The 144,179-nt window shown below is 32.1% G+C and overlaps 14 protein-coding genes, 2 long non-coding RNA genes and 1 other non-coding gene across 24 annotated transcripts in view; 7 read left to right on the top strand and 10 right to left on the bottom strand.

The window, feature by feature from the left end:
• Window positions 1-39,435: 39,435 nt before the first annotated feature.
• Window positions 39,436-41,501, bottom strand: LOC129908962 (DNA polymerase epsilon subunit 2). The gene has a single exon (XM_055985814.1). It carries the CDS (start codon window positions 41,400-41,402, stop codon window positions 39,495-39,497), a length of 1,908 nt encoding a protein of 635 aa, XP_055841789.1. The 5' UTR covers window positions 41,403-41,501; the 3' UTR covers window positions 39,436-39,494.
• Window positions 41,502-42,706: 1,205 nt separating this feature from the next.
• Window positions 42,707-43,584, top strand: LOC129908961 (protein JTB). Its single transcript, XM_055985813.1, has 2 exons — window positions 42,707-43,412; window positions 43,476-43,584. The coding sequence occupies exon 1, from the start codon at window positions 42,863-42,865 to the stop codon at window positions 43,340-43,342; it is 480 nt and encodes a 159-aa protein (XP_055841788.1). The 5' UTR covers window positions 42,707-42,862; the 3' UTR covers window positions 43,343-43,412; window positions 43,476-43,584.
• A 1,701-nt stretch (window positions 43,585-45,285) lies between these two features.
• On the bottom strand, window positions 45,286-54,128 carry LOC129908960 (patj homolog). The gene is made up of 3 exons (XM_055985812.1): window positions 53,450-54,128; window positions 49,241-50,547; window positions 45,286-46,610 (listed from the first exon to the last, which is right to left on the bottom strand). The coding sequence occupies exons 1-3, from the start codon at window positions 53,832-53,834 to the stop codon at window positions 45,609-45,611; spliced, it is 2,694 nt and encodes an 897-aa protein (XP_055841787.1). The 5' UTR covers window positions 53,835-54,128; the 3' UTR covers window positions 45,286-45,608.
• Window positions 54,129-56,248: 2,120 nt separating this feature from the next.
• LOC129908959 (deoxynucleotidyltransferase terminal-interacting protein 1) lies at window positions 56,249-58,480 on the top strand. The gene is made up of 4 exons (XM_055985811.1): window positions 56,249-56,600; window positions 56,797-56,982; window positions 57,053-57,121; window positions 57,183-58,480. Exons 1-4 carry the CDS (start codon window positions 56,433-56,435, stop codon window positions 58,260-58,262), a joined length of 1,503 nt encoding a protein of 500 aa, XP_055841786.1. The 5' UTR covers window positions 56,249-56,432; the 3' UTR covers window positions 58,263-58,480.
• Window positions 58,481-60,248: 1,768 nt separating this feature from the next.
• On the bottom strand, window positions 60,249-91,454 carry LOC129908958 (uncharacterized). Its single transcript, XM_055985810.1, has 5 exons — window positions 91,230-91,454; window positions 79,940-81,559; window positions 68,929-69,056; window positions 60,778-61,119; window positions 60,249-60,720 (listed from the first exon to the last, which is right to left on the bottom strand). Exons 2-5 carry the CDS (start codon window positions 81,054-81,056, stop codon window positions 60,457-60,459), a joined length of 1,851 nt encoding a protein of 616 aa, XP_055841785.1. The 5' UTR covers window positions 81,057-81,559; window positions 91,230-91,454; the 3' UTR covers window positions 60,249-60,456.
• Window positions 91,455-100,211: 8,757 nt separating this feature from the next.
• On the bottom strand, window positions 100,212-100,284 carry Trnav-uac (transfer RNA valine (anticodon UAC)). Its single transcript has one exon. It is a non-coding gene; the product is annotated as a tRNA-Val (tRNA).
• Window positions 100,285-100,411: 127 nt separating this feature from the next.
• LOC129908957 (E3 ubiquitin-protein ligase parkin) lies at window positions 100,412-102,623 on the top strand. The gene is made up of 8 exons (XM_055985809.1): window positions 100,412-100,835; window positions 100,897-101,089; window positions 101,148-101,344; window positions 101,406-101,554; window positions 101,607-101,943; window positions 102,003-102,110; window positions 102,178-102,274; window positions 102,328-102,623. The coding sequence occupies exons 1-8, from the start codon at window positions 100,578-100,580 to the stop codon at window positions 102,435-102,437; spliced, it is 1,449 nt and encodes a 482-aa protein (XP_055841784.1). The 5' UTR covers window positions 100,412-100,577; the 3' UTR covers window positions 102,438-102,623.
• A 1,314-nt stretch (window positions 102,624-103,937) lies between these two features.
• Window positions 103,938-105,125, bottom strand: LOC129908956 (snurportin-1). Its single transcript, XM_055985808.1, has one exon. The coding sequence runs from the start codon at window positions 105,052-105,054 to the stop codon at window positions 103,996-103,998; it is 1,059 nt and encodes a 352-aa protein (XP_055841783.1). The 5' UTR covers window positions 105,055-105,125; the 3' UTR covers window positions 103,938-103,995.
• Window positions 105,126-108,943: 3,818 nt separating this feature from the next.
• On the top strand, window positions 108,944-111,186 carry LOC129908955 (uncharacterized). Of its 4 annotated transcripts, none has more exons than XR_008771379.1 (8): window positions 108,944-108,958; window positions 109,052-109,190; window positions 109,296-109,570; window positions 109,629-110,116; window positions 110,189-110,305; window positions 110,363-110,774; window positions 110,832-111,009; window positions 111,065-111,186. It is a non-coding gene; the product is annotated as an uncharacterized LOC129908955 (long non-coding RNA). The 4 variants fall into 4 exon arrangements; XR_008771378.1 differs by having other exon boundaries at window positions 109,052-109,206; XR_008771377.1 differs by having other exon boundaries at window positions 109,052-109,570.
• Window positions 111,187-111,510: 324 nt separating this feature from the next.
• LOC129908954 (TBC1 domain family member 31-like) lies at window positions 111,511-112,702 on the bottom strand. Its single transcript, XM_055985807.1, has 2 exons — window positions 111,691-112,702; window positions 111,511-111,625 (listed from the first exon to the last, which is right to left on the bottom strand). The coding sequence occupies exon 1, from the start codon at window positions 112,614-112,616 to the stop codon at window positions 111,738-111,740; it is 879 nt and encodes a 292-aa protein (XP_055841782.1). The 5' UTR covers window positions 112,617-112,702; the 3' UTR covers window positions 111,511-111,625; window positions 111,691-111,737.
• Window positions 112,703-113,093: 391 nt separating this feature from the next.
• Window positions 113,094-114,434, bottom strand: LOC129912768 (uncharacterized). The gene has a single exon (XM_055991172.1). It carries the CDS (start codon window positions 114,432-114,434, stop codon window positions 113,094-113,096), a length of 1,341 nt encoding a protein of 446 aa, XP_055847147.1.
• Window positions 114,435-114,898: 464 nt separating this feature from the next.
• LOC129912767 (uncharacterized) lies at window positions 114,899-115,936 on the top strand. The gene has a single exon (XM_055991171.1). It carries the CDS (start codon window positions 114,899-114,901, stop codon window positions 115,934-115,936), a length of 1,038 nt encoding a protein of 345 aa, XP_055847146.1.
• A 4,409-nt stretch (window positions 115,937-120,345) lies between these two features.
• Window positions 120,346-121,152, bottom strand: LOC129912766 (uncharacterized). Its single transcript, XM_055991169.1, has 4 exons — window positions 121,096-121,152; window positions 120,800-121,034; window positions 120,635-120,731; window positions 120,346-120,487 (listed from the first exon to the last, which is right to left on the bottom strand). The coding sequence occupies exons 2-4, from the start codon at window positions 120,954-120,956 to the stop codon at window positions 120,346-120,348; spliced, it is 396 nt and encodes a 131-aa protein (XP_055847144.1). The 5' UTR covers window positions 120,957-121,034; window positions 121,096-121,152.
• Window positions 121,153-121,449: 297 nt separating this feature from the next.
• On the bottom strand, window positions 121,450-121,946 carry LOC129908953 (uncharacterized). The gene is made up of 3 exons (XR_008771376.1): window positions 121,884-121,946; window positions 121,719-121,824; window positions 121,450-121,661 (listed from the first exon to the last, which is right to left on the bottom strand). It is a non-coding gene; the product is annotated as an uncharacterized LOC129908953 (long non-coding RNA).
• Window positions 121,947-123,717: 1,771 nt separating this feature from the next.
• On the top strand, window positions 123,718-129,177 carry LOC129908951 (speckle targeted PIP5K1A-regulated poly(A) polymerase). 2 transcript variants are annotated; one of them, XM_055985804.1, is made up of 3 exons: window positions 123,718-123,847; window positions 124,886-125,382; window positions 127,385-129,177. In XM_055985804.1, exons 2-3 carry the CDS (start codon window positions 124,905-124,907, stop codon window positions 128,866-128,868), a joined length of 1,962 nt encoding a protein of 653 aa, XP_055841779.1. In that variant the 5' UTR covers window positions 123,718-123,847; window positions 124,886-124,904; the 3' UTR covers window positions 128,869-129,177. The 2 variants fall into 2 exon arrangements, with proteins under 2 accessions (XP_055841779.1, XP_055841780.1); XM_055985805.1 differs by lacking the exon at window positions 123,718-123,847 and adding an exon at window positions 124,696-124,817.
• On the top strand, window positions 123,758-124,635 carry LOC129908952 (tRNA 2'-phosphotransferase 1). Its single transcript, XM_055985806.1, has one exon. It carries the CDS (start codon window positions 123,991-123,993, stop codon window positions 124,621-124,623), a length of 633 nt encoding a protein of 210 aa, XP_055841781.1. The 5' UTR covers window positions 123,758-123,990; the 3' UTR covers window positions 124,624-124,635.
• Window positions 129,178-132,255: 3,078 nt separating the features above from the next.
• LOC129908949 (uncharacterized) overlaps window positions 132,256-144,179 on the bottom strand; it is a 25,885-nt gene continuing 13,961 nt past the window's right edge. The window contains exons 1-5 of one of the 4 annotated variants that reach the window (XM_055985799.1): window positions 143,130-143,909; window positions 138,287-138,715; window positions 135,559-136,135; window positions 135,195-135,501; window positions 132,256-134,342 (exon numbers count right to left, since the gene is read on the bottom strand). In XM_055985799.1, the coding sequence (XP_055841774.1) occupies window positions 133,080-134,342; window positions 135,195-135,501; window positions 135,559-136,135; window positions 138,287-138,692 (2,553 nt within the window). In that variant the 5' untranslated portion in view covers window positions 138,693-138,715; window positions 143,130-143,909 and the 3' untranslated portion in view covers window positions 132,256-133,079. Of the gene's footprint in view, window positions 134,343-135,194; window positions 135,502-135,558; window positions 136,136-138,286; window positions 138,716-139,076; window positions 139,221-143,129; window positions 143,910-144,179 lie in introns of those variants that run through there. The other 3 variants (XM_055985802.1, XM_055985801.1, XM_055985800.1) reach the window with 3 other exon arrangements.

Below are 144,179 nucleotides of genomic sequence, written 5' to 3'. Positions count from 1 at the left end.
TAAATATAAAAATACTGCCGGATGAGTAAAAGCGTGTGTTGATGCAAAAGGGTTGCCAGCATACATAAAAAAGTTGTAAAATAAAAAAAAAATCATGTGTTCAATTCACACGTGGTAGAAGTGAAACCTTGAAAAATCATTTTTCTTGCAAAAAAAAAATAGAAAAAATCTAACTATTTTTATTCTATCACCTTCAAATCCATGTTTTTTATATGACAACCTAGATAAATTTTATATCATCTGAAAGCTTATTGTCTTAGCTCAAAATATATATCGTCGCTGTAGTTCTAATACCTCGTAACCCAGAAAAGTCTATTTTTCAGCAGAGCCAAAAAACTAAGTATGAAATGTATGAGAATCAATACAAATGATCTGGTTTTGATTAAGCGTAGCTCTGACAATATCGATATTAGGCAAACAGGGTCTTTTCTATTACATCCGGTTTTTTTTTTCAAAAATATAATTGCATCATTAGTCCAAAATCGACTTCTTGTGGGTTACGAGGTATTAGATCAATTCTATGAGACATCTACAAAAAGAGCTAGAATTTTTTAAACTCGATGAAATTTCATCCAAAAAGCAAAAAAAACATTTATTTTTATGTTCTCATGCTATTAAATCAATTTTTTTGTTTGACAACCTATAAAAGCTTATTGTTTCACCTTGTAAAATAATATATAAATCTTATTTCAAAGATGTCTACAAGAGAAGTTAGAATTTTTTAAAGTCAACCATGTCGAATTTCCGGACTAAAATTACGGTATTTCCTACACTGGTAGCTGGTCATCGCCAACAGATCTCCACAGGTGTTTTGAGGTATTTTTAAATTTTTTTCAATTTAAGATTGTGTAACTTGTAGAGCACGTAACGTTATGTGTGATACATCAAATAAAAGGTTATGTTATTAGCATGTATTAAAGTTAAACCAAATTTGTATGTGCACTAGATCAAAAGATATAACGTGTGTTGGAAAAGAACATCTTTTTACCGTTATCTCCGAATTTTGAATATGAAATTAATTGAAGTTTTGTAGAATTATAATTTATTTAATTACCTATCTACAGTACAAATTTCATTCATCTATCTATTAAAACAAAAAAGTTATAACAAGTTGAAGTCGTGTCGCTTTTTCGTTTCATCTTCTTTCAAATCACTACGATACTAAAGAAGTTTTCACTTCAAAAATAAAAAAAGAATCTAAATTAGCAGAACTTGGGTCAAGTAATAAGACCAGAAAACTATAATTTGAAGAATGATAAAAGTTCCAATGTCTCTATAGACTTTTCTTTTGAATTAAGTTTTAGTAGTCACACTTTATTTAGCAGATGACTCCAGCAAATTTATAAAATATTAGACATTTTTGTTTTGCAGTACCTATTGTATTTCAATAAACGAAATTCCACAAAAACACCAAATTTTTTGTATTCTTTCAACTTTTATTTAAATATAGACATCCACAAAAAAAAAACTGATAAAATTAAATCAAAAACCGTTAAAAAACCAGAAAAGTGCATCCGCAAAACAAAAACCAACTTTTCGTTATTGACAAACTTTTCCATGACCATACCGACCGCCATCATTAAAATACCTGGCTTAACTATATGCGGTAACGCTAATTGAGTGAACAAAAAACTTCCTCCTTTGCTGACAAAATTATTATGTCCTTCGCGAATTATATAAGTCTTTCCTTGAAATTATAGTTGAAACTAACAATTTCGTTACACGAAATTGTCAACTTTTCTGCTTGAATTATTATGAAAACACAAATTCCCGTTAATAAAGCTCGCTTATAAAGGTAGTTATAGCTGTTTGATAAATCTATTTCAACACTTTGCGAGAAGTAAAATAAAAACTATGCTCAACATCCTCGAAATTCGGGGATAATATACCTCCATTAGCTTTATAGAAAATTTCCACTGTCAGTCGTGTCGTTTGTTATACCGGCACTTTTAATGTTAATTCAAAAGGGCTTCCTTCGCTTCCTGTCTCCAGCCCACCTTTTACACTTACCTTGCCGCAGATCAACTTTTTGGGGCTCTTTTGGCAGCGGGATGTTTGCAAAATTTTATTACAGTTAAGTTAGTCCTTGGAATTGCATATTTTTTCCTCGAATCAAAACAAAAGCGCTCCAGGACAGGCCCCCCATCGTAAAATCAGAGGAAAAAGTAGGAGTGCGCTGTACTCCCCAGATGAAAAATTAAAATGACAAAGTTCAGACGCTAAGAGTGGAGATAGTCATTCGTTGGTTGCCTGGCTGGTTTGTGGCAGGTTCACCTCTAACCAATTCTACTTCACCAGAACAGACTTGCATGACACTTCCTGTCATTTGACTTTCCGACCAGGAAGTGTTCGTATATCATTTTTTGTGTCACTGCCACCGAGATGGCATAAAACCTCGAAGAGGAAACTTTTCGCTCTCTCTTTCTCTTCTAGATACCACCAGCAGATTCAGATAGATAGAATGATATACCTTTCGGATTGGATGTTGAGAGGACGAAAGGAAAAATTTCATTCTGTGCGAATGGCTGTGCGGACTCTTTCAAATATGGCCGGAAGATGCACAGTGGTTCTTTGTTCTGTGGTTGCACACGTATAACTATATTTCTACCGCATTTATGTGGCAAATGCTGAATCAATGACATGACCAGTTTTTGAAAATTTGCTCCATTCCCGACTAGGTGGGTAGGTATACTGTACAGAGTGAGTATGTATGTGTAAGTGGAATTTTTGCACAATGCGATAAATTAAATTTTATTGTTGCTCTAATTTTCCGGAATATGTGAATTTATGTTTTGCTTCCTTTTGAAATATGCAAAATGCATATTGCTTGGAAAGAGCCAACATATAGCCGCCACTACGATTCCAGCTGCCAGTACATATTTTTTGCTTGTTTTGGTTATTTTTTTTTAATTTTAAATTCGTTGCTTCATAGCACCTAATTTGGTCAGTATAGATGGAGCGAGAAACCGGGTGGCAGACAATTTGTAATTGTGGTTTTCAATATTTTTACTGATATTGATTTTTTTTTTTTTTTAATTGGAATTTTTTATACAGAGAATTATTCTGTATCGAGCTTTGTTGGGGATATTTTGTAAAATGAGAAATTGAATTTATTGCATTTGTAATGAAATCTTTCATAAGATGAGCTTTAACTTGGCGGAAGAGCTAACAACTTAAGCCACTGTTATGTAAAATAATAAATCTTTATTTCTAAATATTATAGAGCTAGGTTTAAGTTAATTTCAAGAACTTATATCGTGACTTTAAAAAAACATCTTTTAAAGATATACACTAGACTGATTCAAAAAAAAAATTTTTTTTTTGTTCAAAGCATTGTTGAAAATATTGTTGGAAATGACGAAAAAAAATACTGTAAAAGTTTCAGCCCTTAATGTTAACATTTAGTACCGCCGCATCGCAAATTTCTATTTCCCATACGATTTGTATGGGAAAGATTGTGTATTTGTGTTTAGAATTTTTTATCTTTTTAATGGGTCAAAAGGCTAGATTGCTCTATAGGGCAAGTATTCTGCCCATAATCTCGTAAAGGCCCTAACTACGTTTTTCATACTTCTGAGTTATAGAGGGAAACACTAAATCCATTACCACAATTTGCATATAAAAATGAAAAAAATTAAAAAAATATTTTTAATTTTGAAGTAGAGTAACTAAAAGCTCAAAAAATGGCAATATTAGGGATCCCGGCCGAACAGCTCTGATTTAGATGATTTTTTTTTTAAACGTCGGTAATTAAAAATACCTTAAAGTCTATAGATTAAAAATTGCCGCTGTTGCGGTTTTGATTTTTTAAAATCAATTGAAGATTTTTGTGAACAAAATTTTTTTTCACAAATTTTGCTTAAATTTCATAAATTTCCTAATGCCAAGAGATTGTCTAAGCAATTAAAGGAAAACAACTATATGGGAGTGAAGGGCAATTTTCGATAAATGCAATTTTCTCACAAATTGATTTGACTTCAAACACAAAAAAACCTATTTGAACACAACGGCAACACCTACATATTACATACATTTTTAAAAACCTAGAAGCTTATTCATATTTGTAAAATTAAAATTGAGTAAATTGAGGAAAGGATTTTTGAAAAAATGGTAATGAAACTCAGATTTTGAAAAAAAAAATTATTGAAAAAATTTTAACATGTCCTTGTTAAAACTTTTTCGTAATATAAAATGCATTTATTTTTTAAATTTTTTTGGCCACATTTATTATCATTTGAAATTATAAAAAAAAATTTCAATATGTATTACAGTTTGTGAAAAAAAAATAAAAAGTATTTCATTTTCGAAGAACTTTTTTTAATAGAAGTTTTAAGAAAAAAATTTTTTGAACTGTAATATTATTACCTTTTCCTCTTCGGAATTCAACTGATAATATTTATAACAAACACTTTTTTTTTAAATAAGTTAGAAAATGCAAATTTTCCCATAATTGGCACTATTATCTAAAGATTTGACGTTTACAAGACAAAATCTTGAACAAAATTTTGGTTTAATTGCGTATTGGTAAGCAGTCACAAAACATGTTTTGTTATAAAACTTGTTTTGAAATTTGTCAATAATATGGGTGTAATTAAATAAAGATGGTGTTTTAACACTTGTAGTGCTGCTCATATCTACAGAGACAATTTAAAATAAGGCAAGATGAGGAAATAAAAGACTATACATTTTTCTCTTTAATATTGTATTGCTGCACCGGAAATTCTTCTCTTGACTCAAACTTCATAGTCAATTTGCACCTCTTCTTGCTGGTACTATTTTAAGTTTAACCCTCGAATTTCAAACAGAAAATATAACCAACGATAAGGTTATTTTTTTGTCAAAATTAATTAATTCAATATGAATCTCACGATTTCCTTACACTCAGTATACAAAACACGAATTTATCTACAAATTATTTTTTTTTTAGTTGAGTAAAATTTTAGTTACTTTTTCCAGGTGAATTTGCCAGCAAACTCATATTTCAAATTGTCGCGTGAAACATAAAGCGGTTACGTGTTCGCGATTAGTGTATATTACTCCAAATGCTTATTCTGCGTCTGCTTTACAGTTATTCATTATCATTAGCCTGGTGTTTTTTGCCTTATCCGCTTGTGTTCTTATTTCTATTGAGGTTACTTTAAACAAACTGCTTAAACAAGGTAAGTCTAATTCTTCCATAATTACTATATCAAGTAGACTCGAAAGATATTTATAACTCTCATATTCTAAGAGTTCGTCTTGAATTTATTTGACAGAGTTAACCCTGTTTAAGGGTGCTGTTTTAGGGTTGGGGATGGTTGAAAAGAATCTTTTGCAAAGTGAAATCCTTATTCTCTCGCGTGCGTACAATTGCTTACCGGTTTGTAATTGCGATAAGCATGAAGCACAGTTACATTTGTACCCCCACAATGTATATAGTGTACGAGACTTGATGAAGAAGAAGTATGAGACACTATGATGGTAGCGTAGCACGCGGGGTGAATTTTTAAGCGGATTCATAAAAATTTATGATGATAATTTAGTTATCAGCAAGAATGAATGAAAAGAATAAAACTTAATAACTGTGGCAAAGGGATGTTGAATTTGTGGGAATTGTATGGAATTTAATAGTCAGTCCATTGAATTGATGAGATCTGTTATTTTAAGACCGAAATGCAGTTTTTTGCTTTGTTTAATTTGCATTATCCTTGTGAGAAAGGAAATTGATTAGGACTTTTTCAACGACAGTGTCCAAAATGTTATAAACAAAATTCTAGATTTAAAGAACAAAAACAAATAACGTTATTCCAGCCCTTGACTGAAATAACATCTCCCGGCATTGAATCCAATCTATATGAAGTACGTTCATAATATTTTATTTTCCTGTTTTTGTTCTTTTTTTATTCTATCCTCGCGGATTGTTCTCTGTCAGTTTGCATAAATAACAACAATTATTTATCAATTTCATCCTCATTCCATTATTCAAAAATAATTTTTGAATTGATTTTGAATATTTGGGTGGAATTAATAAGTTTTCCCCAAGCACAGCAATTTGAACCCCAAAAACTTCTTCTACCCAAAAAACCACCATTCCATATTCTCTTAACTTACTTCTGTTTTCTAAAGTTGTTTTTATGGCTAGCCGTATATCAAATTTTATAACGGTATTCAGTTGAAAATTTTTAAGAAAATTTCAGACTTTTATCATTTGATTATGCAAATATAATGGAGACGACCCTTGGCATACGGGCACTTGTAATAGACGTCAAAATGAAAAAAAAAAAAAAAAGAAAAACATTATTAAACGTTAGACGAGTAGGTTTTTGCATACCAGCAATAGATACTCTCCCACAAAGGAATGTCAAATAGGATTTTCCAAGAGGGTTCTGATGTGAACTAGACTTTTGGAATATGTGAAGAAGATGTTGTGGTTTCCTTTGCGTAAAACTGTCATAAAAAAAATTATTATTTACGATTGTTCGGTTTGATTTTGTTGATGTTGGTTAAGTTTACAATGTGGTTCTTTTCGAACTTCCGGTTTAAAGTTTTTCTTTACAACGGAAGCGTGCGGTTCTTTTTTATTTAATGAGCTGTTTATGTAAAATATGTATTTTTTATAACTACATGGTTTGTGAAAACAAATAACATGATTCTAATGTTTAACTACTCTTTACTTGTTACGAACAAAATCTACAAATAAATATTTAAACTTAACCATGTAAAGTTTTTACTTTGATATCATAAAATAAAGAGCGATTTGTCGTGTCCTTGGAAAAAACGAAAATATAAATTTAAAAAAACTGAAATTGTATGAATTGATATTTTCCTTTATAGAATTGAAAGTTCTATATCACAAAAATATGTCTGAATCTGAAGTTTAATATGAGTACTGTTGTACAGCTTTTTGATTAAAAAAATATTTTTTCGACCTTGACTTATTTGCCTCAATTTGCCCTTGACTTATTTGCACGATGCACTACCAATACTAATATTGCAAAATCTTACATTCTAGAGTAATTTAACATTTGCACAACCATCTTAAAACAAGCTTTCAACATTATGATTTGTACTACCATTTCAAAGAGAAATCGTCTATTTCTCTCTAATACTTTATTTGCATGTATGCTTAAATTCTTTTAATCAAGGGGCACGGTAGTGCCCAGCCAAGTTCTCTAGCAACTTTGGCACTACACCCTTATTTACAGGAAACAACTCAGGCCATTTTCGACCCCCCTCTAACTTCCACACCAAAGATGCTAGAAGAGCTTGTCAAAACCAAACTCCTCACAAAATTTAAGCCTTTTACGATGAGTAGTTTCTGAGATATAGGGCTTCAAAAATCGCAAAAACCGTAACTGACTGACTGATTCACTCACTCACTCACTCACTCACTCACTGACAGATCATCAAAATTATGGAGAACTTCCCGTTAACATAGAAACTTGAAATTTTACACGGTGATAGGGCTTGTGGTGCATACAAAGGGAAAAATCGAAAATTTGAGATTTTCAATTCAGGGGGCGTGGCATCCGCCCATTTCCGCTGAATTATCATCAAATATTATAGAGCACTTCTGATTATCGTAGAATCTTGAAATTTGGTAGAATGGTAGAGCTGGTAGTTTGTACAAAGGAAAAAATTTAAAATTTGAGAATTTCAGCCAGGGGGCGCGGCATCCGCCCATTTCCGCTGAATTTTCATTAAATATTATAGAGCATTTCTGATTATCGTAGAATCTTGAAATTTGGTAGAATAGTAGAGATGGTAGTTTATACAAAGGAAAAAATTTAAAGTTTGAGAATTTCAGCCAGGGGGCGTGGCAACCGCCCATTTTCACTGAATTTTCATCAAATATAGAGATTTTCAATTCTACAGCCATACCTTGCAAAAAGTAGTGAAATCACAACAAAAACATTACTGTTAAAAAGGAAGCCAAGTTCTCCTATGTTGAAATTATGCTGGCACAAAAAGTACTGAGATGTAAAAGTGTACCAAGTTCTAAGGTTTGGGTTCAAATTCGTATCAATAAAATTTTGATTGTTTACTTGGCAATTTTTGAAATAACTTTAAAAATCGGTAATTAAAAGAAAAATTGTCAAGAGAACAATCAAAATTTTATTGATACGAATTTGAACCCAAACTTTAGAACTTGGTACACTTTTACATCTCAGTACTTTTTGTGCCAGCATAATTTCAACATAGGAGAACTTGGCTTCCTTTTTAACAGTAATGTTTTTGTTGTGATAAATTCTATTTTGATATATGTTGGGCGTTGTTCCTTCTTTCGTTTGATACCTTGTCATACAAATCGTATTAGAATTTTCATCGATAGCGCTTATGTAAAAAAGGTACACTGTTGCGTATACGTAATTTTTTGCTCTGTAGAAAAACTGAAACATTAAAATAAAATTTCTATGTATGTATTTCTATTTCTTACCAATTAATAACACACATTTATTTTATTTTCTGATCTTCTACAACATTTCAAAAAAAAAGAAAAAATTCTTTTGGGAACTGCTTCAACGATAAAATTTTTGCTAAAAAGGCTTCCTACTTCCTATCATTAAATTCATGTTTTATTTAAATAAGCTTTTTATCACAGAAAATACCAAAAGAGCTTACTAAGCACATTCTTTTGTGTGTGAAATGCCTTTGAAACACCAATTCTAAAGACTCTTAAAAACCTACTTCATAAATCTTGAATATTTATATTTCCTTCAATTAAAACATATTAGATTAATTTATTATGTTTTTCTATAAATATTTATTTAATTTTTGTTTTCCTTCCTCAATTTCGTTAAAATTTCAAAGTCCACATCATAAACCATCGACATCAGCCTATAATTTTAATAGTCCTCACAAATCAAAGAAATTACTGACCCTTTGCTTTCTCAGCACTTAAATTAACCAAGTTGTTGTATTTCTTTATCTTTTAGTGACTTTTATGTTTTTCTAAATATTCAAAACAATAAAAGAATATTGAATAAGCACAAAGTTATACGACAAAAATATTTACCTATTCAGCGGCCATTTAATCAACGCGATCTCCATTATACGAATATGATTTCCCTTCGAAACATTAAAATGAAGAATGACCACTTAGCCAAATTACAATCTGGACCGAATGCGCGACGAAGGACATTCGCCACACACTCATATCCCCATAATGTATGCAATTTCCTGCTGTTTTGTTGAGATGAGAGATATATGGCATGCGTTTGTATAGGGACAGAGAATTGCCACGCATTGAATATGAGAGCAAAGTTTTCTTCTTGTCTGGTATGAAGGTTTGAATCATAGATCATCTCTAACTCCGCGGCAAAAATATTTTTAAATATTTTTGGGGAGGCCCAAAAAAACAGGAATACCCTTATACAATGATGTATGGCAGTGCTGAGCTGTTACATATGCCTAACTTGGAAGCGCCATTGCAAATTTTCGCAAAGGTAGGTAAAGTACTACCTAGACATAGAAGATATGGCGGAAAATGTTGGCAACATTTTTTTTTTTGGCTGAATTTGAAAAAAAAACGCTGTGTTTCGTCGGAAAGACGAATAAATTCATTACACATGAAAGGCTAAAGGTTTTTTTTTCAACGGCATATTATCTGGAATATTTATGAATAATAAATCTATGCCAATTCATATTTACCGAGGTCGTAATTCTTCCGGAATCGTCTGGCTAAGAGTTAACTTGGGATGTTATGCAAATATGTTTGTGACAAAATTTGTGGTTGGCAAGGAATGGAAATATCTTTTTTTGCAAACAAAAAAAAAAGGGTATAGCGCGTCGATATTGAAGGTGAAGACGTCTCCCTTGATGTATATGTAAGATATTGAAAAAAAAAAAAAAATGATTCTTGTAAAAAAGCCTAGTTTACCAAACGAAAACTGACAAGTAGCAGACAACTTTGAAAAAGATTAGAAATAAGAATACGTCACTTAAAGATTTTATAAACAAAATAAAAATCCACAGACACAGTAACACTGCTTAAATATGAAGGTATAAATATTCGGACTGCTGTTAAAACTTAGGTTAGTTCAAATGTCAGCCATTTTCGATAAAATTCGCTGGTATAAAAACCCATCAAAATTGGCATTTTACATAATACATACATAGTTAAGTTTGTTATTACTTTTTTGCATATTTTTTTAAGTAATTTTTTGTGCTTGTTTAAAAATTTAAAAAGTTGAATCTTTAACCAACTTAAAGTATTAAATGTGAAAATGTGTCGAAGTTGCACTTATGTATAGTAGCGATTTTTTTTTAAATTCCATTTCCTTTAACTTTAACCAACTTCTCTTGTTTAAGTAGTCAGTTAACTTTTTACTTTTGAATCAGTTGAAATTTTCTTGTTTTGTTTGCCTTAATCGATTAAGTACACCTTTGTGCGAAGGGAATTTTTTTTTATGCGAGGGATATAAGTTCCGAATTCATTTAAGAACATAAGTTCTAAATTCCATTTTCCAAAAATGTCGGGTTGAATTTTTTTTAAGAAATCATCGGCGGAAAGCAAAATTGTTCTAAATCCACTTTTTACCGAAAATGAGATAATGATGCAGTTTTACTACTGAAAAGCGTTTTTGACTAAAAAAATTCTTTTCAGCAGATAATATAATTTAATGGGACATAGAACAATAAACACAATTAAGTAGCCTTCTGAAAATGAGACCCGACCCTACTAACAATTTTGCTTCTATAACGCTTTACAGAAGCAACAATTGCCTCTGTAAAGCTTTATAGAGCCAAATTTGTTTGTCGGGGAGTATTCTTGATTGTTTTAAGTCCCATCATATTTTGTTTTAAGTTCACTTTTAATTTATGAAAGTGCGTATTGTATAGGAATTGTTCTATATCCAATTTTGGGGTTTTAGTTTTTAAAAATATTAAAAGATAGTATGTGTTTACAAATGGAGGAAGTTTGTATGGTTTATTAAAAAGAAAAGAAAAAACTTTATTAAAAACATAACTAGAATTACCGACGAGCAAAACAATATCGCTTTCAATCAATTTGAAACTTGAAAATTCCCTCCTGTAAAATTTTCTTTTTGTGATTTAGAACAATTTAGATTTCCGTCTCCGAAATGATAACAATAAGGAATTGCAATACCAAACTTACTGCAGGCGATTTTCCATTGAAAAGAAAAAGATATTTTTTGCAGATTTAGTTTTTTGGCAATTTGAGTTCAAAAACAGAATTCTAGTTTTAATAAAATAAAATCCAAAAATCGCGCGACTTTTGACTTATGTATATCTTTAGCTCGTCGTGCAACTCCCGACAACCTCACTGCAACTCACTGTTGGTTGAATTATTTGTTAACATTTAAATGTGAATTTCAAAAGACACCTGAAGTATGCCTAAAAAATAAAGCTGCAAAATTGAAATTATGTCAAATCGACGTCGTCGCTTCGGTTTTTATTCAGCGTTATTTTTCTAAACGTTATTTTACGACACCACTTTTTCTTTTCAGTTAAACTCAAATTTTCTTTTCAGTTAAATGTATTCAATCAAAATTAACGTTAAAAAAATGTCAGTTATATTTAAATACCAAACTTACATAAATATCAAATTTCTGAACTATAGCTGCGTGATTTTGAAATATATATGCAAAGCTTTCAATACATATATTTAATTTGTCAGTTCTAGTCATTGGTTTACTTTTTTCTATGGTATCATTAACAGGAATAACAATTGTATCACATTTTTCAAAACTTTAACGGTCACTATGGCGTATGCGCAACGTTTTTATTTAATTTAATATTTTCTTGTCCTTATTAAATAATGAAACTAGGTGACCTTTGTATACAGTTTTCTAATTTCGACTGATATGTTAAACGTTAAACAACAAAAAAAATATGGTTATTCATTAAACTCCGACCACACTCCTTTCACTAAAAAGAACGTTGTTTGTTCCACGTCGTTGGTTTGACATTCCGTTTCGAATTTAACACAATGTATCTTGATTTTTATAAGCTTGGCGTTAAATTTCTTCCGAAGTTCTCGTAAATAGTTGTGGTTTTTGTAACGAAAATAAAAGCAATAGTGTGTGCTTTATTTTTCTGTTTTGGCAACGGATATACTTTAAAGACGAATTGAGTTCCGAACGGATGTCATTTCAGTTTCGGAACTTATTTCGAATACGTACTTCGATAAATCTGATTATTAAAATTTAAGATTTTTTGGAAATATCCTCATTATATGGCAATGCAATTTTAATTGATAATTGATAATTATGATTAGAATTAATTGAATAAAGGCTAGAATTAAAGTCATCTTGAAAAAAAAAAATTCTTCTTCAAATGTTTTATTGAATGCTATTGAAAAGTCTTGTTCCTCTTTTCTTTTTTATTTTCTATCTCAAGGTTATCATTAAGATGTTAAAAAAAACTCTGTTTCTGTCCCACAAATTCAAAACCTTTTGAAATCAATTCTATTAAGCTCACCTAGAAATCTAAGACCATAATTCATCATTCATTTTTTTAAACCTGCACTCAATATTCATCATGTAAGCAATCATCCGATTGACTTTAATCTCTCGTTAGTACAAATCCAAACAATGATGAATAAACAACACCACAAACAAAAGCAGTTAAAAGAACGAGCACAAAATTCATTAATATCTAGATTGATTTCACAATACCTACAAACCTTGTACAGATTTCTTCTTCTTCATTCCATTTGAACAAACGACAGTGGACTTAAATATTCACCCCTTACTTCATTCATCAAAAAAGGACCACCACACAAAAATCATCTATATCCTTGATTTCTTCATATTTATAGAAATATACCTCGCAGCTAAAAACACATTCGGTCCATCAATCATACAAACGTAAAAGAAAGGACAATGACAACATAAATCATAAGTCCGATCATCATCAGTCGACAAAACATCACAATTTACACTCAACCAAACCCAAAAAACCACACCGACCGACCATAAACATCATCATAGAGAGGGTATCATCCCCCTCAAGGCAAAAGGAAGTCCTGTTTGTCGACTCACAAAAAACAACAAGACAAAAAACCCCCCTTCAAAAAAAACTATACACACGCCAACAAAACCTCTATCCCCATTTCCATCGAACGAAAGTGTTAACCAAGAAATGTGCAAAACCAACTCCATAAAGATGGAGGAGATAATTGTTTTTTTTTTTTTGTTCGTTGAAAAAAAAGTCCAACAAAAAAATCTCAAGGACTCTATATCCCAACTCCATATTCAAGGCATCTCTCGATTACATGTCCTCCTGGCTGCGGCAATGGGGAACAAAGAATCAAGATATTCCCGAAAAGCAACATGTTCACCGCCGCCTTAGTCCTCCTTTTTCGCCATGCCAAAGCCACAAAGCAGCGAACGGGTAGACCAAGACCTGGACCCCCCTTATTGCAACACGACAGTGGCACGGGGACTGTGCGGGAGTTGTTTATATGCCATCATATGTGTCTTCTCTCGAAGTCCATACGGATTCTCACACATCACACATGTTTCTCTACACAAGATATAAAGGCTCTATGTACAACCCCCATTGGAGGGTGGTTGGTGGTTAAATGGGATTTATGTACTATCCGAGGGCATATGTGCATCTTTATAGAAGTATTGAACGGAGGGGGCTCCATTTTTCGTTCTCAGCTTAAAAGGACTCCATTTCGATTTTTCGATAGGGCAGCAAACTTGGGATACGCCTCCAAACATAGATGAGTAAATATACAAAAGATTTTGGCTTTTTGGGGGGTTGTTTTCGATAATCGAAATTTTCGAAATTCGAATCGGAGAGAAATTCTTAGTCACTGAGCAGAAGCAGAACAGAAACTGGATCTCTTTTCTATTATTTTGTGTGAAAATACTTGCACCTACTTCGAGCTAAAGTAAGTCCCGGTCCCGGTAATAATTTCCATACTTCTCAAAGTGTGAATTTTATAGAAGGTTTTATGTTTTGCCGTATAAGAAGCGAGGCCCGACGAAATGGCCATCACATCCTGTGGAAGGACAATGAAAAAGTTTATAGGAAACATTTTTAATTTGCCAAATATAAGTTCATCAAAAAGTATCGCTATCGACACATTTTAACGAACTTCTGCGGTTTGGCATTTGGAGTCATAAAAAAATATGGTGGCTGTGAAAATTTAGTGCAATCATCTTTTTTATTCGACATTAAAAGTTTACTGACAAGTGCTAACATTTATTGAACTGTAATTATGGTTGTTAGAAATTTGATGAAACTGTGTGAACAAAATATCAAAGATTATTGCAAATTGACTTTGAACGATAAGCCTTAGTAGGTAGGTTGTCTTTTAATAGTGAAATAATTTTTTGGTTGGAAACTTTGATTCATTTCAGTTTATAAATATTCTTTAATAACAATTTTTCGGTAAAATAGTCCTAGCAAACATTTTGCTGCCAGCTCTCAATGGAGTACGATTAGTTTTGAGATTAATCTCAAGTTATTTTAAAATTATTTCGGAATTTGTTACAAGTTATTGAAGAATTTAATGATTTTTCAACGTTGGTTGTAATTAAAATAAATTGCAATGAACTGGGAATGATAATTTTTGTTTTAGCCATTTTATACCCTACATACTCGTAGTTCGACTTTTATAAAAAAAAAAAGTTTCCATGGCTTCAATTTCGATTTAAAACCTTTGGTTATCGGAAATAAAATTACTCCAGACTTTTTTAACTAAAATCACAAGGAAATATTTGATAAATTTAAAAAATAAGAAGTAATTCGTAAAGGATGAATAAACCGTCTCACTCACATTTTGTAGTGCATATTAAATGATTTTTGTTGACTTTTATCCGTTCTCAACAGGAATCCGAAAAATTCAAACCATGTATTGTTTAAGCTTTAAATAAGAACATTTTTCAATCCAGTCTATTTTCGGATAGTTCTTAACATAGTCTACTAAAACCTATTAGAAAAAAAAATGAACAACTTCCTTCCTTAAATTTTATTTGTAGGGGCCATTGGCTGAATAATTTTGGCATTTTTTTATTTTGAAATTTGATTGTTTTCCTTAAAGTTTCAAAATTTCTTGCTTAGAAAGTTTTTATTTCAATATGTCAGTGCTAGACTGTGGCAAACTATCCCTTAACATTTTCATTTTGCTAGATTCTAAAAAAGAAATTTAACTTTTCGAAGTATTTGTTAAATATGTTTTTCTTCCAATTAACAGTCAGCAAAATAAATGTAGTTTTTTGTTTTGGAAAATCTGAGATTACGAAATTATCGCATTGGATTTAGATATGATTTATTTTCTCAGTACCTAATCAATTTTCAGCAGATTTGCTGAGCTGTTGTTTTTTAATTAAACAATATTAAATAATAAATTTTTTGTGATACGAAAACCATGAAAGACCAACCCCTTGTGACTTACAACTTTCCACCATTCTTGATTACATGTACTTAATTTGCAAAAATGGAATGGAGTCCCAACGGCATAGCAGAGATGCACTTTTTTCTAATCTTTGAAAAATGGAATTCCTTTGAAAGAAATGTCTAGGTTGTGGAGGTTGGATTTGAACTCAGACCTCTGCTCTGGAGTGATAGTTTATCTTTTTAAAAATCTTACACCAAGATTTTTTAAAATATCCATTGCAATCAAGCATCATATTTCAATTACAGAAAAAGCCAAACAAAGTGAATTCCAATAATTAAGACAAATGAAACACCTTATTGTTTTTACACTGTATAAAACAATAAAGTGTTTAATTTATCTTAATTATTTGTCGATTTTCACGTATTCAATTTATTAATAAATTAAAGTGAATTCCGTCCACAAGCATTGATTGATTTGAGATTATTTTTTAAACTCTCAACTTTTGCGAAGAGAGAGGAACATTTTTCAGTGTTTAATCAATCGACAAAATCTCACACGAGGACCAAATCAATTACAAAAAAACAATTGTTTACATAACCTCAAATAATATTGAAGGTAGAATTTGGATAAGATTTTGTGAAAATTTAATTTTTTATGTTTTAAGAAAGCTTGAATTTTGTATAAAGCAAAATTTATTCGAAAAATGAACTTTTAATAAAAAAAAAAGTTGGTGAAAAAAGGTTTGACTTCTAAAAAATTTAATTCAGATTTGTTTGGTTAAAACTTTTACTTTAAGATGGTGTATAAACAAAACTTAAACTTAACTTACTTACAACCAAAAAATCACATTTTTAGGATCGGCTATTCAGTAAATGCTAGCAATGAGATGTTTTATAATATGTATTTGTATTTCATTTTTTTTCACACCACACAAAGTCCTAAGAATACTAATAGTGAATAAATTTGGGAAAATCTTAACTATTAACGAAGATACGATTGAGGTTCTATGTCCCCTTCAGGATCACACATGGACTTAAATATGTCTGAGTATTTAATTAAATTTAGTAAGTATATGATGTCCAAGAAACTTAGAGATGTACTGTACAGAACTCAAAACAACACCTGGTGAGAAACATGGATGATTATACCCTCTGCTCAGATTCATTTGAGGACGACAGTAATGATCGAAGGAGAACTTTGCTTGCTGATCTGCCACACAGAGAAAATAAAAAGCAGGGATTACTATACTCCTTTATCAAGGGGCACGGTAGTGCCCAGCCAAGTTCTCTAGCAACTTTGGCACTACACCCTTATTTACAGGAAACAACTCAGGCCATTTTCGACCCCCCCCTCTAACTTCTAGTTGAGCTGGTCAAAACCAAACACCTCACAAAATTTCAGCCTCCTACGATGAGTAGTTTCTGAGATATAGTAAAGGAAAAAATTTCAAATTTGAGAATTTCAGCCAGGGGGCGTGGCATCCGCCCATTTCCGCTGAATTTTCATAAAATATTATAAAGCACTTCTGATTATCGTAGAATCTTGAAATTTGGTAAAATGGTAGAGATGGTAGTTTATACAAAGGAAAAAATTTAAAATTTGAGAATTTCAGCCAGGGGGCGTGGCAACCGCCCATTTTCACTGAATTTTCATCAAATATAGAGATTTTCAATTCTAAAGCCATACCTTGCAAAAAGTAGTGAAATCACAACAAAAACATACTGTTAAAAAAAGAGAAAAGTTCTCCTATGTTGAAATTATGCTGGCACAAAAAGTACTGAGATGTAAAAGTGTACCAAGTTCTAAAGTTTGGGTTCAAATTCGTATCAGTAAAATTTTTATTGTTTACTTGGCAATTTTTGAAATAACTTTAAAAATCGATAATTAAAAGAAAAATTGTCAAGAGAACAATCAAAATTTTACTGACACGAATTTGAACCCAAACTTTAGAACTTGGTACACTTTTACATCTCAGTACTTTTTGTGCCAGCATAATTTCAACATAGGAGAACTTGGCTCTTTTTTTAACAGTATGTTTTTGTTGTGATTTCTTTATTCTGATTAAATATATACAAGAAGTAAATTTGTATTTTCTCTGTGCAGAAAGCCACAAATTTGTTTCAGTAAACGCAAAGCCAATTAACGTTGTGTGATGAAAAATGATAGACCTCCATAATTTCTTTACAGAACATCTTTCTTTGTTTTAAAAATGAATAGGTTTTAACCTGGCATAAATACATAACTTCACGTGAATAAGCTTCTGCTGAAATTTCTTTATCATTTTGTAAAAGACTTACTCTTTAGATATATCCATTAAAATCCTTATCAATAAATAAACAGCATGTCCCAACATATTTTCTATTTTACTTTCATTGAAATTTTCTGTTATTCTTGTCTCTATCTTTTTATTTTTATTCTCCTTCTGTTCTTACTTCAAACAAAAAAATAACCTTTACAATGTAGAATCATGATTAAACATTCCATTCACTCAAACAACAAAATCAACTAATTTACACTTGAAAAATCAAGTGAATAAAAAAACCTCACGAAAAAACTGCCAAAGGCTTTATGAAAATTACTCCCAATCCTATCATCTTTCACACAGAAATAAAAAAAGTTGTTAAGAAAAACAAATCAAAAAGTGAAACCGAATCCTTTTCATTTGAATAAACACTTTGACCATATGCGCAACAAATTGCATCCCGGGCTTCTTTTGGTATTCTTTTCAAAGAGAAGCTCGCTTATTGCGATATCACAGCTACCCGTCACATGGCATATGGTCTTCGCCTAGAAAAGATTTCAAAAGCCAGTCTATTTTCAAATAACCCCAGGATATTCATGTTGGTGGTGAATAAAACACAAAAGGGTTGTTGTGCAATCAAAACCCTCCGTCCCGTTACACAGTCAGTCTTTGAAGTTTTCTCTGATTACTTTGTTAGTAGCTAAGGCGAAAGAAGCTCCAAACCGAGTCGAGACATCCATCAGATGATAAACGACATGTCTCGAGTGAGAGGACACTTTATCCCATTCAATTAATTTCCTGACAGGATATCAAAATCGGAACTCAATTACTTATGGTTTGAAAGTTTGTATACTTGATTCGACAAGGTGCGATGTGGCGGATTCCGAGAGACACCAAATGTGTTCACATTGATTAATCGATGCTCCATTGAGAATCCAATAACTTATTGAGCGGCTTTGTTCGACGAATGTGTGAAAAAGAATCAACCTTTCCTCCACCTTGCCACCCAAAATGAACAAAATAAATGACTTTCTGATTGCTGTCTGATTTGTTTTGAGGAAGTTGTTCCCATATGATGATTGCAATGATGCCAAATCAAGTGTGTGCCACTCCCAATGGGATAATCATTCAATTAATAGGATTTTATTTGTTGGCGGATGTTTGAAATTAGAATTTGCGGCCGAGGCATGGGACCACCCGAACTGTGACACGTGTCGCCATCTTGTAGTGTTTACGAAACTGATAACAGACGTTTGGCGTGTGTGTTGTGTTGGGTGAGAATATTAATGGTCGACACGTGGCACTTTGTGCATTGATTGAGTTGTTTGCACTTTTTATGGCTTAAAGGACATCTTGTTAAGCCAAAATAAGATATTATAAAATTTTGTCCTCAATAAAAGATTCTTTTTGTATATCAATTATGATGATCTTATGTGTGAGCTTATGGCAAGTGTGTCTGTTGGAATTCATTTTTTTTAGAGCTTATGGTATTATTGGTTTGGTTGCCCAATGTGTGAATAAGATATGAAATTGAAACGGACAATCGGATTAACGTATTGCAGTTTAAATAAATAAAATATAAGCAATGTCAGACAGATAAACATTAAAACATATTATCTGCGTTTAGGGTTGAATTGAAAATGAGTCATTGTAAGGAAGGCGATACGATAAGAGTTTTTATCAGTTACAAAATAATATGGATTTGTAAAATTGACGAATTAGACTATTTTCGAAAAAAAAAATTGATTTCAAATCAAATTTTCTCAAATAGGTCAAAACGATTTTTGGAATTTTTTCTTATTTATAATAAGAAGCTTGTTTTTAACGAGTCCAAGAAAAATTTTACGCATATTTTTAGTCTAGACTAGAAGTGAAATCATAGGGTTTTTTTTTTTTGGCAAAGCTATCCGCAGTAGGATTTCCCAAATATAAGCACTGAAGAAAAATGAATATGCACGCACCAAGAGAACGGAAAAGGTAAACTTATACACTTAGTCAAAATTCTATCCGCAGTTTGGTTCAGCTTCCATTCTTATCGGCCGGCAGCTGCGTGTTGTTTTTATAATGCTGCTCTACGGCTATGGTTAAAGTTCTAGATGATATTCGAATTGAATATGATAAGGGTTTCTTAACCCTTCTCTGTTTGCTCGATTTCACAAAAGCCTTTGATCGTGTAAATCATGGTATTCTATGTAAAAAACTTAACTTATATTTTGGTTTTAGTAGAAGATCGGTACGTCTAATTCAAGACTACTTGGAAAACCGGAGTCAAAGAGTGAAAGTTGGTGACACATTTTCTAACTCGATTAATCTGCTTGCTGGAGTTCCTCAGGGTTCGATTTTGGGTCCAATCTTATTCTGTATTTTTATTAACGATCTACCATTAGTGTGCAAAAATGTCATGTTTCATCTCTATGCAGACGATGTCCAAATTTACCTTTCTCGACCGTTTAACCTATTGGAGGACTTATCGTATAGAATGAACGAAGATTTGCAGCGGATCTATGAATGGGCTATTTGCAATGGCCTTACACTAAACCCGGCCAAATCTCAAATAATTGCCATTTCTAGACAGAAATTTGATACAATCGACCTTCCACCTATAATACTGTCGCAACACAAACTTGAGTTCGCGTCAACGGTTACAAGCCTTGGTTTCAAAATAAATTGCTCTCTTTCGGCCAACGACCATATTAACCTCGCTGTTGGCCGTATTTATGGTGCTCTTCGAAAGTTAAATATGTTTGCCGGATTAATGCCAGTCGATGCGAAATTGAGAATCAGCAAATCCTTGCTCGTTCCTATAATTGAGTATGCTTCAGTAGTTTACGCCAAGCTTGATTCCCTCGCTTTGCATAAACTGCTTGTTGCTTTTAATAGCATAATTCGCTTCATTTTTGGTTTGCAAAGGTTTGACCATGTTTCGCAATACCATCAATTGGTCCTAGGAAGCAGCTTTCAGCATTTTCTTGATGCTAGATGCTGCATTTTCTTGCATAAAATAATAAACAAAAAAACACCTTCATATTTATATGATAAGTTAAACTTTGCCCAGTCTGCTCGAACCTTGAATATTATTACCCCTTTATGTACATATCTAAATTCATCGAGATTATTTTATGTTTATGCCACCAGGTTATGGAACTCCTTACCATTGCCTTTAAAACAAGTAATAGGAATTTTAGAATTTAAAAAAGCATTGATCAACCATCTTAATTCATCTTAGCACACAAACAGTAGAAAGAATATATTAAATCTTTTTTCTTTTAATTTAAAATTGTATCTTATGTTATTATGTATGTATAAGTAAAAATTAAGCTAAATTTATTAAATTTTCAAGTCCAACTTAAGGTACTATAAAAGACTCAGTCTTATTTGTACACCATTTTGAAAAATAAAATTGAAATTGAAATTGAAACTGCGGATACGGAAAGCAATGCTAAAAAAACACAGCTGTTATTGAATTATTTAATTCTTTAACTGAACTGACTTTGAAATTGATAAACATTATGTTTTTGGAAAACTTCGGAAAACTTGAGTTAGAAAATTTCTCGGAGAGTGACAGCTATTTACTGTGTTTTCATTGAATTACCTAATTTAATGATTTTTTGATAAAGCTTTTGGGTATTTCCATTGTAACGGGTGTGACAGAGTTACATCATTTTTTGTTCCTGGGTTGTGTACTATTCACTAAATAAAGTACTTAGGTAATAGCTTCAACACCTTACATATTAAGTTGTTAATATATGCCTAAAATAACATTTTTTAATCTGTTTTTCAACGTCTTAAGCTCTTAGATTAGATGTAACGGGTGTGACGTTCGAAAATTGATTCAGCCTGCTTTGGTGACTTTAAGAAGCTATATTTAAGATTTTTGAATTAAAATTCGTGGATATCGTATTCCATATGAAAGGAGATTTAATTGCAATGGTTGCTTTGAAAACTTTTAGAATTAAGAATTTTTCCTATCTTTTACAAAAAAATTTTCTCATTTTTTTTTTAATTTTTAGATTAAGATATACAAAGAAAATTAAATAAATATGAAATTATTAAAGTAAAATGTAAAAGTATTTTAATAGCATCATTAAATTTCTTATATTTTAACTTTCATTTTTTGTTAATTGGTGGTCAACTTCCGTGAAGTTAAGGTTTTGTGTTTTAATAAGACAAATTTCATTTTCACTTATGAAACACACTCAATTAATTTAGGTATAAACAACAAATACAATGAATTAAAAAAGAGATAAAGTTTGTTGCTCAGCTCTTTTGTTCAAACGTTAATTAATTAAGTTATCCTGCTGAAAAGCGCTTATTTATCTACTTTCAAGCTTAAATCAATAATACTATACAATAAAAATACAGTTAAATTTAAATACTAATGCTTTCATTAATTTTAGCACGAGATAATTTAAATAGTAACCGTTTTTCTCATACATTCGTCACATGCACATTTTCGCGGCCGAAATGTAATCTAACCGATGCGCGATGCGATGATTCGATTTTAACGATTTTACAAAAAAATTCGTTTTCGAGTTTTGAGTTTGCAGAAAACCACTAAAAATATACAGAAATTACACATGTAATTTAAAAACGGAACATTTTAGTATGCCTTTTATTTCACAGTATGCAGTTCAACAAGCCAAATTTGGGATTGCCCCAGATTATTTTGAAATTTTTCCAAACAATTAACCTACCTCAAAAAGTTTTTATAAATATGTACATTGTACAACTATTAATTTGTTAGTTTTAGATGGAAATTTTGCCACGAGTTTTTAAAATTGGTGACATTATAGATTTCTATATGCTCTTTTCGCTGCCACTATCCTTTTTTTAACCAAATGACTGAAAAAGCATATTAATTAAAAACGCTTTTAATCAAAACGAACAAACCTCTTGAATTGTCAATAAACTGAGCTTTTCTTTTTTTAAAGTTTTAGAATTGTGTTGTTTATGTACGACTATTCTTCAAATGTATGTACTTGCCTTACAGGAATAGCATCATCAAACCAAATTTATAAAAGACTGTCTGTTTTATCATAGCAGGTTCTCCTTAAATTTATGACTCTACTTTATTTCACTTTGCAACAATCTTGCTTCTGGTTCATTTCATTTGAAAAATTAAATTTGTGACGACTGTGTCGTCATTTTAGATTCATCATTGTTTAAAAAAAGAAATACATCTACATTTATACCATTCGTATTCGTACTTATTCTTCAACCTTAAAGATCATGTTGAATGATTAAAACAAAAATAAAATATTTTAACTGCCAACCAAACCCACCACGACCCATTTGTCTTTGCAACCGAGTGATTCCTTCCTGGTGAATTGTACAGCATAGTCAAATCACTCGCTGTTTCATAATAAAAAAATCAAGGAATACACCAAGGGAATATCTCGACAACTCTAGAATGACTATACGACTTCGACACACCCCTTCATTTATTTTTTTGTGTTCCATTGCGATTGCGATATGCCTCGAGCCTCAGGGGTTGAAATCGACACCCTTTGTTGTTGTTATATTATTTCCTTCTTCTCTTTTTTTAAACAAAAGTCATACACCCCCATTATTTAAACCGTATAACAATACAACAACAAACAAACAAAAAAGTGAACTTTCTAGCGGTTTTGATTGTCAAATTTACTTGGTAAAATGCTAAATACGATTAGGGGTTGTAATTGATTTCGCTAAACGGTGGAGCAGCAGAAGCAGCGTTTTGCATGAGATAAATAATTGAATATTCGAAGGAGTACTTTTATGGTACAAGGTAATGCGGTTAAGGGGGGAAGTTGATACTTATTTTATTGTTCCTTCCTTAAGAAACTGATAAGGAAGACGTCGTTTGATTCATTTTTTTTTATTTAAGAGTTTTTATTCTCATGGTTTTTGTTTGAAGGGTAGAAGAAGTGTCTTTTTCTTTAAGATTTCTTTAGTAAACCATCATCATCATCATCTAAAGCTACGGGTGTCATTAATTCTCTAATTGATCTTGATAGAGGTGATGAAAAAAATTCTTTTATTATTTTTCGACGTGGCTTATATAGGAGTTACTAATTACTTCTTACACGTTAATTTGTATATTCTCATTTTGTGGAAGGAATTTCAAAATGATTTTAAATATTTCCTTAAAATGGTTTTTACTTATCTTAAATTGATTTTTTTTATTTTGTTTTTTTATTATTTTTAATGTTTTGAGATTAATGATATATACTTTATAGAAAGGTTAAAAATTTTAATAATATCCGTTGTTCATTTATTATTGGATCTTTTGTTTTGTATTATAACGGTAACGATGATAAAAAATGTTAATGCTTTAAATATTAATATTTTGTAAATAACAAAATTTTGTGACTAATGGTGGAATAATCGTCATTAAGTCAATATTTTTCTCATCTGACACAAAATTGTGTTAAATCGAACACGTCCCGAACACAACGCTACACAACGCGACACAATACGACACAATGCGACACAATGCGACACAACGCGACACAACGCGACACAACGCGACACAATGCGACACTGTCCATCTCTTGGCATATTTCCCATCATGGAATAACACATTTTCTCGTCTGACAAAAAATGGTAGAAAAAAAATTATGATGATTTTTCCCAGAGAAGACGACACCCGGAAAGTAAGTCGCATAAGGAAGTCATTATTTTTGATGATTTTTCAAAGTTTCATATTCTTGGTGTGAAACCCAAAATCCTATTTGATGTTAAATGACAACGCGACACAACCCGACACAACGCGACACAATGCGACACAATGCGACACAATGCGACACAACGCGAAACAACGCGACACAAAGCGACACAACGCGATACAACGCGACACAATGCGACACAATGCGACACAATGCGACACAACGCGACACAATGCGACACAATGCGACACAATGCGACACAATGCGACACAACGCGACACAATGCGACACAACGCGACACAACGCGACACAATGCGACACAATGCGACACAATGCGACACAACGCGACACAACGCGACACAACGCGAGACAACGCGACACAATGCGACACAATGCGACACAATGCGACACAACGCGACACAACGCGACACAACGCGACACAACGCCACACAACGCCACACAACGCCACACAACGCCACACAACGCCACACAACGCGACACAATGCGACACAATGCGACACTCTCCATCTCTTGGCATATTTCCCATCATGGAATAACACATTTAGAAAAAAAATTATGATGGTTTTTCCCAGAGAAGGCGACACCCAAAAAGTAAGTCCTTATGCGTGAAGTCATTATTTTTGATGTTTTTTCAAAGTTTCATATTTTTGGTGTGAAACCCAAAATCCTATTTGATGTTAAATGACAACGCAACACAACGCGACACAACGCGACACAATGCGACACAATGCGACACAACGCGACACAATGCGACACAATGCGACACAATGCGACACAATGCGACACTCTCCATCTCTTGGCATATTTCCCATCATGGAATAACACATTTAGAAAAAAAATTATGATGGTTTTTCCCAGAGAAGACGACACCCAAAAAGTAAGTCCTTATGCGTGAAGTCATTATGTTTGATGTTTTTTTAAAGTTTCATATTTTTGGTCTGAAACCCAAAATCCTATTTGATGTTAAATGACAACGCGACACAATGCGACATAATGCGACATAATGCGACACAACGCGACACAACGCAACACAAAGCGACACAACGCGACACAATGCGACACAATGCGACACAATGCGACACAACGCGACACAATGCGACACAATGCGACACAATGCGACACAATGCGGCACAATGCGACACAATGCGACACAATGCGACACAATGCGGCACAATGCGACACAATGCGACACAACGCGACACAATGCGACACAATGCGACACAATGCGACACAATGCGGCACAATGCGACACAATGCGACACAATGCGACACAATGCGGCTCAATGCGACACAATGCGACACAATGCGACACAATGCGACACAACGCGACACAACGCGACACAATACGACACAATTCGACACAATGCGACACAACGCGACACAACGCGACACAACGCGACACAACGCGACACAATGCGACACAACACGACACAAAGCGACACAACGCGACACAATGCGACACAATGCGACACAATGCGACACAATGCGACACAATGCGACACAATGCGACACAATGCGACACAATGCGGCACAATGCGACACAATGCGACACAATGCGACACAATGCGACACAATGCGACACAATGCGGCACAACGCGACACAATGCGAAACAACACGACACAACGCGACACAATGCGACACAATGCGACACAATGCGACACAATGCGGCACAATGCAACACAATGCGACACAATGCGACACAATGCGACACAACGCGACACAACGCGACACAATACGACACAATTCGACACAATGCGACACAACGCGACACAACGCGACACAACGCGACACAACGCGACACAACGCGACACAATGCGACACAACACGACACAAAGCGACACAACGCGACACAATGCGACACAATGCGACACAATGCGACACAATGCGACACAATGCGACACAATGCGACACAATGCGGCACAATGCGACACAATGCGACACAATGCGACACAATGCGACACAATGCGACACAATGCGGCACAACGCGACACAATGCGAAACAACACGACACAACGCGACACAATGCGACACAATGCGACACAATGCGACACAATGCGGCACAATGCAACACAATGCGACACAATGCGACACAATGCGGCACAATGCGACACAATGCGACACAATGCGACACAACACGACACAAAGCGACACAATGCGACACAACACGACACAACGCGACACAATGCGACACAATGCGACACAATGCGACACAATGCGGCACAATGCGACACAATGCGACACAATGCGACACAATGCGACACAATGCGACACAATGCGACACAACGCGACACAATGCGACACAATGCGACACAACGCGACACAACGCGACACAACGCGACACAATACGACACAATGCGACACAATGCGACACAACGCGACACAACGCGACACAGTGCGACACAACGCGACACAACACGACACAAAGCGACACAAAGCGACACAACGCGACACAACGCGACACAATGCGACACAATGCGACACTCTCCATCTCTTGGCATATTTCCCATCATGGAATAACACATTTAGAAAAAAAATTATGATGGTTTTTCCCAGAGAAGACGACACCCAAAAAGTAAGTCCTTATGCGTGAAGTCATTATGTTTGATGTTTTTTTAAAGTTTCATATTTTTGGTCTGAAACCCAAAATCCTATTTGATGTTAAATGACAACGCGACACAATGCGACATAATGCGACATAATGCGACACAACGCGACACAACGCAACACAAAGCGACACAACGCGACACAATGCGACACAATGCGACACAATGCGACACAATGCGACACAATGCGACACAACGCGACACAATGCGACACAATGCGACACAATGCGACACAATGCGACACAACGCGGCACAATGCGACACAATGCGACACAATGCGACACAATGCGACACAACGCGACATTTTTTTTGCGATAACCGCATTTTAGCCTAGTGGAGTTTTAATAGTGTTTTTGTATGAGATCCATATTACATTTTTATAAATTTGATCCTATTTTTGTGTACCTACCAAACTACAAATTTTATAATTTTTTAATGACAGAGTTTAAAAGTTAAATTTTGTCCCTAAAATACCTTCTGTCCAGTCTTGTAGCACTAAAAATTCAATCCCTTATAACTATGTTTGTCCACATGTTTTTACACCTGTCCTATGAAAAATCCAGATGGTACAATGTAGTAAAACGGACACTTCATTATGATTATCCCATTTTTATCCTCCAAACTTGTCAGAGCAATTAAAAAGCTTAACCATCACACATCTTCAAATTATTAAAACCACAGTCATCATCATTTCATCACTATACCTATCCATGCAAAATGTCATAAAACTATAATACTCCTCCACTCAAGCCTTTATCCAATTCTCACTTGTTTGTGAAAATCCTTTTTCGAAGGATAACATATTTTCATCTGAGTGAGAGCTTTTACGCGTCACAGCCAAAGCAGATTGTTGTTTTGCTATACGACACGAGAACTACAACTGAAGACTCCAGTTGTTGTATCGTGGTGAACAAAAATTGTATAACCAAAGGAATTATTAACCCGTTGACACTCAGCAGCCGAAATGAAATTCAAGCTGTTATCCTTTTTTACAGCTTTTTTGCCACATTCCGCTTGACAGGCTTTCCAAAAATATAAAATAATAATAAAAAAAAAACAGAAATTGTACCACCAACAACACATGTGTGAATGTGTTCGAAACAATATTTTCCGAAATCGGCTTTGTGTTAACAAAAAAAAAACAGAAAGTATTTTATATACAGTTTGCTCCATCTTGCCAAAGCACCAGGAAGGATCCTTGCAAAGAATATAACCCTCCATCTTGGTGTGAAATTTCATGGAGAACCTATTCTCGCCCACAATCCACATACTGTTTGGCAAACACATATTGGAGGACTTTCGCTCTTATCAGTTCGCCACACTCGTCCTTAAAATTGGGGGTGGTGACGGGTGAGTGTTTGCTTATGTGAGACTCTGCCATCTTTTTATAAGGATTTTATTTTTTCCAAATACGAATTCAGGGGTGGTGGGGATTTAGAGATACATATTATATTTCTGTAAATACACTCTCCATCTCTTGGCATATTTCCCATCATGGAATAACACATTTTCTCGTCTGACAAAAAATGGCCAAAAAAAAAATTATGATGGTTTTTCACAGAGAAGACGACACCCAAAAAGTAAGTCCTTATGCGTGAAGTCATTATTTTTGATGTTTTTTCAAAGTTTCATATTTTTGGTGTGAAATCCAAAATCCTATTTGATGTTAAATGACTTTTTTCAGATTTCTTTTTTTTTTATCATTTTATTTTCTTCTTCTCTTCCCGCTGACAGAAGATGAAATTAAGCGGGGGTTTTTCTCTATACATAAATACAATATGTACATATAGACACTTAGTGACTAGAGTTTTTGGCGACAGCGACGCGACGGGAAAAAGAGGACGAATGATTTTATGGTGTCAATTCTTTTTTATTGACAGCCATTGAATGAGATTAAAAATATGGCCATTCATAATTCTATAGTCGAAATAAAATGGTAAATATTCGTCATTTCTTGTTTTTCTTTCCGTTGCTGTGTTGGTAAGGTGGTCAATCGAATGGAAAGATTTGTAATGTTCTATATTTTCATAGGATTTTTTTTGAAGCTTTAAAAATTACAAAATTTAAGTAAAACATTTCCAAGTCAGGACCGCAATCGAAAGCGGTAAATAACGTAACTTGGTTTCAGAAAGATTTTTACACTCAGTTCAAAAGACTACTTTTCTTAAGTTCTTTGACTTTATTCGACGAGTGTTATGGTCTCTCAATGTAACCAAGACTTTTTCACTTCACTCTTTGAGCCTTAGTTGTAGGCTCAGCCAGGTTGAAGTCATCAAGTTTGAGCGCACAGGTCTTTGGTATTCTAAAATAGTACTTTTTTAAGGCAGAGAGTTGTGCATTTACAAGTTGCTTCGCTATATTGATCACTTATTTATGATATTTATATCCAAATAAATGAACGAATGGGTCTATATGAATTACACATTGCCTTGAACGTGAACATGTTTGATGATTCAATCGCAAATTTCAGGAACTTTTCGTTATCTTTAAGTTTGTCATATCAGGGCCCTGTTTCGGAGCTTACTACATCAACTACATCAGCGACCTCAAAAATCAATCGTCCGTCGGGAAAAACTTGTTATGGTCTTAATAGTGCAAATGTTCAAAAAAAGTGCTTCGAGAAGTTCAATAGGCCGAACCAAACAATGTTTAAAGCTATTTTTGTAGTTGATGTAACAGATGTAGTAAGCTGTAAAATAGGCTCCAGACTCTCAAATTTTCTATCGAACGCTTAGGAGTTTCGATATTTTTACCGACTTCCAAAAATGAGGACTTATTCAATTCGTCTATATTTTTTTTTATGTTTGTTAACTTTGGGCTGAGTGAACTAATTTTGATAATTCTTTTTGTATTGGAAAGCTGGTGCCTGCAGTATGGTCCCATTTCAATTTCGTTCAGTTCTTCCTTTAGAAACTATGAGAAAAACCATAAAACCCAGTTTTGATCCATGGAAGTCGGTATTTTATTTTTGATATAAAAATGATTATTCTGATTCTACCACTCTGTATTTCAGTGGCGTAGCCAGTCCTTTGGGGGCCTAAGTTGAGTATATCAAGTATTTTTTGGGAGACTCCCTTTCCTTGACTACCTGATATGACAGAAATGTTTGTGGTCGATTAAACTTCATGACACTTTTGAGATAGATATTGACGTCATTTTTAAGTCAGGGACACAATGCATTTTGCCTGCTTTAGTTAACAGTATACCTACGGTGTCCATCCGTTCCGGTTTACCTGGGACTATCCCGTATTTCTATAGCTTGTCCCGGTTTTTTATTTAAGAAACCCGGGAAATTTAAATGTCCCGTGTTTTGTAATTTGTCCCGTGACTTTCCCGTATTTCCACATTCACTAGTTTTGTATTAAAAATTTTAAATACTTTGTACGGGAAAACAGTGGTTTGAAAATAAAGTTTTTCTAATTTTTCGAATTAAAGCATTAGTTTAAAAAAAAAATCTTCAATTATTAAGTTCCAGCTTGTGTTTGTCAGGTTGAAATGCAACACCAGAAAAAGTTTTTTTTTCGAGGAAAGAACCCAGATAAATTTCAGAACTTTTAAGGACATAATTAAAAATTGAATTTTACAAAATTTCAAAATCATTTTAAATAGAATTAAAATGTTACAAAAACAGTTCTCACAATTTTGATTAAAAAAATATTTTTTTAAAAGTTATTAACAGTACCTATTATAAAACAGTTTTCTTGATTTCTGACTCATGAAAAATCATGTCATTATAACTTAAAAAAAAAAACAATGTGTTCAAAACGATCCAACAAATTTTTTATTTGTCCCGGGTTTCGCTCCTAGAAATATGGTCACCGTAAGTATACCCAATCTTAGCATAGGACTATTAGCAGAGTAGTTATGTCGAATTCCTTTCAATTTTTTGAATCGCCTCAAAAAAATCGAATTTTTGGTGTTAAAAAGGAACATGAAAACAGACCGCATTCTTTTTGCGATTGTATGTGTGTCATTTGACAACAATTTTTACACAAACGTCAAGCTGAAACCAAAACAATTTCTGCAAAATAAAACCAAAGATTCTTTTGATCAATAATTTTGTTTATTTTCTTCGGTAATACAGATTTATTTTAATCAGAATCAAAGTTAAATTGCAGTTATTATTAAGATCTGAGTGAAGATGAAGTAGAAGGTTATTATTTTGGTTGTATGCTGTGGTTTTACAGAGAAAAATTTTTCTGACGATAATTACGAGAAGAAAAGTCACAGTAATTTGACTTTCACAAGAACTATGGCAGGAAAAAATATATTTTGATCGCACATTGTTTTTTTTTTTTTTATTTATTTCATATTTTTCCGCAATAAAAATACGATATTCAATTAAAATTTTCTCTTTATTTGAAGTTGGTGTTCTCAAATAAACAAACAACACGAAGAAAACTTTCAGCTTGACGTTTGAGAAATGTCAAATGTTCCAAGTGTGTGTGCAAATCCGTGTAAATCTCTCAAAAAAGAAGGAATTAAAAAAAATTCCAATTCTGCTTCGTTTGAAGCGATTTTTTTTTCTATGGAACATGATTTTCAGAAAAAATTCGCTTCGAGATCGCCGAAAATATAAAAAAAATATATTTTGAGTTTGGAAAATTTCACGGTGTTACAAAAATGAGGTTTTACAATATACGCGGGCGGAGACCTATCAGGTTTTGTAGATCTAGTCGCACTGAATACGAAACGGTATTTGAAAATCCGCTAACATCCCCAAAATCTGGAGTTACGGGCAAAAAACGGTGTTTTGGACCTTCACCCATTTTTTGCCCGTAACTCCAGATTTTGGGGGTGTTAGGGGATTTTCAAATACCGTTTCGTATTCAGTGCGACTAGCTCTACAAAACCTGATAGGTCTCCGCCCGCGTATATTTTGAGTGTTACACCGTGTTTTCTTTACAGCTGTTGCGATTGTTACCAAGTACGTCTGAATTCAGCTTGATGATATTTTCAAGTCTAAGGACTTAGGGCTAATTTTGAGTCTTACTGCTACTTTACTGCAGTAAAGTTAAAGTAGCACTCCTAAGTTACAGAATGATTTAAAAAAATAAATACATAGTTAAAAACTTCAAACAATCAAATGTTACATACCGAACAGAAGGCAATTCATTACATTATGAACCATTCTAGAATTCTTATTTCAGTTTTTGTTTTATTTATTGTAGGAATACCATACGACTCAGGAAAGTTCCTGTTAGTCTTGTACGTTTACTTATGTAGTTCAAAGGCATTATACCATTTAACCTTATTACTGTGTCATTTTTATCCTGAACTATAAATACAATATGATTTACAGATATTAAATAATGTCCACCCCATCATTTTTGTGTTAAAAAAAAAGTCCCCAAAACCTTGGAATCCACTTTGCCATATAACATAATAAACTATCATATAGAAGGCACAATCATACTAATATACCATCAAATAGCCAATTCACCCTATGCTTTTTTATACAGAAGCCCAAAGAGAAAAGAGAGATCAATTCAATTTAGTTGACTTTTATGAAATTGACACTTTTCTTTCCAATTTCGATTAATAAATCTTTTTCGATGGAATCGAGAGATCAACGACGACCGACCGAGCGAGGACGAGGCAAAAGAAAGTGTACAAAATTCGGAAAAAAAAATGAAGCTCCAATTTATAGCTTTAGGGCAATACTATCAACTTTTGTATTTATTGGTTGAACACTTAACAGGGATGAAAGACAATAACAACAACAACTTCAACAGCAAAAAAAAAACTCATATAAAAAACAATTCTTCGATAAGTCGATGGACCTTCAGGTCATTCTCTGAAACAGCACAAAGAGGATAATATGAAATAAGTGAAATATATAATAATAATAAGATATGAGAGTGAAACTCTTTGGGTGAGGATGTTTTTTTCGATAAGGGATAAAATAATAAATTGACGAAAAGTGCACTTTCTCGAAATCACAGTTATTCAATTGGGACAGAATGGGATTGAAAAATTATTTCGTAAGTGCATTTGAGCTCTCAAAAGAAATCGTTGAAAATTTACTTCACACGAATTTCTGATCCAGGATAGCTTTTATACTAAAAATATTTTTATGACTAAATCGGGTGTAGATAGTTAAACGGATACCTTTTTTTAATACTCAACCCAACACGGAGAAAAAAAGGACACCTTAAAATAAGATTCTGCTCACCTAAAATCCCAACACCTTAAAATTATACGATGTCCGCTTAAAATAAGTGGAATCCGCTAAAATTCTGTTAAATTTAAGGTGAACTTCATTTCATTTGAGTGTAAATTTTCATCTTAAAAACCCGAAAAAAAATTAAAAATTATATTCAAACCTTAGCTTTAGTTGCAGTTTATCAAACTTATTTCCAACAGCGAGATAGCACGATGTTAAGGGCACTCGCTTAGTGACCCTACAGTTGTAGGTTCCATCCCAAGTGGTTGCCTTGCCAGTTTTTTTTTTACCTAAAATGTTTCCGCTAAAAAATAAGATGATTTCCCGCTAAAATTAAGTGGATTCTACGCAATTGACGCATTCAAAAAAATGAGAAAATTTGTCCGCTTAATTTAAGACGGAAGTCATCTTGACAAAAAACCATGCAGAAATCCGCTTAATTTAATGTGGAATCCGCTTGTTTTTAAGTTTTCTCCGTGTATTCTGAATAAAAAACTCTCGGAGATAGATTGTTTAAAGAAAGTAATGCGTTTTATTTATTTTAAAAGAAGAAATATAAGAAGGTAAAATAAAGGATATTAAAGAGTATTTTATGTTTAATTTTTTTTTTATTTTAGCTTCAATTCTAAGACAAATTTGATGCATTTTATTTTGAATTGATTAATATAAATATAAAACAAAATATTTTGTCTACCTGTTTGAAAAATCGTATGAAAGTTAAGATCTTTTGGGAGACACAATTTTGTCAAAATCTGACTTTAAACAAAGAAAAAAATATTTATAGGTACACAATGAGCCGTATGCATAAAAGGTAGCATATGCTTTTACTAGTAAATTTTAATAGTATTTACTACTTTCCATATGCATAAAAAACATAGTAAATGCTGGAAAGGTAGTATTTACTAGAAGAATAGTATTTACTAGTTTTGGATGAATTTTTATAGTAAATACTGGTTTTGATATGCATAAAAAACTAGTACGAACTTTTACTTTCTAGTATTTACTGGTAATTTTTCAAGTTTCTAAATACCAACTTGAACATTTACTAGTAAAAACTTTTTCATGTTAAATGTTATTTATCCTCTTCTTTAGTTGGTCTCCTGTTATTAAAATACCAGTGTTGGCTTGAAACTCAGGAATAAACAATTTTAAGGCTTCCGCCTTTGCTTATTTTTATATGAGGCTGTTGAGATTTGTTAATAAGTACGGCATACTTTTCTAGTATTTTAACAAACTGTACTTCTACTTTTGCCATTTTTTTTAACTTCGAACACTCACTTTTAAACTCTTAAATTGTGTTGAAAATTAATTTTAAGTATATTCACTCGATGTTGTAGGTATATTTGATTTTTTTATTGAATAAGGAAAATAAATTTTCTCAAGTTGAAAATTAAACGAAACAAAAAAAAAAGTATACAATTATGATTAAAACAGTCAAAGTAATGCAAAGTAAAAATAGCAAAGTAGATTTGAAATAGTGAAGTAAATTATGTGTACTAAAATTAAAATGCTTTTTAGGCATTTGTTCTAAGCTTATAAAACTTAACCGCCTTAAACACCAGTTGTTATTAGCCCCGTTCAGAGATGGCAAAAATGGGATTTTTTTTTATTTCCTACATTTGTTACGTCTACTACATAAATGAGGTAGTTAACGTAGTTTAATGTAATTAACGTAGTTAAATGTAGCAGACGTAGCGCTAGACGTCAAAATGTAGTTTGAAATGCCAATTTTACCACCAAATTGTCAAAGTCTTATTCAAATCGAAATACATAGCTGTGATAGTGTGAATTTGAATAGAATATTTGAAACCAGATGGACTTGGGGTGGTTTCTTTGAAAAGGTTTTATTTTACTAAACCAAATTCTCACGAAAACACAGCTATTTATTTTTTAATATTTTTGAAATTTAACGTTTTTTATGTAGTTATTGCACGTAGCAAATGTAGGTAGTACATGAAACAAATCAAGCGAGTAGTTTATTCGATTAACTACGCGTAGTTAACCGAGTAGATTACCTGACGTAATCTACTCTGCCATCTCTGGCCCCGTTCCATTGTAGGTGGTAGTTTACTCGTGATTAGAAATCTAGTACAAAACTACACATTTCTATCTCCTCGAGTAGAAGATCAAGTGTTAATTCTAGTACTAGACCTACTCATGAGTAAACTACCACCTCCAATGGAACGGGGCTATTATCAACAAATTGTAATACAAAAAATTGGTTACAAAAGAAAGAAATTATAGACCGTTAAAAATATAGAACAAAAAAAAAGCAACAGCATTTATGTAGGTATCTAGTATATACTATTACTTTCAGATGAACTAGTAGTATTTACTGGGATGAATCCAGTATTTACTACTAGTTTATACTAGCTAGTAGAAACTAAGGTTTATGCATACCGAATGTAGTAAATACTATTAGTTTCAGCTTCTACTAGTACTACTAGTATTTACTATAAACCTTTTACTACTAGTAATTACTTTTTTTTATGCATATGCCTCAATGGCAACAATCTTTTTGTTTATTTCTGTTCTAAATTCAATTAATTTAATAAAATTTGAATTATAAAAAAAATTCTTTTTTTTTTGTTAAGTTATTCTGAGATTTTATCTTGAAAATAAATTTTCTTCACTCATTATTTTTAGAACATAAATATTATATACCATACAACTCATAAACATAATAAATATTCATTTCCTTCAATTTTTTAACATTCTCCAACATTACTATAAAAAAAAATCAAAAAATAAATTAAATTTTATTGTGACAACATCCAGCTTGTGTAACACATAACACTCCTTGATAATCACAATGCTTAAAAAAAATCCCATCAAAAAACCCGGCTGTTTATCTCACCGCCGATTATTCGCTCATCAAAAATGTCAACAACATTTGTTGCCTTTCGTTTCATAGACTTAAATTCAATTGTTTTGGAATATATCTCATAATACGAATAAACCATAAAAAAGGACATCTCAGCACAATACGTTAGTCTACACACACTATACAGATACACATTAGATGATTCCTTTTTTTATCTCAAATGATGTTAATATTGGTTAGGAAAAAAATGAGTTTCATCCCTTCATTGCATAAAGAATACAATGTACCCCCTTTCAATGTCCTAGCATCAGTATCCTGTGGCATAATAAAAAACGAACTAAACCAAACATGCGGTAAAAAATGTTGAAATGCATTCGAGAGAAATCGTGTTAACGAGTTCACGATCGCGTAAAATTGAATCAAGGCTTTTCCGCAGATTTTCTTTATTCTACTACTCTGTTGTTTTCCACTTGCTATGCTACCCTCTTCGTGTATATGTGTATTCTTTATTATAAGCCAAAGGAACAAGGATACTCTTGTGGACATCATCAACTTGCTTTAATTTTTTTGTAGTTGCACCTCCTCCCTTTCGTATATGTATCTAACCCAGAAGTTTATTTTCTTTTAATGTACTTAAAATTTTCCGCATTTGTGGATACTAATTAAATTGAGGACACTGACAGGATCAAAATATTTTTAACATCCTCTTTGGGAAAGGAAAACTCTCTTGTCACCATTTCGACCGTCACTTCAACTCCAACTACAACCCCAAACTCTATCCCATCTATTTTCGGCCACTTAACAGACAATATTTTAATCAGCCTACAGAATGAAAGGATAATAGCCTATCAGGACGAACAAGAGCAAAACACAATCCTAACAAAATGAAGGAACAATGCACACAGCAAAAAACAATAAATTTCACAATTACACAAAGTCGAATTTATATGGCACTTGTGAGCTTGTGACCCCCAGGCAAGGACACAATCCGAAATTTTACCGTAATACCAGATTTTGTCCTAGAAAGAGCCCTGTGCCTGGTGATGGTTGATGTGGTGTCTGGTGCTCCAGCTTTTGTTCACACCCAACCCCTGATGGACTTATTATAAGATGGCTGCCTAGCGTGTGGGTGGGTTCGGTTTGGTTGGGTGTCGATGTGCGCCTTTTCACATTTAAGCACACTCTCTTGGTCGAATGGTCGTCGGACGGTTCGGTTTGAGTTTGAGTTGGTATTGGTGTGTAGTTAAAGCATTTTACCCATCCGAAGGCTGAAGGACCCAAATCGGAAAATCGGCTTATGTCTCCAATGGCGATTGGTGTCTATCTGTGGGAAATATAATTGCAATCGTGCCGGTGCCGTTGCCGGCCAAACAACATAGCAGCCAGCACCCGGTTACGCGTTATGCTGCGATACCAGAACCATCAGAAACCAGGAGGCAAGGGCGTCGTCGACCGGATTTTCATCTGGGGATTCAAGCTTTTATATACCTACAGCGAACATCGACGACACACTCCCACAATTTATTATTATCTTTCAACTGTGTTGACAGTGGTTGGTTGGCTAAATCGTCGTCGTTGTCCGCTTTTACACCAAACACCACATTAATAGGATAACCAGAACCCAATCCACCACTATTTATGGACTCTGAAGTCCGGACTATACCTACCCTACTGCCGCCGTAACCATACCCGATGCGAAGCATTGTTATACTTATAACTGTTGTGTTGGATTTTTTTTTTTAAATCCCGGATTAATCTGATAACTCGCGGACATTTTTGATTAATGGTTCGTTTTGTCATCGAAGAATGTGGTATCTGCAAATGTTGAGTTGTTTGTTTATTGTTTTTGTGATTTTTTTTGTCTCTTTTATTCATGAACAATGTACCTATAATTGTTTTTTGCTCATCTGTTTGGCTTAAAAGAGGATGAATTTTACAGATTGCTGTCATCTTTTTTTTCTTTGAAAATTAGATAAAAACATTTTTGTTTCGCTTTCGAAAACTGATGAAATGAGAACATTTAACTATTTATGCCCGAAGAAAGGGGAGCTTTAAGATTTGTTATTGTTTTGAAACATCGAAATACTTATCTCTCTTGCACCATGTTACAACATTTCCGAACATATCCGGGCATATCCGGACATCTTCGCACATTTAAGAACATCTCCCAACATATCCGGACATCTCCGCACATTTCCGAACATCTCCCAACATTTCCGAACATCTCCTGCAATTTCCAAACATTTCCGAACATTTTCGAACATCTCCGAATATGTCCGAACATCTTCCAACATTTTGAATATATCCTAAAACTTCCGAAAATAATCGAACATTCCCGAACATGTCCGAACATCTCTGAATATTTCCGAACATCTCCCAACATTTCCAAGCATGGAACATGTCTCATGGGACATGTCTCATGGGAAATGTCTCATGGGACATGTCTCAAAGGAAATGTCTCAAGAGAAATGTCTCATGGGAAATTCTCATGGGACATGTCTCAAGGGAAATGTCTCATGGGAAATGTCTCATAGGACATGTCTCAAGGGAAATGTCTCATGGGACATGTCTCATCGGAAATGTCTCATGGGAAATGTCTCAAGAGATATGTCTCATGGGAAATGTCTCATGGGAAATGTCTCATGGGAAACGTCTCATGAGGCATGTCTCATGGGAAATGCTTCAATGGGACATCTCTCATGGGACATGTTGGGAAATGAGCGGACAGGTTTGTACATGTTAAGAAATGTTCGAACATGTTAGGAAATGTTAGGAAATGTTCGAACATGTTCGGAAATATTCGGAGATGTTCGGAGATATTTGGAAATGTTCGGATATCTTCGGAAATGTTCGGATATCTTCGGAAATGTTCGGATATGTTCGGAAATGTTCAAGGATGTTCGAACATGTTCGGAAATGTTCGCAAATTTTCAGAGATGTTCGGAAATGTTTGGAGATGTTCGGAGGTATTCGGAAAAGTTCGGAGAGGTTCGGAAAAATTCGGAAATGTTTGAATATGTTCGGAAATGTTCGGACATGTGCGGAAATGTTCGGACATGCACGGAAATGTTCAAATATTTTCGGAAATATTTGAAAGGGATATGTTCGGAAATATCTGAATTACCAATAAAACACTCCTATTATATTCGAAAACCGATGCTGATAACGATAAAATCCACATAGAGACTAATTATATAGTCTAGTTATTGTTAGTATTATTCGTATCATAAACTTTTAATTACACCGCAGTTGAGTTATTAAAACAAATACAAAATATAAAATTGTGAATAGGAATATACTGCCACTACACTGATAGATTTATATCCAAATATGAAATAGCTCACCATCGCCACTTTTATATTTCTTAAGTAATTTCCTCTTATTCCTCCAAAATCAGCAATCTGAAAAGAGTATATATATCTTTCACATCTTTTCTGTAATTTCAATCTATGTACTTCTAATAATATACCTTCCCTCAAACAATCTTGAATCCAACAAAACATAAACTATAAGTGTTCAATCTAATTGTTTCTTAAACCATGAGAGGAACAAACAAAATATTCTTAAAATTTCTTGCCTTAGGGTCTACAACACAGAACCTGTTTGAAGAATTTGAAATAAAAACAAAAAATATTTTCTTACAAAAAACAATTTTATTTTATAACACAAGGCTAACTTAAGACTTAAAACATTTAAAACTCATCACTAGAATCCGATTCCAATTCCAATTCTTCAATCAATCTAATTTGTCGTTCTTCTTCTTCTGTAAGTGAACTTATAGCCTCGGGTTTATTTAATCCCGATACACTTGGTTCCTCATCATAAACCTCCTCTTCATCTCTATTACCCAATCCAGAAACACTTGGAATTTCTGAATCATCAATACTAACTATTTCCGAATCACCAATTGTTGTCGAATCTTCTTCCTCCATTATTTGTTGATTTAATAAATCCTTGTTAATTCCATTATTCACAAGAACTCTATTCTCAATATAATCTTCTGTTATTTCTTCCTCCGGTTCCTCTTCACTTCTTGCATCCTCGTCTTCAAATCCATCTGGAATTTCTGAATCTTCAATTGTTTTCGTTGATGGAATATACATCTTAAAAGAGAAGTTAGATTTTGGAAAAGATCCTGTGTTTAAAATCGTACAACCATGTTGAGTAGTACTAAACGATTGACATGTATCTCCAATCACCACCAAATCGGGTAGTGGATACAACCACATCGAAGTATCATAATCCCAGTAGATGGGATTCACATATTTCCCAAACGGAGTCAAATGCCCTTGGCAAATAATAGTCCGAGCAAAGTGACTATCTATATTCTTCTTATCGGGAAAGTGGATCGTATTTCGAGCCATTCGCGCCATCAAATCCAATCGAAGGATCAAAATCTGTTGCGTACAATACTGCAATCGGCAGGGATTCGATACTAATTTGGTACGCGGCCAAGCTTTTAGCAAATCTTTACATAGAGCCGGCGGAATGCCATGCCGAGGGAAAATGTCCGAAGAAATCGGATCTTTTGGATGTGGGACAAGAATCAAATCAGTTTCCTTTTTTAACTGATCACAACCATTAGCTGCTTCAGCGAGCTGTTTAAAAAGGGGAATAAGTTCGTAGTAATTGTGAGTTGTCGTCGAGAAAGGTCCCATCAAGACTATGCAAACAGGTGGACAAGAATCATAACCAACAAAGAGTTTCCTAAGTTTCGATAAAACATCTGGCAAATCTAACTGGACATCAGCTAGAAAGACCATCGTTGCTTCTGTATTTGTCCGTTCGGCTTCCTGAAGAGCCACCGAATACTTAAGAAGCTTCTCTGAAGGACCACCCCAACTATTGGCAGTGCCAAAGAAAGCCCGGCTACTCGAAGCCGGTTCAGCTGGAGGAAAACCCAAACCATCAACTTTAAAGATATTATTGTCATAGGATCCTTCTGCCAGGACAAACATACCCTCGCAGAAGAATCCAGCGTGGTAACGAGCAGCGGACAAATCGACTTCGACATAACCTGTGGGATCTTCAATAAACAACTTACGCTCTTCAATTTGATTGAGTTGACCCAATATCACAGCTTCTTTGACTTCAGTCGAAGAGAGTAAATTCTCGACATTAAGGAGTTTGAATTTCTTGACTTCTTCGCCACTGGATTTCTCCAAAATCGTGGGAGAAAATAATTCATGACGAATAGTCTTTTGGTAAAGCATATTGTATCTATGAAGAAGATAGTTAACCTGCATTGAACCGTCAGCAAGTAAAGATCTCGGTTTCTTATCCAATTCAAACTTTCTACTCAATAAATTGTATATAAATCGTGGAGCTTTGAAAGCATCAATGACATCGAATATAGTTTCATGTTCTTGTAAGCCTACACGATTTATTTCCACAATAGCTTTTTCAATAACAGCTCGATCAATGTTGGTGGAAGTTATTTTGAGATTTTGGATATTTTCAATGACTGTGGTGAGCCATTTGTCGTGTTCGGAAGGATCAAATGGAAGTAATTGTTCGGCTAAGTAGGTGGAGTTTTCTGATCGAATAACATAGCCACTTAATTTGAAGGCGGTTGTGATTTTTTTCTTTAATTTATCCATTTGTAGGGAATCAGTTTGTATTTTTGTTTTAAAAAATAAATAATAAACAAACTGATGAAGTTTTGTTGCACATTTTTGAAATTTAAATGTCAAAGTTGAAATTTGGCGCGCAAAAGGAGGTGTTCAGAAAACTAATTTGGGGATCAGTACAGTTGTGGCAGAAAGTTTGAAGTAGTTTAGTTTTTTTTTTATCGACTTGCACATTTCCATATTATCCGCTAAAATTTGAAGATGGTTCTTAAGAATACTTTATTAAGCGATTTTCAATGAAACGCAATCGTGCAGAATAGCATGAGTTGATTTAATAGTTAGGACAGATTTACGTTTGTACAACTGGCACAAAGACATCAGAAAACCGTCATGAAAACAATTTTTCATTTTATGAGGTTAAAAAAAGTCATGGTTTAACTCTTGTTTAAGTCTAATGCCAACTTTTCACGAGCCGCACGATATGTCGGTTTTCTATGGGAATGCCACTTTAGTCGCCTGCGACTTACGTTCAGACGAGCCGAAAAGCTTCGCCGCTCGGCAAAAATCGACTCGTGAAAAGTCCCCCATGAATTAGACTTAATGCTGAAAATGATGAACCAGAGCTAAAAGTCATTTCTATCACCGATTTCAAAAAAATTTAAAAAAAACTGCAGTTGGTTTTACCATACCTAATGAAACGCGGAATATTTTTAAGGTGAGTTGTAAAAACTTTTGTTTTCTGAAAGCTGAGGTTTATCACTGGTTTATGGCTTGGCCACAATGGAGGGTTTGCGGTTGCGGTATGGGTAGCGGTAACGATATTTGTATTAAAAAAAATTCCACATCTGAGCGTTGATGTCAGTTGGATTTTTTTTTTCGTACGAGTTCCCGTACCGTTACCGCAAATACCCTCCGGTATGGTCTAACCTTAAAGGTCCATATTTATGTTAAAAAAGCCAAATCCAAAATTGAACCAATTTCCAACTACAGTTAATCCACCAAAATCAGCAAGTTAAATTCCTGAAAAACTTTTGGCCTGGCCATATTCTGAGTTAAAAGCATATAATTACCTATTTTAGCATGTATTAATTTGAACCATAGCTTAAACTCAGCTAGTTTAACCCCCGATTTCAAAAAATAAACCACAACCTCATTCCGAAAGTGGGTCCGATTATTTTTGAGGTTTCGTGTAAACTCATGTTTGATAAAAAGTTTAATCCTGGCATCACTTCCATCAATTTGACATTTCTCATGACACATCAAACAGCTGTGTTTAATTTGACATTTCAGTGATGATGTTTTCATGTAAAAATTTTTGCAAATAATTATTAATTTTAATTTTTGTTGTTTTATGTTAATAAATTCACACACAATTTACAATGCAAACAATACAAAATTAATAATTTAATATATCCTAATATTTAACCGAATAACTGTGACAATCCTTGTCCTTTGCATTTATTCCAAAAAGAACAAAACCCCCCATTAAAATGCAAAACAAAAGTACAATGCTCGAAGGCTATCCCAAAAATCGAATGTTCATGGGATTGGGCATCCTAGTTGCCTGCACCATAATCGTCATTATAATCGAATCCAACATAGATGTCCACGACCATAACTTCCAGCCACAAATTGTCATCGAAAACAATTCCACCTGCTGGCTGCGCGAAGAATACCAAGTAATCGAAGAATGTCATCCGTGTACGGAATTCGAAGTTGTCAGCAAGAGTCTGGGTGTTTGTATAAACACACATTACAAAGAAGTGCTAAGATGTAAAAGCGGTGAAATTGTCACGAGAAGTTGTGACCATGTCGCCGAAATCGAAAGAAGAAACTTGATTATCTTCACGGTTGTTTGTGGTGTTCTTGGGTTCCTTAGCTACATGCTGGTTTATTGGAGGGAAAGAGTTATTTACAGGAGAGCGCAGCTTAAAATCGAACGACAATTAAATCGACCACTATTATTGTAGAGGTATCCTACTAAGAAAAAACACTCTTCCAAGAGCTTTGTAAATGTTTAAGAAGATAAAAAAAAGTGTTGTAAGTAAGAAAGAATGATGAACGATGACTCATTTGGTTTAAAATTGTTTTGTTTTTTTGCAGAAACACTCTCCAAAGGGATTAACAAGGGCACTGAATGAATCTTAAGTCTTTTTCTATTGTATAAAGTAAATTTTAAGTAAAATAAAAATTGTATATCAATTTAAGACAAATATGTATCGTAAAAAAGCTCGTAGTTTACTTAAATTTACAATCTTCTCGATAGATTAGCCTGGAATTTGAATTCTGTAGGACTAGTGAATTCATTTTATGAATGACCAGTCTAAAATATGAATGCATAAAACGGTCCGCTGACTCTTGAGTTATGATCAGAATAATTCAGTATTTGTATTTGAAAGCTGGTGCTTTCAGTATGGTCCCAGTTCAATTTCGTCCAGTTCTGACAATAGAATATAATGACAAAACCATAAAATCGATGCATAGTTGTTTTTTTTTTAATGAAAATTACATCATGGTTGAATTAAGTTTAAAAATGTATTTTTCTTGAACGACTAAACTAATTTAAACTAGTTTTCCTCGTTTGTTTTTTGTATAAGCCACTATAATCGGTCGGAGCAGAAATTTGTCCCATTTTATACGAAATGTTATGAGTTATGACGGAAGCACACCTCGAAGCATGATTCGTATGATCTGTATCTGTATGGGAAAAAACTGAAGTTTTTTTTTAATCCAAAAATGATATTTTTGAAATTGTTTCCTAACTTTAATATTAAAGCTGCTTTAAATTTTTTTTTGTAAGATTTCGTTGAAATCGGTTAAATGGTTTATGACAGAAATTAGAAATCAAGAAAAAGATTTTGTAGTATGTACCTACCGTTAATAATGGTTCAAAATATATTATTTTTTGAAAAGCTGGAGCTTATTAAATACAGGACACGTATTTTTTTTATAAAAATAGTTTCTGGATCAGTTTTTAAAGAAAATAATCTTTTCCATTTTAGTCATAATATTATGTATGCCATATTATGGCAAATACCGGTTATTTGGTAATTTTGATCGCAAAAAAATTAACTTTCGGGAGAATAAAACAAAGCTGTTATTTTCCAAGTTTGAAACAAATCACTTCATTTTTTGTTCGCATTCTCGGTCGTAGTAATACATATCATCCTTCAACGTTATCCCCAGTTCGATTCTTGCCCCTATAGTGTTAAGGGGGAATTTTTGGAATGTGAACAAGTTTTTTTTCCGGAAATTCAAAATATGTAAGTGAGAAATCTTGTTCACATGAAAGTCACGAAATGGTTGAATATGCAAGATTTCTTTTATGGTATACTATTGAAACTAAAATTTGGTATCCTTACATGACACCGAAATGTTTTACTTTCTACTTCAGTAATAAAATTACAACATAACATCATTGGAATTTACGAAGCATTATAATACGAATGAACATAGCACACTTATCTAATTTAGTGGATTTTTCCTCCACACAAAATTGTTAAACGTGATATTCTTATGTTCTGGAGTTCCATCTGGATTAGTAGATATTAAAGATAATACAAAAATGAGGCTTCCATTTATGGCTTACTTGTAACAGCAGAGCGATTGTATATTTGAGTCAACTTCCTAAGGAAATTGGGTACCAAAATACTTAAAAGCAACCATTATTTGAGCATTTAAGTGGTTGTATTGTAACCTTCTTTTTTTGTTATAATTGTGTCTGTTTTTTAATCTTTTTCTGCTAAGAAGCTCAAGACATAGTATTTTATTACAATTAAGTACATATATCCTTATTCGCTTCAATTTAATAACAACTTATCATTTGTAAATATAATTATTTATTTAATTAAAACATTGAAAAAAATTCATAACATTTTATGATAAAGATAAAATAATACCATTTTTTAATATTTTAATGATGCAAACAGAAAAATTAAGAAAATTTCGTTCGTATTCGGAATGTAAAAATTTTTAACAATAAAAAAAAGAGACATAGATGCGTAATATTAAGTACTCGGAAATATTTGAACACATTTAATACATTTAACAAAAATTTAAAAAAAATACCTTGGTGCTGTGTTGAAAAGGACGGAGAAGGAAGAAAAAAAAGGAAAAAAAATTACGTTTCACTTCGAGTGCAATTTTGGTTTTTTTTTTAATTTAATTTTCCTATTTCTAACTAACGATGACGACGACGACGGTAAATTGATCTAAATATTAATACCAACTCTGTTTTTACTTGCTCCATTCGGGAATTAAATCGGGTTCGGCGGTAGATGCATTACTCAGGTTTGATGGATTTGCCTCGCTGATTGTGATATTTGCTGATTTCAAAGTGTTGTCGGACATTGGCAACGGTTTAGCCACACCAATACGTACAGTCCCTTTGGGAGCACCTTTCAGAGCTTGAACTGCCTGATCGAGGGATGCATTTTCCAAGTTGATCGAGTTGACAAAAAGCAGACGGTCTCCAGGTATTAAACGTCCATCCAGTTGGGCTACTCCACCGGGCACTAATGACCGGATAACAATTAGGGTATCATTTGGATCGATAGGATCTTGGTAATCGAGAATAGAAAAGCCCAAACCACGATCACCCTTGACCAATTCTATTACTTGTGGATCTGAACTCCACATAGCCAGTCCAGTAAGTGGTTCTAGAGATCTGGATTTGAGTTTTGTGAAAGACTCGTCAGGGCCATTGCCGACCGTGGCAAGACTTCCATCAGACTTGGCTTTAACCAAGCGATCAGAGGATGGAAGTAAATTCTCTAGATTGTTGCTTAGTTTCTTGAGGGTGTCATCAGAAAACGGTATCAGGATATTCTTTCCTCGGCCACAAACCATGCGAACATCTTGAGGTAGTTCCTTAAGAATAGCAACAACCTCAAGATGATTCATGCCAAGCAAACGTTCACCATTAACCTCCAATAGTTCGTCACCAGATTTGAGAACTCCATTGATTCCAACCGGGCCATCGCTAAGAATCGATCGAATATAATGGTGTGGACGAACTTCTCGGCCGCCTTCTACATCGACAGTTCCTTCCAGGGAAATACCCAATCCTCCAGCGGCGAACTTTTTGATCTGAGCAACGATGACTTCGACATCAGGACCAACGATTTTCCTCCACTTTCGTAGGATATCTTGCTCAACATCGGCCGTTAGTTCGGATTCGGTTAAATATTTGTGACGGGAAATGATAGCGGTATTTTTAGCATTTAGAACTTCAGATTCCTAAGGAAAATAGCAAAAACAAAAGAAAATTATAACAACCAATTTAAATTTGTTTAAATTTGAAAAAGAAATAGATTCTTTGGAAGAGAACTATGACCCAATAAAATGACCTCAGTTCTAAAAGATTATTTTGGGGGAATAGAACGAACGAGATGACATACAAAATGGAACTAAATCTTTGTCGTGTGTGAATTTGCTAATGCAGTAATTGATTTTTTAGCTCTTCGAGAGATGAAGAAAATGTGGTCTACATTTATGAGAGAGAGAGAGCGGTTAAGTAGGTACCTTTTTTTGAAAATAGAATATCAGCGTTTGATAGTCAAAATTTTTAATATCTCCGAGCCAGTTCATTGTTATCTTCCATGTGATCTGCAGGTTATTCATGTATCAGTCGTCAATTTTAAATTGTTTCGCAATTAAATCTTAATTAGAGATCGGAGCATGGTTTAAAAGCTACAAATTTTAATTTTTGTTTTGGTTAATGATTTATTGCCACACTCATGAGTTCATGTTTTTTTTAGTTTTTTTTTTTTAAGGTACAGTAAGTATTCTAAGGTAAAAGTCTAATCTTTATTTGTTTTCTTTGTAAAAATGGAAGCAATGGTAGAAAAAATATTTGGAAAGTAAACAGATGTAAAATAGAGATAAAATATTCATGCTATTTATTTAATAGTAGTAGATTCATACTTCTAAGTAAGTTTCAGTTTTTAGAGGTTTTTGGGACTAATAAAACTATTAAGTTGAATGGGATTTTCTACTACTAGGGGAGGGGACATGTAAAAACAAACAGATAACTGGTACAGAGAAAGAAGAAACTGATTTATAAATGAGGAGAGAAACGAAAAGTGAATTTATGGAGATCAATTCAGGCTTTTAAAGTTATAAGAACTCAGAAATCTATATGTGATAATGTTAACTAAGGAAAATTCGCTTCCAAGTATTTTTTATCTGATTTATTTTGTCTTTAAAAATCCTTTGAAAATCATTAAACTGATGGAGGATCTCATACCATAGAAGAAGACATAAGTCGAAAATACCTGCCAAACACTTCCCTGTGCTAATGAAGGAATAAATGACGCCTGGCAAGAGAAGGGTGGAATAGGATACAATTCAATTTAATTTACATTGGATTATTAATTACATTGGATTTCAATTCAACACAGCATTGGGTTCTCGAAGCATTTAACAATTGTGTTGGGACTAGCGAATTTGTGATCTTTAAGGACGAGTGCGAAAAAAACAGTGAATAAATCATGGTGAAGTTTACACTCTCGAGCTCGGGAGGAGCCAAGATGCTATTTGGAAGCGACGTCAAATTGTGCTGACAGAAAATTTGCTTTGTCGAGGGAACTGACAGTTGGAATGTTGTTGAATACTATTTAAGTGTAGAAGTGGATTTAATCTAGTATAAGATAGAACTGAGCACAGTTTTGGTCACCATTTGAAGAATTAAACGATTGTGCCTAATATTGCACTGTGACTTTTTTGTTTTATTTTAACAATACTACTATAAGCTAATACTCTGAAATCTATTGCTGTTTTTAAATACAAAATGAAGACGATTCTATTTTTGTATGTCTTGAGTGTAGGTCTTCTGCTCATTGTATTTACAATAAAGAAAACGCATTTTTGCAAAAACCGAAGAATCTAAATATAATCTAGGTATAAACAAATAAATAGAAATAAGGAAATTTGCGCAGATAGAAAGTAGTCTATATTTTCAATTGTGTGGAGCCCGAACTGATTGTTGGTGGAAACAAATTTATAATCAAAGCCCCACAGCAAATATTGTTTTCCAATTAACGTGAGCTGTCCAAATTCATTTAAAATTCATATTTAAGCTCCTTTAATCTAGAAATATAAATTTAGATCCGATAGAATGCAAGTGATTTACCTCCGGAAAACACTGGTTTATCTGTAGCTCGTAGTACAAGTTAAAGATAGGTCAACTTTTACTTCAGCTACGTGCTACATTTTTAGCACTTTTGTAGTTTGGTCGTGTTTTTTGTTTTAATTTTGACTTTGTACAAGCTATAGCTACACCATTGTATTCAGCCAGTTAGCCGGACAAAATGACTCATCATTTTCTTATGAAATTTGTATCGTCATTCCCGATCCTCCAGAATTTTCGCAACAATGCAAAAACACTATATAAGAATATTATTTCCTAAAGTATTTCATTACTGAGCATTAATTTTTCTGGATCGAAGCACAGACAAGAAGTCAGAAATAGCATGCCTGCCTTATGTGGCTTTCTTTTGAAGCAAAGTATTTTATGGGATAATTTACATGTATCCGAACATACAGAGTTGAATTTCAAAAGAAAAAAATATTAAAAAGTTTTGTGTGAAATTTTTCAGAGCTGAATTAAATAATTAAATATTGTAAGACTTCTGAGAAGCCAGTGAATAATATGAAATCAACAAACCTATTCTACTGAATCCGAATGAAGATATGATTCTTATGATGAATTCAAGAAAGACAAAAAGCAGGAAAAACTCTACAAATATCAACTAATCAATTGAAGACAATAGAAATTCAAAGATGAGACGAAATTCAATCAAAAAACGAAAAACAAAAAAATCAACAAAGAATTCCAACCAACCAACTATAATCAATACAATACATACCTCATCTAATTCATCAACTTTTGTTTCTGGCAAATTAACAATGGGAATCTCTGTGGGAATAATTTTCATCGTATCCAAAGAATCACGAGCTGACATAAGTTTCTTTCCGCTACCAAAACTACTTAATGTCAAAGCATCTTCCGTGGTAGTGGTTGTGATCTTTTTTACTGGCAACAACAAAGGTGCATCAATAATATCTTCCGTTTCTTCTGGTTCAACAACTGGCGGCGGTGGTGGTGGCACCGCTGCTGGCTTAGGTGGTATTGATACCGTTCTCTGTGGCGTTGCTGGCAATGTTCTCGACGGTGTAGAAGGAATGCTACTTGGAACTTGATCATTTGCAGCAATTGCTTGCTGCAACTGATCATACTTCGGTCCACGTAGGTATCTTTCCAAACGCAAATTGACAACTTGTCCGCTCTTCTTTAACAACTCCACTGCTTGGTGATTGGAAAAGCCTTGTAAACTTTGTCCATCAACCTCAATAATTCGATCATTAACTCGAATACGACCACTCATATCAGCGGCACTGCCAGGTGAAACACTCTTAACGAATATTCCCGACAATTCTTCTTTTTCGCAGACATAGCCAGCAATTGTAATGCCTAACCCATTTGCATCTTTAGTCAACTCAACTTGAAGTTTCTCAGTTTCTGGCAATTCCATGTCATCCAAATCAATTGGCGTCGCCATTGGTGGACGTTTAGACATATCCATCTCACTGCGATACACAAATCGCTCATCTTCTGTGGTAGTTTGTGGAGTAGAAGCTGTCGAGCTCTCACCAAATATCTCGGGATATCCGGCGGCAATTAGAAAACGTTCCAATTCAATTGGATCGACGAGAACTCTGGATGGAACAGTCGCACATCCAGGTTCGAGTTCATATTTAGGCTGAACTTGTTCAATTGGTCGAGCCACAACTAATCGCACATGAGTTCCAGACTGTCTTAGCACCGAAGCTACTTGCTCGGAGACCATGTCATGCAAATTGACATCGCCGATCTGGAGAATATGGTCGCCACTCCGTAGACGACCATCTCGGTCAGCTACTCCACCTGGGAGAATCGTCTTTACAATGACCCCAGACGTCCGAGCTCCAATTATGCCAAATCCCAGACCAGTTCCATCGTTGACCAGCTCGATGGCCTGAATCTGGGCATAATCGGAGCTAAAGAGATCCACAGCGTGTTTGGATGAGTCCGAGACGACGGACTGAGGACGTTCCTCATCAGCACTTCGAGAGAGATCTGAATAGCCTCGAGTTTTCTTCATAAACGTTCCATGTTCTTCTGTAAGACTGTGTTCTGGAAATCGAATAAAAGTTAAACAGTTGAGTAATTTAGGGAAATGTTGTACAGTTGGGTAATGTGGTATAGACAGGTTTCTCAGAAACTATGCATGCCTTTGCTTAAACCTTTGAGTCAGTAGATGAAGCGATAGAAAAAAGGGAAGCAGGTATGTTTAAATGTCAAAAATATCAAATCAGCTTGACGAAATATTGAAAATTCAAAATTGTATGCAGTTGAGTTTTTTTTTTCATCTGACAGAAAAGTGTTTGTGTTATTTGAGTGCATTAACTGAAATTTTTTTCATAACTGAGTAAGTTTATACCTTATTAAATTTTTTGTTCAAATATCCGCGTGTATTTTAACCACCTGTAAACACTTGCCTTTAATAATTATAAAACACGTAGGTATTTAAAAAAATAGATGATACTTAGAAGAAGTATCATCTATCAAATATCTTGGTGTTGTGCTAGATAATAAATTATCTTTTAATGAACATATAGACTTAATATGCAATAAAGTATCTCAAAAATTAGGAGTTCTTAGAAGAACCCGAAGAAATATATTAAAAAGATAGTGCAATAAAAGTTTTTAATGTGACTGTAAAACCTCATTTTCAACAATGTGCAAGTCTTCTCTTTACATGTAACATAACACAAAAAATGAGAATTCAAAAACTTCAAAAGAAAGCCATGCGTGTTATATTAAAATGTGATCGTTATTCCCCTTCAGCTGCAACGCTACAATCATTAAATTGGTTAAATATAAATCAAAGACTTTTCATGATGGCAATGGTGGTTGTTTTCAAAATAAAACACAATATGTGTCCTGAATATCTTAAATCAATAATACCTACAAATAGAAATATACAATATATGTAGTTTGCGAAACATTGAAGAATTCAACATCATTCGAACGAGAAAGACAAGAGCACAATCCAGTATAATCCATATGGGACTACAAGCATATAATAATCTTCCACTGAATATAAGAAATATAAACAATTTAGATCAATTTAAAAATCAAGTAATCATTTATGCAAAATCAAATATTTAATGTTAAATGCTTTTTATTTTACTTAAATTACTGATAAAAATTTGAATGTAACTTTATAAAAAAATTGTAAATTTCTTTTAGACCTTAATGGCCATTAGCCAAATAAATTTCAAATAAATAAAAAAATAATATTTTCATTATAGTCATAATGTTTCGACATTTAGATATCAAAATAAAAAGTGTTTTTGGCTATTTTCAAGTACAGAAATATGAAAATTCAAAGAACAAACTAAAAGAAAATCCTGTGAGTTTAGAGAGAAAAAATATGTTTTTCGAATTTCTTACTTTTGTAGGCATTGGTTCATCTTTTCAAGAAAACCAAACTTTCAAAATAAACTGTCAATAACATACTTATATCGACATCTCTGTGTAACATGTTTAACTATTTCGATAAATTAGTATTTAAAAATTTAAGTTATTGAAGTAAAAAGCAATTCCCATACTACGTATGGTTTTTGTGGGATCTTTTTTGGTTTGTTACAGGAATTTCACATGGTAATATAAAGGGATATAAAGTTTTGGCTAATTTGGTATACTTGTCACATTGGACATTACTTATTTATAAATTTTATATCTACATAATGATTCCTTTGCGAAGGCAATGAAAAGAGAAATTTGTGATGTGAGAAATAAGTATTTACTTGCTTAAAAAAACACACACAACTCTTTAACGACGCACCCAAATCTTCCAGGCCATGCTCAAAGCAACAAGTTTTTAAAGAGGCACAAGTATAAACTGAACATTCGCACTCCAACTGACAAATCATTTGATCGTACGCGAGACAATGTCAAAGAGCCAAATTCTTAGTCATATTTTAAAACTGGGTTTAACATAGACTGGGGTCTAAAGTTATTCCACACGTTAAAAGCAGCTTCTTTCCATAGAAAATTGGTGGTCTAAATTGTCTATGAATAAGATAAAGTCCAGTTTTTCTTATAGAAACGACAAAATCAAAGTTTATGAAAGAACTATGAATATGCCCTTAGTTATTTTTGGACTTCTTAGAAGAACTTTACTCGAAGGTTCCTATGCCCATTATTTATTATTATACATATTTGCTATAGATGAAAAGTACTTTGTGCTTATTAACCTTGTTCGATCACTTTGAAATGATCAATTAAACTTTGAAGAAATAATATTATTGAAAAGTCAGATGAAAATTATATGAATGAATGAATGAATAAATTTTATTGAGACTTAAATAACAAAAATTAAAGTTTTTTTTTTTTACAAAAATTCTTAAAGTTAATAAAATTACCGACTTAGGATTGGTCTGGTATAATATTTAAGTATAATATTCAGGAGATAACATGAATAAATATAATTTTCCAAATAACATAGGAACAACATAAATTAGTAAGACAAGTGTTTGCTCAATATAAACACATAAATATTTTACATTGTAAATTGAAAATTGTATAAAAAGGAGAATTTGGAGTTCATTGTAAGTTGGATTGCGAAGGAAGCTAGTCAAAGTGACACTAAATCTATCATATTTATTTTACTTTATAATTACTTATTTGAAATAAAAATTAATTATTTCATTTGTTCATTTAAAATAATTTTAAAAAATATTATAAATGGCTAATGTGGTATAGTATACCACATTAGACGACAGGGTGTACCACATAACACACTCATTTTCAATAAAGGCGGTTTCGTGGCCAAGTCAATGTTTTTTAAATTTCTTCTAGGTAACTGTTAGAATTTGCCAAAAAGTGGGAACTTATAAGCTTATATGTTTATATGTAGGTCCAAAAAAAATGGAAACAATTCGGTCACTAAATTTTTGGTGAGGTCAATGAAACAACCACAATACCTCAACTTCCTCTTTCTTTGTAAAAAAAAAAAATGTGGGCTTACCTGCTGAGCTCACAATTGGGTAATTATTGCTCGTTGGACTACCAAGACTCCTCGGAGACATCTGTGCCGATGAGACGCGTGGTGTTTCATCGCCAAAATCATAGACAACATCGCTGGGAACACTGAGAACCAGATTTCCACTCACATCAATGTCAAAGTCATTTGGCAACATCGACGGATGTTGCACCAATTGAGTGTTCAATTCTGACAGTGAATCCTGTACATGAACAATTGTCCTGAACACCGGATCCTGCAGAATGTCCAAAATAGTTTTGAGACTTTCTGCTGTGTTCATTTGAAGTTTTGGGTCATCGGACTCATCGATGCCCTGTTTTACAGCTTCGATTTGCTGCAATGCACTTGAGATATCTGCACTTAAATGCATTTTGACCACCAAAGCCAACACTTGTAGTGCTCCGCCCCTTTTGTTGTGTGGTTGTTTTTTATGGATGCGTTTCACTAATTCAATTAGTGTGAAAAATATATTTTCTTGGACACACTTTATAAGGAAAGATATCCAATTATTCTTTTAAATATTGTTTTGTTTTATTCGTTATTGATTGTTATTTTGTAAAATTGACATTTTATTTGTAAAAATGCAAAAGAAAACAAGATTTTTTAAACTTTTTTCTCACAAAATTTAGCAGAAAAGCAATCAACTTGATCGAGTAGGTAGGTATTTTTCATTTGACAAGTAGTGTGGTAAGTTTAGATGACAAGGGTTTTTTTGGTGTGGTGAATTATAAACTACAGTGAGTAGAATACATTTTCGTTTGGACGGTGTATTGTTTTTTGTTTTTTTTTTTAAACTTGTTTACAAATTTTTCGTAAGAGCAAAGTTTCTCCCAAATAAAAAAAAAAAACACCGACAACGGTTTTGAAAATAAGCCATGACAACTTTCTTGTACGAAAAAAATTACACACCGGAACGTCGACGTTCATTTTATCTGAGCTAAAATGGATCCCATACAAATTATCGATAACTTGTATGGGAATTTTATCTGGGCTAAAATTTAGCGCGAACAGCGTAAATATTTGTTTTAATGCAATTTTTTTGATTTGCAATAAATATTTTGTTAAATTACAAATTCATTTTTTTTTATTGAAATTTTTACTCCACTCAGTAAAAAAATAGTTATTATCGGGATAAAGCCTAGTACGCAGCTGAAGTGAAACGAAATTTTCCATACACAATTTTGTCAACGAAATCTTGAACGAAATTAAATTTGTTTTGTTTTTGCTTTAAAACTATTTCATGATTTTTTTTTCTTGAATTTTTTTATTTGCGTATTTTTATTATTTTTACTATGCTATAATACCCGATTTTTCGTTAACATGTCCGCTGTTGACTTTGGAAACTTCAAAATTTTTCGTTTCGCTTCAGCTGCGTACTAGTCTTAACTATTAAAATAGTTAAAAATAGTTATTTTTGACTATTTTAATAGTCAAGCGAAGTACTCGTATTCTCCAAATTAACTATTAAAAAGTCAATTTTAACTAATAAAATAGTTATGTGTGACTATTTAAATAATTCTTTGAACTACTTTTGCTATATTAAAAAAGTAGTTCAAAGCAGCTTTAAGTACTATAAGCAGTAGGTACATATTCCCAAAGGAACGCAGCTAAAAATGACTATTTAATAGTCAATAATGACTATTTAAAATAGTTATCCCCGTTTTAACTACAAATAGTTATTTTTTTCTCTGGTAGGGTGGGTCAAAAAAATCAAAATCCTTTTTTTTTATTTTATACTTGATTTTATAGCTTGATGTAAAAATGGAAAATTGCGAAGCGGAGGACTTTCCCATTAATATATGGAGCTCATATTTGGTGAGTATTTTCTAGAGGTGTAGGTATAGCAATCGATTTTTCGGATTATAAAATTAGGAAAAAGGGTTTTGATTCTTTTGACCCACCCTAATACCTACATTATTTGAACTGGTACCTTCAAGATCTCGGTAACTATTGGTGCAATTACTTTCGATTCCTTACTGAATATTCTCATACATTGTCTGCAAACTGCAACGTTAATAACTTGTCTCTTGTTCTTATTAATATTTTTTCTAGGAAAATCTCAGTAAAAAAATTAATATTTTGTTTTTCGGTTTGGCAATTTTTTCTAAAGGCTTAACTACATACACTTTTTGAAAAAGTACAAACGTGAAAATATTTTTTTTCTGGCTAGCGCAATGGTTTTGTGAAAAAGAGTATACAAATTGTTTATTAGACCAAAAAATAAGCTTTCTGCATTATTTGTTTTAATTTTTCAGGCCGAAAAACTATACAAAAATGCTTTCGAAAATTTTCACTTTTGTACTTTTTCACTTTTTGAGCCAATGTAGTTAAGCCTTAATGGTCAAAAAAATGGCTACGTTACACTAGTCACACTACTCAAAAATAAACAGATTTTGTTTTTAAGATGTACCTTCCATAACGAAGTACCAGGTGGGTCAGGGTCCTTGCATATCGTATAGAGAACCTACTCGGCAACCAACATCACGGCGTAATTTTTTAATACTTTCAATTTAATAAATTTTAACCAACGGATTTTCCTTTTTAATTTTTAACTTAGGTCCAATTTATTCAGTCTCCATTAAATTAAAAGTCTTCATTAATAAGAAGAAATTTTAAAATTTGTATGTGATTTGACAGATTTCAATGGGGACTTTAAATATAATGGACAGTGAATGTACTGTACTGGGCCTTTTGATTTTGGTGGTTCTTCAGAGTCTTATAACTTTATTTTATTCCTTTTGACAGCTTTACTTCGCCATGCCCTCTATTTGTCAGAAATTACACCATAAAAAGAATTTCCAATGCGCAGGACATACAAAAAAGAATTTTTTTTTTGCCAAAGAAAAATCAATATTTTCCGATTGCAATTTTTGCAAGTGGGCGGATGTTTGTAAACAATTATTTCGTTTATAATAATAAAACCTGCTTCTTTAACAAAAAACAACAATATTATTAAAAACTGTGAATAATGGTAATTCAACGAAGTTGGAAAATACAAACAGAAAACGGAAAAACTACTAGCATATTGCAAATGAGTGCAACATCCTCATCCGAGGACTCAAATGGATCGAATCAAACAAACAATTCAGTAGCAACATCAAATACAAATAATTCTTTATCAAAAATGGATCAAATTGTAAGTTTGGATGTGGCAATCAGTTAGTTTTTCACAAATATTTAAAAGGTGTTCAGCAAAAATTGGGCGCCAATTTGAGTTTTTGCATGAAAAATGCGTACATGTGCTGAAAAACTTTACTGAAGGTCGTCATCAAGAGAAATATATTTTTGTTGGATATTATTTTATTTTAAATTGTGTTCCTTTGTTTTCCCAGAAATATGTGACAACCCCTCAAATGGCGGAAAACGTTTTAGGTAGGCTTAAACAACGTCTGGGTGGGCATGTCAGTGGTCGTAAATCTTCTTCAGATGCTGCTATGCGCTCACTTGAACTTTTGCGAATTACCATTCAAATTGCTTTTGACAAAGAAGTAGATACAATAGCTAAAAAGTTCATAGATGTAAGTATGCAACAATTAATTGGGTATATCTTTTACTTTAACATGTGTACTTATTTTTTTTTACGAAAAGATGTATTTCAAGCCAGCTTTTAAAAATATCAAAGAAAACTTAGGAGATCATGTTGTCACAGAAGAAATGGTAAGAAAAAGAACTTATCTAAAATATTTATCGAAAAAAAATAATAATTGCATATTTTTAGGCACACAAAATGATTTGTGCTCTTCTTGAAAATTCCAAGGCTCAATACAATCCACATCGCAACAAACCAACTGCTGTATTACAACAAATTCCTTTGGTTGCTGTACCATCATCATCCGAACAACACAATATTAAGCCCGAAACTTCAACTCAAAGCAATTTGGCGCTCAAAAGATCCGCCCCAAAGCCCTCAATACCCGAAACACCTGTTCAAATTCCTAAAAAACCTGCCCTAACTGTCGGTCAACAGCAAACTTCTCAACCAAATCCACAATTACAAGCTCAACAACAACCACAACAACAACAACTAAATCGACCACCAAATACCACCGTTCCACCAAGAAGGCAAATATTTTGGAATACCGCAGCCATATCAACGGAAACTAATTTCGTACTTGATGTTCAGGCCAATCAGGCTTTTGGCTTTGGAACAGATGGCAAGGAACGTTTAGCTAGTAAACATCCTGAACTCATTCGATATCTGCCTGATGGTCAAGACCGTGACTGGTTGGTGGAACAGAAAATCATTCCTTCACAAAATCGAAATTCTCGATTTTTATTTTTAATCTATGACGAAGTTAAAACACTTGGACAAACCGATCTCTACAAGGACAGAGATAATTTGAATCTTTCCATATTGCATGTTTTTAAGATACCTAATTTTATAATTCAAAAAATGAAGCTGTTCTTTATAGATTTGAATATCAAGAGTCGAGGATTGATAACGAATTCATATTCAAATATAGCAAATAGTAGTCATTTGAGAAATGCGTTACTTCAGGGTAGTAATCAAACTGTGACTTCAGCGGCTGTATCTGTAGCGGTAACAACTACTTCCGTTGCAAGTAGTATTAGCTCGTCGAATAGTGTATCAACTTCAACTGATACAGTTTCGAATCCACCTAAAGCAAAGAGTTCATTAAGTTCATCTCATGCAACTTTGACAGCACTTCTCACTAATAATAATGGAGGTAATGGAAGTTCAAAAATGACGGTAGCCAATGAGACAAAATCAAATGACATCTGTCAAAGTGGGCAGAATTCGATGGGAGCTGTTAAAACTGATAACAAAAAGGAATAAGAAGATCAAAGAAGAGTTTGAAGCTCAGTTTGAAGGAACGATGTATTCAATTAACTTTATTAGATAGATTTCGTTGCAATTATTCAGAGAATGTTTTTTATGTTGTTAAATTTAATTCATCGTCTTTAATGTTAATATTAAGTATTTGTACCTTTCCCTTAAAAATATGTGTCAACCATGATTAAGTAGGTAGTATTAAGAATTAATTCAAATGCGTTCAGAAAATAATAATAAAAATGAAAGAAATATATAAGAATCTATTTTGTATTTTTTTTCTTCTACGAGTTTTTTTTTAGAGTTCTACAACAACTGAACTCTAATTTTCTTTTAAATTTTTATCTAAAAGTGTGCCCAGTAAAACAAGAAATAAATAGTAAGTATACACCATAGTGTACAATTTATTGGAATACCTTTTTTAAATATTTGTATTACTAAGCCGTAATGTGTAGACACATAAATGTTAGGTTATTCCAAGAGACCACCAGATTTTCTTCACACACACAAATGAAATCGAGGTGAGAATCGTCGACTCGTAGGGCGAAAAAAAGTAAAATCATGGCAAGGCGCGGCGAGGTGCTTCAGCTGTGGTTATAAGCGGTTTACTAAAAATGATTTTTCTTTTTTTAAGTATCTGAGGTAGATTAAGAGAAAAGCAATAAGTTTTCTATTTTGCATGAAATATTTATTTTAATATACATAATAAAAGATTTTTGTTTTTAAGAACTGTCATATTTGTATATGAAATCTTAAACTAAGAAATGCACAATCATCTGAACAACTACAATCTAACATTTGTTTTTTTATTTATTTTAATACAAATTTAATATTCTTGTTTATTTTTTTTGTTTGATGTTTTTTTTTTTTTTTTTTTGTGAGAACAAATTGGGCCCACATGAAACCTGCCATTATTTACAAAAAAATTTACCTTTGTTTTAACTTTGATACAATAACTCGATTTATTTTTCCTTACAAATTTTCACCAGTCAACTAACAATAAATATTAAAATAAAAACAAAAACAAATACAATATAATTTATCCAATATAAAAATTAAATATAAAAAATTAAAATATAAATTTAAAAATGTTAACTTATAAGGCACTGCATTATAAAAATATCATTATCTATTTAAATCATTTTTGATGTACTATGTAATATCAGATTTAAACTTTTATATTAAATAACAAATACAAAAAAAAGAATTAATTTTTTTTTTAAACTTTGACACATTTTTGTTTTTTTTTTTTTTTGTTGTAATAAATCCCTAAACTTATCAAATTTTTGCATTCATATCCTTTATTTGTAAATTTTAACTTACTTAATTTTTTTGTTTGTTTTATTTATTAACCAAATGGCACAGTATTTTTAAATTATTAATCTAATTGTATGTATATTTATTTAAATTTTTAATCTTAACATTATTTCCTTGGAATATATAAATAATAACTTTTTAACTACAAATTTTTTTTTGATTACTTACTATTTTGATTTTTTTTAAATTTAAGTTTAGTAAATATGTTCTTGTACTTTCACTTATCTTTATTTAATTTTTTTTTTACTCTCTGGTGCAGAAGATTTTAACAGACTAGAATGTTCATAAATGGAGCTGAAGTGCTATGGAATCGGAATAGAAACTAAATTGAAATTTAATGCGGAAGACAACTTTATAATTTTTAGTTGTTTAACCACCCACAAAGATACAAAATTGGCATTAGTGCGACAAACTAACAAATTTTATTAAAAGTTTTTTTTTTTTTTTATTGTTATGAAAATTTTTTTTGTGCAGTGAATACAAGATCAAGTGTTTGCCAAAATTAATACAAAATAGTGTTGTGTTGCTATAAATTATTTTTATGTGAACAGAATAAAACTGCATTTTTATTGTAGTATTTGTGTATAAATGTTAAATTTATTTTTTTTATTAATTTATAAATATAATTCATTTTATTTTAATCTTGTCCAAAAAAGGCACATACCAGGGGCTATAGAATTTTTTGTTTTTATATTTTATTTGTATTATTTAACAATAACTTTTGGTTTTAGTACAAAAAGAAAAAAAAAAAAGAGCTACAATACAAAACTTGTTTTTTAAAAATTATTTGGCATCACTGCTCACATTACAAAGTTTGATTTAACTTGGACTATCATTTCGATGCTGAGTTTTCTTTTTAAATATTAAATTTTTATATTTTTGTTTAATACCCATTACATCGAATACCATTTAAATATTTTTTATCTGCTAACGGACTTTTGTACATCGTTTGCAAAGATGCACTTATTTGTACATCATATTGTGATCCATCTGCTGAATTTTCTATTTCCCAGGGTTGTGGACTTTGATTATCGACCTCAGATTCATAAGCATAAGGGCTTGATGGGATATTACGAAATGTCTCAAAAAATCGTCCAATTTCTGTCGATCCGAAAGCCTGTTGAAATCCGGGGAGGGGTTTGATATTCTGTGAAATATTTTTAGTGAATATAAGAAGCCTTATAGGTTTGTTAAAGAATCTTACCCGAATTTCTTCACGTACATCTTCAGCTTCAAGAGTTTTTCGTTTAGACTTTTTACTTGGTATAAGATCACACTCCACTACACGATTTTTATTTTTCTCTTCAAATAATGTACTAGATGGTGTGCATTCAGGTGAGTAGATCCGTTTAATGTTTGGATTTGGACTGAAAGCTTTCGGGCTTAATGGCTGATGAGGACTATTTGATGGTGCTTCATTTGTATCACATAGATTTGGTGACCATTTCTTTTGCGCATATTGATATCGATGTGGTGATTGGAAGTTGGATGGCGAATGCTGATTGCTGGAGATAAATGGAGTACCACAGCGTTCAGGTGTAGCATGCTTGAAAAGAAAAAGGAAGGAACAACAATTATAAACATTAAATTAATAGAGAAATAAATTTTTTAAATTTATTTCGTTATTAAAAAAAAAATCGTCCCCTGTGGCGTATACGTGTTTTTTAAAGTTTATTTTTACGAGCGATACTAAAGTTTTGTTTTTCTATTTCGTTTTTTTTTTTTGTGCTGAGTGATATTACTAATTATGACACTGATCTTCAGTTCGTCCAACCAAATTTCTCATGGCAACCATGAGAAATAACCGAAAAAGTGCGAAAAAATGTTTTTTTTTTTTGTTATTGGCAAGGTACTGTTAAGTTGAAAAGTTTTAGTGGGACACAAGACCAAAATGAAATTATAGAGTTATGTATGCCCCACATTCAATTAAATTTCAAGTCGCCATTTAAAAGACATTTTTAATGACAGTTGTCTTAAGTTTCTTGGGAATTTTTTCCAAATCATAATCTAATTTAAGGTTCCTATTTGATAAAATTGAAAAAGAAAATTTCAAAAAATCTAATTGGTGCTAAAATGGATTTTTAAAAAACTCAAAAAATGAAAGCTTTTTTATAATCACCATTGTATTTCGCATTTTTATACAAAATTTTGTTATTTATTTTTTTTTATTCATTTTTCACATAAAGAATCCATAACCTGCTTCGCTCAGTTCGAGCTCGCATACTGCAAGTATTCTTTTACTTGAGCTATTTTGTTCCATCAACACTACAGCAACTCCAAACTAAGGGTGACGATAAATTTTTATCGAATACCTACATTAATATCGAAGAGAAAGAAAAAAATATAACGCATGTGCTTTGAAAATCTAGGACAGACGACACGATACGAACGATGTCATATTTACTCCCGCACACAACGATACACATTCATCGACCGGCATTTTTTTTATTTGTTACATTTGGTTGGATTTTGAAATATGCAGATTTCTTGTTTTTTTATTGCAGGTAGATAAAATTAAAATGACAATATAACGGTGTTTTGAGCTTTTGCATGCAGGCACAGATGCCGGTCGATGATAAATTTATTGTTTCATAAAAACGCATTGCAAATTTTAATGTTGTGCCAAAAAATGCATTGACAAAAAAAAACACACCAAACAATAGGTAATTGATTTGTGTTACTTTATTGATTTTTAATTTTGAAATGACTTGAGTACAAAGGTGCTATTTATTAATGTTTAAGACATGGTAAAGCAAAAAAATTAGTTTTTCAGTTGGGAGTAGCGACATGCGACACCCTTGTTTTTTTCGTTAAAATATTCGAAGATCTAAGGATTTTTCAAGTCACTCCAGAAGTCGAGCAAAAAAATAGGAGTATTAGTTTATAATCAGCAAACTTTGAGATTTTAAATACATCCAACTTTTACAATCTAACTTTCTTTTCGCAATAAAATTTTTCAAAAAACTCAAATCACAATAAATTGCGTTTTCGTAAAAAATCTGCCTTCTAAAAAACCAAAATTCCTTAAAATTTATAGAAAAGGTGTCCAAACGAAATATGATGAACGGCCAACTTAAGGGCTCTCAGAATTTGGTAGCTTATTCATCGCAAATCTTTACAATTTTTTGATCAGTTTTTGTGAATTTTTAAAAAATCACTGCTTTTAACTATTATTTTAATTAGTACTATTACTAACCCATTATTGATTTTGTTTTTTTTTTTAATTCTTTAACAGAAACATTGGTTGGTAATGGGAAAAAAATATTTAAATGTCTTTTTATCTCACACGTCATTTCGCTACAAATTAATTAACAGTACGAAGTCTTATTAAAACCCATTTCAACTTTAATTTTAGAAGAGCACCTTGAAAAAATTCGTATGCTTTTAAACTGATTTATTATTAGAACAAACTTGCCCTGTTATCGTCGTTTTCAGAAAAGTACCTATAGAAGTTTTCAAAGTTGAATTTAGAGCGAAATATATTACAATTTTAATTCAATAAAAAATGGTTTTTTACAGCAAAAGATAAAAAACAAAAATTAACACATGTGCTCTGAACTGCAAGAGTAAGAACGTGCAACCCAGTCGTGCATTTTTATAACGATGATATGAACATAATTTAATAGATCAACAAAATGATCATTCAAAGTCAATTGGTTTGACTTATTGGTAAGGGTTAGATATCCCATATCATATAAGATCTTCTTAATTTTTCTATTGGCGTAAATGTTACGTATACGCAACAGTGACTTTCACAAAATGTATGAATACCCCCTTCGGGTAGGGGAAAAGAAAGAATATACCCGAGGTAGGCATGCCTGTCGTAAGAGGCGACTAAAATCCACCCTCCGTATACTGAGAATGACGTATACAAAAATATGGAATGAATAAAACAGAAAGATATAGTACCCCAGGTGGCAATTCAGATTTTCTGGAAAATCCACCCTCTTCGGAGGTCGGCTCTAAGGATTCTGGGGAGAGCCAATTATTCCAATTCGAGCACTTGATAAATCCGTTTTCAAGAAAACCCATGATAACGCGATCACCACCACCAACATCGAGTGCAACCGGGCAAAAGAGTCTGCCTAAACTGCCAGAGCGTGCAAAAGAAGACTCAGAGAAAAAAGATAATCTTGAAAAAGACAATAACGATCTGCGTCAAAGACTCGACGAAACATTGAAACTCTATCAAGAGTTGAAAGAAGAAATCAATTTTCTAAGAATTGAAAATGAGGCCTTAAAGAAAGCCCATCAAGAAATCGATCTTCTCCGCAAGGAAAATGATATGTTAAAAATAGCTCAAACACTTAAAGAAACAAAAACAACTCCACAGCAAGTGGTTATTCACGAATATAAAACAGACGAAGAAGAGCTAGAACGTGAAACGGAAAGATCCTCCAAAAATTCAAAAAGACGTACCAAAAAACGTAAAGTTTTCTCCTCACCAGAGGGTGCTTCTTCTTCAGAGACAGAAGAAATAAAAGAAGTAAATGCACCAAAAGATACAAATATCAAAGAAAAACCGGTTAAAATAAGGCCACCGCCACCGATTAATGTTGTCGGAGTTGCGGAGTTCAATAAATTACAAACCATTTTAAAGGCGTTACCGCCAACGAATTTGAAAGTTATCTCGCTTAATAACAACAAGTGGAAAGTTTGTGTAAAAGACTCCTATAACTATCGTCTCCTTTCGCGAAGACTGAATGAAGAAAAAGTAGAGTGGTACACATATGAAAACAAGTCGGAAAGACCCCTACGCGTCGTGGTGAGGGGCTTACACTCTTCATGTCAAAAAACCGACATCATTAATGATCTTAAAGAAAAGAATTACAAGATCTTAGATGCGGAAAACATAGTAAAGAAAGAAAGACAACAAAAAGATAAAGAAACAGTCGTGGTACAACGTGGTCTTCCACTATTTATACTCACGTTCGATAAAACAGAAAAACTAGAGGAAATCTACAAAATCAAAAGAATACTTAGCCTCGTAGTTAAAATCGAACCTCTTAAAAAACATACAAAACAAGTTCCTCAGTGTAGACGCTGTCAAGGGTTCAACCACACACAAACTTATTGTAAAAAAGAACCTAGGTGTGTGAAATGCGCGGGAAAACACTTAACCGCAGATTGCACCGGAAATAGCAAGAGTCCAGCGAAGTGCATAAATTGCAACGGAAGTCACCCGGCAAAGTTATAGAGGCTGTGAAGTAGCTAAAGAGCTACAAAAACGCCAAGAAAAAATTCATGCCCAAAGAAAACCCACAAAGAACGAAACTTCTAAAACCCCTAAAAGGGTAAATACAACAAAACCCGCCACTGGTAAAGAAAATCAAACGCCAACAACATCAAACACGTCTCCAAAGAAACGTAATGGAAACTCATACGCTGAAATGGCGGCTTCACCCGTAATCAAAAATAATTCCGAACCTGTCGCATTCTCTCAATGCTTGGCTATAATTTTGTCAAAATTTGAGGATCAGTTAAAACTTAACAAATTTATGTCTGAAAGGCTTTCCAAACTCGAAGATTTTATTTTATCCAACACTATTCAAAATATAAATGATGGAAAAGCTTAAAATTATAACATGGAACGCCAACGGATTATGGCAAAGACTTGGAGAATTAGAAATGGTTATGCGGGAAAAAGATATTGACATTTGTCTGATATCAGAAACCCATGTTAAAAAAGAATCAAATTTCAATATAAATGGTTTTCTAGATTACCACGCAATTCATCCGTCGAACAAAGCAAGAGGCGGAGCATCATTATACATAAAAGATTGTGTTAAACACTCGACAGGTCTTAAGCTTGAGCTTGAATCGATGCAACTTTTTGATAAAAATGAATTTTCAAACTTGCTAAAATTACTTAGACCAACTTTAATTATCGGCGGCGACTTTAATGCAAAGCATACGTTTTGGGGTTCTAGATGTATATCTCAAAAAGGCCGAGCGTTATACGAAGCCGGTATGGAGAACAATTGTGACTTTCATTCTACTGGGAAACCAACTTATTGGCCGGCAGATACCTCCAAAATACCTGACCTGATTGATTACTTTATAGTCAGGGGAATACCGTCAAATCGAATTAAAATAACGGAATGCTTTGATCTTTTTTCAGACCACTCTCCCGTTTTACTCACAATCAGCGAAAGTCTTGTTAAAGTTGAAATGCCACCTAGACTAACAAACGGTAAAACTAACTGGGAAGGCTTTAAGAAAGATATTGAGGATAATGTTGAATTAAGGGTATCACTACAGACACCTCTTGAGCTTGAGAAAGCGGTAGATAATTTTGTGCATGTTGTTCAAAAAGCCGCATGGAACAATACCCCTTGCCAAAGAGAAATTTCAGGGTACAAAGATGCTAAATATCCCCAAGAGATAAAAGACGTACTTAAAGAAAAGCGAAAAGCGCGTAAAAAATGGCAACAAACTCGTGCTCCTCAACACAAATCTAATTCAAATCGCTTTTACTTAAAAGTAATTTGCTTAAAAAAATGATATCAGATTTCAAGAACCGCGAAGCTAAAAATTACCTTGAAAATTTGACGGCAGGTAAAGAATCTAACTACTCTCTATGGAAAGCTATAAAAGCCACGAAAAACCTAAGCTTCCAGCACCTCCGATTATGAAAGACCAAAATGCATGGGCAAGAAGCGACAAAGAGAAAGCAAACGTTTTCGCTAATTACCTAGAGGACACATTCAAACCATTCAATGGGCAAGCATTGAATGATAGTATAGATATGAATTTAACGTCTAGTGAAAGCTTTATCACAAGAAATGTTACACTCGCCGAATTAAACAAAGAAATTAAGAAGCTAAAGCCAAAAAAAGCACCCGGATACGACTTAATTACAGCGGAAATTCTTAAAATGCTCCCACGGAAAGGTTTAATAAATCTCCTCTATATAATGAATGCCACTTTAAGGTTAGAATACATTCCAAATCAATGGAAAGTCGCAGAAGTAATAATGGTCTTGAAACCTGGCAAACCATCACACGAAAAGAAATCATACAGACCCATTTCACTGCTTCCTGTAGTATCGAAGGTTTTCGAGAGAATATTTTTGCAGCGATTTCAGCCAATAATAGAAGAAAAAGGTCTTATACCTGAACACCAGTTCGGTTTTAGAAACAAGCACTCGACGATAGATCAAGTGCATAGAATCACCGATGTCATTGAGAGAGCTCTCGAAGAAAAGAAAATTTGTTCAGCGGTCTTTTTAGATGTATCTCAAGCTTTTGACAAAGTATGGCACGAGGGCCTCAAATTCAAGTTAAGACGAGTCCTACCTGAAGGACTCTTTACCATTCTTAGAGAATATCTAGAGAACAGAATTTTCCGCGTCAGACACGGAAATGATTACTCAGACTTTAGGGAAATAGTGGCTGGGGTACCACAAGGTAGTGTTTTAGGTCCTATTTTGTACCTTCTATTCACACGCGATATACCTCAAACAGAAAACACAATTGTAGCTACTTTTGCTGATGATACCGCAATACTTGCAGTAGGCAAAACAATCAACGAGTCGACAAGTAAATTGCAAAATGCCCTTAACAATGTCAATGAATGGACAAAAACGTGGCGAATAGCGCTTAACGAATTTAAGTCAGTCCACGTGGACTTTACATATAAGAAAATAAATAGACTACCTGTTTTTATTAATACTACTCAAGTCCCATTTGCAAATGAGGCAAAATATCTCGGGATGACTCTCGACGCGAAATTAAAATGGAAAGCGCATGTTAAAAATAAATGTGATCAATTAAATATGAAATTGAGAGAAATGTACTGGTTGCTAGGACAACATTCTAGACTAAGTATCGAAAACAAATTATTAGTTTACAAGCAGGTACTTAAGCCTGTCTGGACATACGGTATTCAACTCTGGGGTTGTACACGCGATACAAATTTAAATAGATTACAAACTTTTGAAAATAAATTATTAAGATCATTTGTAAATGCGCCGTGGTATATAAGAAACGAAGATCTTCACAGGGATCTTGGAATCCCCACGGTTCGCGAAGAAATAAAAACGTTTGCCCAAAAACCCAAATGTTTTAGAGATTTTATTTATTTAACTTCCTTTAAAATATTTTTTTGATAACAAAAATTTAAACCATTACTTAATGATTTAATTTAAAACAAAAGTTATTTATTTATTTTTAAATATCATCAGTAGGAACTTTCATCGGAAAGTTACCTACAACACGTAACTTAACTTCGAGAAAGATAAATTGCTAGATAAGTTCCATCTGAACTTAGTTGCAATCGGGAGGAGGAGGTGGTTTTAGTGGTTAAGAGTCCCACATATCTATGAGCACGCGTTTTCCGGTCCTCATAGAATCTTTTGAAGATTTCAACACCTACCCACGGACAAAAAAAAAAAAAAAAAAAAAAAAAAAAAAAAACTTTGTTACTTATACTCGATGTTTTATCTTTATTTTTAAATTAAATAATATTAAACGTTTCTTATTCAGAAATATCTGGTTCGGTAAGAATCTTAAATCAAGGGCCTAATATCAATAACGTATTTAATTAAGCTAGATATGACTTCCAAAAACAGGTAACAACAATTGCTTTTTTAAAGATATAAATGGTTTGGTTTCATTACTGACTGAAAGTTTGTTGGAAAATAACAATTCAGTTGAAATCCCTATTCCTACTTGAGTCAGATATACTTAAATCTTGATAGATACTTTAAAGTTGCAAAATAATAATTACCTAACTTTTTGAATCTACTCACAGTAACGTCATTAAATCTATGTACATATAAACAATATCTACCTCTAGACAAAAATGCTTAAATTTCAATTATGTTAGGAAGGTATAGAATTACCGAAAACATTTCCTTTATTTTAGTAAACAAAAACTATTTAGCTTAATAAACGGTGACAACATAAGTAATTTAGTTAGTTAGTTTTTCTCATTAACCAATTTCCTAGAACATGCAAATTTAATTTTGTTCTGAACTTTAATTGGAACTACTACAACTTCTCTGTGTAGGTAGAGGTTAGGTTGACAAAAATAAATGTATAGTTAGGTACTTAGAGAGCTTGTTGCTTGAAATGTAATTCATAGTTTTCATAGTCAAGTTTGAAGGACATCAGAAGCTTTTACTTGTAATTTAGAGTGAAAATATTTTTATTTTTGTTTGTTGGGTAACGAGCCACTGGCATATTGCTATTAAGGATACTTAATAAAAATTTATATAGCATTGACAGAGTATAGTTTTGATGTAAATGATGAGAAGTATACACTTCTGGGGTTGAATAGAGGTCAAGTTTCTGACAACATTTACCTATGGGATTTCCTGGCTAAAATGAAATAAAATTCAGAAAATACTTACCAATGGAGTTGGACAATCAATCCTTCGATTGGAAGCACATTGTTTCTCACTAAATGTCCTTTCACTTTCACAATGGGGAGATGATGATGATTTGATGCTGCTTGGTGGATTAGGGCTAAATTGTTGATCTGTAACAAATAAAAAAAAAAAAAATATTTAGCTAATGGTTACTTATTTTTGGTACGAAATAAGAATTTTTCAAATAAAAGCCTTGTTTTACATTTTTCGTTTTGTATTTATATCAAACAGAATTTTTTATCCTAGGATGTTGAAGTAAAGAATGCCTTTCACGAATGGCTTAACATATAAATCGATAGATCTTTTTTTCAGTTAAAAATGGAAGTGCGAAGAAATAAAAAAAAAGGAATAAGAAGCAAAGTACAAAGGATAAGTGCGACATCTTTTGCACACTTCAGTCATCACTCATCAGACTGCTGATTGCATGGAATTAAAAGGAAAAGGTCTAAGGATTACTGCTGTTGAAATGTGTTCTCATTCGTAAGATGCGTTATGGAGCAAAATAAAGCAAAGAACCTATGACATCAAAGATGATAAAGTAGAGACAGAGTTGAAAAAAAATAATAAAAAATGGTATGGGATTTAAAGTCTTGAATAGAAAATCGTTGCGACGAACGATACTGACACTCTAAGTTAATGATTCTGAATTTTTTCATTTAAATCATCGATCTAAATGGTAGTTAATATTTATATTGTTTATTTAAAAGTTAGACTAGAACAAAAAAAAAAAAAAAAAACACAGAATAAACTATCTCTAAGTTAATGTAATAGACTTGTCCGTTTTTGAATTAGATGTGGCCGAATTTCGAATTATTTCACACCAACAATGTAAATAACGATGACATAAACATATTTTAATAGATCAGAAACTGATCATGCAAAATCAATTTGTCCAATTTATTGATCTGGGTTTGATATTCCATAATAATTATTATTTGTTTAAGTTTTTGAAAAGGCAGAAATATAACGTATACGCCACAGTGACCCATCTAAACATGAAGGTATAATTGAAAAATCTTCTTGGATCTTTAAGAGCAACCAACTTTTTTCATATTTTTATTGAAGTTAGTAAATATAAAACCTATAGCTATCATTATTAAGTTATTATGAAGACACTATCATGATCAAAATTAACGCACACGCGCTATTTATCCTATAGATATGTCACAAATACAATATTCACTTGGAATACTACTTTATTTCCTTTTAAACTCAGAATACAAAAAAAAAAACTATAACAACTTAACTAACTCATTGAAGTCAAAAATTCTTCGCCATGAGTAATTAAATAATAGTAGTTTCATGTCTCCTTTCTTTAACTTTCACATCAAATAGTCTCAATTAAAATTTAAGTGGTCTAATTTAAAAACAGAATGTCAAATGAATACTCTCTCTATTATATGCTTCAACAAAAAGGAAGGTTTACCTGGAATTGTTGACATAATTTGATTAATGAAGTTCTTTTATACCAAGTCACACCCATGCCCATGACACACCGCAAGGAAATAAATATCCTCAAAGGAAATGATTTGAATATCCAAAGTGTTAAATACAAATTTAAAGCAAATTCATTTCCATTTGATACAATCTCAAATCACTGATTTCAACATAATAACCTATAAATTTATTGATAAATTTGTCAGCTCAACTCAATTGCCCAATTCAATACCCCTTTGCACATCGTTCGTCCTTCACCATCATAATCATATTGAGTTTTCTACATTCGTGTCGACCGACCGACATGCCGGCAAATTGTTAAATGAACAGTGGAATAATAGTCCATTGAAATGTTACATTAACCTTGCATTTTGGGTAGGACAAGATTTTTTTATTTTGATGTGTAGGGGAGGTTAATGTGAGTATACAATCTAGTTTTCGGGGTTTAAAGCCCCCCCATTTGGCCGCCATCTTGGAAAAAGGGGTGTAAACTGTTTTTAATCGATATCTTGCCAACGGTAAGTCCCACAAAAAAAATGTCTAAAGCGATTTTGTAGATAATTTATTTCCTTACAATTTTGATTAAGGTACTTTTTTCTGTGAAATTGAAAATAAGAAAGTTATACTTGAAAATAGATGTACATTTTCAAGAAAAAAATCTTTGAAGGGCCATAGCTTTTTTTCTACAATTTTTATTGAAAAAATTCTCATGGCAGTTTTTAAAGATCATTTAACTTCCAACAATTTGATGTGCTCATTTTGCAGATTTCGTTTATATAAAGCTGCTGCAATGGTTTTACAAAAAAAGGTAACAATTTATTTTCGTACTTTTATAATGTTCATTTTATTTTTTTTTACTTCAATACAGGCTGATTCAGAAGGATATGTAGGTTGGGTTGAAACAAGAAAAAAATCATGAGGTATAGGAGGGTCCATTCCCTACCGTTTAGTCAGGAGATCAATTTTCTAAGAAAATTGTCTTACTTTTGAAAAAAAAATGTACTAAAAATCAACGTTTACACCTATTTTAACGTGTTATATTTTTTTGTGAAGCCGAAAACCCTTTCTTTAATAATATTTTTAACTAAACCTGTTTTATAAAATAGCTTTTGAAAAAATAATTTTCAAAATAAAAACTTTGAAAAAAAATACGAAAAAAATATTTCGAACTAATTTTTTTAAAAATTTTATATAATTAAGTACTAATTTAGTTTTAAAAATTCAATGCTGAAAACCGGATGCAAAAAAGTCTTGTCGTTTTCGAGAAATTAAAAAGAAAACAAAACTACTTTTTTCTAATAACCCCATTATTGTTTGTTTTTACTTTAAAAAATTATTTAATTATTAAATCAATTTTGTATAGTTTGTATTTATCTTTATTTTTCCTTCACAAAATACTTGGCAACTGAACGCTGTGAAAATGAATGTTACATCTGGGTTATAAAAGGTAAACAGACCCCCAGAGAGCAGTTCAAATTTGTTTGGATTTAACGAGATTGGATTTAAAAAATTGGATAAAAGTAGTGAATATTATGGATTTGCATTTGTTTTTGACATTTAAATTTCTTTAGATCGAGATGTATTTTTTTAACTAGTGTATAATATGGCCGTAAGATATTTTTTAAAAATTAAACAGATAAACATTGACATTGTGCGCACAAGACATTTTTTATCATTAATGGTTTTGGTTAGTTCAGGGTTAATCGAAAATTGTTTCACTTTATTGTAACCTCATACAACGCTGAATGTTAAAAATAATGGAAGAAAGGTTAATTTTTCATAAATAAATTAACCAACATATCCCGCCACTTAAAAACAAACAATAATGGGGGTTCTTAGAAAAAAGTAGTTTTATTTTTTTTTAATTTTCCCGAAAATGACAAGACTTTTTTGCATCCGGTTTTCAGCATTGAATTTTTAAAACTAAATTAGTGCTTAATTATATAAAATTTTGAAAAAAATTAGTTCGCAATATTTTTTTCAAAGTTTTTATTTTGAAAATTATTTTTTTCAAAAGCTATTTTATAAAACAGGTTTAATTAAAAATAGTATTAAAGAAAGGGTTTTCGGCTTCACAAAAAAATATAACACGTTAAAATAGGTGTAAACGTTGATTTTTAGTAAATTTTTTTCAAAAGTAAGACAATTTTCTTAGAAAATTGATCTCCTGACTAAACGGTAGGGAATGGACCCTCCTATACCTCATGATTTTTTTCTTGTTTCAACCCAACCTACATATCCTTCTGAATCAGCCTGTATTGAAGTAAAAAAAAATAAAATGAACATATAAAAGTACGAAAATAAATTGTTAAATTTTTTTGTAAAACCATTGCAGCAGCTTTATATAAACGAAATCTGCAAAATGAGCACATCAAATTGTTGGAAGTTAAATGATCTTTAAAAACTGTCATGAGTATTTTTTCAATAAAAATTGTAGAAAAAAAGCTATGGCCCTTCAAAGATTTTTTTCTTGAAAATGTACATCTATTTTCAAGTATAACTTTCTTATTTTCAGTTTCACAGAAAAAAGTACCTTAATCAAAATTGTAGAAAAATAAATTATCTACAAAATCGCTTTAGACATTTTTTTTGTGGGGCTTACCGTTGGCAAGATATCGTTTAAAAACAGTTTACACCCCTTTTTCCAAGATAGCGGCCAAATGGGGGGCTTTCAACCCCGAAAACTAGATTGTATACTCACATTAACCTCCCCTACACATCAAAATAAAAAAATCTTGTCCTACCCAAAATGCAAGGTTCGGTCAAATTTTTGTAACATTTCAATGGACTATAAATTTACATTTTAAATGAGTTATCATCGGAAATGAGTTAGATACTTTGTCACTATACAATGTTGACACAATTATTAATGTGTCTCACATTCGGACAAAATAATAATAAATTATTTGTGAAGCCAGGAATGCACATTTCCTGTCATTAATCAAAAACAATAAGAAAATAAACAACCGAACAATATAAATATACATTTATTTCTATTGAATAGAATATTTTCAAATCTGAAGGTGAACCTAATAAACCGCAAACTATTTCCAGGACACTCTCTCAATGGCAATATACATTTTATATAAATAAAACCACAAATATATTAGTGCAACCGCAAATACAAATGCAACTTGATGCCTTCGATTTATTATCAAGTAGAGAGAGTTTTAGAATTCTAAAGAAATTTTTGGGTTGTTGCATCCTTTTGTGTGAATAAATTAAATAAACTCTTTTGTGGTCCATTTGTTATTTGCTGAGTGGTGCTGTCAAGTTTTTGATTGTTTTTGTGTTCTGGCAATGAATGTATTTTGTTGTTGTACTTGTTGCTTTTATGTGAGGAGGGCGATGGGTTTTTGGAAAAGTGATACAAATGTTTAATGTGGTTTATGCTTTTTAATTTAATTTGGAATTGTGGAAATAAACGTTTACGAAAAAACAACAAGTTTTTATGGAAAATACAGTTTTTTTTAAGACTTTATTAAAGAGTTTAAAAAAAAAAATACTGGTATTCATATAGATTCAAAGACTTGCCATTGGTACCTACATTTGAAGGTACATTTAAAATATGAATTCGGTAGTTTCTTGATCCATCGATTAAGCTTCTAATGATTGATAAATTTTAAAATAAAACTAGCAGGAGTTTAAAGATAAGTACCGAGCTAATTTATTGAATATATCGTGAACATCAATCAATTGAACTAGGACAAAAGTCCACCACTTGGGTATTTGATTTAAACGCTTTGAAAGAAATTAAAGGTGTTACTCTGGGTTATTCATCATAACCAAGACCAAAATTAACGGTACTTGCCATTACCCAAAATAATTTTATTTTTTTTTTTTTTTTCAAAAAATACGAGTACCTACTGCTACTCCATTTTTTAGAAAACTTAGTGTCAAAATTTAAAAATAAAAATTCTCAAAAATACCTACAATTTTTGGATTAAAACAAAATAAATAAATTTATTTTTTTTGAAATTTCAGTTTTTTGAAAACGGCAAAATGCATTTTCTTGAATTTTTGTTTTATATGTCGATTAGAAAATTTTTCGATATAAAAAAAAAAAATTTGTTGAAAACGGCCCCAACAATGTTGAAATAAAAATCAGTTATTCATTCGTGGTAGTTAGTGGTAACTGAAAATGTAAGACGATGAAATTTAAAATACACTGAACGAAAAAAATAAAGATGCTTTACTGACCAATTTGGAGTTTATATTCGAAAGTGGTAGAATTGGAATTGGACAGATTGGCAGATGCTTTTTGTGCAAAATTGTTAATTTTTGCTTAAATTTTAAATAATGCAAACATAAGGTAACAACAGAAGCCTACCCTTTTAACCATGATAATCTTTTAACAGATCGAATCAAACGATGCATTTTTTTTGTTTGATAGTTTCAATTCTCATTCCAGAAAGATTTGAATTTGTGTTCATATTCGCGCTAGAGTCTACAAAACTATCGACTTTCTCGTATTGTTAAACAGTTCTTGTATATGATCCTTCTTTAACTGGATTTAATTTGCAATTATGACACAAGGTGATAACACACTTGAAGTGTATTTATCAGAATCTGAGCTAAGTAACAAATTTAGAAATTTTAATCTTGATCATAAATGTCCGAAATTCGAGTTGACTTGTCAAGAAGTTGAGTTACTTGATTTAACTCAGCGAATGAAGTTTTAGCCTATTTTTTTTTTTTTTGATTTTCTTAAACACTAACTTCTTAAACAAAAGTAAAATTAATCTTAGCAGTCACACGCTTCTTTAAAGATGTTTTTTACAAACATATCAACTTCGTGAACAGAAATCCATTTTCTTTCATTTCAAAAAAATACTTCCTGTTTAAGACATTTTTGTTATTCTTAATCTCTCTTTTATAAAAAAGGTCAATGTATTTTTATTTTATTAATATCAAAACCATCTTCTCTCTAAACCCCTGCTGAGAGGGTTTTCCAATGAATGTATTCGATTGAATTGATTGACGTCATCCACCTTCCTCCTGACAAAACCCTAACAAAATATCCAAACCTATCCGAAACGTAATCAATAATTTGAGAATGGCAAACATATATACCCGGATTGAGGAGGGTGTGCAATCGTGCAACCACCCCATATAGCCTATAGCCAATAAACAGAAACACACATATCCATAAAAACCCTCGCTAATATTGGAAAAACCAAACAACCGACCGACGAGGACGAGGAAAAGAGAGTATAGTTGAGGTGGCAAAAAAGGCGTCATGGACAGAATTTAATAACTTTATCCTCAACAAGTTTTCATATATGTACACTGTGTTGTGTTGAGAAAAGAAAGAAATGAAATCGAAAAGAAAATAAGCTTAAATTTCCAACTTTTCAGATTTTGAGTTCTGACAGACGGATAAGAGCACGAAACGAAACTTATGCAAATACAAAAAAAAAAATTAGTTGCAAATATGAAAATAAGCTTTCGTGTCCTTAAAGTCCAAAAAGGGAAGGCTAGTGGTGGTTTGTGCTTGGTGGAGCTGGAAGACGCTATGGCCCTCTCCAACAAAGTATAAATTGTTTTGTATGGCAAAAGTTTGTCAAGACATTCCAATGCTTTGCTGCTTATAACGATGATGTTGTTGTATGTCTGTGTATGGGTTAGTTGAATGGCTGATTGCGCGATGGACATTCAACAAGTTGCGTAGTCGTTTGGGGTAGTTCGTTCGTAAGTTCTATACCAATACCGCTTTTTCTCTCTGTTTTCTTCATTTATTATTTCTAACATGTTTCTATACAAAAAAAAAAGTCTCGTGAGTGCGGGAGGCTTTGGGGTCATCCCTCGAATTCGTATTATGTCAGAAGAGAGTATAAGTTTTTAGGGGTTAATTTAGTACTCATTCAACTTGGTTCGTTTTTTTTTTGTTATTTTTTTCTGTGAATTTTCTCTCTGATTCTGATGATGATGATGAGCTTTGAATATGAAAAGTGAATGTGCACTTTATTCCATTGGTTTTTCATTTCTCTCAGTTTAGGCGATGAGACTGTGAGAGATAGTATAGTATAATAAACTTTCCCTATATGCCAATTTAACCCTTAGGCTAGGGTGAAAAGAAAGAATTTTTTTTTGTGTTTGTAGTAAATGTGTGTGCGTGTGAGTGGAAATGATGGTTAATAAGCTTTTTTCTCTCTTTTGTGTTTGTATTATTTTTTTTTGCAAAGTTAATTGTCAACTGATAACAAACTTTTATGAGTAATTTGTTCCTGGATGGAATGTTATTCAAGGAATATATTCACACGTTTTTGTAATAAAAAAAAATTGGCTGAAACGAAGTTTAGGAAAATTTTACGGTTTATGTGTGAAGGATTTTTTTAACTTCAATTGAGAAACTGCTTTTTTTTCGCGGGGTATTAACTCAAGCTAATCAGGTTCGAAATCGATCTTGAATGATAGAGAATGTATTTTGTCCGTATGCCGATTTGTCTGTATAAACATAAAGAAATCTGAAATTGATGCATTGATTTCTTTTTCTGATATCTAGCGAAACTTGGAGTTTCTTTTTTCAGGACAAAAAAAAACAGGGGTACACGCAGAAAAATTATCGGTTAAAAACAACGTAAAACTTGTGTAAAATTAACAGAGAAGATTGTTAATATAGCACCAGCAAACTTACCCTGGTTAAAATTACACGAGTCGACTCGATTATTTTAAAATTGTTTAATCTTACCCACTTTCTCGATTATATTTTACTAAAATCACAAGTTTCTTGATCAATATAAACCAGTTGATCGGTTAAAATAACCTTCTAAAATGGTAATTTTAAACAATTTAACTTAACCGAGGCGAAAATTGAAAAAACGCAACGTAAAATGTAAAATGTTCAACGTTGTTTTAATGTTGAAAAAATTAACATGAAACTTCTTCAAAATAAAATTGAAACAACGTAAGAAATTTTGTTTATTTTTGTCGGACTTCAGCTTTTGTTGCATTTTATCATTCTAATTTTCAACAGTGATATAGCACGTTGGTAAAGCATTCGCCTACTAACACAAGAGTTGTAGGTTTGATCTCCAGCGACTGCCCATTTTTTCATTTTTTTTCTTTTAATAAATTGATGCTTTTTTTTAAAGTTGAAACAACTTTGATTTAAAGATGTTTTATAACGGTAAACCACTTTAAACTAACGATGGTTTTCGTTCATTTTAAGTTGTTTTTTCCTTCAGTGTACGTTGATTCTAGCAACAGGAACTACGTAGTTTTTAACCAAGACTACGTTATTTTGACACATTTTTTTTAACCCACCTCTCGGTAGGTTCATTATTTTTCTGCGAGTAGATGATGTTTTTCGAAATGGAAATAAATATTGCATTAAATGATACATTCAATCAATATTATAAATATCGATTTTTTCTCAGAAACAAGTGTAACCGTTTCACTGAGATAAATGATAAAAGTTAGGTTTCATTAAAAATCATTCTTAATGCTATTTTTGCAGGTGCACTGCACAGCTATAATTGAAAGCTGTGTAATTCCCTCCTCTACAATAAAAGCAATATCGAGTTAAAAAAAACTGTATGTTTAAAGAAAAATAGACAAACATATGAAATAAGGACACCGCAATAAACTCCATCACCTTTTTTTAACAAGATTCAATTTTCCCCTTACTTAATGCACTTAATCTTTTCCCTTGCACGAGGTGAAAACTTCAAGTTCAAACAAATAATTTATTTTTCAAGACCTTTAAAATGATATAGCTCTATTTTTGCTACATTAAGTATAATTCTCCCTTGTTTTTTTTCTGTATAATATGCGTTTTTCTAAAAATAGAAACAAATTAGTTTCGGGCAAGTGCACCTGATTATTTTAATACTAATCTAAACGACTTTTGCTGAACATTTTTGCTTCTAGTTTAAGTTTTAATAAATATTTTAAAAAATGCTTTAAGTATCGGAACGAGCCATTCGCTAATTCATTAGTTTTACTTTTACGCTAGTTTGTATCTAAAGCAGCAAGTCTTTGCTATTTTCGGACAGTTTGAAAAATTCTGATTCAACTATCATGCGATATGACAATCAGTAAAAATTAAAACAAAGGTCAAGGTGGAATACTTCAAAAACCAAAAGTCGTTGGATATGTACATTAGGGTGGTTGTTATCCGGTGGGAAATGTTGAGAAACGTGAAATTTTCATGTAAAATATATCCTTTGAATTTTGTAGCCGGAGACTAAGCAGTTGAAATAAAAATACGAAAAAAATAGAGATTATTTTTTGTATTTAGAACTTAGAACTTATTGATGTCCATCCACCGTGGAATTTTGGAGAAAACACAATATAAGGACCACCCTAATGATAACGTGTAGGGACAATAGGGGAAGTTTATACTTTGTGGAAAAAAAAAATGGAACTGGAGAAAACAATCGGACAAGGCATTACATTTACATTTTCAATATTGGATTTTTATTGGAATATTTTTTTTAAAGGTTTATTTTTGCACATTTAATTTTTTTTAATTTTTTAATTAATACTAATTTTTTTGTTTGAAAACTTTTTGTAATTTTTTTTATCTTATAGCTGAAACGATTTTAATTTTTTTTTTTGTTAAGTTCTTTCTTATACTAGAAATCAAAGTGTTTGCTTCGTTTTGAGGTCAAAAACATCTAAAAAAAATTGTGTACATTTTTAACCTTTTTCATTAAATTTAATTAAAATGAAGGGGTATGGGTGCAACGTCGTTAATTTATAAATTGTGTTAAACCGTAAGATTTTGATGAACAACGTGCCCTTTCCTTCAATTTGTATAAGTACAGCTATCGTGGTCGTCGTGTTTCTAAAGGTCAGAATGACATTTAACCTTTACCCTAACTTTACCTCATTACTTTATTCATCAAATTTCATCGAATTTGTGTAAGCCATAGGTCTGTTTCCACATAAGATAAAAAAATTATCATCAAACTGGTAGGGAATATCGTTTATCAATTTCAAAAGACCCTTATTACTTTCAACTAAAAAGAAGCAATTTCTATGAGTAGGTACTTATTTAACAAGACATCTCTTAATCTATCCTAGAACTAGTAGCTAGTTTTGTTGGAGTTCGTCTATAGAAAACTTTATAAACTGCATACAGAATTGTTTTTAACATGTTCTTAAAATAATGTTTAATGTTTCATTTTTTAACCTAAACTTGCACAAATGTACTTTTGGATGTTAAGATTAAGAGAGAAACATCCAAAAACTCTACATCAAAATAAAATTTAATCGTTATTTAAAAATTTCACACCCTAATTTAATAGTTTCAATGTTTGCTTGTTTGATTTTTAATTTCAATTTTTCTGATTTCAATAAATTAAACTAATTTTAAAATAAGCCTTGTAATCAACTTGAAAGTAATTTGCAATCGATTTTAAACTACATATTAACCCATTTTATCAGCCAACAACACATTCGGTACGACAAGAAAACTTTTCCACTTCAACATTAAATGAGGAAGATTTCAAAAGCAAAAATACTGTATTTTTTTTGGTTATTTTAAAAATGTGCTGTAATATTTTGTATTTAATAATAAATTTGTTTCAATATAAAAAAAAAAACTTACCTTTTGTACTTGAAACTGCATTGTCGACTTCTTCATTTCCCTCGCATATACTCTCTTGATCATTTTTATTATATTCCTTGGATGGGCTGCAATTTTCTTCAATTCCAGCATTAATTGAAGCATTATTCAACGAATACTCGCTGCCAGAAAGTCCCGCACTCGTTGTAACCATACTAATTGGTGTGCTTCCGCAACGCGAACTTCCACTTATTCCACTATCTGTAGTCGTGCTACCACTAGTCAATGGGGAAGCAATCATTGTAATGCCCATCGACGATAATGATGGCAAGTTTTGTTGTTGTTGTTGCTGTTGTTGTGCATAAGAAGTTTCCGATTCTGTGATATGTTGGGCGTTTTTTTTATTCGTCGTCGTTCGTCCATCATCCTTAGGGCCTTGGACTGCTTGCAACCCATTAATTGAATGAGGATTATGCTGGCCATAACGTTGCTCTGACATAAAGGTAGTTGTTGGATGGTATGGATAATAGTGCTGCAGATAGTCCCGTTGCTGTTGCGATGCTGCTGAAGGAGCAGTATTTCCATACTGAAATGCACTGTTCCTTGCAGCAGCAGCATAGTGAAGAATACTCGATGGTGTACTTTGCTGATGGTCGTATCCTTCTCGATATGGATGGTATGGCAGGACTGATGAGGGACCTGCTGTCCCTCCACCTCCTCCAATCATTCGGCCATTGTACGTGCTATCGTAATGTGGTGGATGGTAGAGATGATGTGGCAGGGGTGTGTGAGGATTCAGATATGCGGATGTAACATGTCTTCTTCCCAAAGAACCATAGCCAAGTCCGGCAGCTCCAAAAGGGGGTTGATGATGGTAGTCGCCAGGATAGCTTACTGATGGAAGATACCTATCAAAGCCATGCTGCTGCTGCTGCTGCTGATAAAGCCCTTCAGATGAATGCAGTGCTGCCAACCTATGCTGATGTTCTTGATGATAACGCAGCACTTGCTGGTGTCTATGTCCACCTACCACAGTTACGTTGGGCGCCATCCGATTAGGAGGACCACCTGAAAGGACTGCGTCCACGCCAACACGACTCGTCATGGAATGAGTTGACCCAGCGTATTCTGAGTACTTGCGAGCACTGCAGTAATCCATGCAGTCAAGGCAGAGCCCTATAATATATTAACGAGAATTGATTTTTTTGTTTGTTCGTTTCCTTCAACTTCGTCCTGATTCCTTTAGCACAGAGCACACAAAATTGGCCTTGTAAGTCCGAAATGCAGAAATTCGGACAAAGTCCTTTGGGCTTGGCCACTCTGCTTTGCTCCAGCAATATCTTTGATGTGTGCACCGTGACACTCCCCTTTTACACATTCATTCTATTCATTCTCTATTGATTTTTGTACCCCTTTCTCCCTCGAGATGTCGTTCTTATATCCAACAACAGGCCGGGGCCTGATGACCAGTATGGTGTGGTGGTGACAAGTTTCCGCAACACTGCTGGGAAATGGAAATTGATTTTCTTTCTTTCTTTGAGGCAGCACTTTTATGCTGAATACTGGATTTCTATTTGATTTTCCCAATAGACTTTGTCCAAGTCAATGAATAGAATGCTGAAGGAAGATTTCAAATTAAGTTCGACTCATGTTGATTTTCGCCTAAAAATATACAATAAAAAAAATGGTGCTTGACTTTGAAACGGATATAGCTAGTTTAAATATTTGAGAATGACGATGAGATGGATGTCAGATTAAATTACATTCATCTGCTGGGTGTATATGGTGATATAGCGATTAATTAAATATTATGTGCTTTATTGTTTATTCAGGGAACAAATATTTGCTGACATGGAGTTGAATTTCGTTCGATTGTCCACAGAGAATTCAAATGAGGAGAGAGTATATACCTTTACTCTGCAATTGACTTCCTGGGCGATTGAACTGAATGAGCCCTGCGGGCCTTCGGCATCACCTCGCAAATATTGTATTGACCCGTTTACGACTATCATCAGGATTTTAATTGAATGAAGTATTATGTTTGTTTTATTTGAGAGTAAAAAAAAAAAAAACAAAGAGAGAAAGAGAGTATCATAAAAAAATGATTCCAGACGAACGACGCACGGTGACGCCAAACGGACGGACCATCAATTAACTTTGTAATATTTCACAAATTTTCGATGAATATTTATACACAATTCATTGCCGTATGAAAATTGTGGCATCCTTTTGAGTCAGAGTTTTATGGAATTGGGCGGAAAAGGAAAATGAAAAAGTTACCCGATTTTCCGGGTGAATTTATTTTATAATGAAATGTTAAGAGATAATTCAATTTAAAGCTGGAGGGTTTTTTTGTTTAAACTTAAAATGTGCTGTGGGCAGGATAACAAATTGTTGCTAGCATCATGATTGACTTGATTTTATTGCTGATGTTGATGGCGATGGATGGTGGACGGTGGAATGGAGTAGGTATCATGAGAGAAAATTGAATTAAAATGCATTTGCACCCGACTGGTTTGGAAGTTGGTTGGTTCTTGGTTGGGTTGGTTTGGTTGATATGGTTTTCAGTTTAGAAACTTAATAAGAGTATAACCAAATGTCTGGTCATGATATTATTTGAAAATGGGTTGGGGGTACGTTTTAAAGTTTGGTAAATTTATTTGAGGTAAATAGCTGTCAGTTGTTGTTTTGTTCTAGGAATATAAACGTGTATTAGCTCAGTTTTTTCTACGTGGCTTTCATTGAAAATTTTCAAAACTTGTTTTACATTTATCTTAGTATTCAATAACAGATGAAAAGTAAAATAAATTAGTATTTTATGTGTTCTTTTTTAAGTGCGACGGACTTAGTTGTATGCATCTGAAAAAAATAAGTATACGCCACAGGGTACCCTGTAGCAAAAATTATAATTTTTTTTTGAATGGTTATTGGAAAATTTTTGTTCCTATATGTACATTTTAAAAGGTTAAATATAAATCATAATCAAATCTTTTCACTCTCGGGTTTTCAAGAATTATTTAAAAAATCATATAACAATCTAGCCGAATTTTATTCAGATAGGTACATAAAAAGTGGCTAACTTTATGTTCTTTTAAGTTACTCAACCCATAGAAACCGTCGCATGCGTTGCGTCAATCAATCTGTTGATGTTGACGGATGGGATGGAAAGGGGCTACCCATAGAATACGTTACATAATGGATTGTTTTTTTAAAGCTCACATCAAATTCACAGGTTTGTTCGATGTTTTCTCAATATATGTGCACTAATGAATTCTGACGTTTTTTTATGTAAATAATTTTAAACTATTAGATATCGTTGTTCTATTTTTAATAAAATATAATACGTACACGGAGAAAAAAAGGACACCTTAAAATAAGATGATGCGCACATTAAATTTCACCACCTTAAAATAAAGTGATATCCGCTTAAAATAAGGTGATTCCACTTAAACTCAGTTAAATTTAATGTGAACTTCATCTTATTTTAATGTTAATGTTCATCTTAAAAAAAAACCGACAAAAAATAAAAATTTTAAAATTATAGTCACACTTTAGCTTACGTTGCAGTTTATCATGCTTATTTCCAACAGTGAGATAGCACGATGGTAAGGCACTCGCCTAGTAACCCAACAGTTATAGGTTCGATCCTCGGTGGCTGCCAGTTTTTTTTTTTTTATTTGCGCATTCAAGAAATTAATGTGACTTGTCACCTTAATTTAAGGTGATGTCACCTTGATTAACCATGCAGAAATCCGCTTAAATTAAGGTGCGATCCGTTTAATTCTATGTGGTCTATTTTCTCCGTGTAGGTAAACCTCACTTAGGTTCTTGCTCTTCAATTAAAAAAAAAAACTTTATCAGCTGTAAATATGACTGTGGCATTGTAAAATTGAACTTTTATTACCTACAATTTATTTACTAATAAATAATGAAAGTTCACATTTTATAAAATCGGAGAAGAAAAGAACACTGTTCTGAGTTCTGAAGTTCCCTGGTGTGCACTCAGAAAACAAAAATCAAACTGATCTATTATTCAAATGATGTCAACGGATGGAAAAGTTGATAAATCGTTTTTTCAAAACCTTTATTTATATGTTGTTTTGTAATTTTTTACCACAAAAATAGCATAGCCTTTTTTTTTAAATAATCACATTTTTAATTGTTTCTGTTCATTTCTTAAAGGACTCCATTATTTCTGAAAAAAAAAATGTCAGTAGGTAGGTATCAAAATCAAAGAAACTCTATTTTTGAATTTGTTTTTGACTTTTTAACGATATCTTTAATATTTGGACTTTTTAACGATATCTTAACCCTCTGTAGGCACACCTCTTTATTGTGACTTGATAGGCACACGGGTGCGAATTTGGTTTGCTCTTTTTCATGTCGCTAGAACTTTTTTCAGTCTCAATATTTTATGGAGAATGATACATGAAATTGATGTAGAATTTTTTAATCCCATCATACAATACAAAACAAAACACTAAATCGAATCCAGAAATTCATCTATAATCAATATCAAGCGACATAAATTTTAACTCTTCCACAACTAATGGTGTAAAAATAAAAACTAAGGAAACAAAAAATATGACAACCACAAACACCAACACGAGGACAACCCATGCACAAAAGCACTTTACGCTGATATTTTTTTCAAAATGACTATATCAGAACAGAACCTTCCGCAATAAATTATTGGTAATAAATTCTTTAGTCTCCATTAGGCATTTACCAGAAAGCAAGTGGCGGAAAGGTGGTGGCTTTTACCTTATTGTTCTTCATTCATTTCTATCACGATTTTTTTTTTTTTTCATTTCGTCATCGCTAACATCTAACGCATATAGGTACAAAAACTCCAAGTGTAGCTAAGAGCCACTCCTTCTAAGCCACCCGGTCGACCGGCACCAATTTTCTACCTCTCCGGATGTGAACATATTACCCTCTTGATATGGTGAGGGTGCAAAGTGGCTATTCCTTTGACCTCAATGCACTTTTCACATTGGTGTACGCTGTACCTGTACCTCCCCTAAACATGCAAGAAGCATGAGAGAAGTGAGTTTTATTGATTTACTGTACTTTATGAGTTATTATGGTTTGCTACTAGATTAGGCTAACGCATACCTTACCTACATAAATAGTCCTAGGTAACAGCAAACAAAAGAGTAAAAAAGAGAAGCTTTATAAATATTAACTTAAATTTCTATGCCATTTAACGAAGTATTTATAGTTTACCAAATTAATGCTTAAAACTAGCAAAGTTTTAAAGCTCTTAGACCTTTTTTAACGGTTGGAAACCCAATTTTAATAAATTCACTTGAATTTAAAAAAAATTTAATAGATATTGGTTACTTAGGATAGTGGGGTAATCTAGCCAATACTGACAGTCACAGCTAAAGCAAAGATTAAAATTATTTAAAAATAGTATTTGAGACTTTTAAATTGATTCTCTAAGAAGGATTTAAGTTAATATTAAGTATATAAAGGGGCCTGTCCGATAGTGGGAATTTAGAATCTTCTTAAATCCGAATTGCATCCTTCTGAAATTCATTGATTTTTTAAAAGGCATTGCATTTTCTTCGCTCTTTAAAAGTCTGCTTTAATACTTCTTTACTCCTTCTCAAACAGGTATGACTTTTCTGACAGGTAAATCGCAGCTTAAACTGAAAAATCACAACTGAAAATTAGTAAAAAGAACTCTTTTTTTTTCGTTTAAAAGTTAACACATAAAATGTCCTTTAACATCAAAATCAATTTATAAAACCACCGGTAATTCAAGTTAATCTAAAATATATTCACTCCATTCAAAGAAAAGCCATAAAATTAAAATTATACCAACAGAATCCCACAATCAAAACGCTTTCAGTTAAATAACAATAATGAATATGCTCTTGACTTCTCTTTCTCTTTGAAACGAATAAGTACTTATTATTAGCGTTCCCATTATACTCACCTTCCCTTTTCCTTCCTCTGCCCTGCACTTTGTTCTTTGTATATAAGCTCTTTTTGCAATTTAATATACAGGAAGAGGGTAGTTGATATTCCCGCTTTGACCAATTTTTTAACTAACAAATCAAACAACAATAAAAAGAAAAAAAAATAAGAAGAAATAACCGCACAAGAAAAGTAGTCTCTCTAGCAACAAGTGGCCAATTTAGAGTGTATGAAGACGAGGAGATTGAATTTAGATTGTTAAGTTTTCGTTGAGTGAATTGAAATTGTTTGGGGAGAAAAAGTTAGTTTTATATATATTTTTTTTTTTTTTTTTGTTTCTTTGTTTTTACTTTTGTGGGAAATTGTATACATTTATTTTGATGGTTTTTTGATAATTTTACTTTTACTGATTTGTACTTTTTTTTCCTGTTTAAAATGGAGTCCCTACTCCTTTTGAATTCAAGTAGTTTTTTTTCTTTGAAAAAAGGAATTCATTGAACTTTTACATTAAACGAGAACGTTTGCACAGACAATTCTGTTGGGTTCTATTTAAAAGAATCCAAAAAGAATTATTTGAATTTAAGTAATAGGAATTCTTAATAAAGTCATTTCTCCACCCCACCAAACATATTGTCAACAACTTTTTGTTTCTGTCGGTTAACCTAGTACAAAAACGTACCATTACTACTTTATCAGACTTATTACGTTGGTGCCATGAAATATGGCCAAGTGAAATAAGACCATCTTTTAAAAACTGATCTTATTTCACTTTTAAAAAACGAAATATAGCCAATTTCAACGATTATTTCACTATCAGCAGGAAGTGAAAAAAGCCAATTTATTTCGAGAAAAATGGGCTATATTTCTCTACCTATATTGAATCAAAATAAAACCAACAAAAGAAGTTGGTTTGTATCATTCCAACTTTTCAAACAAATAAGTTTTGTTAATTTGTCGTATTTCAAAACGGATTTTAAAGCCTTTTTGCATTACCATACCATATATCTGTGGTATTTGTATAAACCTGATAACTTTTTATACCAATCATTAAAAGGCTGAAACTTTTTGCCTATAGTAACATTTGAGAGCTTTCAATAAAAAATTGCCATTTTTGAGGTTGTTCATACCAAATCGACGAACGCGAATCGGAAAAAAATTTCCTCCTATGAGAATCTATTTAATTTTCATCAACCCAAAAGCGAAGCGGAAAAAAAAAATTCTCACGGGAGAACCAATTTTGAGGTGTAAAAATTGAAATTCGCGCGAATTACGGCGCTTATCACAAATAAAAACAAAATTAATTTCATCTTTCATCATGCAGCCCTGTCTGTCTTCATTTTGAAATTCAATTCAATTCGTCTGACAATCTTCTTTCAGCTGCATCAATGCATGTAATCCCAAGAATATAGAATGGTCCTTTTAGAAAAGTGTAGATATTGAAGGGTTTCTGGGTTATATTATTTTTTTTTTTTTTTTTCAAAGAGCAGATTAGCTAAACAGACGGCAACCCTATCATGTTATATTTACTTCTACAATAAACTGCACAAAGACACTTAATATGAAACTTGATAAAGGAATATCGATGTATGGCATTTTCTTTTAAACTAAACAACATATTTTTTTTTGAGCAAAAGGATCTTTAACAAAGTTGTATGTTTCCTCACAAAATGTTTCTTCAAATGGAAAAAAATTATGTAACCTTGGTTCCCCCTGTTAGAGCTGTAGCAAATCGTATGTATTCGTTACAAAAATGCGGGTATTTGCTTCAGTAACGAGTAGCGAAACGTTACTTTCTAAACAGTATCGTTACTCGTATGTTTCGTTTCTGGGTACTGAAGTAACGAAACATACGAGATACGAAACATACGAGTAACGACCCCATTCCAATTTCAATACTAAATCATCCGATATATGAGATACCAAACGAAGTGGTTCACTCAATTTGTCACATTTAGCATCTCGTATCGATATCGTTACCGTTGTCGGAATGCTAACTCCAGATAATTATCAAAAAATTTTTTTATTTTCAGTATTTAACTAAAAAAAAAGCAGAGAAAACGAGGTTTGGAAAAAAAAATGAAAAATTGTTCGACATGGTTGTATAGAAGTGTTAATAATCCGAGATCTGCGCGATTTACTTTTAAAATAAAGGTCTCTAAAGAATTGTGATAAGATTACTGAACTAATATAAACAAAAAATTAACAAAGTTTTGTTGAAAAATTAGGAAAAAAAATCAAGAGTTTTTAGGTTTGATAAAAAAAAAATTTAAAAAAATCAGTATAACTACCTTCAAACTCTTATAACATGAGAACGCCACAACTTAAATTAATGTTTATGGCCTTAAAATGTAGCTTAGATTATACAAATTGTTTTTGGTTTTTTTTTTCAAAAAAAAAAAAGTTTTTTACTCCCTTATACAAACGTACGAAACATACTTAAAATACCAAACATACGAAATGTATCAAATACATGAAATATACGAAATGTACGAAACATACGAAGCATGCTAAAGTAACGAAACATACGGAACATTCGAAACACACGAAACATACGAAATATACGAAAAATACGAATCATACGAAAGTAACGAGTAACGATATTTTTGATGCGGGTACTAGTATGAAAAGTAACGAATACATGCGGGTACTCGTTTTGTCGTTACTTTTACAGCCCTACCCCTGATGCACTTTTTCCATAATACTAATGAAAGTTGAAATCACACAAACAGAAAAATTATCAAAAGTTAAAAATGTGCTGATTCGTGTAATACTTCCCATCGACAAAGTCATTCATTCCAGAAACTTTTCATTGCCAAATGAAACATGACTTCATCTACATAAAGTCTGTTGGTTATTATAATGAAGACATCATACACTCATTTGATGGAAGTAAAAGGTGAAATGCACACATCCCGTAAACTGCCAAATATGTGAATATAATGTTTATACACCGGCAACTAAGAGACTATATAATATATTCTACACAGTAAGGTTAATGCCATTAAGAGCTTGAAGAAGGATTCTAATTAACTGAAAAATGTAAGCGATGTGCGCGATGTTCTGCTACTATATCTGAAAGTATAATCCTTGATGATAGAAGTATAACTTTTTTTGGTTATATCGACTCTGTGATAGAGTTATAACGACTACATTTTACCTCCTCTTAGAAATGTAGCTTAAGTTGTCTCTCGGTAATTAAATATTTTGGTGAGAAGTTTTCAAATTATTGATGAAGTGTAATTATTTTCAAACCCTCTTTTCATATTAAAATATTCGATAACTCACACAAGAGACCACCAACATAAAAGTTTGTTGTAAGATGAAACTAGAGCGAGGGAATATGCGAGTTAAGATATTAAGCAAAAAGTTTTTTATGATATGATGTTTTGAAAAGGCTTTTAACAAAATTTTCCAAAAGTGTAATTAGGAAGAATTTTTAAAGCCTTACGGTTTATCACCTGATTGAATATTTAAGACAGTATTGAAAGTGATTTGCATATGGTGCGACAGAATGTTAAAACTGGTAGGTTGGACAAAAACATAAAAAAGAAAAAACATGTGGAAATGGTTTAGACAGTGAGGATATTTTTGATCAAAAACATCCGGAAACTTGACAGTCTATCGCACATTTATTGATAAGTCATGTTCATGGTTAACCGATTCTCTTTATGACATTTTAATAAAACTTGCACTTTGAGAACTTATTTCACTTTGGAATTGTGAATTTGGATAGGAGGCTCACGAAGAAATACAAATAAGGCACATACATTTTGAACAGTAAATGATTTGATTATAGGTGCAAGAAATTAAGAAGACTTGTCCGCTTATTTTAAGACGTCTTGGAAAAAATCCATGCAGAAATTCGCTTAGTTTAAAACAGATTCCATTTGTTTTAAGCTTGGATTTTTTTCCGTATTGTGTGTTTGTGTATTTAACAGTGGTATTATTTCATAGGAACCTCTTTTTTTTTGTGTTTCATAACTTAAAAAGTTATAATTATAGGTAATTGTAATACAAGTTCATATAAATTAAGTTTAGGTAAATGGAAAAATTGTTTTTTTTTTTTAATTTTTAATTTTAAAAATCGATGTATGAAGAAAATAAACTTTTGAAAAAAAAAATACTTTTTGAAACTTTATTAACGGCACTTGCCATAAAAAATTTTTTAATGTCTAATTTTCTCATAAATGGACTTTTTTGTTAAAAAAAAATCAGTAACCCTTCGACCCTTCGGTTAAAATTAAGAAAATTAAAAAAAATCATTTTAGGATTAAAAAAAAAATCTATATTTTTTTTTTGATCAGGTTTTTGAAAACCCTTGGATAAATTTTATTCAAACTTTGTTTTTATGTGTCGATTAATATTTCCTTATTGTATACATACCTACAAATTTTTTTTGTCATTGTTTTTGAAAATTTTTGTATAAGAAAAACTATTTTTTTAAAAACGAGTCTAACGTTTCAAAACTTTTTAAAATTCTTTGTTGCGAAAAATTAAAAAATAAAATTATTATAAAAAAATTAAACAAGTGTCAATACTTTTCGATAGTTTTCCACTTTTGATAGAAGTGAATACAACGAAATCCCGTTATTTTCGAAATTTCGCATTTGCTAATACCAAAAAATCTGTTTATTTTTATAGCTATATTTTATGGCCTGTAAAATTGAAATAAACTACTTTTTAATAGCTTTCTGTTATATAAGAAAAACCGATATTTCATCTTTACTTTTATAGTTGTTGTTTTTTGCCAATGTTGGAAATATAATTTTGATGGGGTTTTAACAATTCATTTTTTGGTTAAATAAAAGGTATTTTCGAATTTTCAGTTCCATATGAGCTTTTTGCCTATATTTAATTTTTGTTTTCCCTATTTTTACTGGACATTACATATTTTCTGTCTAGAATTATATTTTACGCATACAAAAAAATATTTCCCAAAACTTAAAATGAACGAAATTTAATTTGTTATTTCTTCCTTAATAACTTTTGCTTTTCAAACTAATAGCAATTTTAACGGACATTATTTCTTCTTTCGCACACAACTTTAAATAAAAATACATACACACAATACCCTACAACGGCTAACTTTAAAAAAAAAAAAAACACACACAACAATACCTCTATAAGCAATTCAAATAAATCTATAAAGGACATTTTTTTTTGCAAACCCCTGGCTAGAACAGTATTATATGTAAAAAAAGACATCACCAGAGCTAGGAGTATAATCCTTTTAGTTTTTTTTTTTTTTGTTGTGTTTTCCTACTTACAACGCGCGTGGCTAGCGTCATTGCCGAAATTAATCAATAAAAATGAGTAACGTAAAAAAATCTGTGTGGAGAAAAAATTCACACTTCCTTAGGAATTTGTCATTTTTTTAAATTTTCAAAACTTAGAACAAACTTACCATCGATTCGTGTGCTGGTGATGATGATGTTGATGATGACATATGGAAGGATAATATTTTCCTACAAACTGTAAAGAAAACTTTCACAGTATATTAAGAAAACGCGCGCACTTAGGATACGCGCCCGAAATTTATCGATGTGCTATTTAGTTTTTCTTTTTTTTTTTTTGGTTGCTGTTGTAATTTAACACTTGAGATATTTATCGATTTTGTTTATAAGATTTTAATTTTTATAAAGATTTAGATTTAAAAATTCTGAGATACTAAAATTCAAAAAAACTGTCTTTCGGTTGAAGAACCCAACCATTCGAAGGAAATATGACGCGAAGACTGAAAAATGTCACCATACGTATTTTCCACACACATGGATTTTTCACTGTACGGGCACCTCTTTATAACGAACGAAAAGGAAGCCTTTGGTATTTTGTTTTCTTCGCTCTGCTAACGTTCGTCTATTGCAAATGAAACCGCACACTAAAATTTCGATCGGGTATATTGAGTTTTTACATTTCGGGTCAAAAGAATGAAGCTTTTTTTGTGTTTCCTACCCTCAAGTGCCTCAAGCGGTGATTCTATACCGCTACCAAAAGGACACTAGCGAAAATTGACAGAAATCAGTGAGAGGGAGAGAAAGCTCTTTTCCTACCCTACGAAAGCGGGTTGAAAATGGAATTCACATCAAAACAGAGAGTTTTAACAAAAAGAAATGCCATAGACCAAGAGAGAATAAAAATTGAGACGCATTTTGGACTATTTTGTGTGCATTGATAACACAATATGTACCCAATATTGTAGCTGATACCAACCCGGCCAAGAGAAATATATTTTGTCTCCTCATATCTAACATAATAAAGAGCGAGCTATTGCACATTCAAAGCTCAATTTAGTCTCTCACTTAATACAATACCAAAAAAAAAATTAAGAAAAAAATAAAATATAAAAATTCACTTAACCGCTCTTTTGTTTCAAGGAAAAACGGAATTCCCACAAGGACAATGTTAGTATGATGATGAATATACCTACACGTAAACAGAAGGAAGGGTGGTGGTGAACGCGCTTTTCTCATTTTTGTTCGTTGTTCGTCTATTTCAGGACTGTACTTCACTTCTTGATGTACGAGTAAATGTAAGAAGAAAATAAAAAAAAAAACCTAATATCGATTAATATCCACGGGTGGTGGACCGATTTCATCAAACTGTAAAATATTTTTGTTTCATGAAAAACAACCAATTTATAGAAGTCCAAAATGGTAGAAGCGAAATATGTATTTTTATTTTCAAAATTTTGTAACCGTTAAATTTAAAACTTTACTCAACTTCCATTTTCACATCATATTGCTAAGTATAGCTTTGGGGTGTGTTATACAGTTGTGAGCAGCACAAAGGAGTGTAGAAATTACTATTACGGTTGTCCTGTGATCAAAAATGTTAGTCAGATTTTAACAATTCAACACTCTCTAGTAGAACAGCACTTCAAACTTTCATACATGTATCTTAAAAGTATGCAATTTTGTTTTAATTAATATGAAAATTTGAAATGCTGATGTCAATTATTAGCGATACAGTTTTTGAGATATAAGGTTGGCCTTTTTAATGTAAAAATGTATAATTTGTATTTACTTCTTTGCGTTTTTACTTAGTTGGTCACTGTGGCGTATGAGCGTTTTTTTTTTCATTGAAAACAAACGTTTACAAAAAATTGCTCTATTCTTGAACAATTAATCAAATGAGTTGAGCTTTGTTCTCTTACACATTGAATGTTTACAAAGTTTATTATAACGAATGCAGAACTAGTTTCCGTCATGGAACAACGACTTTTTTACTAATTTAGGTAAACAAAATTCTAGATTCTAAAATTTCAAAAAGAAAAATTGCCTCAAATTTTACTTTAAAGCTAAACAAGACTTTATTTGAAAAAATAAATCAAAGAATCGCCATACTTTCTCCACGCACTTAATATGCCGGAAAATATTTACAAATGGAGTAAAATGTAAAAATCTTTACAGAATTATCGAAATTTGAGCCAAAATACAGGAAAATATATTCACGCCTGGGTCGAGTGACAAGTTCCTTAAATTTTAAAACTTTTTATTTTCATATTTTTTTGAATAAATTTACATACATATTAAAAATCAATTTCTTACAAAATAAAACAAAATGGGTATCCCATTTAAAATTATACATACATCAATGTCACGTTTTCGTAAATTAATTTTTTTTGTTTAAATTTTAATATTTTTTGAAGTGAAAACTTCTGTAGTATCGTAGTGATTTGAAACAAGATAAAACGAAAAAGCGACGCGAAACATCAATTGATCATAACTTTTTTGTTATAATAGATATATGAATGAAATACAGTAGATAGGTAATTAAATAAATTATGATTGTGCAAAATTTCAATTAATTTCATATTCAAAATTCTGAGATAACGGTGAAAAGATGTTCTTTTTCTAAACACGTTATATCTTTTGATCTAGAGCACATAACAAATATATTTAACTTTAATACGCATGCTGATAATATTACCTTTCATTTAATATATCACACATAACGGTACGTGCTCTACAAGTCATATAATCTTTAATTGAAAAACTTGAAAAAATAAAATGCACGACTGGGGTCGCACGTACTTGCTCTTGCAGTTCAAAGCACTTTTATGTTAGTCTAATTGTAGATTTTAAAAGCTGGATCTAAATTTTAAAAAAATTGATATTGGGGAAGAGCCGACATTTAGGGCAAAATTTTGTTAAATGAAAAAAAATTTTTTTGTTATTTGACTTTTTTGAGAAAAATAAAAATGCAGTTTTATTGCCACTGCTTTAAATATTACGTATACGAAGTTTAATCAAAATCGTTAGATCCGTTTTCGAGAAATTCGTAATATCGTATTTTTTTGTATGGGAGGTATACGTTCTAAACGAGATATAAAAAAAAACAAAAAAAAACCAACTTTCAGAATTCCATAAAAATCATCTATACCAAATTTGAAGAAAATCCATCCACCCGTTTAGGCTGTGGAAATGTGTACAGATGGACGCACAGACGCACGGACGGAATTGCGGGACCCACTTTTTCGGAATTCTCCATCATCGTAATGTTGGTTTTGATTAAAACCTCAATTTTTTTTTTCGACACGAAACCAATACTTGCCCTATAGAGCAAGTAAAAAACACCTGTGAAGATTTTATGCCGATGACCATGACCAGCCAGCAGTAGAGGAAGTACCGTAATCTCAGCTTGAAATTTCGACATGGTTGGTTTAAAAAAATCTTACTTTTTTTGTAGGCATGGTAGAAATATGATTGAAGCGTCATATAAAAGGTGAAATAATAATGATATAAAATTTATTATATGTTGGCTTTTAAAAAATGGATTTAATGGCGTTAGAAGAGAAAAGAGATTGATTGTTTTGGTTTTTTTATGAAAACTAATTGGGTTAAAAAATTCCAGCTCTTTTTGTAGATGTTGTATTGACATGGTCGATATAAATGTTTTGAGCTGAAACAATAAGCTTTCAGATGGTATAAGATTTATTGTAGGTTGTCATATAAAAAAGTGATGGAATAAAAAAAAGTTATATTGTTTCGATTTTGTTTAAATGATTTTTAAGGTTTCACTTCAACCACGTGTGAATTGCACACATGTCAAAATTTTATTTTTTAAAGCTATTTTTAAATGGTTTTGTAAAACAAAACTTTTTGAAATAGAATCAGTGATTTGGAAGACACTCTGAAATGAAAAAAATTTCTAATGGCAGTACCATTTCTGATGATTTTTGAAAATTTATTGTTTTTTTCGGGGATCGTAGCAAATTTCCGATACGAATGGAATTCGTGAAAAGCAGAAATAAATGGTTTTTACTCCAATACTTTGTTTTATTTATTTAATGAATCTATAATTTGATTTTCTAAATCTTTAAAGCAATCTGCTACAGTGAATAGCATCAATAAGTTTGAATCATTTATGTCTTATAAAAAATTTACTTTTTTCTTATAGAGGCTCAAAAGAGTGTGGAGGTATCTCTTACACACATAATAAGGATGTTTGACTATACCACTATGGGTTATGAACTTTAACTTTTGTCCAACGAAAATATCAAAGCTACAATTTCTGTTCCATGGATTTGAATAAAAGTCAGTTATAGAATTCAAGATAATGATAATAACGGTCTTTTTACTGAAGCAGAAAAACTTATGAATTTTTGGTTTCTATTTCTTTACGGAACCAAATAATCAAAATTATATCAATATTCCTCAGGAACAAAAAAAAAAGAACTTTGAAAAATAAAACAACAACATACCAACCCAATCGATATTTTCTTATACATTGGACAACCATAAAACGACACGACGCATATGATGATGTCCTTTGGTCAATATTCGTTTAAACGACGACTTTTTTTCTCAAACCAAAGCCGCCTAAAGTGTGTATTTTTTTTTTGTAATGTTATGTGCGCTCTTGGTCTCTCCATTAGGCTGATTTTTTAGCCGTTTCCCTCCCATATGTGTGTGGTAAGCGCTCTTTTTTATCCATGGAACAGGAGCGCCTCTCAAAAGTTCAACTTCATTCATTTAATTTTTATAAATATTGATTTCTGCACTTTTAGGAGAGACAAAATAATTCCAAGAGGAATTTTTTTATCTTTTCCCTTTTGTGCGCTCATTCTGTAAACAAAACCAAAACAAAAAAAGCTCAAAAAACCCACGTGGTACGTTAAGGTGTATACCAGAGCGGATCAAGTTTTGTTTATGAAAACAATAACCTCATAAAATATTTTATGAGCTTGTATGCGAATGGAGATGTCTTCAAACAAAAAACGAGTATAAAGGAAGAAGACCAAAATAAAGCGGGATGATGGAACTTTTCAGATGTTTTAAAATTTGTTGAAGATTTGAAGAGATATGTGTAGGTGCATATAGGAACATACAAATGTGTTAAGCACATACGGAAATCCAAAGCTAAAGTAGTTTCCTGGATATGGATATTGAGAAAATTTCATATCACCTCTGATGCAAATCAGAAACAGAAATATCATATTGCTTACAAACGGAACCGGAAATTGAAACCTTAACGGAAATTGTCGAAGTTCATTTGTGAATTTCAATTCTTTTTTTTTGTTGACTATTTTGTTCGACTTCAATCATGTTGCTGTGAGGCATTCACCAGATTGAGAGTTAATTTTCATGTTGCAAGACGAAAAATTAAAGGAGAGTCAGTTACACGCAGGTGCCATGTCAGTAACTGCGGACGAAAGCAAACAAAGAGCTTTCGCAGTTTTTTGCACTAAAAAAAAACTGCTGATGAAAAAAATAATCAATCAAATATGGGCTGCTCTGTTTTGTTTTATATGTACATACATATATGCGAGTTTGTATTTTTTTTTTATAAATTTTTGTTTTCTCCTTAAACTTGGAAAAGTGAATAGATTTCTCTTGCGTTACACGTACTTTGAAGAATTTTGGAATGTTCAAAAAAGCTTCTTTGGTGTGTATAGTATTCCTGCAAAACACAAATCAGAGTAAAAATATTTGAGAGACAATGGTTGTTTTTTTTTTTTTTTTAGTAATTTTCATGCACAAAGTTCTAAGGATTCTTCTTCTAGAATGTGATGAAATTCATAAATATGAATTCATTTTTGTCAATTTCTGTACTTTACATCTGCTTTATTACTAGAAGTCAGTTACTAGCTAGTCTAAATTTTGGTTTGTTTAACATCCAAACAAACACTTTACTTAAATTGATGCCTGCGAACAAAATAAATAATAATTTACTTTTGGTTCACTGAGGTGTGTATGTGTACTTTTTTAAAAATTTTCTTTTTTTTTAGAGTTGTTGTTTAAATCTAACAATCTATCTTGTTTGGCTTCAATGTTAGTGATAAGAGAAAGAATTTTCTTTAAGGATTTCTAAGAAATCTATACATTTTATTGGGTATTATTGAGTCTATAAGTACTATATTGCCTACTTCCGTTTCCGCTGAGCAAAATGTTTATGAAACGGTTTTGTGTATACCTATTAAGAAAGAGCAAACACAAAAAATCAATTTTCATTTCCCAGTTTTACGAGACTGACTTATGAAAATGACTTTTAATCCCGAAGCATTCTAAGGGTATAAGAGTATTGGAGTTGAGTGATTTAACAGAAACCAGCTACATACATTATCTTCGGTAAACAAAAAAATGACAAAAAAGGGTTGGTAAGGTAATGAAAAAAAAAAATAAAATTCGGCTGCGCCCGTATGAAGAAAAAAACTGTATTGCAGGCTATTTTGATCTATATGAATGCGTGTCGGTTTGACCACATTTGAATTAGCGGAATCCTTTGGGAGATTTTAGGTATCCCTCTTAATTTTATGTATGTATTTAAAAATCTAACAACCGTATAAGCTTTTGTGCTCATTTGGTGGAGAATGATAATTTTTTAGTGACATATTGCACGTTTTTTAGATCCATATGATTTAATTTTTTATATTTTTCTTTAGAATTCCGGTAAATATTTCAAATTTAAATTATGTTTGAATTAAGTTTAAATTAAGTTAAAATTTTATAATCTCTTAGGCTAGGCGCACACATGCGATTTTGATCGCGCGATCATTCAGTCGCAAATGAGATGACAAGAATTTCAATGACTGTAGACACAATTTTCAAATTTTTAATCGCGGGATGTGATCCATTTCTGCGACTGAATAATCGCGCGACTAAAATCGCATGTGTGCGCCTAGCCTTACTCTTCTTTTTAAAAATTATATTTAATATAAAAACAAAAAGAAACAAACCGAATCGTTATCATGTTTCATTCGTTTCTTTTTTTATTTTTACATGCGATATAGGTACTATAGGGCAAGTTTAGGATTCGTAAAAAAATCGAACTCGAGATAACAATTTTACATGACATTACGATGATGGAGAATGCCAAAAAATGGGTTCGTTAATTCTATCTGTTTGTCTGTCTGTCTGTAAGAACCTCGAGCTACAGTCTAAACTACTGAAGCGATTTTCTTCAAACTTGGTAGTTAACAGTTTTGGGTGATTCCCTAGAGGAGAAATTGAAGTTTTTTTTTAAGGACCAAAACTAACGGTACCTGTCATATAACGGAAACAGAAAAGTTGATTTATTTCAAAAACGGCTCTAACGATTTTGATTAAAATTTTTCTGCTTACTGTTACAGATAAGAGCCTCCTTTGATAATAAAAAAAATATTTTTTGTACCGTTATTAACGGTACCTGCCATAGAACGGTTTTTTGGATTTATGAATTTCTCAAAAACGACAAAGCAGATTTCGACCAAATTTTTAATACAGAAACGTTTAAACAATCATTATTTAAAAAAATGTTTAATTTTTCAAAAAAAACATTTTTGGATTTTTAAAAAATATTTCAAAATTTTTTTTTGAAAAATCAATTTTTTGGAAACGAGTTGGTGAAAAATTTTGAAATTTTGTTTTTATGTGTAAATTAATTATTTATTCAAAATTGCATATCAACTTTTTTTTTGCAAAATGTTAGAAAATTTTTATATATACAGATTTTTTTTTTTTTTTGCACCACTAACGAAATTCCGTGAAAATATCAAATTTTAAATTTTCCCTTATTTTGTTCAATGAAAAACCTTAACATTAGAGTAACTTTTACCATAAGAGCAAGTACGTGCGACCCCAGTCGTGCAATTTATTATTCTTTACATACATAACTTAGTACCTAATTTTTTGGTCTAATAAAAAGAGAAAAACTAATTATTTTCTCCATTCACAGAAATGCAGTTTTTAAATAATGTTAGTTACCTACTAATAAAATTAGAAAAAAAAATTATGATGGATTTACAAAGTAACCCAAGGATAAAGGATTGACAGAGAAAAACATCCGGTTTAAAACCATGACAAATTATTTTTTGTCAACAAAGAATTGAATAATTTTGGTACTTTGCATTAAGTACCTTTAAATGGTTGAAAAAAGCAAAAAATTAGTTCTTCGATTTAAAATCATAAAAAATTTGTATCGTTTATTATTTTTGATAGGATATTTTTACAATAGCAATTAATTTGTTCTACACCGCTTGAGAAAGCTGTGTTGAAATGTTTAAAACTCTAATTTTTTCATCAACTTTTGTGATTGAAAACTAGGTTAATATTATCAATATATAGGTATTTTTATTAATATGTGAAAAAAAAATAATAAAAATAATAAAAAAAAGTTGTAGATAAGAGGGGTACTTATTTATGCTAGAAATTGTTTAAAACTCCAAATTTTTTAAAGCTTTGCAATAGCTCCAGGTAAAGAATTTTACTTACAGTCTGGCTATTATACGTTGTTATTAAGATATTTATTATTTCAAAAGATTGCTTTAATGCCATTAAATGACCATTTAATGTGTTTTTTTTTTTTGAAACTTTTTTATTCAATGAAACACAAATCGTTTGTTCTGATTTGTGTCCACAATTCCCTATAGGTACCCTCCACGGTCTGTGGCTCCTCGATATTCATGTTTTAATTTGTCAGATACAAGTTTTTAAAACTTAAAGCAAGATTGTTTTTACCTTTTACCACACACACAAATTACCAGAAACTTATTGTAAAATTACAAAAAAAACTACACGTTGGGCGCCATTTTATTTAACAAATATTTCTATGTTAGGTTTATTTAGTTTGTAAATATAATTTTAACAGGCCAGTTGTTTCAGTGCTTGGTAAAGATTTAAAAAATTTTTTGTATTTAATACAGAGTAAAGTTATCAAAATTAATGATTTAACTCGGGGTGGGTAACATCCACAAAAAAAATCGTGTTTTTGTGTATCCAAATATTGCGTGTTACGACTAAATTTTACCCAAATGAACTTCATTAAAACTTACACAAATTTGCATTTTTTTAATAAAATACATAAATAGTTAAACCAACTTTGACTATAAGAGCCCAGAATGTGTGACCCACACATAATATTCACAATAATATTCAATTCAAAAAAAATAAATAAAAAAATAATCAACTGGTTCCATCCAGGATCGAACTGGAGACCTTCTGCGTGTAAAGCAGACGTGATAACCGCTACACTATGGAACCACATGACATGACAACGATTAATAAAAAATATATTTTCTATCACAACAAATACAGAATTTATTGCATGACACATATTTTTCCTCCCTGCATAAAAACATAAATCAGCTGTTTTTACTTTGACATTTCCATATTCACCATAGACGAAGAGGCATCTATCGAAATACCAACCAGCTAGGAAAAGTTCTAATCCAAACATAAAAATTAATTAGAATTTAATAAAGAAAAAAAAAAAACAAACCACATGAGTATATTTTATAAAAAAGAATTTAATTAATCCCCCATCCAGTAGGATTATGAATTTCCTGCTAAATTTCTTCCGTGCCATTATCGAAAGAATGTTACAAATTCTATCAATTGGTCAGAAGACCATCAAAAACACTTTGATGATTTATGTAAAAACAAATACCGGACGAACTCTAACTGTTGACTTGGATCCCAAATGGGATATACAAAATGTTAAAGAATTAGTTGCTCCACAACTTGGATTGCAACCAGATGAAGTTAAGATTATATTTGCTGGCAAAGAACTATGTGACTCGACGACCATAGAGGTTAGTGAAATTTATTGAATAAAATGATTTTGGGTATAATTGTTGTTATGAGTTTTGCTAGGAGTGTGATTTAGGTCAGCAGAGTATTCTGCATGCAATCAAAACTCGACCTCGTCAGAGTTTAATTGGGCAAAAGCCCCTTGAGTCAACCTTGACTGAAGAAGAACCACAAGAAGAACCTTCGAAACCTTTGTGTGAAACTCTGGTCGATTTACAACTTCAAAGTGAAGAAAGGGTTAATATCAGTGAAGAAAGTAAGTCCCAGTCCAAGAAATAGAAAAAGCCTAATTAACTTGCTTTAATGCTTTACAGATCGAGAACGAACACGAGCTCATTTCTTTGTACATTGCTCCCAGTGCTCCAAGTTGTGCCGGGGTAAGCTAAGAGTTCGTTGTTCATTGTGTAAAGGAGGTGCTTTTACAGTACACAGAGATCCCGAATGCTGGGATGATGTCTTAGTGGCAAGAAGAATTCGTGGTCATTGCGAAAGTAAAGAGATTGCTTGTGTGGTAAGCTCTGATCTCAAAACATATCTACGAAGAAGATTTTTTCTATTCCTTTATTCTTTAGGACAACGATATCGGTGATCCACCATTTGCAGAATTCTATTTCAAATGTGCCGAACATCCCTCTGGAGGTGAGGCAGACTTTGCTGCACCTTTGAATCTGATTCAAGTCAATATTAAAGATGTTCCTTGTTTAGCTTGTACCGATATAAGGTGAGTTTACTCTGCATATAGTCACTGATCTCTTAAATAAATCTTTCCTTAGCGAAAATGTCTTGATTTTTCCTTGTGAATCGAAACACGTTACATGCATCGAATGCTTTCAACACTATTGTCGATCTCGATTAATGGAACGTCAATTGATGCTTCATCCTGAATATGGATATACTCTACCATGTCCAACTGGATGCTCTGGATCTTTTATATCCGAAATTCATCATTTTAAATTGTTATCCAAAGAGGAATATGAGAGATATCAACGTTTCGGTGCGGAAGAGTATGTTTTGCAAGCTGGTGGGGTATTTTGTCCACAACCTGGTTGTGGAATGGGTCTTCTAGTCGAACCGGATTGTAAAAAAGTCACCTGTGAAGGTGGTTGTGGGGTGAGATAGAATATTCTTTCCCAGAATAGATGTTTTCATAAAAGGAGTTTTGTTCTTAGTATGTTTTTTGTAGGAATTGTCGTCAAGGATATCATATTGGAGAATGTCTACCAGAGAATTCAACAATACCGAATGGTGGAAATTGTGAATATGCTGTTGATCCAAATGTTTGTATTTATTCTTTTGTTTTTTAATTTCATAGCTTATTCATCTTTCTTTTTTTTTTTTTTTTAGAGAGCGGCTGATGCTAGATGGGATGATGCTTCTTCGGTAACTATCAAAGTATCAACTAAACCATGCCCGAAATGCCGAACTCCAACTGAAAGAGATGGTAATTTTTTTAAAAACTCTTTAAATTCTGTTTTAAAACAAATAAATTTGCAGGTGGTTGTATGCACATGGTATGCACACGAGCTGGATGTGGTTTTGAATGGTGCTGGGTATGTCAAACTGAATGGACTAGAGATTGTATGGGAGCTCATTGGTTTGGTTAAAGAGATTTGCAATCCATTCTAATAACGATAACTAACATTTATTGACCCTAAACAACGTAAACTTTGATAAAGATTGAATTGATTTTAAAGAAGGCTAAAAAAGATGGATACGAAAAAGGCTAGTTAAACAGTTAAGCTGTGTAATATATTTTGATAAAACGACTATATTCAAACGAAAAAGCGAGATTGTTGCCTTTTATTCTCACTGAAGGTTTTCGTCATAAGGATAACTTTTTTAGGTGGATTCAATATCCGACAACGCCATAAATTGGACATCTGTAATATATGGCCAGGTGGATGTATTTTCACTGAATGGAAACTTGGAATAGAATACCCCAATCTGCAAGTAGGGAGACGCTCTGAATTCTGCCAACGACAGAAGTATATCTTCACAAAATAACATATACAATTTTGTCGGCCTTATTGGATTCTATGGGAAAAAAACCCAAGAACACCAAATAGATCGAATAGATCGAATTTAAAGTATAACTAAACTAGTACGAAATGTATGAGGGTAATACAAATGATGTTTTGACTACGCGAAGCTCTAAAGATATCGATTTTGGGCCAACAGGTCTCAATCATTAGATCTGGATTTTTGTTTACAATATGAGGTCATCATTAGTCATTACCTCAAAATCAATTTTTTCTGAGTTACGAGGAATTCAATCTACAGCGACGACATGCTGTTATAGAGAAGAGAGTCACAACACTGCCAACCGACTCGATCAAACCATAAGAATGGACATACATAATTTTTAAGTAGTCACTCTAACTATTCATAATGACATCAGAGATAAAGCGAAGAATCACTCATGCCAATCGCTGTTTCTTCGGTCTAAGAAGAGCATTTAAAGGCCTCTTTTAAAGAACCAAAGAAGCCTTGTACAAAACCTAATTTATCCTAGTTCTACTGTATGGTGTGGGCGAATGAACTTAAACAAGAGAGGATGAAAACCTTATCCCGATCGGGAGTTTCACATGGAATGTTTTCCACCCGGAATATTTTTGTTCGCCCGGAATTTTAAAAGGTATCGTGAGTTTCGTCCGAAAAGAATTTACATTTTCACCTAAACTAGTTTCTTGTTCGGCACCAAAATTTAAGTGAGAGAAGAGCGGTCGACATCCTCGCATATTACTTGAAAATACCGAGAGATGTCCGAACGTGAACAACCTTTCGCCCAGAACTCACAATAGGGGAACAGTGAAATTATTTTTTTTTCCGGGTGGAATCTTGTTCACGTCAAACTCCCGAAAGGCTGAATGTGTAATATGTTGCGACACAAGAGGTGTCGGTAAGATGGATGCGAAGGAAATAGGATTAATTTGGATATTGGGAAAGTAAGTGTCTGAATAGGGAATGAAGAAATATGTTCAAGGGACTTGGCCTGCTTGCGAGGCACGGCATTAAGCTCATCGTATTGGGATGGTCTTGCCTCCGAAACTTAACCTCGCCTGTATACAAAAACTTAAATCAGACAAATGAAAGAAAAAAGGCTAAAGAAAACAATATATTTTTTAATACAACAGCTTTTAATCATATTTAATCAAATTTACACTAAGCATCGTCAGCAATATCGTCTTCTTCCAGTTCTAAATTCTTTTCAGCTTCTAAGAGTGCATTTAAAGATGCATCATTGTCATCGCAATCTATATCTTCAAACTGATCTCTACTCGTCTCATCTTCACTGTCCATTTTTCCAGATCTTCGATGTTTGTATTTCTTCTTTGCCATTGCTTCGTCAAAATCTATAATATACTTAAAATAACCCGAATAATTTTCAGGCTTTTGTGTCATATATTCTGGGCTAACAGAAAAGTCAAGAACTTCTGGCACCATAAATGCAAATAACCACCCTACGAGTGGTGTTGTACCAAATGTATAACTAGCTTCTTTGTGATAGAATAGAAATCCATCCAATTCGGGAGAGTTATCCTCCCAAAGTGGGAATTGTTGAAAACCTATCGAAACACTTGTTGTGTTTTCAAAATCATAAAATCTTATGCACTCAAAAGCATAAGGATTACTCTCACTTATCTCATCATAAGAGTTTTCCACAAACTTGGAAGTTAACCAAAAGAATCTAAATTGTGCTTCACAATTAATCAAGTCCTGATTTCCAAATGTTAGAGCGTCAAGTATGTAAAATGTTGATTTATCATCAACATAAACACAGTCAAGTATTGTGACATCATTTTTCGAACCAACATTACCTGGCAACAAAGATTGAAAGGTATCAATTAAGCGTCCGGATTTTGTGTACATTTCAGTGTAACCATTGCATGCGATGACCATGCAACGTTGACCTTTCGGACATGGAACTAAAAACCAATCGTTGATGTTTTCTGGTTTTTCTCGTAACCATTCGGAGAGTTGTAATTTAGCATCGATTTGGTATTTCTTTTTAAATGTTCGTGGTTTGTATTTGGATTTGTGGGTTTCATGTTTGTTGTCAGTTTTTGAAAAGACGATTTCTTGAAGATTTCGAGATTCATCTTGAAAAAGAGAACGATTAAGTTTTTGTTCTTTTAAGAGTTGTTTGCGTCGGGTTTCTTGGATATCAGATCTATTGTTGGATTTATAAAGATCGGCGAATTTTGATTCATAATTTTCCATTTGAATAGTTTTTATTTTTTGGATTGGTTTTTAAAATGGTAAATAAACGAAATGTAAAAAAAAAACAAGTTGTCAAATTATTTAAGTGATGCCAATGTTAAATTTCTTAAATCTTAAAAATCTTTTTATTGAATGCTTTCATTTAAGGCTGTTAACACACTACTACCCAGTTTAATGGCATCTGAGCGATTAGAAATCTCTGAGTAATCAAAATAGAGATGTGAGCAGATTATATTTGGAGCTCTCAGATATAATTGAATCGTTTATTTTCAAAACATTAGAGGTATTCACGATCCGGTGTAACAAAAAGGTGTAAAAATGCAAAATTTTGTTTTCTACTACTACAACTACAATAGACAAATTTTGCACCATTGTATTTTATTTTTGCAATAGGGTTGGGGTATAGCAAAAGTGTAAAAAAATTTTAGTCTGTATATTTGGTTGTTTTATTTTAAGAAAATGTTACACTTTTGCACTTTTACAACGATACAAACCCATTTGCATCGAATCGTGAATACCCCTATTGTTATTCCAAACATCAGTTTTGATGTTTTTAAACAAATTCTAAGGGCCAGTTGTACAAATATTTAATCCGTGGATCAGCAACTTTTATCTTCTGAAATCACTAGCAAGGCTGAAGTTTAGCACTGGTTCAAGGTTGATATAAGTAGAAATAGCCACATTCATGCTTGAACCGAAATTGACCCGCAGCTAATCCGCCGAAATCGGTGGGTTAAATTCCTGATCCGAGGCTGAACCACGTTTGTACAACTGGACCTAAAGAATTTACGAACAAATTAATTTGGCAGCACAGATTTTTTTTTTTTTTTTTTTTGTGTATTTTATTAGTTTAAAAAACTCTTAACATCAGTTAATACTTAAAACTATAACGGCCATATTATTCACTAGTTTAAAAAATACATCTGGATGTAAACAATGTCAAATGTCAAAAATAAATCCAATTCCATAATATTCACTACTTAAATCCAATCTTAAATCCAATTTTTTAAATCCAATCTCGTTAAATCCAAACAAATTTAAACTGCTATCTGGAGGTCTGTTTAACTTTATAAATCCAGATGTAAAATTAATTTTCACAGTGTTCGTTTGTTTTTTCACGTATTTTGTGAAGGAAAAATAAAGATAAATGCAAATTATACAAAAATTATTGAATAAACACATAATTTTTTTTGAGTGAATAATATGACCAAAAAATTAAATCCTTGGATTTATGAAATTCAGATTTAATGGATTGGATTTAAAATTAACTTAAATCCAAACTAAATCCAGAGTGAATAATATGGCCGTAAGTGATTTTAGACTAAATTATTTTTTAATAAAGGTTTCAATAAAGACTTAAATATATTTAGGTTTCTTTCAGTTTTGAGGTTTGTAGGCAGATTATTAAATAATTGCACTCCTTTGTAAAGCAGGTTGTTTTGCGTACCAGTTCTTCTGTACAGTGGCAATCTAAAGTCTCCGATATTCCTTAAATTATAAAAAGAATTTGTTATAAAACTAACATTTCGTTGCAAATAAATAGGATACAGATTATTTTTTATTTTGAAAATCATCAATAAAGCATTAAATTTTAAACGTTGCTCAACATTTAGCCATCCGAGATTTGATAGCATTTCTTGTATTGGCGTTCTAAATTCACACTGAAGCACTGTTCTCATCGCTCTATTTTGCAATATTTGAAGTTTTCTAATGTTTTCTATGTTTGACATATATATTATCGATGAGCAATAATCAAAATGTGGAAGAATCAACGTGTTATAAACAGTCAGTGCACAATTTCGAGTTATATTTTTACGAATTCTTTTGAAAAACCCTATCTTTTTTGATATCTTAGCACACAGATAATTAACATGTTCATTGAATTTAAGCTTGTTGTCAATATATACTCCCAAATACTTGATTTCACGGACACATTCGACTCTTTCATCATTTATTTTTACGTTGACATTAGGTTCACTACTATTTATACACATGATTTTAGTCTTACTAACGTTAAGTTTCAGCTTATTTTTACAAAGCCATGTGTAAATTTTGTCCAGTTCTCTTTGAATTAAATATTCACATTCATTTATGTTATCACCAACACTGTAGATCAATGAATCGTCGGCAAATATTGATATCTGAACTTCTGATACCACTTTAACAATATCATTAATGTATAAAAGAAAAAGGATCACTCCCAATTTCGACCCTTGAGGCACACCAAGATCCACTTTTATAGCCTCAGAAAAGGTTTCATTCACTTTGACTCTTTGCGATCTTTCAAACAAATAACTATCAAACCATTTAAGCTCAACTTGACGAATACCATATTTTTCAAGTTTTTTAAGCAATATTTTTCTATCTATTGTTTCAAATGCTCGTTTTAGGTCAAGAAAAACAGCAAGTATAGATTTTCCGTTATCGATTTCCTTTTTCCACTCATTTGTTAGCCAAGATATAGAAGTTTCACAGGAGTGTCCCTTCCGAAAACCTGATTGTTGAACACACAAAATATTTTCATTTTCTATATACTTGGTAAGTTGGTTGCACACTATTTCCTCTAAGATTTTCTCTTATGTTGGGAGCATGTTGATGGGTCTCCAATCTTCAGGGTTTTTTGGATTTTGAATTTTTTCAATAGGAACCACTACCGATTCTTTCCAGCTTTGGGGGAAGTCTCCATTTTGTAAAGATAAGTTAACTATATTGAAAATTGATAAGTCTCTTCCTTATTGACCGCAAAAAGATTGAAGAAAAATAAAATAAAAAACAAAAACACAAACAAAATTTAGTTTAGTTGTACTTTATTTATATTTATATTTTTCCAATACCGAATGCATTTCGGAAGGCAATTGGCCTACCATCATCAGCGTAATACGCGTGAACAACTAAAAAGTTATAAGTTGATACAATTAAAACAAAAAAGAGCAATAACAAGATTTAAAAAATATAAACAAAAATAGAGAGTAACATTGAGATTATTACATGTAAATTACACAAACAAAATTATTTAGCAAGAGCAAATAAGTTAGAAGTTATTGGACTTTCTTCTATATTCATCAAATTCTCGGTGATGCTCATGTTAATTGATTCATATGCGTCTAATTTCGATGGAAGGGGTACACTCTTTATTAGCTTGTAGTTGTCGGAGAGGTGTCATGTTATGAGGTTCAGTGTGGGTCAAATCAAATGCATGAGCTGCAACTGCTTTTTGAATGTCTTTGTTGTTGATGTACCTTTGATGTTCAGCTATACGACACTCAACAGCGCGCTTTGTCTGTCCGATGTATTTGCTGCTACAGGTGGAACAATTGATTTCATAAATTCCGCTCTTTTTGTTCATTGGTTTGGCGTCTTTGGAAGAACCAAGAGAAGAGCTGAGTTTGTTTTTGTTGGAATTTACGATAGTCAAATTAGCTTTACTGAAAGTGTGTTTAAGTTGATTACAGATTTTTGGCACGAAAGGAAGTGCGACACGACGATCAGTGTTGATGTTCTCTGTATTTTGGGAGAAAAGAGTAGAGCAATTCTTCTTCTTGATTCTTTGGGTATGCTTTTTAATCAATTGGTCGATGAGAGACTTTTTATAACCGTTGACTTGAGCTAAGTGTAGAATATGCTCGTATTCGTTTTTATAATCAGCCACAGAAAGAGGTAATCGACACATACGATAAATCATCGAATTGAATGATGCTATTTTGTTTTGATAAGAACAATATGAATCGTGCATTGACCTATTATATATGGACTGCCAGGACCAGGTTCAAGCTATGGTGGCGCCCCTTGGTAGGGTAGCGGGAAATAGTAATTTGACACCTAGTTTTGTGACTTTTGCTTGTCAAAAAAAAAAAAAAACAATTTAATTGTTTGCAAAAATTTTATGTTTCCCAAGAATAAAAAGGTAACAAAAAATTAAAAATATATTAATATATTCTTTTCACAATTTTATTCCAAGTTTTATAATTTAAATTTTTATTCTATTCTTTCATTTCAGAAAACCATTTGACAAAAATGGACAATCTCCTTGAAAAAAAAAACAATCGATTGCCCTTACTGCTAGCCATAAATTCACTTTCTTGCATTCCAGAAGAAGGAAGAATAAATTCAATAATTATTCCCTCAGCAGACCTATGGTGCAGAATGTGAAGAGTACCTACTTCAAAATAGTTTTCTCCACATCATGTTTTTTAACTTGCATTCTCCTTTAAATATTTTTCATTTTTTTACTTGAATTTCAGTTAAAAAGGAAACTTTCTTTGAATGTTCAGCTGGCATAGCTCATAAGTCATAACAAAATTGTTACCAAACTAGAAGCTGGCATGACTAAGCCCAATAAACAAACAATCTTGCCTATGTCAAAAATCAATGCTCTCTTCGTTAACCTCCCTGTGAGCAAAATCAAAGGTCTTGGGCTTTGATGTCTGTGAAAGACTAAAGAAGAATCAAGAATCTTGGAAATTTGTTGAATTTTTCTGAAGTTGAACTTTAAGAGGAAACTCGTCGGAAAAAATAGGTAAGTCATAATTTCTGAGATTCTCTTATAAAAATCCAAAATTCATTCCCTCTATTAGATTATGGTTGCACTTTATGTTCTCGCTTTTACTCGAAAAGCATTGGTTGCTGTAAAAAATTCAAATTTCGGATGGATTTATTCTATTCTGCGACTTTCTTCTTTTCCAATTAAATTAAATATTCGTGGGAGCTCATAGCGAACAGCACCTTGTTTATTCAACCAAGTAAATCACATCGTCCTCTTTCCGGAACAATGTCGTCTAGTGGAAGATTTCTAAAAAATAGGGAAGTTCAAAATATTTTCTGTATCGAAATGAAAAAACCGATCCTGGATTCATCGACGAAAAAATTCTACTAATTATATCACAAAACCTGCACCGACTACATTAAGCAAATTGTTTTATTCCTACTCTTAAAAAAATCTTCATCCACCAATTCATTCATTAATTGTAAAACATTTTATTCCCATCGATTATTTTGTAGAACTGGAAGAAAATCATCAAGAAATTCAAGAAATATCTTCTCAGCTAGAAACTATTCGGAAGCTGTGAGTATACATAAGTTAAAATCAAAAAATTAAAAAAAAAATAAATATAAGATAATCTTAAATTTTTTTTAGAAACCTAAGTTTTATGGAAAAATTTATTAAAGACAAAGCTAAATCGAGGGCCACCCATTCGATGATTGATAATCTTGACATCATTAAAATGCACATTGTCAGTATTTCGGATATGAAGTAATAATTTTAAAATTTGTATTTAAAAATTTAGTCTCTAAACAAATTTATTTTCAGAAAAGAAACTCGAGAATTAGAAATGATTAACAATCATCACTTTAATTGCACTAACAAAACTATTCTAAATGATGCAGAAACAACGTTCTCAGCAACAAATGGAGCTTATTCTTTATGAAAATACAAAAGAAAAACTCAACCGAGCCTACAAGAGACTTGAGAATGTTAAAATGCTTACAAAAACTGTATCCGATGCACTTACGAATGCCGAACTCATATGGATAACTACACAATTGGATTTGGAAAAAAATCGTAACCGATTTAGTAACTCGGATGAATTAAATATGCAATGAAAATGTACAAAAGCTTGTTTGTATGAATATGAAAAGTTTGGAAGGCTTTTGAAATATGCTTTGAATGCATTGATAAATAAGAAACCTTATACGTCTGTTTTAGATTTAATCAATGAACTGTAAGTTTTCAATAATACTCGTATTTTGTATGATAAGCTTTAAAATGATATTTTTAGCAATCGAATTGAGAACATCTTGAAGCCTTATGTGTATGAAAGTCCTGTTAAATTGGCCATGTTCGAACAAATAAACTTACTCAAACCAATTTTCAATGCAAAAATGAATAAGAAACATTTTGAAATTGATTTTCGGCATTTGCGTTCTCAATTCCAGGAGAATATTCATGAAAAAATGGTACATTTTTTAATTTTGTTTAGACCATAAACTTTAAATTAATAATTTGTTTCAGAGCAATGATGCCTTGTTGCACAATGGTCAGTTGCTTTGGATTTGGTTTCTAACTGAACCAAAAAAATTACTAGATGCCGTTGCTGAGGTTCGAAAAGCAGCTTTTAAAGTACCAGTAATGACGGGAGTCAAATCACTTGGGGGTACAAAGAGAAAAGGAGGAGAATCAAGTATACCTTGAAATGTTATTGTAATATTTATTTATTTTTTTTAATAAAAGTTAGTTAATATAATAAATTGGAACTTACAATTTTTAGAATATTTCAATCATTTTTAAAGCATTTAATTAAGGGCTCAAATTTTGTATGACTTTGTTTTAAAAATATGTTTTTGTATTCTAATATTTTTTTGAAATATACAATTTAAAAGATATATAAATAAAATAAAAAATGCATGTTAAAAAAAAATTATATTTAAATCAGGAGCGCCATCGTTATGATTCGCATTTGAGTGCAGATTGAAATTCTCGTTCTAGATCTCTAATTGAAGATTCCACTTCACTTAAACCACGAGCCGATAACTTTCCATCATCTACTTGACTTTTTACATCATCTCGAAGTATCTTCAAATAAAAAAAGTTTATAGTTAAACTTAAAATCATGAAATTATATAGGTATAAATAATTACAAGTTCTAAGTCATTCTTAAGTTTTTTCTTTCCGTCATTGATTTTGTTTATCGTATTTCTAAACTATTCCTCATTGGTTGGTAATCGGCTTCACTTAAAATATCATCAATTTCATATTTATGTGAAATTAATTCCAAGTCCTGATCTTTGATGTGTTCTTCGGCTAATGTCAACTCGATTTCCATTGCCTCTTCATCTAGAATCTCAGAGAATCCATTTGATATAATCGACCAAGCATATTCTTTCGCTGTAACTTGAGTTTTGGAATAGAATTTCACCAACTGAGGATCAAAGTGATTTAGGATATTTTCACACATTCCCAAATAGTTTTGGGGCTCCAATGGATGAAACTCAAACCACAACTGGCATTGATTCGTTAGAATTGTAGCAATAATTTCAAAGCAAACAGTAAGACTGTTGGAGAAAATCTTCACAAATGGAAAGATGAATTCCGGGACAAAGTCACTTATGCCAAAGATCTTCGACCAATGACCAAGACATGAGAAAATTTTTATGAGATAACGCCTGGCTGTTGAATCTTTCAACTTTAGGCTGGCATTTAATGCAACAGCTGTTGAGTGAGTTCCCATTTTGACTATTTCTGAAAATTTTGACTTGTTGCAGGGTACATCGAGGAGAGCAGCCCAAATGAGCAACCGATATTTACTTGGATAGTGTCCGTATTCATTGTCAAAACAATTCACCGACAGAGCTTTTGGTTGGAACACGGCAGTTTGGCGTAGCATTTGAACACAGTTCTGGGCTGATTTAAGACAGTCAATCAATGCGCTAACATTATAAATGTTGCCCTCTCCTGTGTGCCTTATCGTGCTTAGGAACTCTTTATCTTTGGATAGAGCAACCCTAAAACAGTCTGTGGGCTCTATTATCGACATCAATCGTCTGGCAAAAAAGTATGTTGTCATTATTTTTGGGAAAGATCCAGGAGCTGTCTAGTTTGCGGGGCATTTGGCCCTTCTTCCATCCAACACGATTCCATAGGTGATAAATTTGCATCAGAAAAAAAAAAACAAAAAGGAAAAAATTATTTGGGCTGAACGATTTAATTCTAATTTTTAATAACTTTCAAATATTAATGAATTTAAATAAAAACCTTTTTCCATAATGATTCATTGCACATTTTTCTTAGCACAAACATTTTAAAATACATACCTACTTTTTTTCTGAAAACTGAAAGAATTCTTCGTTCTTCCAATACGTCAAAAAGTAGACTTCAAAAAAGACAGATGCTACTGATTTGTACAGCAAACAAAATGTAGATGGCCATAGTTTCTATGCACAAAAATGGTAGTTCAAGCGATCTGCCGGAAGATGTCGCTACGCTAACTGAGTTCTATTTACCGCTTTCTTCCACAGGCGCTAGTAATGATTGAACCACGTTTTCAAAAATTTTGTATGGAAACGAGGAGGAACTGGCAGTCCATATATAATAGGTCAATGGAATCGTGTGTTATGTATCTGTCAGTGGTAGTTGGTTTTCTGTAAACATCAAATTGAATTTTACTACCAAAACGTTTTATTTTTAAATCCAGAAAAGATAATGTGTGATCTAATGCATTCTCCAATTCATAAGTAAATTTGATGCTACTATGACGACTATTTATTAGATTTAAAACACGTTCGACATCCGATTTTTTAACAACAGCAAAGGTGTCGTCAACATATCGCCACCAAATTCTGGGGAAAATCTCTTCATCTTTCATTTCTCTCTCCAATTTGCACATAAATGCTTCGGCGATATAAGGTGAAAGACTATTGCCCATGCTGCAACCAAAGTCGTTGGAATAATACGTGTTTCTAAATTGAAAACAATTATATTTCATGCATGTTTCGATTGCAAAAATATATGCATTAGTGTGTTCTATTGAAACATTTGATTTTTGTAGGTGTTCTTTAATAGCATCTAAAGCTACATTGACTGGAACGCTGGGAAAAAGGGCAGTAACGTCAAACGAAATTAAAATTTCATCCTCTGTCAATTCGATGTCTTTTACTTTTTCAATGAATTCAAAGAAGTTCTCGACTGAAAAACCTTCAAATCTGCCAAACTTTTTCATTTCAGACATAAGCCATTTCGCCGGTTTTTCGAAAGGCGAATTAACACATGATACGATTTTTCTCATCTTATCTCCGGTTTTGTGAATTTTCGGTAAACCGTACATTAGAGGCACTTGGGGGTTCGATTCTCTTAAACGATATTTGTTTACATCGAAAACTTTATGTAGAATGTCTATGATGGATTTTGAGTCTTTAACCATTTTATTAACCTTGAAATTATCTTCAGTAATTGACTGAATCATCCGTTCATTGTAATCATCTTTGTTTATTACAACAACTTTATTTGATTTGTCGGATTTCATGTAAAAAACGTTTCGATTTTTCAGAGATTTAAGAGCACGATTCCATTTAATGGTGTCAAGGTCAGGTTTATTCATCGCATTAAAACTTTTTGTTTCAATGATGACTTGCGATGCTTTTTCTCTTATTTGTTTTTTGACATCAAATGGTTTGTATTGTATCGCTGTTTCAACATCAGCAATAACGTCAATGAGTGGGAGTGAAAGAGGTTTAACCGAAAAATTCAGACCGCGATTAAGCAAACTCATTTCATCAGGGCTGAAGTTTTCATTGGACAAATTCACAACAATTACTGAAGATAATTTCAAGGTTTGCCGTAATCCGCTTAATAAAATGGTTAAAGACTCAAAATCCATCATAGACATTCTACATAAAGTTTTCGATGTAAACAAATATCGTTTAAGAGAATCGAACCCCCAAGTGCCTCTAATGTACGGTTTACCGAAAATTCACAAAACCGGAGATAAGATGAGAAAAATCGTATCATGTGTTAATTCGCCTTTCGAAAAACCGGCGAAATGGCTTATGTCTGAAATGAAAAAGTTTGGCAGATTTGAAGGTTTTTCAGTCGAGAACTTCTTTGAATTCATTGAAAAAGTAAAAGACATCGAATTTGACAGAGGATGAAATTTTAATTTCGTTTGACGTTACTGCCCTTTTTCCCAGCGTTCCAGTCAATGTAGCTTTAGATGCTATTAAAGAACACCTACAAAAATCAAATGTTTCAATAGAACACACTAATGCATATATTTTTGCAATCGAAACATGCATGAAATATAATTGTTTTCAATTTAGAAACACGTATTATTCCAACGACTTTGGTTGAATCATGGGCAATAGTCTTTCACCTTATATCGCCGAAGCATTTATGTGCAAATTGGAGAGAGAAATGAAAGATGAAGAGATTTTCCCCAGAATTTGGTGGCGATATGTTGACGACACCTTTGCTGTTGTTAAAAAATCGGATGTCGAACGTGTTTTAAATCTAATAAATAGTCGTCATAGTAGCATCAAATTTACTTATGAATTGGAGAATGCATTAGATCACACATTATCTTTTCTGGATTTAAAAATAAAACGTTTTGGTAGTAAAATTCAATTTGATGTTTACAGAAAACCAACTACCACTGACAGATACATAACACACGATTCATATTGTTCTTATCAAAACAAAATAGCATCATTCAATTCGATGATTTATCGTATGTGTCGATTACCTCTTTCTGTGGCTGATTATAAAAACGAATACGAGCATATTCTACACTTAGCTCAAGTCAACGGTTATAAAAAGTCTCTCATCGACCAATTGATTAAAAAGCATACCCAAAGAATCAAGAAGAAGAATTGCTCTACTCTTTTCTCCCAAAATACAGAGAACATCAACACTGATCGTCGTGTCGCACTTCCTTTCGTGCCAAAAATCTGTAATCAACTTAAACACACTTTCAGTAAAGCTAATTTGACTATCGTAAATTCCAACAAAAACAAACTCAGCTCTTCTCTTGGTTCTTCCAAAGACGCCAAACCAATGAAGAAAAAGAGCGGAATTTATGAAATCAATTGTTCCACCTGTAGCAGCAAATACATCGGACAGACAAAGCGCGCTGTTGAGTGTCGTATAGCTGAACATCAAAGGTACATCAACAACAAAGACATTCAAAAAGCAGTTGCAGCTCATGCATTTGATTTGACCCACACTGAACCTCATAACATGACACCTCTCCTCGACAACTACAAGCTAATAAAGAGTGTACCCCTTCCATCGAAATTAGACGCATATGAATCAATTAACATGAGCATCACCGAGAATTTGATGAATATAGAAGAAAGTCCAATAACTTCTAACTTATTTGCTCTTGCTAAATAATTTTGTTTGTGTAATTTACATGTAATAATCTCAATGTTACTCTCTATTTTTGTTTATATTTTTTAAATCTTGTTATTGCTCTTTTTTGTTTTAATTGTATCAACTTATAACTTTTTAGTTGTTCACGCGTATTACGCTGATGATGGTAGGCCAATTGCCTTCCGAAATGCATTCGGTATTGGAAAAATATAAATATAAATAAAGTACAACTAAACTAAATTTTGTTTGTGTTTTTGTTTTTTATTTTATTTTTCTTCAATCTTTTTGCGGTCAATAAGGAAGAGACTTATCAATTTTCAATATAATCGAGACCACAAATTTTGTTCCTTTTAACAGATTAACTTGTTAATAAAAATTTCGTTTTGTTATTCATAAGTTAACTATTTTTAATAAGTACGGATACATTTCAAACTTGCAATCAAGAATTATACTGCCATTTAACCCAAAACAGTCGTTTTTGTTGTTCATTCCTTTGATTGTTTCTTCAAGTTCCAACAGACTCACTTGTTTAAATTTAAATACACTATTTTGGGTACCGATACTATCTGAATAATCAATTTGGTTGATGCTCCCATGAATTTCTTGAACACTTTTCACAAAAAATAAGTTCAATGCGTTAGCAATTTCTTTTTCCGTTTTAAGACACGTATTTTGGATTTTTAGCTCTATGATTTCATTTTTTTCCGTTTTAAGTATTTGTCTTTTCAATGTTTTCCATAAACCTTTCTGGTCGCCAGCATTAGCAATTATTTTCGATTCAATGAATATACTTTTTGCCCTCATACACTCAGTCTTATACATATTTCTCGTCATCTTATACTCTCCCCAAGCTTCAAAAGAATTTTCGAACCTAGCCCGTTCATATAAGTTTATCTTACTTCTTTTTAAATTGTATAAATCGTTGTTATACCATTCAGCATGATTTTCGTTTATTCTAACCGACTTTGTGACAGATAGCAATGCTACTTCAATTCCTTCTTTAAACTTTTTCGCACAGCTATTTAACTCGTTTGTTTCTGTTATACTATTAAAATGCTCACAGTTTAAAGCACGCGCACGAAGGGATCATATCTGTACTTAATATACTTTATCTGCTTAAGATTGTCTTTTTTATTGGATTTCGTATATAATTTAATATTCAACGACTCATGATCCGAAGTTTTCCACTCGTTGCGAACCGCGACATTAACTTTCAATGTGTGTTCAGCTAATACATAGTCTATTAATGTTTTTGATGTTTTTGTTATTCTAGTTGGTTGTGTGACTAATTGCATAAGTCCGATGTTATTTAAAAAATCATTTACCAAGTTCAATTTATGATTTCTTTCAGCCAGAAAGTCAACATTAAAGTCACCCAGGATTACCGTGTATTCACTTTCGCTTATATTATTTAAAGTCCACTCGTTTAAAACATCAAAAAACTCTCGAATTCTCATTTTTTCAGATCTATAAAGTAGAATAATATTCCAAGACTCGTTTTTAACACTAATTTTAATTGACAAAATCCATATTTTTTTATCGATTGATAATTGTTTCTTTTCCACTGATTTTATACCATTTTTAACATAAATTGTTACCCCACCCGTGTGTCGTGAGTTACTAAAACAATTATAGATCTTATAACCGTTTAAAGATACTTCACATTTTTCTATTTCAGGCGTTAGATGTGTTTCCGTGAGTAATAAAAAATCAAACTTACAGCCCTATTCTGGCAAACCTCACTGATGCCTCACAAGTCACAATAGGTGTGTTTTTTATTACAACCGGTCTTAGCTAGACAAAAAAAACGCAGTCAGGGCTAAGCAATTTTCATGTTAAATACAACAACACCTTAGCCCCTTGGGCTTAGTTGTTTAGCCCGGAGATTTCTCTGGGCTTAACTTTTTGAAGAGTTTTAAATCTGTGCTACCAAACTAATTTTTTCATAAATTGTTTAGAATTTGTTTAAAAACGTGAAAACTCACGTTTGGAAGGACAAAATGTATTAAAATAGTTTTGCTAGCACACATTTTTGTATCTCTTTGTAAAACATACATGAAAAATACAAAAAAATGACGAAAGCGAAAAATATGACAATTCTAAATTTTTGTTGTGTCTGCTGTTTTCGGAACATTCAATATACAGTGCTGCCAAGATTTCAGGTTAAGCCCCGAGGCGTTTTTTTTGTCCAGTTAAGACCGGTGGTAATAAAAAACACACCTAATATCCTCACAACTCGAGTTGATCTCAATTTTGTGACTTTTTCGTATTCTGAGGAAAACCTCACAGATCACAGTCACAAGAACCTCATAAGGTGTGGTGAGTTTGATTTTGTGAGGTTTTTCGTATTCTGTCGTTCCCTCACAACTTGTGAGCCTCACAAAAAACAACAAAATTGTGATCTCCTTCAGAGCAGGTCACGACTCACAAATTATTAGAGTTTTGATATTTTTTATTTTCATAAAATATTATAACTAATAAATTAGAACAAATTAAATTTTTTTTGTATATTTGTGTTCAAGAAATGGAATTAGACCTTGTTTTGTTGCATCTTATTGGAGAAAAAAACTCAAAATCTATAAGCAATTCCAAGAAGACTTACACAAGCAATGTGTTCCAAACGTGTCTGCCATTTCATGTTGGTTGGAGATAGTTTCTCAGAAGTCATCAATGAATATTTGCATCAGCGTTACTTTGGACAACGATTTTTTTAATCACAGCATAATAATTTTATGCTTGAGACCGAAAGAGAGCTGTAGTAGCTCAGGGAGTGGCCATATCGACGGTTAAACTGCAAAACCTCGTAAGTCGTTTTTGCAAGTTTTTCAGAAATCAAAAAACAAAATGTTGTGTTTCTTGTTTTTGTATGGGATCTATCAATACGAGTGTTTGAATTTTGTCATTTCTGAAAAATGTTCAGAACAACATTGTTAAGCTGAATATACCAAAAGATAGCTCTGAATTTTCTGAATTGTTTGCATTAATAATATTTTTTCGAATTTTTAGACTTACGAGGTTTTGCAGTTTAACCGTCGATATCATTCATCACCTCACTCAAATCGAAAAATAAAGCGAAGTTCACAGACGCACAACGAATGAACCATGTTGGAACCACAGGATTTCTTTGCATTTCTTAAATTTAACACCAACCCTATCTTATGATCCCTTCAAAAATTCTGACATTGTAGTCGAAGCTGTTAATATTAAATAAAGGAAGGTATCAAATAATGGGAGGCTGTCGTGGCCAAATTGTATCATTGCAACCAACACAAGTGTAACTCCTATCACAAAAATATAGCAACAGGTAACTCTCGACCAGACAAAGTTTTTAGTATGCATTAATTCTCGTCAGTGGACATTGGACAGGATGGAATTGCTAAAAATCATCACACATTCACGAACTTTAAAGGACACAGGAGCAGCTACTGTTGCTTGAGGATCCCACATCGCTGTAGACTTATCAAAAGTAAGCAAGTAAAAATCACTTCGGTTCAGTTATTTATTTTGTTTCTTTTTAATTTCAAGGCATTTGGTGACCGATTCAGTGGACGCAATGTAGAAGTTATGCAAGATCAACTTTCCAAAATTACCCTCCAGTTGAGAAAAGATACAAATTAACTTCAATTCACGAAGCAGCGATAACGAATCCAACTGCGTCTGCAACAACATCAACAAAAAATAATGCAACTACCAGACAAACAATGTCCGAATTTCACAAATCATTTGTAGTCTCAGTCTTATTTTTACCGAGACTTCACCGTAATGCACAACAAAATTTTTATTTGTAAAAATTTTATTTGTATTAGATATAAAAAATCTTTCCCGGAGTAAATTCTAGAAACTAAATAACTTTTATTATTTTATCTATTTTTTATTATTTAAAATACATATTTTAAGAAAAATGATTATACATATTAACATGCATCTAAAAATAAAAACCATAACCACAACCAAAATCAAAAACTTATCGTGTATTTTGCAATCTATTCATAAAAGGGAGACGAACAGCAGTTAAAGAGGAGACAAGCTTTCTACTCCCTTTGTCAAGCAAGTAAGTTAGCTACCATCTGGTGCAAGTGTTGTTTATTTTTTTTTTATTTTTAGCAGCATTTTTCTACGATCAAATAAATATCATGTAAATTAAATAAAAAAGAAATTGAAATTTGTACCGAGAGCCGGATAATAATGTTTGTTGCTTGTGTTCTTTAAAAAGCTTTTGCCCATTCTAAATGCAAAGAACTACCTCAAAATCAATATGACACCATAAACCCAAAGTAGTCGCCTTAAAATTCAAAACAAAAAATAAAAATATGTATAGTTAAAAACTTTATTAATTTTCAATTTTACTCAAAGAGAGTGGAATAAATAATTAAGAAACAAAAAAATTCACCGTCCAATCCCGATATAATGATTTGGTGGAGTTTAAAAAGTTAGATATTGTATTTGATTTCAAGAATCAAGAAATCCGGATTGAATTTGTCTGGGATTCCACGCACCAATACTTTGGGCCTTTTGGTCATCTTCCGTTTGACAAAAACTCCGTGCAGCCTGGGTATGTTATTGCTCCAAGTTCTGTTGACAAAAAAAAAATAACTATTACTATTTTTAACATTGCATATTTTAAAAACCGAGAAGAAAAACATTTTAACATTGTACAAAGTTCGAAACAACAGAATAGAACACAAGTTTAAACTGAGCTGGAGACATATTCAAAATTACCTTAAAACATTGGTCATTTGTTGCCTGAAGAAGCCTACAGATGCAGCTATTTGAAAACATCTATTGTCCGAGAACTTTTGGCCGAGATTTTGCAAACCTAAAAAGATTTAAAAACAAAAATATTAAAAACGATTTATCTTGCAAAAGTGTGTATGTCAACTTAACCTGATATGAACCAAAGGTTAATCAAGATTCTCTTGCGATTTAACTTCATCTGGTATTGTTGAGTAGCTGGAGCAGTTTCGTCTCCAACAACTGCTACCTCTGAATCATTTTCCCTATCCTCATTCATTTTTTTCTCCATCGCGATGTACCAATCCATTACCAACTTTGACAAACAGTCGAGTGTTAGGGCATAGCACTTCTACTGCATGTTTTGTATCCACATTTAAGTTGACCACTGTAAATAAATTAAATTTTATTAGATTTTTGTTTTGTAAATTTTTATATTAAAAGCTTACATGAAATCTTCATTCAGAACTCCGTTGTCTGTTTCAGCACATATGCTTCCTGCGTTTTGTTTGGCTAACATAAGAAGTTGGTTCATTGTGATGACGAGTTTTTGTTTTAGAGAACTTTTTTCTTGTTTATATGTTAAAAAAAAAATTATATTTATATGACTTTAATAGCATTGTCCTGTGCTTGATCTGGACATGGATTAGCAATTCGAGCAATACACATCTTTAACAAACCAAACGAGATAAAGAGCACTGTCTGTGAGATAATATCTGTTTCAGCAATAACATGCCAATGTAGGCCAAGCCTGAAAAGATATTGCACAGCTTCAAGCAATTCCATATGAGCTGCGACCGAGACTCTTTCAATGGTGTACGAATTCTCTATGATTTAGTTAATAGAGTTGCAGTTGTTGTTTTTCTTCTCATTTACTTGTAATGGGAAAAAGTCTCCTGACGCACAACTGAATTTTATCGATCCTGGCTTGTTTCAACCATCAATGATTGAGATGAGCCATTGGAAAACTTGCTTTCTTGAATAATCCATTAAACTCGCTAACAAACGGTTCAACCTGAAAAGACAGTTTGCTTGTAGTTATTTCAATACAAAGACACGATCCTAAACTTACGATAGAGGAATATAAATGCAGAAATCTTGCAATTCCAAGCGCTGTGCCTAGTGTTCAATGTTCACGTCGCAACTACCACCTCCATTTTCTGATGGCCAAGAGTTAACTATAAGATAAAAGCAAAGTAGTATTAAATGATGTTTATTTGACTTGTTAAGGGAATACCTGAATCATTTTGGATGGTGTTACGCCATTTGAGCACTCCAACGTATGTATGTGTTCAATAAGGGCCAGTTGTACAAATATTTAATCCGTGGTTTAGCAACTTTTATCGTCTGAAATCGGTGGTAAGGTTCCGGTTTAGCACTGGTGCAAGGTCCACATATGTAAAAATAGCCACATTCATGCTTGAACCGAAGTTGACCCCCAGCTAATCCGCCGAAATCGGTGGGTTAAATTCCTGATCCGAGGCTGAACCACGTTTGTACAACTGGCCCTAAGAATTGGAAATGGCATGTGTGGGTTAAGTCCGATTTGTGAAAGGTTTCGCCTGGAGTTTTCAGTGTCAGCAAACCAGAGAATTCAAGTGTTTGTAGTCCATCGTGACCATTTTTGGATGGTGCAGCTTCTAGTAGAACACGCAGGGGAGCATTATCATCGGTGACCAGACGATCGTCTTTTGAATCTGTGTATTAGATGGAAAATGACTTCTTTCAGTCGATAAATGCCATCTTTTTTTAGCCTAGAAAATTTTATTTTATTAGCAAATGTACGTAGACAAGAAAATATATCTTTTTACCATTTTCAATTGTTTTTATTTGTTAAATTCGAATCATACAAAATATTATGCACATTGTTTTGTTTTTACTTGATTTGTTTTGACAAATCAGCTGGCTGTCTTAAAACTCACCTCTTCTATGGTGATTTTGTTGTGAGGTTTCTTATGAGGTTTTCCGCAGAATACCAAATTGTGACAACCTCATAAGAAACCTCACAAAAATAACCTCACAAAAAATTGTGACTTGTGAGCATCACAACATAAACAAAAAATACCAAGACTGGAAATTTTCGTACGTCTTTCCCCCCGAAACCCTTTTGTGTACAGTGCTGTCTGTGAATATATGTGAAAGCCACCACGTTGGTAAATGACGTTAACACGCACACATTTATAGATTCACGACATTCACCACACATTTGACACGAACACAACGATAGGTTCACGACATTCACCACACCTCGCAGCTTGTAGGCAAACGTCAGTTGACCGCCAAGTTTCCAGTCTTGGTATTTTTTGTTTATGCATCACAACTTCAGAATAGCCCTGTTATTTTCATCTACTAATTCTTCAATTAGCTCAAAATTACCAGTGATCCCTTGTACATTCAAGAGCACACCGTTTAAATAAGCTAAAGGTTTTTTGTTAAATATATTATCATTTAATTGCTAATACATCACCCGGCTTCATTCCCCATCCAGTTTCTTCAAATAAACTGGACACATATAATCCATCGTCTTGTGATTAATATCTAGATTCAAACCAAGTCTAAATTAAATCTGTTGAAAAAGTTAAGCCCAGAGAATTCTACGGGCTAAACAACTAAAGCCCCGACTACGTTTTTTTTGTCCAGTTAAGACCGGTGGTAATAAAAAACACCTATATTTTGCTTTCAGTTTTTTCTTGTATTTTTCTTGTATATATTTTTTTTTAATAGTTTAATAAATTTTGTCATTCCAAACGTTAGTTTTCACGTTATTTGTAAACAAATTCTAAACAATTTATGAAAAAGTATCACAAATTTAAAACTGTTCAAAATGTTAAGCCCAGAGAAATTTCCAGGCTTAACAACTAAGCCCAAGATGCTAAAGTGTTGTCACATTTAAGATGTAAATTGCTTAGCCCAGACTGCGGTTTTTTGGCCAATTTTAAGACCGGTTGTAATATAAAACACACCTTTTATTCCTATACATTTTTATATCGACCCATTATACGTCTGCGTCTATGAAAACGCTTCATTCTGTTTCAAGTATTTAATTTACATAGTTTGATGTCTGGCATCACTTTTTTCACCAGCCTCAAATTTGCATCTTTTTTTGCAAAAACTGTCAAAGCAAGTTCATTCTGCACTCGTACAATATTTTTTCCAATTTATTTTATTACACAAATTTTTACCCAGATATTCGTTTTAAAGGTAAGCTCCCGCAAAAGTTATCCAACACTAAAAATTACTCCAATCACCATCACAAACATTTGGACAAAAAACATTTAATACTTTGTTGGTATCCGACTGTGTTTATGTTCTAAACAAAAAAAAACAAAAACCAACAAAAAACCATGAGTTACCCGCGTAATTTTGATACCGAACTGAGTAAAAACCTATCCTGGCTCCTACGTCATGGTGCCGTCAAAGAGGGTCTACCCATTGCCTCCAACGGTTTCATACCACTCGATGCGGTTCTCTCCCATCGAAGTCTAAGCAATCGCTACACAGCTGAGGAAATAATGCGAATTGTTGAAGCTGATTCAAAAAATCGATACACTGTCATGACTTGCCCAAGTACTAAAAAACTTTTAATAAAAGCTAATCAGGGTCATTCAATAGCTGAGGTTTCAGAGCTAAATTTAACAAAAATCCGACATGCTTCCGAATGTCCAATTGTGGTTCATGGGACGTTTTATAAGAATCTGCCGGCTATCAAGAGACTCGGCTTGAAACGTATGAACCGCAATCATATTCATTTTTCAGCATCGGACAAACTAAAACCTGGAACTGTGAGAGTCAGTGGAATAAGACACAATTGTGAGGTTCTAATTTACTTGAATACTGAACTTGCTTTAAGTAAAAATATACCACTTTATCGATCGGAGAATAATGTTATACTTAGTCCGGGTTTAAATGGTTCCATTAGCACGGAGTTTTTCGACAAAGTTGTCGACAGGAAAACGGGAGAAGTTATTCCCTTTTAAAAATATATCCAAATCCACTTTACATTCAATTTGTGCCAAAATACATACAAAAATACATTTTTAGAGTTTTTGTTGTTTAAAAACTAGAATTTAGGACTTTATTCGATGGCATTTTGTGTATTTAGTTGCGGCAATCATGATTGTCTTTAGAAGCTCGCTTGAGAGTTCCACAATGCAAAACAGGAGATACAAATGTAGATAGATTACTCAATTATATTCCACTTTATTCCAATTTATTGTTTTTATTTTGTTTCAATTTTAGGTGAGACAATACCTTAACAATGACAGACTTAAAAGTCGATGAAGAAGAATCATCTTCCATTTCGGAAGAACAATCAGAAAATAATAATTCAAGTTTAAACTTAACTGATTCTGAAAGAGAGAATTTAGAATGTAAAATCTGTCATCAACCATTTGAGACACTTCAGGATGTCCTCAAACATGAATTGCTTAATCATTCAGCGACAAAGAATGCTAAAAAACAACCAGTTAATCAGTTAAAGAGAAGAGTTAATGCGGTATTGAAGACAATTAATGCAGAAGATGAGAAGAAATTTAGACAGAATTTGGCTGAAGCTATATCGGATTGTGCAAATGGCAAAGAATTGAGTGTTATATTTAAAAAGTACTTGATTGATGATGATCATCTTAATTGTATTTATTCGAGGATACATAATTGCTTGCAAAAAGAATTGGATAGAATTGGACCGTATAAAATTGAACCATATGGATCGGTGGCTAATGGATTGGCTTTGAAATGTAAGTATGATTTTGTGGAATATCAATTTTTACTTAACTGAACAGAACAAATCAGAAACATAATAATTTAGTTCGATGATAATTTTCTTTAAAGAACATTTGAAAAACTTTGCTTCATACACTCGCGATATGCTTACACATTTTATATGTACGCAATTATGGATTTAGGTTAGGTTATTGAGAAGGTCACTGGATTAAATTGAATCTTTTTCGTTGAAGAAGATCATTTTTACATTTTTTTTTAGCAGGATAATATTCTGCATAATATCCAATTAAAGGTCCTTTTTATTATAGCAACTGAAAAAAGTATAAGACCAAGCTAATAAAACAGCCTCATTGAATTCTACTGCCACAATCATGTCTCATTTTATTTTTTTTTAAGTTCAGATTGCATTTTTGTTGACGTACAAAGTCTTTAACATCTATACCGTGTACTTTCCTCTGCATCTTTTTTTACGTTTTGCCCTTATAGAAACTAACTACCAGAAGCTGTCGGCTGAAAATTTTATAGTATTTGAATACTAAAATATTTTTAAAATTTATATTATTTCGTGGGACCGCCAAAAATTTGAAACTTTTAAACAAATAGCTCAGTTTTATGAGGTTTTAATCAAATGTTCCTATATTTCGTTACCAGCTGATTTAGCGGTTGAAACCGAGTTAGTGTAAAATATGTATAACAAATATGTTTTATTTACTCATAAAATTATGAATTTTTATCATTATAAAAAACAACAAACTTTTAACATTCACCTAATTTGAATGTTGTTATTCCAACTCTTTAGTTCTAATATTTTCTATTTGAATCAAGTTAGTTTTTATTTTTGATATTTTATGTATGCTATTACGTTTTTTTTAGAATTCACTTTTCAAATATTATCCTGTTGTCGCTTGCGATGACTCTAATTCCTTCAACCAAATTGTGCAGTTCCCCTTTGATTTCAGTTTCTTCGTTAAAAATTTTAAGCGCTATTTGTAATTAAAAAAATTGGTTACTTAAAAAAAAAACTATTGAAATCCATATGACAAAGTTCTAACTCATTAAACTCGGTTTAAGGAAAAAATAAGAACTCAATTTTCCACTGTTATTAGGCTGTTTTGGTCTATGTAAATAAAATGCGAATATAACAAGTTTAATCCCATTATTTTTCCCAACGTTTCGTAAGTGTTTCTTACTTCTTTAGGGGTGTTTATTCAATCTATTAGTACAATGTTGTTTTAGTTTAATTAATTATAAAATCAAATATTTTTTTCTCATTCTTACTTAATTATTCAAAACATAATACATAATTTGCTTCCCTTCTGCTCCTATTGCATATTCCCGGAGACGGCACTAAAACAAAATTGAACATAAAAAAAACAATGAAGAACTCAATTTGTTTCAATTTCATTTCTTCAAAAAGTTCTAAACCCTTAAAATTCGAATTTAGAACTTTATTTTTCAACATAAAACGGGTGCTTCGCAAATTAAAAAAAAAAAAAAACAAGATAGAACTTCCTTTCAATAAACCGAGACCTAAAGTCCTTAGAACTTAAAAAAGAATTTAGGTCTAGTTATAGTGATGTGAACAAATGCTCGCATTCTAAATATTTTTTAAATTGAGATCAGAGAAAAACCGATAGCTAAAAATAATAGTTTTTAGTTGATTTTAGTTAGGACTTTGTCAAGAAATCGAACGTTACTGTTTAAGTTTTTGACTTAAGACCTTTCTGCTTAAGCACGGCTGTATGTATGTATGTATAATTACTACTGATACTGATATTGATTTGTTTGATAGTTTGTTTAGCTTTTGAATCAATATGACTATGATAGTTAACTCAATAACCACATTGTGAGTTAAATTTAAATTTGCACAATGTACAATTGAAAATTTATGTTCGACTTGTTAATCACGTCCATAACTAACTTTTTCTTCTTATAAAAATATTCAACTTTCAACACAAAATTTTTCTTAAACCTCATCGTTTTTATTTATTTATCAAAATTCCATTTTATTTACAGCAAGTGATATCGATTTGCACATTTCTTCTACAACTTCAAAAGCTGATCCCAGCATCATTTACAAAAACATCACAAGAATGCTCTATCGCAGCAAACAATTTTCAGACATTGTACCCATTCGAAAAGCACGCGTTCCAATTATAAAATGTGTCCACATTGCCACCGGATTCAATTTGGACATTAACACCTCTGAACCCTATGGCATACACAATAGTGAATTCATTAACATTCTCAACCAAGCCGACAACAGAATCTATGAACTGATGCTTTTTCTAAAAATATGGTTCAAAAATATGCACATTTATGGAGCATTCAACATGACAAATTACTGTCTCGTCACTTTGATAATTTTCTATCTGCAAAATAGTAATCCACCAGTTCTGGCATCTGTGAAGATTATCCAACGCAATTCAAATAAAAGATTCATAAATGGTATCAACTTTGGACTTAACTTACGAGGCATTACAATGGATTCTAGTCAAAATATTCATCAACTTATAAAAGGATTCTTTGAATTCTATAGTTCGTTTGATTTTGAAAAAGTTATCATAGCTCCATATCTGGGAAAAGTGATAAGGAAAATTGACTTCCAAAATAAAATGTTCAAATATCCCGAATATGACCATCAGTTACTAATGTTAGGTGAAATGACGGGCGAACCAGCAGAAGAGCTCAAAACAGATTGTTCAGTATGTGTCCAGGATATGTTCTGCCTCAACATAAACATCGCCAAAGGTCTTTCCGCAACAAATGTACAATATTTAAAAAAATGCATTACAATGGCTCACAAAAAGTGCTGCGAGCCAAAAATATCAAACAAAACTCTATACAAATCATTGTTGGTTGATATAATCGATGAACTTGGTCAGATGTTCCCTACCGCCGAAACAATACCCCTGACTGGTGTTGGAGATTCATCATTGACCTTTGACATAATTCCACGAAAAAATGAAATCAAATCTCTCGCCAAATTTGCCGATGAACCGATGAATTTGAATAAATTATGGGCCAAAGAATATATTTCTGCAATTGAATTAATTATCACAGAAATTTACAAAGTTGATATTACTCTCTTGTCGCCGACAGAGAATAGTAAATTTAAGAAAATCGATGAATCTGAAGAACTACCGTTGCCATGCAAATGGTCGATAAGCTCATCGGTGGATTTGTGGACGGGACGGCAAATGCCTAAAAGTAATGTCTCCTTTATGGAATATCAACTTGCACAAACAAAAAAACTTCATGCTGAACGAAGACAGAAATCAAGTTTTGCTGTACAATTCAAAGGATTCATTACGGTAACTATATCGAAGAATTTCAGCTCGTTGCATATTGAAGCGAGTAGCAATGAGCAATTGAATAAGAAGAATCCACTACGTAAGTTTTTCGGAGCATTAAAGTGTTCTATGCAGAATTACAATTTGAAACATAGAATACACCAACTGGAATGTGATTTTCAGACAAAGGCTAAAGCAGCTGTGTGATAAGTTCGAGGATTTTTAATTTAAGACTTGTTAAATGTACATTTTTTTTAACATTTAATAATATATAACGGTATATATTGAGATAAAATAGAGAATCTATGACAATGGGAAGCATTTCTCAAGGTAGATTTTTTTTTAAATTATGTTTTTTAATGACTAAATGAATAGTAATGTACATAATATATACATTGTATTAAGCCATATTTTGAACTCTTTTTAAAAATATGGCATGTGACAAAATCTAATTCGATTGGAATGATTGTAAGGAAAATTTTGCAATAAATCTGCACTTGTCGAATTTAAAACAAAGCCGTACGAATTATAGCCTTAACTGTTACTGTTAACTGTGTTTTTACATCAACATCAAATCAAACATTTACTATCGAATTTGTTTTTTCAAAGGTAAAAACTTTACAGCGCTCAACACAAAACAAAAATCAAATTCTTTCTAAAAGCTGTCGACTTCTAAAAAATGACCGGGTTTAACGCAGATCACCTGGACCCAAGTTCTGCCTCGCTTCTGGCTTTGATTGTTGAGAACAAAAAAAAGTAAAGTCACATTTGGTTCCGGCCAATCGGAGAATTTAAAAATTGTGCTCAGGTGGCCTGCGTTGAACCCACCCAACTGAAAATAAATTTTGGAACTGACTGTATATCAAAATATGGAGTCGGGGTTATTTGTTGATTACAATTATGAATATGACAAATATAACTTAAAAACGGGATAAACCCCTGTAAACCGCTCTTGAAAAATAAATTTTTTGCATGCTTGCACCTTTTTGGTTATTCACTTGAAATAAGTTGATTTTAGCAGGTTTTTGGTCCTTCTAAAAAAACAACTAAGATTAGTTGAGATGTCATCTATACATGCTTTAATTTCTTGTTTGTATATTTTACGTGAAAAATCTATAAAAAAGAGTCGAAATTGATTTTCCTTAGCACAAAAGTTGGAAAAATCGCATTCTTTCAATGGTTTTTTTTTTTTTTTTTTAACTAAGATACAGCTCTTCAAAACTGTGATTCCAAAATTAAATTCCAAAATTAGAGCAATCATATAGTCTGCTGTTTGGTTTAGAATGATAACCGAAATTTGAGTAGGCAAATTATGTAACAGATTCATGCCCCGTTATAACGAATTCCAAAGGCTGGCAGGTTAGATTTGGCGTCGGACAAAAAATAGTCTTAAACTACCATCGCATCCGACGCCAAAACTAACCTGTAGTCGGTGTAAGGGGGCATGAATCAATTCGTAATATGCGTACTCGAATTTCTGTTTTCACTCTAAACATAAAATTAGCAGCCAGGTCCTATACTATATGGATTGCTTGAGTTCTGCACTAAAGAATTGGAATTTTGAAGAGATGTATCTCAGTCAAACAAAAAAAGTATATTGAATAAGAAAACTAATGACTTGAAAATATTTTGAGAAATAATATAAAACATTTTGTCTTTGACCAACAAAATTTTAATAACTAAGGTCTGCGTAGGAAACTTAAGCACATTTCTGAAAACTGCAATTGATATTCTACAAAATTGTTTCATTCATTTTTGGGAAAAAAAAAAATTCCTGCCTCCTAAAAATCCGAAGAGTTTTCTTGGTTATAAAATTGATTTTGCAGACACATTTCATTTTAAGCGGATTGAAGAGCAATCTTTTTTGTTTTGATATGTTTTGTTCATTTTTTTTAATGGACAATTTGTGAAGAACTCTTTCTTTCTAAAAGTTCTTTTTAAAAATTAAAAGACATAAAAAAGATGTCTAAAGTCTTTTGGTCTTTTTTTAAGTCTATGAAGAAGTTAGGAAAACAAAATGTCCAAAGCTTTTGAAACTATTTTGTAGAAAATTGATACCAGTTTTTTTAAATATTGAGTTTAAAAATATTGCTTTAATATTGAGCAAATTGAAACATAAACACCAAGAAACTCAAGTCAATAAGCAAGATAGTGACGAAAGAGATATGAATTTGACAAAATACAGCGTTTAATACTAATATTATCTAACCCTTTCTACAAGTCTAATTAAAAAGTTGAACCCTAGAATCAGATTCCTTTAACATTCTTTAAGTAATATTGATGTGATCCTCCTATGCCTAGAAAAAAATTTAAAAAAAACTGTCTTGAAAAAATGATTCTAAAGCAAGCAATATTTATTAATGCTATTGAAATGAGAACCATCCTTATATGAACCAATGGACAACAAAATGAGAAATCAATCTGCATTTATTTTTTTTTTTTTACAAATCTATCTATAGATTTATGCCTGTGCTATTAAACGACACAATTCAAAAGTCATGATTTTTTTTTTTTAGAAATTCTCGTTGGCACTCTGATCATCGAAAAGACTCATGACTTTTGAGTCAAAATGTAAAACCACACTACAATTTTCTTTCATACAAAATATAACTAAAAATTAATTGATTCCTTGATAAAGTTTTAGCTCTTAAAATTTGGTCTTATGATGTTTTTCAATTAAAAAATTATCATTAAACCAATTTTTAAGAGCTAGAACTTTGCGCAGGTATATTCATTTATAAATATATTAAATCTCATTTTGAAATCCACATAAGTTCATTGTTTCAGTGGAGTTCTTTTATGAAATCAGTAAAAGCATGTTGATTGATAAGTTTTGTAACTATACTTAAAGATTTGTATCAGTAATTTTTTGGTCTGAGGCTAACTTGTTCATGATATTAATTTTAAATATCTTATAAACAATAAAAAATTAATTGAATGTAAAAAGTAATTTAAATACATAAATGTAACTAAATATTTTGTTAAAAATATTTCCAATTTAATAAAGAATAAACAAATCAGACTTTAATTATTAAAATATATAAATGTACTTGGTCCTGTTGCCAGTTTTATAATATTAAACAAAAATACTATTTAATGTATTCCTGTAGAAATTAACGTTTGTTAAATAAAAAATTATTTGGCATAAAGAATAGGACATGTTTTTTTCTTTAACGGGTGTTGAATATAAACACATTTGAAACAATAAATTTCAGTTTTCCTACAAGGTAAGTCAAATTCTTTGAAAATCTAAAATGTGGATAATGCTAACAAAATTCATAATAGAAAAGATATCAACAAAAATGTACAGGTAACTTATGCAAAAAATGATTTCTAATTTAATGAACATTTTTTATTCTAACTTTTTTATTTTAACTTTAGGAGTTATCGGTTTTTTTTTTCAATTATTCCGCACTTTGGTCTTTTTTTTTTGTATATATTGCCTACTGAATATTGAACAAAAAAAAAGACATTCCTTCAACCTAAAAAAGGGTAAGAAATGTTACGTTGGGCGCCATTTATCAATGTGTAGTAAAACGAAAGTTATGATCTTAAAATTTTTCAGATTCGCAATAAAACAAAATTCCACATAAATATTATTCAAAATAATTAATTGTAGATTTATTTCGATTATTTTTGCTTAAAGCACAAGTTTACATTATTTAGTTTATTCTGTTCTATTTCTCTTTTTTTTTGTAATTAGGTATAACTGACTGTAATGTAATGTTTATATGTAATTCTATTCTTAATACATTTCTCAAGTCACTATATAATAATTGTGAAAAGATGCACCTCCTCTTTTTCAAACAACAAAAAGGCACACAAAACTATCCTTATAATAGGTATATTATTATAATATATTATACTAAGCAAAAAAACTATTATAATATATATATAATATTCGTTTACTTATACATTAACTAAAGTTTAAATTGTTAACATTTTGAAAGGACAAAAAGTGAGAAAGATTTCGTATAGTTTTTTTTTTGTTTTATTTTTTGTTTTATAGTAATCACAGATTGCACAAGTTTTCAACGTCTTGCTCTTTAATAGCTTCTTAATTTTTATTTATTTAATTTGCTATAAGGAAACTGGCCTTGCATTTTATTAAATAAGTATTTTATATGTTACTTTTTGTTAACTTAATATTTATACTGTACAAATTTGGTTTTAAAAAATGTATTTGGCAAGCTTGTTACGTTTGTTTTTTGTTTTTATAACTTTATTTTTGGACCACTTTATAACGGCTGGATAGAAAAGGTTATGTTTTGAAATTTTGTGATAGCTTTTAAGAAATAATTTTAGGACTTGTAGCCCCTCCCTAAGACCTTAGCCTTTTAACAAAGTAGAGTCGTGATACTTGAATTTAGAAAAAGAAAGCTATAATTTTAAATGGAAAAAAGTCCAACGTGTGTTTCCTAACCAGCAGGAGCACGTGCATTAGCATGACGATTCTTCGAACTCTTCCCACACGAACAATACTTCTTCGCCCCACCATCAGACACGCAACTTGAGTCCGAAGCATACGAATTAAGCCGACTAATACTCCCGGTAACTTCCATACTATCCGTTTCCACAGTATACCTCACCGTTGCTTCAAACAACCCATTATTCGGTTTAGTTATAAAAATTATTCTATACGTCTCGGTTGTTATATTGGTCGCTGTGTCCACCCCATGCAAAGCTCGATAGGCACTCTGCACTTCACTCAAACTCAAAACAGCACATCTGTCAGCAACGCTGCCATTTTTGAATTCAGCAACATACTCATTGATGTAGTTGATTGAGTATTTGGCAATCTTTGTGACTACATTTGATCCCTTATAGATGCTGGTGTAGGGGATGCACGTACACCAATGGTCCTCAATTGCTGCATCATCACACGAACGACTTTGTGGCACAGGTTCTAAGAGTGTTTGGCACTTGGGACAGCCCTGACTAGGTTCTGATTTATTAACTCTACCCGACAGCTCTAGAATATGTTTCAGAGTCATATGAAGATCGTATGGATTTGTTAATCGATTTTTATTCACACTCAAAGCATTTACAAACTCAGGATGAGAATTTTTCAAACCTGGCGGTAGCCAAATAAACATAAACGGCAAACGTTCTTCCAAATGGCCAGATAGAAATTTCCTTGTCGGTCCGAAACGCATTCCATGATCGCTGAAAAATATCACAATTGATCGATCCAAGATACCACGTTTGGCAAATTGTTTCAAATATTCTTCCATTTTCTCATCCATTGATGAACAATCACTTATATCATTGTGACTAAATGTATTGGCCCAGAATAGGCCAAAAAATGGATCATCACGATAGCGTGTGGCCAATTCTAAAGCATAATCGTAAATGTAATCAGCTGAATGCTGATAGCCAAGGCAAAATATTAATCCTGATTTGAATTTATTTGATAGATTGTGTTCGGCACTTATTAGAAATGGTCGCAGATAATAGTCGACTGGTGGCTTTTCGAAGCCTAATTTAAGGTAGTTGAATGTATTGATTGAGGATTCATCTTCAGCATAAGCTGTTACATAGCCATGTTCACGAAAAGTTTTCCACATAAATGGACATCGATCGAGAGCACCGAGTTTTGTGGGTGCACATTTGTCGAAGGCTACAGTTTGATTGTAGCCAGTTAAAATTGCCATCAAGTTGGGGAATGTATTGTCACCCATCTGAAAAAAATACAAATATTTTTGAATATCTATCGTGAGTTTTTGTATGAAAGGCCACGTTGGGCGCCATTTAAAAAAAAAAATAATAAGCCCACGCAGGATTATAATATTATTAATTAATAATAAAAAAGTCACGAACATAGGAATAATTGAATAAATAGTAACTACGACAGTTTTAGTTCACGTTGGGTGACATTTTTACAAGCTTTTTTAAACGAAAATGAGAAGTAGGTTTGGGCGCCGTTTAATAATAATATTGAATGCCTTGTAAAAAAAAGGACTTTAACTATATAAATACGAAAGCGTTCATTTTGGTACCATTAAAAATTTACAGAGTTTGGCGTTGGGCTCCATTTTACAACTGGGTATATTGAGTAACTAGCACAACAAAGTTCTTTAAATGGAAATACAAATAAGGCTGAATGTATATTGGGTACCATTAAAAAAAAAAATTCAACAAATAGTGGGATAAAGTGCTTTAAAAGATTTCACGTTGGGCGCCATTTTCCAATAATACTGGATATCAGGTACAACGTTATTTCTAAACTCCCTACAAATTAGTCTGGGCGCTATTAAAAAAAAATGCTCGTGTTTAGCATCATTTATTAAGAATATTGGACAAATATCAACATAAAATGGTTTGAAAGTATTCACGTTGGGAGCCATTCAATATTAATAATGGTTACCTGGTACGTTATCTTTATGTTACGTACGTATAAGTCTGCAAATGTTCACTTTGGTGGCTTTTGTAAATCATAAAGAAATAAGTTACTAAAAAGACGCGTGTTGGGCGCCATTTATCAATAACATTGAATTACATGAGAACATGTTTTTGTTTATAAAACTAATTACCTTATTATATCCACTCATTTCAAACCACTCGTTATCGTACAGGTACTGTGCAGTCTTTGGCATTGCTCGTATGAGATTTATTCTTGAGATACTATCGATTCCTATCATAAGGACACTCACTGGTTTCTTTGTTTCTGTATTTGATTTCTTCCAGTCTTCCAATCGTTTTTGAATGTCTTCACGTTCAGGCATCATCGGATGACCATTTATGTAAGTTTGTTTCTTTTTACTTTTACATTTGACCAATATATTGTCGGCGGTGTTTGGAAGCTGAGCTGAGTTTCGAAAACTCAAACATTCACTGAGACTGTAAACGAGAAAATATAAAAATATTTCTTTTTTTTTTAAAGAACTTAAATCTTACCCAACATCTTGGTCAGCTTTTTCACCTCCAGATTTTCGTTCAATCACTTGGTAACAACAGTCCAGCTGTCCACCAGATTTTGTATAATACTTGACTTGATCTTGATTTATTAGCAAATTATATTTGCCCGTTGTTGAATTAAAGGCCACCCTGGTTAGAGGCTTACTCGTCGAACAAGGTTCGTATTTTTCTCGCTTGAAATGTTGCATAACTTCGGGAGTATACGGATCTATACTAGGCATTTTGCACTTTTCGCTCCATACCAAGTATCCTGATGGAGGAGGTAGAATAGTTGAATTATTTTTTGAATTAGTTGTAGTATTTGAGATGAGATTAGTTGTAGTTGTGGCAGTGGAAGTGGTTGCAACAACTTTAGAATTTGTATTTTTTCTATCTAATCTGGGCATTGCTGTCGATTTGAGTGCAATTTGTAATTTTCTACCCCCTGCCCCCGTCGCTGACATTGTTGATCTGGTTTTTCTAGTGGTTTTATCCGGGCTGATTGTAACATCGGCACCTAGAGTCGATGATTGTTGATGGTTTTCTGTACTTGCATTTGGTGCAAATAACTTTAAGGCTGTTTTTTACGTAATTTTTTTTTTGTTTGTTTGCAAATTTTGATCAAATTTAAAAAAGCACATTTAAAATTTTTTAATTAAACATCCGTTGCAACGTAAATTCAGTGGGCAAGCAATGCAAAAAACATGCGAAAAAAATAACAAAGAAAATAAAATTTATAAAAGAATTTGTCAAAAATTTTGAAAAAAAAATATTTTTTTTTGTTTAATTCTTACCAAAAAAATTTTAAATGTCGCAAAAAAAATAGAAAGCAATATAGCTAGATTTATACATGATAAAAATGTTTGCGTGAACAAAGCATTTACAGGAAGCGTGTTTGTTTTTTTTTTTGTAGGTAATGTTTTGATGTGTTGAACGAGAGCAAGCTTTTTTTCTGGAATAACTATTTTTTTTTAATCTTGATAAATAAATGATAAAAAAAAATATAAAAAAATTAAATATTAAAAGAATTTATCGGTGTGAATAAAAATATACACCTTAAATATTGAGTTTAAAAATTACAAAAAAAAATATGTACCTTAAATTAAACAGTGCTGTTATTAAAAATTATTTAAATGCTTTGCAGTAAATATCCTTTTTCAATTGTAAATGAAAAGAGTTCTTAAATTTATTAAGAAGAAGAATTAGCAAAGAATTTGTGCTATTTTGTTTACCTTTTGGAGGAAAACAGCATTTAAAATCCTTTCAGAATTAAAAGATTTTTCAAGAACATTCAAATGGGGCCCGAGGAGGGATCATATCGAAGTTCTTTGGGAGAAGGTTTTCGAAAGGATGATGATGATAGTTTTAGAAATTATGTAAAATATCTTTTGAAAGAAAAAAATAACTAACATTCAAAACGTAAAAAATATTCAATGAATTATATTTGTAGAAGAATGGAAAAAGTTTTGAACAAAAATATCGAAATACAACAATGATAAATTTTGTTTTGCAAATCTCAAATTTTTTTTCCAAATTAATTTTTTCAAAAATATTTGAATTAGAAATTTCTAAATTTTAGTGGTTAACATAACCAATTGTTTTTTGAAGCAAATGCCAATTTATGACTTCTGGTTTGGATAAAAAAACTTGAAACAAAATTTCATTAAGATTCAGTTTTTTGAGAATATTGCGAAAATAGTAATGAGTAAAGTTAAAAAACTAGACGTGATAGAATAAATCTGTAGAAACAATTCATGATTGATAAACATGTCATTTACAATAAGTTACAAGTTTGTTACATAAAGTTTGTGACAATTGTGACATTGTTATAATGATGTAATCATTCAGAGAAATTCCTAATTTTCTCGCATTGTTAGCGAATAACCGGAAACAACTTTTAACTTGTTCCTAACCTCAAATTTTTTCGATGTAATTAATCACCAAATTGAAAGCCCTCATCACAGATCTTCGAGGTAATTAAAAACAAAACAACAACAAAAAATATCCAAGGTCTATCTAAGATTTGTATTGTTATTTAATTTATTTGATTATAATCCACAGAAGATCTTGGATCGTAGAGTTATAAATAACTTCTCTTTTTTTATAATTATTGTATAGTACAATGCTAAACAAAAAATGATCATCAATTTATTGCTTGTGGTTAGCACGATGAAGATGAGCATCGCATACATTGGATGATTGGAGAGGTCTATTATCAGAGATCGTCTAAGCACTCTGAACACGACCAATAAATTGTAATGACTCTATGATATCATTTTTTTGGAAATGAATAAATTAAATAATTATACCCCATTGGCCAGAGGGTAGGTCATCTATGAATAAAAGGTACTTAAAGCTGTTTAAATGATTTAAACTTAAAATATAAATTTTTATAGGAAATAATAGTAAATAATAAAATATACTGTTAGTAGATAGGTAGGTAATGTAGTTAAATTTTATGTCAGTGATATTAGTATAAAGGTATTTTTGTTTATTTTTTTTAAATTTTTTTAAATTTTATTTTATCAACGCAACCAACTCAGCCAGCTTTAAAGTATTCAGCTGTGTCCCACTCATCCCAGCTACATTTGAAAATTATATATATATGTATTTGAAGGTAGATATATATTTATAGGTAGTACGTACATAAAAAGTTTATGAACAATAAAAACCTTCAACCACTATAAACTATCAAAACAATCAACAATGCACTATAGCACTAACTCACCCTTCATTCCGGGTACAGTCGAATGGTGGGTCACAGGAATCATTTCGTTAGAATTCCTGTTGATTATCATGGAATTTATATAGAAGAGAAATAGGAACGTTCCGCCTAACAAGACTATAGCTCGTTTCCGTCGACTTAATAAACTATTAACTGAACTGCCAATCGATGGTTTTTTACAATGTCGGAGTAGATTTTTGTTGGTGTATCTGTTTTTAACGGATGTAGATTCTTGTTTGAGATTAGATGATTTGGAATTGCCATTCGAAGTACTACAGGTGGGTGACACAATCCAGGTGTCATCTTTTCTGATGAGAGTCTTGTTCTCATCGTCATCGTCGTCGTCTTGTTGTTGCAGTAACGGCTCGAGGACGCTATCGTTACTGCCACTGGAACTTGAGGTGCTCATGTTTGCTGGTCATTATTTTGTATCTAAAATAGAGAAATAAACAGATAGACTGTTTATTATAATTGTATTTATATTTAATTTTAAAATCTAATAACATAATTCTGATTTCTTATACATCTATCAATACTAAACTAGCCCTTGAAACATATGCCAAGTCGATTATTTCATTTTTATATCAAATCAGAATTCTTAACCACCAGATAAAATTGTTTTTTCTTTTTATTTTGTTTTGCCTTTATTGTAAGCATCTTAATCTTAGTTCTATGAATGGCATTGAGAAATTAAGATAATTTTTTTTTATCGTACAATTCACATTTATTTGTTCACACAATTAAATAATAAATAAAAAAAAATAATCAAAAAATGTATGAATTGTAGATGTACCCAAGCCAAACCGGCAGCGTAGCGTTGTTAATTGTGATTTTCTATTTCTACCGAGAACAAATGATAACACCCAGCACAGCATTAAATTTTTGCAAAATTTTATAAATATCTTTTTATGTTGGATATAGGAATTCAAATTAAAGAGGTCTCATTTGCGATTTGTAATTTTTTTTTTATAATTGAGAATAAACATTTAATTCAACAAAAAGAACGAACTATATAAATAGATTTTGGATTGTTTATGTTTATTTATTTATATATAAATTGATTTATTGATAAAATGCCAATATTTTTTTTTTAGTCTAGTGCCCAGTGAAAACTAAGAAATGGGAAGATTAAGGAAAACCACAATGATAAAAGTGGCAAGTATAGACGGTCTCAAAAAAAAAAAACAATACTTCTTAAATGAAATTGAGCTCCAAAAAAAGTATATGAAATAATAAATACATAATATAAAAATTAATTTCTTGTTTTACAATTTATTTATTGATTTTGTGATAACTAATAAGTATTTTAATTAGAAGTTTATTTTAAATTAAAAAATTCAAAAACAACAAATAAAATTTTCTAGTAGCTTTCTTGAAATGAAATTAGATTTATTCTGAAACAAGTCCCAACTTTATGTCCTTGTTATATTTTTATTTGGAAAATTTTTTTGATAATAATATTTTTTTTCTTTTTCTCTGAAAGGTTGATATCTTCAACTCAAATGATAAGAACCTAGAAAATGTGTTAACTATGTGGTTGCTTTATGAATTGGATATAAAGGAAATCAAGCATCCGGCTTCGTGAGGTTTTTTTTTTTAAATATCACTGATATCAATGTTTTGAATTAGGTATAGTTCTTATTTATGTAAGTTTTTATCACATAAATATCAAAATATGTAGTAAGTATGTTTATTTTTTTACTGAATAAATTTTTTTTTTTTATATAAAATTCAAAGAGTCACACGCACTTCTTTTTATAATAGGAGAGCAAATTCTCGTTGCAAACAATAAATGGCTTAGTGACAAAATGGGCATAAACTCTTTTAGTTCTAGATTCACGATAAAACTGAATATACTAATTTTCGTTACCATCATTTTATTGGTCTTCAAATTCATTTCTTTTAAACCTTAATTTCTATACAATGGAAAATGTTGAATCGAACACTAAATTGGATATATTAATAAAGGTTAAGTTAGTTTAAAGTGGCTTTTGTGCGAACACGCTACTGAGTTAAACCTCAAAGTTCCATTGTGGTACTACAGAGCAGAGTTGTACAGACTGAAATATTTTTTGAATGGAATCTTTAGTGACTTTAATTTAAATAAAGCATTCATTGAATTATCTTCTTTTTTCGAGGCATGGAATTTAAATTTCGAAATCACCAATCATGTTTTTTGGGAGTACATTCAGTCTTTACATTTTTATTGCAGTCTTTGCAATGTTTTGCAAATTTTTGTATTCCTTAGCAGTCTGCATTCTTTTGAAGTCTCTTGCAGTCTTTTTGTTTCAAAATGCAAAAGATTGCAAAGACTGCAAAAAGAATGCATTCAATTGATGGATACAATAAAGAATGCAAGCAATTACGAAAAGTAATTGGTGAAAGCATAATAAAGTCTCAAAGATAAGTCGATGATATGAATGCAATCTTTTAATTGAATTGTTTAACTCCATTTTAAAGACTTCATTTACAATATATTGCCAAGGCGTTTTACGTGTCTAATAATGTTAAATATTCAAATAAAAATACAAATTAGAACTAATTAATAGCCCAGTAATTTTAGGCATTTTTTACCCCAATCTGCGGAAAAATTCCTACTGGGCTCGATTTTGGTATAGACCTTCGTAACGGCGTTGTTATGAAGATGTGAAAAATCGACATTGATATCGTGTCCGCGTTAGAAGTTATAGAGGTCGAAAGGTCACGAAAATCTCGAAACGATTGGATTTACAGAAAAATGCATAAGGCAATATTTTTAGATAATTTTATGACGAACAGATTTTCAATAGACCCATATTGACCTCCGAGCAACAGGTCACAAGATATATGCGAAACAACTGATTTTTGTGACCTTTTGACCTCTATAACTTCTAACGCGGACGCGATATCAATGTCGATTTTTCACATTTTCATTACAACGCCGTAACGAAGGTCTATACCAAAATCGAGCCCAGTAGGAATTTTTCCGCAGATAAAACCTAAAATTACTGGACTATAACTCTTTCTAGAGAAACAAATATACTGGGTTTAGAAAATTTACTATTCTTGCAGAGCAATAGTATAGCGGTTTATTTAGGTATTTTTGTAATGTTAATTGAAATTTGTATTTAAATTTTGTGAATTTATTGACATTTATTTTTCTTGGATCCTAAAAGAAAGGGTAGTACGGGAAAGTTAGATTTTATTATATGGGGTCTGGGAATAAATTCCGAATTGTATTTTGACTTCAGGACTCGAAAGAGTATCAAGACACGAGTCTAAAACCACATTTTGCACAATCGCACCTAGAGTAATTTGGGCGCCATTTTGTTTTTTATAAAAATTTTAGTTTTTCACATAACTCACGTATTTTTGAATCTACCGAAAAAAAATGTATAGCAAACTTGAAGATAATTTAATTATCTACAATATAATGTTAAATAACTTTTTTCGATTATCCCTTCGCTTTAAGAGTTAGGGTGGTTTTTTTGAAACACGTCGAGGGGTGATTTTCTTATTTTTGTCATGTCTCTTTTATTTGAGGTTTTTTTTTTTGAAAATAATTAAATATCATTAATCAATCTGACAATCCCTGAAAAGCAATGCACCTCATTCATGTTGATCTAACACAAATATCTGAAGTGTAGTTTTTCAATTTTTTAAAATTTAAAAAAAAATAAAATTTTTTTAGATTTTTGACATAAGTTATAGAATATCCAAACAAACATAAAAACAAAAAAATTAGCCTATTAGCAATTATTCCTAAGATGAACAAGAATCTTCTTTAGTGCATATATCCTAAAATTTGCCCCTCCATCAAAAAATACCATTATTTCGTAGGTATATATATTTTTTGTAATGGATTGTTTTGATTTTTAATAATGATGGATTCTAAAATCTTCATGCAAAATTTGGTTCATCTACCATAACTTTTAAGGGTTTTTCGGCAGTAAGTTTGCAACTGTTATATAATAATGAGTTGACAGATGAAAAACAGGTAGGTACAACTTTTTCCAGAGACGTCAGATTGTCTTGATTTTAGATTTTTTGGAATCAGCATTAAAAAATACCTTGAAATCATGTATCATATGTGTATATAATACCATAGCCTATTTTTGCTAATTTTGAAAATCTCAATTTTGCGATTTGACCTTGAAATCGCGACAAGCGGACATGAGATTTTTCTAGACTTTTGAGATATGTTATAGAATGGCAAAAGGAAGATATTGAGCAAAAAAAATTTCTACTAACATTCATTCCGAGGTTAAACCCTTATTTGACTGGTTTGAAAACAAATGTTTTTTTCACTAATTAAAATGATTTGAAAAAACTATATAGATTGTATAAAATTTTGCGAATTGTATTTCAGTTGTTAACAAATACATGACTTGCTGTTTCTGAAAATAAAGTGGGTAATGATGATAAGGCGAAGGCCTCGTAGAATGTAGCTAATATTTCCTGGAAAAGTACTACCTATCTGAGATGCTGACTGTTTTAAATTTTCTCGGAAAGTTTTCCGCGGGGGCTGAAGCCCTTCATATTGTAAAAAATTACGAACAATGTTAGTAATTTAGGTATTTATTTGAAACCTATTGTAATTTATTCAATTACCAATACCAATATGTGGGATTCTCTATTTTTGAGAATTCGTATGACAATTCGTTATAAAATAGCCCATCACTATATTTAAAATAAATCAATGCTAACTTTTAATATATAAGAGGTACCTACATAGGCACAATGTCAGCGCACTAAAAACTCTATACAAATCACATACCTACATATGCAAATAATTTTTGTTTTGTATTTATTTTTGAAAAATTGTGATGCATATTCAATACCTCAATACCTTCTATGCATTACATACCTATGAACAGTCACCTACTGACCAAGAGAGCTATGAAGTGATTTTTTTCTTCTTTTTTTGTTTATAAAAAATCAAGGAAAAACACTAATAAATTTGGCTTATCCATTCGTCATACGAACCAATCAAGCGTTAATTGAAAAATTGCTTTTATTTGCACAATCAAAGAAAAAAAGCAAACAAAAAAAAAACAAGATCATGCTATGTCAACTATTTCATCGAAATAAAACACACTTGGCAGTCTCTGTACTCTGTAACTGTCACCCAGCAGCGCTTCAAAAAAGCGATCACAATATTTTATTTCTCTCCCGGAAACGATCACAAACTCTTGATTTGTTTACAATATCACTGTTTTTGGTGTAAATAATATGACAGAGCAGGTAGTTGATATCTAAATATCATTTTTTTATAGCTTTCATTTTTTATAATATTTATTTACTTCACACCCACGTTTCATTCACTTTCATTTGAGAAAAAATAAAAAAACAAAACAAATAAGGGGAGGTTTTTTTTAAGTGTTTTACTTTAAAGCACTATTCAAGGTCGTTATGATCTTGTCAGATGCATTCCCTTCTTTTTGAACGACATTATTAGTACGCAATTATTTTTATTAAAAAAAAAATTATGTAGGTACAATGTATCGAGAAAAATCAGCCGCACATGAGGTCGCCGCCGCCGCTATATTGCACTGCGCGCCGCACCACATCTATTTTAGTACAAAAATAAAAATAAATTACAAACTGGGTAGTGGCGGTTGTTTGGTTTGGTTTGGTGGACTGAATGGATGGATGCTAGAGTTAGTTCAAAACTTATTTTGCTAATAAAGCTCTGTCGGCATCGGCACCAGGCGCTGATACAAAAATTGATTTGGGAGGGAGGTGGTTTTTTTTTAATTATTACTTTTAGATGGTTTGGTACTTTTGAGATTGAGATGATAAATCTTATAGCAATTCTTGTGTTCGTGATGAAAAATTGAACTCGGAAAACTGATGAAATATTATGAAATTATGATAGAAAACACGAAACACAAAATTATGATGTTTTAAAGTCCAA

The sequence above is a fragment of the Episyrphus balteatus genome, chromosome 2 (assembly GCF_945859705.1).
Source record: "Episyrphus balteatus chromosome 2, idEpiBalt1.1, whole genome shotgun sequence".
NCBI lineage: Eukaryota > Metazoa > Arthropoda > Insecta > Diptera > Syrphidae > Episyrphus > Episyrphus balteatus.
The sequence above is the reverse complement of the archived record's forward strand: the minus strand, read 5'-3'. Positions and strand labels throughout refer to the sequence as shown.

Excerpts from the sequence above, each read along its gene's own strand:
- LOC129908952 (XM_055985806.1), top strand. The coding sequence starts at position 123,991 with ATGAGTTACCCGCGTAATTTTGATACCGAACTGAGTAAAAACCTATCC.
- LOC129912766 (XM_055991169.1), bottom strand. The coding sequence starts at position 120,956 with ATGGATTGGTACATCGCGATGGAGAAAAAAATGAATGAGGATAGGGAA. Across the intron at positions 120,732-120,799 it reads TAACCTTTGGTTCATATCAG|GTTTGCAAAATCTCGGCCAA; the intron begins GTTAAGTTGACA and ends AAATCTTTTTAG. Across the intron at positions 120,488-120,634 it reads CAAATGACCAATGTTTTAAG|AACTTGGAGCAATAACATAC; the intron begins GTAATTTTGAAT and ends TTTTGTCAACAG.
- LOC129908961 (XM_055985813.1), top strand. The coding sequence starts at position 42,863 with ATGCAAAACAAAAGTACAATGCTCGAAGGCTATCCCAAAAATCGAATG.
- LOC129908954 (XM_055985807.1), bottom strand. The coding sequence starts at position 112,616 with ATGACAACATACTTTTTTGCCAGACGATTGATGTCGATAATAGAGCCC.
- LOC129908951 (XM_055985804.1), top strand. The coding sequence starts at position 124,905 with ATGACAGACTTAAAAGTCGATGAAGAAGAATCATCTTCCATTTCGGAA. Across the intron at positions 125,383-127,384 it reads TAATGGATTGGCTTTGAAAT|CAAGTGATATCGATTTGCAC; the intron begins GTAAGTATGATT and ends TTTTATTTACAG.
- LOC129912767 (XM_055991171.1), top strand. The coding sequence starts at position 114,899 with ATGGGCAATAGTCTTTCACCTTATATCGCCGAAGCATTTATGTGCAAA.
- LOC129908958 (XM_055985810.1), bottom strand. The coding sequence starts at position 81,056 with ATGGATTACTGCAGTGCTCGCAAGTACTCAGAATACGCTGGGTCAACT. Across the intron at positions 69,057-79,939 it reads TGCAGTTTCAAGTACAAAAG|ATCAACAATTTAGCCCTAAT; the intron begins GTAAGTTTTTTT and ends TATTTGTTACAG. Across the intron at positions 61,120-68,928 it reads TTGATTGTCCAACTCCATTG|CATGCTACACCTGAACGCTG; the intron begins GTAAGTATTTTC and ends TTTCTTTTCAAG.
- LOC129908957 (XM_055985809.1), top strand. The coding sequence starts at position 100,578 with ATGAATTTCCTGCTAAATTTCTTCCGTGCCATTATCGAAAGAATGTTA. Across the intron at positions 101,090-101,147 it reads GGTTAATATCAGTGAAGAAA|ATCGAGAACGAACACGAGCT; the intron begins GTAAGTCCCAGT and ends AATGCTTTACAG. Across the intron at positions 101,944-102,002 it reads CCTGTGAAGGTGGTTGTGGG|TATGTTTTTTGTAGGAATTG; the intron begins GTGAGATAGAAT and ends TTTTGTTCTTAG.
- LOC129908959 (XM_055985811.1), top strand. The coding sequence starts at position 56,433 with ATGGTAATTCAACGAAGTTGGAAAATACAAACAGAAAACGGAAAAACT. Across the intron at positions 56,601-56,796 it reads TATCAAAAATGGATCAAATT|AAATATGTGACAACCCCTCA; the intron begins GTAAGTTTGGAT and ends TTGTTTTCCCAG. Across the intron at positions 57,122-57,182 it reads ATGTTGTCACAGAAGAAATG|GCACACAAAATGATTTGTGC; the intron begins GTAAGAAAAAGA and ends GCATATTTTTAG.
- LOC129908962 (XM_055985814.1), bottom strand. The coding sequence starts at position 41,402 with ATGGATAAATTAAAGAAAAAAATCACAACCGCCTTCAAATTAAGTGGC.
- LOC129908960 (XM_055985812.1), bottom strand. The coding sequence starts at position 53,834 with ATGCATTTAAGTGCAGATATCTCAAGTGCATTGCAGCAAATCGAAGCT. Across the intron at positions 50,548-53,449 it reads CCCAATTGTGAGCTCAGCAG|AACACAGTCTTACAGAAGAA; the intron begins GTAAGCCCACAT and ends TTCGATTTCCAG. Across the intron at positions 46,611-49,240 it reads AAGTTGATGAATTAGATGAG|GAATCTGAAGTTCTAAATGC; the intron begins GTATGTATTGTA and ends TATTTTCCTTAG.
- LOC129912768 (XM_055991172.1), bottom strand. The coding sequence starts at position 114,434 with ATGTCTATGATGGATTTTGAGTCTTTAACCATTTTATTAAGCGGATTA.
- LOC129908956 (XM_055985808.1), bottom strand. The coding sequence starts at position 105,054 with ATGGAAAATTATGAATCAAAATTCGCCGATCTTTATAAATCCAACAAT.